The 144,179-nt window shown below is 42.5% G+C and overlaps 1 protein-coding gene across 6 annotated transcripts; it reads right to left on the minus strand.

Annotated features, from left to right (window-relative positions):
- Nucleotides 1-4,906: 4,906 nt before the first annotated feature.
- Nucleotides 4,907-108,917, minus strand: pcdh7b (protocadherin 7b). Of its 6 annotated transcripts, none has more exons than XM_067524180.1 (4): nt 108,446-108,917; nt 104,950-108,295; nt 59,969-60,188; nt 4,907-9,441 (listed from the first exon to the last, which is right to left on the minus strand). In XM_067524180.1, the coding sequence occupies exons 2-4, from the start codon at nt 108,022-108,024 to the stop codon at nt 8,969-8,971; spliced, it is 3,768 nt and encodes a 1,255-aa protein (XP_067380281.1). In that variant the 5' UTR covers nt 108,025-108,295; nt 108,446-108,917; the 3' UTR covers nt 4,907-8,968. The 6 variants fall into 6 exon arrangements, with proteins under 6 accessions (XP_067380281.1, XP_067380283.1, XP_067380282.1 ...); XM_067524184.1 differs by adding an exon at nt 10,696-10,714 and having other exon boundaries at nt 9,302-9,441; nt 59,993-60,188; nt 104,950-108,917; XM_067524183.1 differs by adding an exon at nt 10,696-10,714 and having other exon boundaries at nt 9,302-9,441; nt 104,950-108,917.
- Nucleotides 108,918-144,179: the final 35,262 nt, after the last annotated feature.

Genomic DNA, 144,179 nt, shown 5'->3' on the forward strand with positions numbered 1-144,179 from the left:
CTGCACTCTGGCCTGGAGCCACGGGGCGACTAAGGGATTCAACACACATACTGGCGAACACCTACGCTGTAAGGTCAGTACAATCGCTGCTGGGCCGACCCCTGCATTCGTGATGTGACATGGAAGTGTATATGAGAGAGGAGCTGAAAAATACCAAGAGAAAGACGGGAGACACGACTTGAGAAAGGGTTAATTCTGGGGCTACATGGCTCTTAAGACACACAAGAAGAGTGCATCCATGTACATGTATGTTCTGGCCCTCAGGTACTGCTGCTCCATACATTACACATTTATCCACGTGGGAAATATAGAGATTAATGAGCTCGTTCTCCAAGAAGTAAAAATCTGTTGCATTTGTGCATGTGGATGTTTATGACATGAGATGAAGCGCAAAAACCATCTCTCCCTCCATGTGTGAACCAATTTATTTCTTCACTTCTTCTCTTCTTTTACTTTTGTTTTACTCATTGCAAAAATTAAAGCACGTGTTGAAAAATGCATCAGAAGGGGATTGAGGATTAGGGGAAAAGAAGGAGAAAGCAAGCAAAGAGGGGTTAAAGAGAAAGGTCAGGTGTGAGTATCATCTGGGTCAGCAACATCCTAGCGCTGCATTATAATCAGACTTCAAGAGAGTCTAATTCAGGCGTGGTCAAAATTAAAGCCTGTCCATTGGAGATCAGGAGCTACCAGATGTTGAAATCCTAAATCCATGTATTAGTTTGGTGAACCTAAAAAAAATAAATAAAAAAAAATAAGAATAAAACATAAAATACAATAAATGTGTACACATTTGAGACACAAAGATATTTTTCTCTAACAAAAAGAAAAAAAAAGGCACTTTGGCAGCTGCATAATTATTTTTTGCTTTCAGAAATGTCATTGCGGCAGTCATTTCATTGTGCTGTGGAGCATTTATATGCTCTTCAGGTTTAACTAGACAGATTGGACACTCGACTCAATTCTGGAAGCTTTAATCGAGATATTCAATTCTGCTTCACAAAAAGAAGAAGTTTTTAGTTTAGAAGCACTATCAAGGTGTTTCTCCCTCACCATTTCTATTGAATATTTGCCTTTATTCATACTCACATAAGGCTCAAGAGCTTTTGATTAATGACCTTAAACTTCGAATAAACTTGCGCCACACATGCACTGTCAAAGGTGAAGGTATTACATAAGGAGTTTTTTTTTTTTTTTTAAACTTGCTCCTTTGAGTCACAGCTGAGCTTTTTCAAAACTGTATTTTTTACAAGGATTTTGTGTTTGCGTATAAATTGGGAAATTTGGCTTTTCGGATAAAACTTTTTGTTTTCCACAACTCTGACTGTAAGGTGTCAGAGGTTCAGGTGGTGTTGGGTAGTCAATCAAACGGTCACTTTTTTCTCAGCCCCTTACCCCCACACTCTATCATTCTCTGTCATTTCTCTGCCTCTTCCAGCTCCATCTCCCCTTTTCTTTTCACGCGCTCACTTGCTCTTATGTAAGTCGTTCTCATTAATCACAGCCTGGCTTCGACTACTAAGACTTCTACTGGATTTTTGTCAAATTGCTTCTGCCACATAAATCTAGCACATATAAATTTCTGCGCATTCAACTCACAACTGATGTGTGATTAATGGGTATGAGTACATTTGCCTGTTCCACTGCGGTCTTTTTTATTCTTCTTCTTTTTTTCTGTTTAGCCTCAGAACAAGTAGCATTCATACCTCATGTTGTGGGAGATCATGTGAATGGCTCTGTCGTGATTGTGGCTTATTGTGGTATTGTAACCCATCACAACAGGGGTCACGGGCACTCTTGTGGGTAAAAACTAGTACGCTGCACAGAGTATAAAGAAATCACTCATGCCTCGTTCATGGCAGTCAAGTTCCCGTCTACTTCACGTCCTGGTTTGCTTTGGAAAACTGAAAGGCTGAGTGCAAAAACTGTGAATGATGGGACCTAAAACCTGCTGAGATATGCACATGCTGCAATCCCCACTTCATCCATTGTGCTGGAGGCTCCAAGCAAGGGTCCCGTGGCTCAAGTGCGCATTGATCACAATATTTTAAAACTGTTGTTTAGGCAATAAAAATAAGACGTCGGTATTCAAGCAAATTCACTGACTCGATCACTGAGTGATGCAGTGACTGTGCTTTCTGTTTGTGTGTCCATCTCCATATTGAAAGCAATAAAATTAACTATAATGACATCATCCTCACGGGTGTGATCGCTGGCAGAATAAAATCTGACGGAATTTATGTGATTGCAATTAAATCAAAGTTATTGCAGGAGTTTCCTTATGAACTTGTTTATTTGTTTCATCCACAAGCCATAAAAAAGTTAGCCCTCAATCCCTCAGCGTTTTGGTAAAATAAACATGAAATAGAAATCAATGAAACACGGCCCTAACTGCTATTCCTCAGGTGCCATTTCCCATGGTTACGCTAGAAAAATAAAATTTAATGACAATGAAAAAAGTCATAAATTGTGCATATCAAATAGCTTCCTCTAAGGTTTATGGTCGAATTCCTCTCGCTGATGTGATTTTGAGATGTTATTTCGCACCAGTGAGCAAAAACGGGAATGGAATATATATTAAAATGGCAGATCACACGCTGGTTGTGGTGATGTGTGCAATGATTTTATTAATTAGGTTCCACGTATAAGCTTATATACAATATGATGTATTCTTATATTGTCACTTTATCTCTCTCTAGCCATATAGCATACTGCGGCTGTTCCCTCTCCTGCTTGGAGTTTTATCTTGCTGTCTGCTTCACACTATCCTCCATGTGCTGGTTGAACATGACACCAATGCAGAGTGGACCTTTGATTCAGATGAATTATTATCAAGGCCTCACCTACGCCCCTGGAAGGGCTCATATTCTCAAAGTGAAACCTATGTGGGAGGTCAGTGCATGGCTGGGGCTTCTACGAGTAGGAGCCTGTTGGCAACTGTGCATGTGACCTGTAATAACAGGGCGATGTCAGATATGATTGCTGATGATAGCTGCCAGAGGGTGTTTGTTGCTGCCAGTGGAAAAGTATCAGGTGCTTGTGAACCTGTTGTACAGCACTTTGTTCTGATACAACCAGAACAACACTTACGCCCACACCGCTGCAACGGCAACATGATGACAAACTAGTCTGCTTCGAAACTGATGTACCAAAGATGAATATTTTCAGGTAAAACCGTCAAAATGTTTACACCACACTGTCCGTAGCATTCAACAATTTTCAACTTACGCTGAAGTTTGTTTTATGTTTCTGCCATCTAGTGATATCAAAGCGGCTAATAATTTTTGGAAAACTTCTTATTTACGGTATTCATAGTATGCAAACAACGTCTTAATTGTCATTAAAAAAAATCTCACAACAATTCATTGGTATGTAATGCCCAATAATTAATTACATTCTAATTTATTATAATTTGTCTTAATTTCCCCATCTCTCAACAGCAAAATTAATGTTACCTGCTGATTCCAAACCAGGCAATTCAAAATGCTTCAGAGAGGACAAGAAAATGAGTGAGACCATTTGCATATCAACATGATTCAAACCTCAGAGTTCTTAGAAGTGGCATCTTTTGAAGACAAACACGCAGAAAACAAATCATCACACTTTAGAATTTTGCACACAAACACAACTTCCCAGCATTGTGGGAAAACAAGTTTTTTTTTTTTAACCACTTAATCATGTGGGGAATGATATGAGACAAGAAGGCATTGTGTGTCTTACTGTATGCCATCTAATATTACCGTGACGTTAAGAGGAAAACGTTCTCCAGCTTATTGAACTTTGGAGTTGTAATTTTGACATTGCATTGTATTTTTCTATTGAGATGCCATTAGCGGTTTGAGGCTGCAGGAGAGGCTGTGGCATGCTGTTAATCAGAGTGTGGGGAATGGAGTGGAATGAATCTGTAATTACCTAGACTGTAATCGCCTCATACATCAACCCCGACACACAGCCAAAAAGACACGTGCACACTCGAAAATATACATACGTTGTGTGCACACATGTCAACATTGGGCAAGCAAAAGGGGATTGGCCTGTGACATTGACTGTACTCTGGTTTGGATGGGGTTGTGGTAGAGCGTGCAGGAGACATTACATGACACAAATAGTACGCTGCAGAAACTGGAGAGTTTTGCACCTGTGGGATGACTTCTACCTGCTTTCTGCAACCTCGTCAGACGATGACCTGCTCTAGTTACATATGGGCTCTCTCAGACATTACTTGCACTTTATATTAGCGAGCTTGCTGGGTTAGGTCCATTTACTGATGGATCGAAAGGATTTCACACACATTCTCTCCTCTGGGTTATGTGTACCTGACTGTGGAAAAAAAAACTTATCATAAATTTTATAATATATAAATAGATAATATTTTTACACTGGTTTAAACCTAAATCAAGTTGAAGCCAAATAACACCCAAATGAAGCTGGACTAATTAATATCAGTTATCACCTTATTGAGCTCTTTTACCCAGTTTTTTTCTCGTTTTTAAAAATTATTTTCAAATATTCAAGCAGCCATTTCCAATCTCAACAGGCAGCTTTTGAAAAAGCTTTGTTAAACCTACTTCCGTTGGCAACAAACAGCAGACAAAGTTAATGACTAGCTTGTAAACAGAGTGATATATTTGGTTGGTGGAGACCAAAACTGGGTTTAAAATTGAATTTGTAAAACAGGACCACAAATAAATGCTTAGTGTATGTTGCCCTGCCCTAAATGCTAATTCTTTTTAAATGTTGTTCTTGTCGTTGGTTTTTCTGCCTCTAAGTAGGCAAACACTAATGAACTCTAACATTGGTAATAGGCATTCAAATCCCAGAAGATTGGTATAGTTAATTTTGCAACTTTGATACCCGATTTGCTTTGTGTTTGTTCAGCAAGCAAACATAAACACGATAAGACCAAATGCATTTACACAACGATGATTTGGTTTAACATGTTATATTTTAATTTCTGCAGAGACAAAAATGACAAGCAATTTATTTACACAAACCTGTACAAAAGCAAATTAAATTATGTAAAATATCTCATAAATAGAAGTGGACTTGCGTTCAATACACTTTGCCATGTTCAGCTAAGCTGCGTGCATAGTGACTCATATTAAACGATGATAAATTTGTTCCTCAGTTTCTATATCAACATCCAAGTCGCAGGACAAATAGTAATGGTTAATATTACAAATCTCATTACACACTGTGAATGCTGTACGGTTAGAGGAAAGCACAGTCTGAACACACACCTCAGGCAATAACAGGATACAGACATTTTGATTGCAGGTGTTTTCTGTCAAAAGGTAAAAAACTATTATAACATACAACCACCTGCTAGTGTCCAGGTTTCATTAAAAAAAAAAAAAAAACGTTTACTAGTTTACACTTTCTTTATTCTTGTTGCCAATGTGTTTAATATTTCTCTCATCTTATCTCTGTTTTCATCTGATCTAGGAATTGAAAGCCGCACCTTGCAGAATCATAGCAAACATCGGGGCCATATTTTGTAACATGGGGCTTCATCACCTACAGATATGCATATACTGGAAATCTGTCCGTGACCGTCGTCATATTGCTGAGCACATCGCGAGGTGTGTGTTCTGTCAGCTACTCTCCCTCGCAGCTTTTTTTTCCCCCCTCCCACTTCCACTCATCTTAGTACACCATCATGTTAGCATTATTATCTCTAGGTTCCATCAACTGTAAGCAGTCAAATTGTATCCAAGCATTATTTTCTTTTTTCCCCCTCTCTTTAACTTTCAGTGCTTCTATATTTAGCCCTAGAGCTTGTTTCATGCACAAAGAAGGTTACTTTACCTCTGATGTCATACATGTACATGAGTGGAACACGACAAAATAATCCATATTCATTATTATTACTATCAACAAGCAACTTTTGAATGTACATTACCTACACTCATTCGGTAATGCACTGTGTTAGGAATGGATATTTCAACAAGATAATTGAACCCAGTGAACACTAGCCACTGAGTATTAGAACTATAGGCTCACTGACATTTGACGGGTCATCCTCCGCAAAGCATTTGACATCATGGGACTTCATCTAAGATATGCAAATATATTTCAGTCCATTCTTAAATGCCACCCCATCTACTTTTGTAAGCATGTCATTGTTTATGCACCATTCCAAACCAACATTTAATCATACCAATTGGTATAAAAAAGGCACAATTGCATATTTGCATTCACTCTAGTATTTTTTTTTCTTAGTTTTTTTCTTTTTTTTTCAGAAGCACTCTAAATATACAAAGTGGCACCAGATAAAGAAAAAAAAAAATTAAAACACATAGTACATTTTCATGATCGTTTCCACATGTTTGACTGTTATTGTGTAACAAAGCAATGCATGAAAAATAAAAAGTAAAATATAATATGGACATAGAAATTTGAAAATCTGTATAGTATAAAGTCGATTAAATGAAACATAAGAAAGATCTGGGTTTGTGTTGTGATACAAGAGAGAATGATATATGAAGTCTAAAAAAAGATTAATGGTATGTATTGTCTTAACGGATGTACTAAGTTGTACTAATGTTTCTTTAAGTATAACAAAGGCAAGCAACAAGGTGGATTTCCATGTTTACAGGGATAACATTTTTTTTGTACATTTTGTTTTACTTTTTTTTTTCTTGTTCCTTCTCAGTAAGTGAAGTAAGTTCCCATTAAACGTGCAGTTAAAGTAAATATTTATGTATACAGTTGATAAGTATAGGAGCACTTTCTTTCAAACGACGAGTAGTACTTACAGACTATAGATTGCCGGATTGCAAAAAAACAAAACAAAACGAAAAACCCAGCTCCGGTCAAACCAAAGGGGTTTTGCTAACATACAAAAAAATTCCATTGCATCTGATATTCTTTAGCTTTATTACAGTCATGGAGATTTTGTACCTCTGTAGCTGCAAAAGAAAACAAAATCACTGTAGACAGGGAGGCACAACATCTCAACATTGTTTTGTGTGTGTGTGTAAATGGTTATTCAGCATCAGCTCTGAAATTGACATTTTGTTGAGACATCACATTCTTATCAGTCAAGCTCATTCCTTCATTTTAAAGAAAAACTCTTCATGTAATGTGTACTTAAAGCAAAAGTTCTCCCAGAAAGCTATTTTGCATGTAATGAGGGTGGGGGGCGGTGGTGGTGGTGGTGGTGAGGGTGGGGGGGTGGGGGGGGCTTCATCCTGCTTGCGAAGCTTTGGTTTCACTTTGACACCTTTTTTTTTGTCCTCAGCTTGTAATCCAAACATTTTCTGGCATCTGCCCATTCGGTTGTTGCTTTCTGATTGTTCTCCATTGAGCTTGATTCTTACATTCGTGCTCAAAGATGCCATCACCATATACTTATGGTAAGCAACATTTCCTAATGCTAAAAGGACTCTTGGACAGCCATGTGTGGGCTAATGTCATCTTGAAGGCTTGAGAAGAAGTGAAAAAGAAGTTGATGCTTGTTGGTCACATATACATTGATACATGATATTTATTGCTCAGTCTATCACACAACAAAAAAGAGGAATAACAGTAAAAAGCTGTCCTTGCAGCTGTTTTAGGACCAGCTTGGCCATATTTATGTCCTCCTAAGCCTATTATTGGTGTAATCTACAGTAAACACTAAATATGGCCTATACAAACTTACTATATACTGCATATCTGGCCCATATCAGTTGCAATTGCACCTCCATAACTTTAATGTTGGCCTGCCACAAACTGTGCTTAGCCAGGATTTTTGATACAACCTAAAAGATTCAGATTTTCTACCTCTGTCTATGTGTGTGTGTCTACATGTGTGTATGAGAAAAAAACGGTTAAGTGTTGATATAAACCGTAGCGTCCCACCGAGGTAATCCACATACACACAATCGTGTACACACATGCCAGCCAATGCAAGGTGATCATGGCTCTAAGATCTTGCATTTCTTAAAGAGGGTTTTGGTCTCAATCTCACCAATCAAAGACAAAGAATGAGGGACTGAGGAAAGGTAGCGAGACAGAAGGGAATGAGAGCGGTTAGCTTTGTTGCTATGGTCCAGGATTTATGTACAATGAGTAACATTTCACCTGTGTAGAGAATACACACTCATACGTTAGAACTATTATTCATATGTTCATCATATGAATGTGTGTGTTGTAGCCAGAACCGAAAGGTTGTTGCAGCAAATTCCACTGGCTCTACTGGTATCCACTGGTATTTCAAGTTTAGTAAAAGACTCACACAAATGTTTTCTGGGCTGAGTATTTAAAGCTTAGTCTTTCCCATCCTTAAAACCCTTGAATATTGTCAAGGTTTGGTCAGCTGTTGCGCAATTTATATCACAGTCAGTCAAGATGTCAGAGTCCGTGGACCGCCCAGTATGAGAGAGACCAGTATTACGTCCAGTATATTCTTGCAGCCAAAGAACATCAAGGCCAGAGTGTTGCACTCATCTGAACTTAAAAAAAGGCATAACTAGATACACTTTGAAGTCAAAATAGTCCACATGTACAGTGTTTCTAGAAAAAAACTGAAGTAGTGGTCTCCTTTATACAGTGTCATCTTCAGGGAATGGTGCCTTCATGGGGAAAAAGGGGGGTAATGCATGCATGTACTGTGTATGTAAAATGAGTTGGTTATTTTACAGATTGACTGTCAGGCAGCAGATTGTGTCCCAAGAGCTGGACTCGCCAGTAGAACAGCCTCATCCCAAGTCCAATCAGTGCCCTCAAGAGTTCCTCCTCCTCCTTTCTTCCAGGGCATGTGGAATTAGCACTTTGAAACTGGTACTACATTAATATATCCACTCACATGTTTCACTAAGCTGTTGCTGTTGTAAAAGTCTTTGGAGAAAGTTTAGTCCTACCTTGTGCTAAACAACGGTGGCTAAAAGCTTCTAGAGCTGTAAAAGTGGTGGATAAGCCATCATGCTTAGTGTTGTATTTTAATGCCATGTGTTGTGGCACAGCAGGTGCATCTACCCCTCACAGCTCACAGGTACACCTCCCGTCGTGTCAGAGTACCACAAGACGTGGGCTTGTACTCCCCAGTAGGTGCCAGAGGGATCTCCTCAGTGGGGTGGCCCAGCACCTCCTCCCCGCCTCCCGGAGAGCCGTAGGAAGGCGAGCCGAACGCCTCATAGGAGGAGGAGGAGGAGGCCATCTTCTTGTTGAGCAGGTTACGATTGCGGTCGCCCATCATGTGAGCGGCGGTGGGGTCTCCATTGGCCATGGCGGCCATAGCGAGGGTCTCTTGGCTGCCAGGCTGCTCGGCGCTGCTGCTGCCGCTGCCGTTGCCGCTCATGAAAGTGGAAAGCTTTGGTTGTTGGGGGGTGGTGGTTGACTTTGATGGCCGTCTCTCGGGCGACGTGCGCACAGGCATCCAGCAGGAGTCCGAGTGGCCGTACTCGTCGCATTCCCTGGTGCACTTGCCAGTCATTGCTACGTCAGGCAAGGGCCGGGAGTCTAGAGGAAGCACAAAGACAGCAACTGTTAATGACACCGTTAGCTGTGCTAAATTGGGATATTTAAGGATAGACTAACATTTTAGTCTAAATAAATGTCCTAACACTGAGTGTCTGTTGTGTGTCACATGGCTATTATGAATTCCTTTATTAGATGCGTGAAAATGTATTTTCTCCCTAATGAGGTCATCTCCGCATCTGAATGTGAATGGAGAAGGTAAAAAAACCAACAAAAACTGGTCACAATGGTTACCAGGCCCAAAATTTAAGAATTTTATCACCAGTAAATAGGTTTGTACTGATAAAATTAGTTATCATGCAGAACCCATACCACATAACAGCAACAGTAACAGAAAACAGCAATGAAAGAAGACTCCAATGGCTACGACAACAGCCTCAAACTAAAAAACACTGGCGTGAATCAGAGTTGAAATAATGTCATGCTTCAAAACGTGTTTGTGCTTAGGGGAAGGAAAGGGGAGCACGGGAGGGGAGGGGGGAGCAATGGAGAGACTAGAGAGGAGGTCAGTTTGTGTGTTGTTTTTTGTTTTTGTTTTTTTTTTTTGTTTTCACTTTTTCTCTGATCTCAAATTTAAGTAGCACAACTGCTCCGAGTTTGTCTGTAACGTGTGTGGGTGAGTATGTTTGTGAGATAGCAGCGGCAACAACACCATATTTTCTTATCTTGTGATTGACAGACGGCAATCACATTTTGATCTAAGTAGCTTAATAGCTCAGGCGCCCTGATATCCTCTTAAATCAACTAATAGGGGTCTTAAGCAATTACCTAGCCGGGTGCTGGCCTCAGATTAACTACGTCTACTGTATTATTGTGGAAAGCAAATTATGTGCTTACAATGCTACCCCAGGACAACAGGTTTGACTGATACCCTACTTTCAGTGACTAAACTGTCAAGGCAATGTAATATGTGAGAGATAATTATCCCAAATGCAGCAAGCCAAAGCTGAGAAATTGGCTCAATGTAAGACAAAAACTGTGAGGAGGGAAGGAAAGAAGGGGTCTATTCCACAGCCCTGACCGAATGCTTAGATATTATTACGATTCCAGCGTTAAGAGGGGTGCCGGTGTTATAGAGATGCTATGTTAGATGTAATTTATTCATGACCTGATGCGAAGTATGGGAAAACAAAATCAAGCAAAAGCGAGGGTGAGTGCAAACCAAGCCAAGCATGCCTTTGCCCATTTAAAAAATAAAAAAGGGGGGGGGTTAAATGAGTTTGGACGATGGCTTACTTTTAATGCTCTTTTTCTCCTGTAAAAGAAAAAAAAAATACAACAGAAATCACTTTTAATCTTTGCGATAAAATATGTTCATATTGTTGTACTGTATGAAAAACCTTGAGCAGCACTGACACTATAACTTAAAGACAGCACCAAAAAGTCTTATGTTGAGCAGACACATGACTGAAGAGAAAATGCAGCTGAGACAAGGACAGTAAAGAAATAGGAAATGGGGGGGGGAGGGGACTAAAAATCAAAAAGAATGACATGTCTTTTGAAGTCTAAATGATGTGAGCCTTTAAACAAGAAATTAAGAAATGAATCACTCACTGCACTAACACCTTTCAGTAAAACATTTCACTGTTACTTCAAGAGTGCCATTCCTACACTGCTGGAATCTTATTTCTGCTAAACACCTATCGGAATCCATTTTCGTGTCACAAATTACCTTTTCCAAAGCATCAACTAATGACTGCCAGTCAACGTATAGCCAATGCCTCGGGGAGAAACTGCCACTCGCCAGAAAAATCAAATAACTTTTTGTCATTAGTGAGCCCCAAACAACTGAGTAGTTCTGCTTAATGAAATGTAAATAGCTAAATAAATGAGAAGAGAGCCAAGAAAATAAAACAAGATACAGAGACGTAATGGCAGTCACAAACAGTCAACATGCCAGCTGATGTGATGAAAATGAAATTTGAGGTTATGGATCACGGCATGGGAAGGCAAGACGTCCATGTCTTCCTCTCCATACTTTTCCTTTTTTTGTGTGTTGCAGCTTGACAGACGCAACCATTAAAGACACAAGCGGATGCAAGGTACTGATTGTCTTGCTCATTTACACCTACGATTGAGTCACCAGGCTACCCACAATGCAAAGTGGCTCTCCGGAGGGCCCTCGGCACCCTGATCCTTAAAGCACATCCATCCACGTGCCTCCTCGCCACAGTCGCATTCAGGCAAACTACTGTAGTTGAAAAATCAGCAGGGAGGACCTCTAGCTTCCTCCAGCTCTCGTGGGGTAAGCGGCCAACTTTCATCATCACATCTCTGCTGGCCTGCACGATGAGCTGCTGAGGTAGTTAGCCGACGCGCTGTGTCACACGCGCTGAATGGAGGCTGATTATTTCCTAACCATGGTCCATTGACTCTGCAGGCTTGCTAAAAATGAAGACGTTTCCCACTGAGCTAATGAATTGGGCTGCTATATCAAAGTGAAAATGCTCTTTCTCTCTTCCAAAGTGTCACCTCCCCCTGAGGTTGGGCCATCAATATGGGTACTTTGAAACCACTTAAAACCCAAGTACGCTAAAGCTGGGTTCAGTCTGGACAAGCGATTTAACCTACTGGTCGAGAAATAGGTGTAGGTGATGTTAAATTAATTTTAATGTCCACTCAACATCTACATGCTTTTTTTTTAGTTTGAATAGAAAGACAGAATAAAAGCAGACACAACAATATCGCTAAGAAAAAAAAAAAACACTATGGAGACGGGCAATGTTGATTCTATACAAATCCCTGAGCCCTTTCAGGACCGAATTCAGAAATCAGGACGTTTAAAGAAAACCACACGCAGCCCAGTTGCAGGCTTTTGTTACATATTCACAAGCATCCAGTGAGCCAACACTATCAAACACAAAATAACACAATGCAAGTGGGTCACTGTGCTGTGTTAAAAAGCCTCTGTGTAACACTGAAAGCTGAACAAGGAGATCTCTCTGTCCCAGGTTTACATCCCCAGGGGCTCGAGCCTTGTTATTTGGGTCTCCGGAGCCAGAGAACAGTGGCACAGTCTGGGTGTGCCACAGGCACTGCTCGCTATCTCCGTCAATGAAAGAGAAGAGCTTTCAGCCAAGCAAGGGCTGCTCATTATAGCCTGCAACGCAAGCCATTAGCCCTCTTTTACATTTACTCATGAGAGGCTTCCGGAAGAGCAAGGGGAGGGGTGTTGATGGTGGATCAGGGAGTGATTGGCAGATGAGTTGGAAGGGTGACGGGCAGAGCGGAAGAACAGCAGCTTTGGCTGAGATGTAATTCCATATGAACAAAAGTTCTGCGCCGCTGAAGTGATGATTACCCGCCGAGACGCCACTGTGCACCAGCAGTGCTCTGAGAAATTCGCGCCTCTCACTGTGTGCATTTGATTTTTAAGGAGGCTACAGAGTGAAGACTTTGTTTCATTTGGGCAACAAAGCAGGCTGAAAGTGGGCCAGTGGCTGTACTGGTTGAGCTGTGGATTTTCTTAGCTGGCTTTAGTCAGCTGGCCTATCAGCTGACGAGCTTACACTGTGGGACGTTTCAAAGGACCTCCACTGCCGGCGTGCTGTAGCAATCCCATGTGGTGTTTTTAGCACTAAGATGTTGCAGTGGAAGGATGGTAGAGTTGGACTGTCATCTCTTCTAGGCGTGTGCTTGCTGTGCCTGTGGCGTGGGCATTTCTAGACTGTTACATTTATTTGTTTGTTTGTGTCATAGTGCTGCACTTTGTGCTTTCATTGTATGATGTCCAAAAAAGTCCACTTGCTAGTCCCCATTTCATCGACGTCACCAGCTCTTTCACTTTTGATATGTATCATCTCCCGCACCATCGCTCCTTCCTCTCTGTATTTCACCACAAAGCTCTGCTACACAGACTGGAGCTGCGTGACCTTTGGCCCCCTCTTTTCCGGCCAACGGATTCAATCCAAACAGCTGAGGCAATGGGAGGAAAGGATGAAAGGAGTACGAAAAACAGAGCCAACAACAACAGCAAAAAAAAAAACGAGACTGAGAAGGAAGAGAAGACAAAGCAGAGGTGATGTTGCCCGCATGCATCTTTGCGTATGTGTGCGCATGCTGTGACTTTGACAGACATTGCAGTTGGCTGGACAGCTTTTGGAGTCAGAGCAGGAAGGGAGGAGGAGGATGTGAGGGAGAGGACGAAGACAGGGATGATGCATAGGGGAGGGGAGGGATGGAGAATAAATGAGAGAGAAAGAGGAGTGTGTGTGCTGAGTATAGCAGGGTCAGGGCCTAGGAGAAGGGAAACAGCAGATTGAGCAGAGAAGACAGCACGGCTGCCTCTGGGCCGTCACAGGCCAAACACACTGCCAAAGAGAGCAGTGGAGAGGAGAGGAGACAGAATTGAGGACATTTGCAAAGACAAGAGAAAGAGAGAAGAGAGGACAGAAGAGGGCTTCAGGAGGAGAACGAGAGATGATACAAGAAACTTTGATAACAGAAGATGTGCTGGGAACCAACCCTGGCACTGTTGGCGCAGGTGCACATAATCAATCCAAAGACTTACGTGACGAAGACAGGTGCTGCCCACCTCTCCACTAATTCAATAATCTACTTCCATCACATTCTCCCCTTTACAAAAGCTTTTAAAAGAAAGAAGCCAAACAAAACTTTATCCTCCAAATACCATTTATTTACACCCACGCACATGGTTCCAAATAGCCACAGCAAACATCTTATTCTCAGTCGAGATGGGAAAAAAGGCACAAAAGGGCACCTGTGTGAGAACGGCAAGTCCGGCTTGGAAATGGGCTTGTGATTGCCTCGCACCCCTCATCTAATACCTTCGCGTACGGACAGGTCTGCTGCACACAGCAGCACAATCAGCGTGAAGATGATAGTGTGCGTGGCTGGGTGTCATGCGAATTACTTCATGTGGCAGACGATGTAAAATGAAATATGTATCTGGAAAAATATGTATTCATTTTTCTCCCTTTCTTTCCTATAATAAGGTCCCATTTAATTAGGTGAAACTTGCCGACTAATTATGGTGTAAGAGCAAGTCTCTCCGAGTTTGGCTGCCTCGCTTTTCAGGGCCCTGGTAGCATCATCTTGTGGCTCAGAGGTCCTCAGCATCAAAGGCAGACAGAACACACACACAACTAAAAGTGGCTTTGGGGAACGAAAAGAAAGCAAATGGGGAGAGAGAAAATGAAGAAAGACGGAGAATGGCCTAAGTGGAGACGATAAGGTGAGGAAGGAAGTGTTCCTAAGAGAAAGACTCTGCGAGAAAAAGAATACGTGCTAAATTATTAACGCTGTGACGGCGAGTTCAGACAGAACAATATCCACAGGAAAAGGAAAAAAAACAAAAAAACAAAAACGATATTTGTCTTTCTCTTGCTGAGATATTTGCCAGACAATTAAGGAGGGATGGAAGAGAGGAGGATGCACAGTGGTGCAGGGGGAAATTGAGAATGAAAGGGGAGTCCTGGGGAGCAATGACCTTTTGAAAATGCAAGTCATGGCATGCACCGCTAGCAACGGCATTAATTGATGGCATTAACGTCAGCGGTGGAGACTTTTCTCAGTGGCACAGCAAGTCAAATCCAAACCGATAACCCCTATTATTCCACCTAGTATGATATAAGTGAGAGTTTAATATGTTTGAAACTGTAGAAAAGAACACATTTTCCATCGTTACTACTATATTTATCACACCCTACTTGACCCACGTTTGCCCCTTTTTCCTATAGCCAACATCTTTCCATGTAGCAGTAACCTTTTTACTTTAGCTGTGATGCCCATAGGCCAGCTGGAGGAATGCTGTTGAAAATGGCAGCAGGTGATCTATTCTCTGCCTTCTGAGCTGCTTGAAGTATTTACTGCCTGGCAAGGGCGACTAAGGGAATAATCTGGAACCCCCACCGCCACCACGTGAGGTGCAGTAGGGGCACAAAGAAAGCTGGAGAGGAGAAGGAGAGTGAGTGAGGGCATGGTGGGAGGGGGGTGGGGGGGGGTGGGGTGGGGGGGTTGAAGATGCAGAGCTCTGATCGAGTTTTGTAATGAGCTGTCACCTCCTTTTGCCTCGCTTTTTGAGATGCCCAACCTCTGTGTGGAACAAAGACCCAGCATAAAAAATACACGATGCCACGCAGTGCTCATAGAGGACATTTTGTAGGCTATACAGTGTGTCGTCACCGCCTTTCTCGCCCTTCCTATATGCTGCCTATACTCTTGCGTTATGATACCATTGCAGGTAGGCATTGTGAGTAGGAAATAACAGCATTTCTATTTCAGCACGATCAATACTCTACAATAATGAATGTACTGCAGCCTGCTCCTGAGGTAATTAATTGAGGAGAGATTAACTAGCATAATTTCATTCTGGTGACGATCTCTCGGCCAATTATCAAATGTGGATTGCACTCTGCTTCCCCTCTTCCCCCGTCCTCTGTCTGCCTTGGTCTTGGTCGGGCCGATTTGAACAGCCAGCACGCACGGACCAGAAAGACCCCATAAATAAAAGGGGTCCCTTGCATGTCATGCTCCCTCATTCATCTTGCATGCACACGTATCTCAGGCATGTATATTTACATATGCAGACGATGAAATACAGCAGGTGGTTGTCATGTTTACTGGAAGCTTTTTATTTCCTTCTCTCTCTCAGGTGAATACATGCAGACATCACAGACTGTGTCCTCAGAGCCCGTCTGACCCCGAACCACATCTATAAGCGGAACAACAGCAGGATGATGTTGAGAGGAGAGAAGCTGAGTGACTCATCCACTCCACTAATAAGAATGATGGCGCTGGCTTCCTGCCACGCAAATAACACCTCACTCAAAAATACCTCCTAACTCCTAAACAATGCGATTTTCTCATCAAGCTTTCATTTCATCCCTGAAGCAAAACACATCCTGTATAATCACCTTTAGCTACAACTCACATATCCGCGCATGGTAAGCAGTTATGCTTGAAAAAATTACCCAATTACAGTAGAAAGTAAAGTACCGAGTTGCCCTCACTCGCCCCCTGTTTATGTGTGTTGTCTTCAGCGTGGCACTGGAGCTTATGCAGAACCCACTGGAAGCCCCATAAGGATTAGCATTAGTTGCTCTGTTATCGTGCACACATGCAACACTGCTAGCAACCGATAAAACAATATGGCAGCCTCAGCTCGTTTTCACACCACACAGACACAGCTGAAATTTTGGACAGTGGCGAACCATACATTAACCGTGCAGTGTGAGTGGAGCTCGCTCGTGTTGTTGAGCCCATTTTATTTATTCATTTGGTTTTGATAAGACAAACACAGAATATGGATGAAGGGGCGGTGAGTGTGTAGAAAATGGTAGGGCTCACTGAGCTACTGTGAGTGTGTGACCAGTGAGTTCAATCCGTTAAAAAATGTATGTTTTTTATTGTTTATTATTCTTTTAAATTCTCTCCTGTCTCTCTCACTCTCTCTTAAACACACACTCACACACACACACACACACACACACACACACATATATATATTTATATATATATATATATATACACACACACACCATCTCTCTCTTCCCAGTCTTTAGAAAAAGAAGTGCTATTGCCATTTCTTATCGCACACTCCCAGGCGCACTTACACAATAGCGTGTTTTACACCATTAAATGGTTATTTGTCAAAATACAATTTCAATTAAATCCTCCTTAAAATAATAGTAAAAAAAAAAAAAGAAAATGTGTGATTTGTTTTGAGCGATCATAAAATCATCTCAATCCTGGGTTTGTATGGGTGTTCTGTAGGTCTACATCAGGCACACTGTCCACGTTTGAAGATGGGGCAATAGAGTAAAGAAACGATAGCAACTGTGGCATTGATGGGTTTTTTTTGTTTTTTTTTATCAGATTTTAAAAATGAATGGTGCCTGCTATGAACATAGGCATTCTGCACATGTTCAGCCCTGAGCAGCATGTGAAATATGACAATTTAACAATAATTATAGCACTTGGTGAAAACAGCTGAATGAGCGGCAGATTTGCATCCAAATTTCTTTGTGTTCTGCTACCAAAAAGATTACCTATCACAAAGTGTGTTCATGCACTGCATCATTTTTAATGCCAAAAAACCCTCACAATCAGCCGCTTACTTGAAATCTTTCAAGAAGATAAAACAAATGAATCCAGCAGTATGTCTTTCACGTTTGTACTCATCCAAAACTCGATGGGTAAAAACAAGGCTTTCACTTGTGAGCAGGTAAAAGTATCAGGCGAGTAATTCTGAGTCAGCCGAAAAATGTAAAAACAATTGTCAATGTGGCACAAAAAATGCCATGGCCTGCAGTGATCTCACATCCATTACACAAACTAAAAATAAAGCCTGAATTTATATTACTTGTGTGCCAATACATCAGTGTCATCACACTTGTGTTTTTGAATTGATTCTCTAGATTTCACTGACAATATCTTTCTTTTTTTTTTTTTTTTCAAAATTTCTAAAGAAATTGCGATAAAATCCTTTTCCCGGATCTCGTCGACCTGCTTTAAGCTGTTGCTTGGGTGTCATAATAGTAGTCTTGGGTATTTGAATCCTATATCAAATACTTAATAAATAAAAGACTGGGATGTGGCATCGTTCCCTGGGCACGTTTTTGTTTTCTGTCGAATAGCCAGGGAAACCAAACCAAAGTGATCAGGCAGGTTTTTTGTTTTTTGTTTTTTTTTGTTTTGTTTTTTCAGGGACTTTTTCCTTCAGGACAGACAGACCACCTACTGGGGAGGTTAAAAACAAACCGCATCAAATGGCTCTGCACAGTGCAGTCCCTGATGAAAGTACTAAAAGGATGTGCCAGTCAGCAAATAGGTTCTCCAGCACCTCTTTAATGTGTCCTTGAGACTGACCAGGGTGCCTCTGCTGTGTAAAACCTCCCACAGCGTTCAACAACAGTAACAGACTTTGGAAACAGCCTTGGAGCCTCATTCTACACTCTGACAGACAGCTGGTGAAGAAGTCTGCATCAGATCTATTTTCGTATTTTCGTGATATGTAGAAACATTTCCAGATATATGCTACATATGTGCAAAATGGCATCGTATATTGGTCTTGTTCCCACTTGGAGAGGCTTAGGAGCTTGCCGATCTTTGATTTCTCAACTGCCTCAAACACTATCCAGCCACTCCTGCTCAGGCAGAAGCTCACAGATAGAGCCTGATAACGCCAAGGTGTCCTGGATTATAGACTATCTCGCAGATAGGCCGCAGTTTGTTCCCTCCCGGAGCAGTATATTGGATTTGTCGTCGCAAAGAAGCACTGTGCTGTCACCTTCCTTATTCACTCTCTATCTTTGACTTGAGATTCAACTGTGGGTCATGCCACCTCCAGATTCTCTCTGATGATTCCTCCATTATGGGATGCGTCCATAAGAGAGAGGAGGAGGTGGATATGAGTCTGGTAGGGAGATCTGCTGTGTAGTGCAAAAAAGGACCATCTGCACATGAACATTTGCCAGATCAAGAGGCTTATAAACATCAATTCTTAAGAATCAAACCCAGCGACAGCTGTCATCTTAGTCATCCTAAATAGTTTTTATTCATACTTTTGATATAAAATGAGTTTTACCTTATTAAGGTATCTTTTCTAGGTAACCACTTTTTGTTGCATGTGCACACCCTTTTTCCATCCTCACTATCCTCTTTCTTGCCTCGCTTCACCGGCTAAGGTAGGTGTCGGCGACACCACGTCACAAACATTCATCAGTGCGCGATTCTTTTTCCAGCAACAAACGCCACGGGGAGACAAGTCTCCTTTCAGTTATCACTCAAAAGTCGCTTCCTATCCTGGAAGCTCCAAATCTAGATTTGAATGCAAGTGGACTTGACAAACAAGTTTTCCATTAACATTTACATGTATCACACAGATAAACAAGAAAGGGAGATGATTGGAAGTGAAACTTACTCTGGATTGAGTCACTAACCATGCCCCTCTTTCAACCCACAATACACACCCTTTTTAACAGGCCAGTTTAGCAGTACTCATAGAACTACAGTGCCATGGCTGGAGCTGTACACGGTGTATTATTTAAAGCACCAGGGGCCCAATTTGTCACTCTGTCGGGCTCATCACAGGCAAACATCCTTTATGAAATGCACTTTTCACGCTGCCTGTCGGAGGGATCAAAGCAGCAGCAGACTTGCCCATTTCTCCCTCTTCACTTTCCCTGCTCCGATTCCCACTGACAAAATGAGTCAATTTAATCCAAATGGATCCCCTCTCAAAATAACGAGTGAGTGAGGGAGATAGACGGAGAGAAAGAGATTCATATCGTAAGTGGGTGAAATTTAGACAGGTGGGCTGTGAGTAAGCCATAGGGAACCTTTTTTCTGTATGGCCTCTTTTATGTTGACTGAAAATTATTGGACATATAGGTCATAACTGCCATCACTAGACGTCTGTTTTCAGCTAAATAGAGTAGAAGGTTAGCGTTAGTGTGTGGTAGCAATGAATTAGTTTCTCAGCTGTTTCTATGAGAACCACATCACGGAATAAATCCGTGAAACCCTGTCATTATATTTTTCACTAAAATACAGCATATGAACCATTACTTGTGTCTATTTTAACAGAACATAGGGTCATTTTTTTCTCCATAACACAAATTATTGATTATATAAGGATTTCTAGTAAACTCCAGCAACCTAGAAAAGCCATTTATATACAACTAACTTGAATACTATTAAATGGTAATAAACTTCCCTCTGACTTCGCTGTGTCATAATATTTCTTTACTTTCAGCTGAAAAATGCTTCCAGACGACTTCACTTGCAGGAACCTCAAGTTCAGATTACGTCATCTTGTTGCTCACACTATGGAGTTTGTGATCATGGTCAACCTGCTTTTCCAAATCTCCCCCCAGATGATGACCTGCAGGAGTTTTTTGGCTAGAAGCAGAGAAATATTTTAATATAGGGAAGTCAGAGGGAAGTTTAAGAGGATTAATGTACATTTACACCCTAAACTAAAGCCATAGAGAGCAAGTGGAAATTTGGTAAAATCCCCCTTTAAGCTTAACATGTAAACAATTTGAGTTTCTGAGGGGTCTTTCTGAAATCTCAAGTCCCACGCCAGCTATCAGCACTTCGAACAAATGGTGCACTGATTAGAATTAGTGAGCAAATTAAGATCCTATCCAGAGCCTGTTAACCCGGCCTGTTTTAAAAGCTTTAGTTCATCTGTTTTTCCAAATTGGTGTGTGATGTTTAGTGTAAGTATGCTACAGTTCTAAATAACTGTACCTTAACGAGACACTCGAGGATAACAAATGACTGCCTGAAGAGTTCAGATACATCATGCACATTCCATATCTTGTTTCTGACTCGTATGAAACTAATCTGACATTAGATGATATAGAGTACGTAATGTGACTTCACTGTTCCTTTTCTCCTTTGCCTTTGAAGCACAGACAACATGCTTCATTATTCACTCAGCTTGACAGGCCTACCCCCACTACCCGCCACCACCACCTCCCTACCGCCTTTTTAGCAAAGCTCTCGACCAATTGATTTTTCCTCTTTCCTCTGTCTGAACTCACCCCACCCCACCCCGTCCTTGATTCTAATGCTTCTGGGTTGTGGGAAATATTTATTCACATTGATCGACGACGGAGCTGATGGGTCTTTCATGAGCGTCAGAACTCAAACTGTTTTTGTCCCACTGATGTCTCCAAATATCAATCACCAGTGGGAGAAGTGCGAGCCAGACTGCAGATTAGGGCAATAAAGCCCAAAAGGCCAGACTCATTTTCCTACAGGGGAATAGAAAACTGAAAAATATACACCAGACGCCAATAGTCCGAGCCGTGATGGAGTGTTTGTGTATTCTGCGATGTGTCCAATGCGCTGTCGGTCAGAGACGGTGTTTTAAGAGACAAATAGAGCTTTTCTATGAATGATTGAAATACTTGAAGCAGATCCAGACGAGTTCAGCCCGGAGGTGCAAAGTTGTTTGGGTGCTGTGCGTGACGTAATACCGAGGGCTGGAGGGAGCACACAGATGATAATTCCTGCATTTCTGCATTAAAAATGCAGCTCCAACAGGATATTTTCTGCATCAAATTTTCCACGCATCAAGCGGTCTCCACAGCCCCTTTATACACACAAGTTCTTAAAGCTTATGTATCTCTCCCTTGTCTCTGAATGAATGCAGTATGGCTTATGTACGAGGGATGCCGACAGGGTATTTGTGCCATGGTTCATAGACAGTAGTATTCCTTAAGGGCCGTTGTTATTGTATGCAAGCTATCCCCCAGATACAAAGCTTCAACACTGACTCATATCACTGTTTACTATCTCTTCTCGATGTTTACATATACAAAACCTAGGAACATCAGTGGTGCCCTATTGAAGCCGAGTTGTTATCTTCAAAACATTCACACGAACACATCTCAACTTCTAATGACTGACTGATTTATACTGAGACAACAATACGGGCGCTATATGTAAAATAGAGTAACACATATGTGCCTTTACACAACCAGCAACCACTGACGTAATTTACAGTCAGCAGCCAAACTAGTAAACACATTATGTCTAATCTTCACGAATATCACAGCCCGCGCTGACTCAACTGCTCTTTTCAGATTTTCATATTCATATTCTGCTGTCACATTCAAGCTAAAAGCACATCATTCCAGCTAAATAAAACTTTGCGATTTCCCCGTTCCACTAATTGCCGCGTGCAAGGTCATATGTAAATAGGCTTCCCTTGCAGCAAGGGAGACGGAGGCATCACCACCCGTGTCAGCATCATAAAAAATGGTGAAGCTGGGTTTGATAAATCGCTTGGTGCACAGTGACACACATTGCCTTGGCCTAAGCAACTAGTATACGTGGAAATGGAGGGAAATGAAGCGCTGTGGAAGTTTAAGCCCTGTTACTTGGGCAGAGAAGATGTATAACAATTTTACCCTCATTATCACCCTCCTGTGTTACTAGGAACATGTCTGCAACTCTCCGCATTAAAACCTTATCACGGAGAAAGCTTTCAAGAAGGGAGTTGTAGTAAAATGATATTAAAGTAATACGACTGGATTTATGGCTTTCTATGGACAGAGCTAGCGCAAAAAGAAAAGGCTAAAAAATCCTTTTGATGACTCCCAACTTAATCCGAGCAAAGCTGACAGAGAATTTGCTTTCTATCCAGTTCACTGGTTGAAAGATTAGCATTGTGTCTGCCTTTTGATGAAAATAAATTCACCAAGAACCACACCACCACAACACAGGAAGCCACGCTTTAGCATATACAGTGACTCACATGTCTGCTGCTCATGGACATGCATTCTGTGTTAATACCAGATAAGCATCGTTTGGTGGTGGTGGGGGGGTAATAATGTGTATTTACTTCCTTTGTTTCCTCTTGAGAGAGGGAAAGGTGGGGGCTTGTTGAGATACAGTGGAGTGTGCAACCAAATTAAGCGGGAGAGAAACATAATCAGTGAGTGGTAGAGAGAGGGATGCAAGTGTGTATATGAGAGAGAGAGAGAGCGAGAGAGAGAGACTGGTAATATGCTTTGGAATTTAATAAGGCTCAGCGCTCCTCAATAATATCACTCGCTTCACAGTGTCCTCTGGGAAACATGAAATGTGCCGATAAAGGATGATGCCTCCCTCTGACAAACGGGGTGTGCTAAAAGCGCAGTTAAAAAAAAAAAAACCCGTGTGCTGCTGCCATAGCTAGCACACATGCTAATGTGCCCTAGGCTACACTTTAAAGAATTATTCACTTTCTTCTGCTTATGCTGTGATTTTCTGAGCCTCCCCTTTTTAAGGTCACACACTGCGCACTTATTCAGACTCCAGCTGAATCATGCGAGCTTTATACACAGCAAAGTCTGTGGAACTGGGTTGTGCCTTTCCTGTTTGTGTTGTTTTATGTGTGTGTTTGTGTGCATGCATGTGTGTTTGTAGGACAGCATTTGAGCCTGTCCAGCCATGTTAGATATATACAGAAAACTCTGGAGTTTTGCCACGTCACAACAGCTTTGCCCGCGTGAATGATGAACTTCACCACAGAGTATTTTTCACAATAAAAGGAAGTGCTTTCAGAATAAAAGCATCAATCTCACAAACACACACAAATAAACACACTTTATGGTAAAAAGTCCAGACATTAGGTATTTGGACGGATAAATGCAGTTTGGTTCATCCGTCTTGGATGCAAATTTGGAAGCACTGTGGTCATGAGTAAATTTTATATGAAAGAAATAAAAATTGCTTTAACTGAAATAAAGTTGGTATGGGTAAGTTGAGTTTAAGACTTTTTAGTCTCACATTGTGATTCAGTTTAGCTTGTCTTTTCGTATTTTGACTGCCTGGCAGTGGGTTGGTCTTATCAATTAATTAAGTAGTTAAAATTCATGCATAGCCACATTTAGTTGTGTACATTAAAGGTTCTGCAAATAATTTTTTAGCCATTGCCCATTGTGACCAGATATAAAAAATTTAATTCTCTTGAATGACTTTTCTGACTTTCTTGACTTGCATTTAAGTGCAACCCTACTCGTGTGTGTCAAACCCAATATGTTCATGTTGACACCAACATAACCGAGAAATGCACCCCCTGACCTGTCATGTCCTGTCAACCCAACGGTAAAAGACAGCCTCTCGCTCTGTTGAGTCCCATGACATTTACATATCACACTGCCTGCTACTGTAGGAATCACCCTGAGGCTCTACCAGCTCTTAGATACAGGACAGGCCCTTTTTAGTCACCTCAACCCAACCACCACCACCACCATCTACTTTCTTGTTGGTACTTCACCAGGAGCTGCTCAAGCTTGACAATAAATAAATAAATAAATAAAAAAACATGTACCTTGCTCCACTGCCGCCAAAACGGGCTGCTGGCTTTCAGACGTGGGACACAAAGCGTGAAAGGGGAAAAACATGGCCCATTTCTCTCTTCTTCCCCATCCCTCCCCCCTTTCTTTCCCCTCTGAGTAGACATTGATGTTCACATTTTTTTTTTATGGCTGCTCTGTCTATCAGAGCTCACCTGCTCTTTTGTCTTCACTAATCCATTCTCTCACTCTAACTCAATCTTTCTCCATTTTTGCCTTTAATATCGTTGAATATTTCCTCCCCCTTGTCCCTATAGTACCCCAACCTCCCCTCTCCCTTTGCCCTCACCCTCCCGCTCCCCATTTCTCTCATTATCTGCTTTTGTCTCTGCTGATCAGCCAACGACTCCCTATTGGCAAATTCATGAGATTGATCATTTTTACACGGGTGGGTGGATTTACTAAGAGGACCCCTCTCCTATCTTTCCCAATACACGGCTCCTACAAAGCACTGTATGAGGCACCCACACCCCTGCCCATAAGACTCTGAAGCCCTATCACTTAGCATGCACTGGGCTCAACTCCCAGGAGGAGAAAGTAAGAGAGAGGCTATGGGAGAGCAGGAGAGAAGGAGAAGAAAGCGGAGTAACATCTGAGTAGAATACTAATAAAGTGCAGCACTCAAGAAAAAGGAGTTGCGAAAAGAAAGTGGCAGTGTTCTGGTGCTGCAAAATTACAGCTTCATTTAATTCAATAGTGCAGCATCTCTGTTTTCTATTCCTATAGTGTTTGTGTGCATCAATTTATGTGGATTTGTGTACGACCGTGTGTAAAGTGTGCCCACAGGCATGAAAAGACACTGCAGAGTTATAGAATTCTCCGCTTAAGATATTCATATGCCTTAAGGGACTATGGGCCATCCATTCTTTCTCTCTCCATTTTTTTTTCCCCCATTTAATGTCTGAGAGCGTGTGTGTGAGTGATTTTGGTCTGATTCTGTGAGGGGAAAGAGAGGTTGCATTAGCATGATTAAAAGGACAGTAACAAATGACTGCTGTCTTGAGACGCCATGTGACTATCACAACAGGATATAGGCCAAGTGTATCAAGACACACACACCCTGATGATGGAGTGGTGGCAAATGAGCTATAAGGAAAAAGGCAGAGCAACGCACACAACTTTGATCTTTTCCTCAAATGTATATGTTGTGTACAGCATTTAAGAAGCCTGGGTGTGACTGTGTGTGTTCAGCATGCATCAAATATTAATGGGCACATGGTCGCTGGTGAAGCCTCATTATCACAATTTCTTTTGGGGGAAGAATACAGAATAGAGATTTCCTTTCATTGCTACAACTGCTGAGTTGCAGGCAAAGGCGGCCTCTAAAAATAGCCTTGAGGTTTCATACGCCATAAACCAATTTCTATCCTTGCGTACTGGATGGAAGAAGTGGAAAATGCGTTTTAATACTGGTTTAGCTCATTATTATTCAATCACAATGTGGACTATTTCTTTTCATTACAGCTTTTAATCGTTTAGCCCAAATCTACTTACCTGATGCTGGGAAGTTCATTGGTTCAGCTTTCAATAATAACCATCCATAAAGGCTTTTATTCCTGTTTATATCTTGTCTAATGCTTACCCATGGCTCTGCAATAAACCTTTGCTCACCAAGTGTGCTCTTTTCCAGTTTGACTCAGAATAAAGAAGAAGCTATAAACTTGTTCATGTTAGCACAGTGAAAAGAACATGTTTCTATCTTTGCCGATGGCAGCATTCAGCTGGTATTCATTAATATTAGAGGCAAAGGAAGAGAGAGAGTGAGAGAAAAAGATTCTGCGGTACATTAGTGGCCAGATTTATTGACGTCTTTGCGCCGTGAATGTGGCAGGTGCTCTCAGGCTACTTGTGAACACTGGAACTCTCCTCAACCCGAGCCTCTGGAGATACGTTTAGGGGAAAAACGCGAGCGCGCAAACAGACACACACACACACACACACACACACACACACACACACACACACACACACACACACACACACACACACACTCCGCACCACGTTCTGTCAAGGTTGCTGAGACGTTGCAGGAACTTTATGAATGTTCTCTGTCTTGTCAGGGCACAGTGTGCAGCCTCTCACTGACAGCCGGCACAAAATGATGGAGGGTCCGTGAATGGCATTGCCATCAGCTGAAAATCACCTGTCGGACCTGTGGGCAGACCTTGAAAACAAACTTGGACCAATTTTGCACTTTCAGTCATTTTTAAATGTTTCAAACTGTGACTGCTCATCTATGAATACCAGCTTTGGCACAGAGGTTTAAACACAGAACCACACATCAGGCCAAATAAAACCTGCAATTCTATGTAGCTGAGAGGTTGCATTAGCATGTTTTTGGGCATGTTGTTATTTCCTACTTTGTGTTGCTTTAACTTACAGATAGAAGGCAACTGCCAAATAACAGAGCAGGCGTGTACATTTAGCAAAGCAGAGTGGAGAGGAACTTTTGGGACTTTCCTGAAACATGCTGGTGCACCTGGTGAAATCACAAGCATTGCCACTACAGTGGCGGCAATCATGTCCACAAACTGTGTCATAGCTGAAATGCAATGCAGCCTTTCCCAGTGGAACTGCAGGGGAAGTAAAGAGAATCAAAGAACTACCGCATAAACTACCTGCGCAAACAACCCCAAAAGTAACACTGTACAGTTAATTCGGGACAGGCTTTAGAGGCTTACTTGAGCTCATTGTCTGTTATAAATCAGTGCTAAATGGCATTCATCAGTGATGAAACCCATCATGGGGCACCCATTGCCCTTGTCTTTAAACCCAACTATTCCTATCTGTTCTGACATTTGCAGCACTTAATTTACGCCCATAGACCCATAAATATATAGCGGTCTTTGCCTTTTAAAACCCAGTTACACAAGACAAAGCACCGTTGAATCTCAGTTGCTAAGCCACAGCATCAGTCCTGTTCTAATTGCAAGAGCAGATATGAAAATATAAGATTGTTATCAACAGATAAATGTACTATATACATGCTCAGTCATGTGTTTTCAACTGTGGAGCTCTGCAAGATTTATTTCTTGGCCCTGCCCCAAGCCACAGTCATAACCTTTTCACCCTCGCTCATGTGTCTCTCTCTGGCCTGTGGCAAGCAGCAGGCTCCATCACTCACTGGATGGGAACTGATGTATGAAACGATGCATCGGTTCAATACCATTTAATTGTATTAGCCCTATAGTATGGGATTAGTCTTCAAATCTGAACAGAAGAAAAGGGGATGCTATGTGAGCGCCGGAGGTAGTGTTTTAAATTGATGTGAATCCGACACAGTCTAAGGGGGGTGGGGGGGGCCGACTCTGGTTTCAGAAGATAATCACTGCCTGGTTTGTTTCTGTGGGTCAGTCTGACCATTTCAGGGCTAGGGAGGTGCAGTCACTGATGTGTCAAAACTATTTATCCTTCCTCATCACTGTATATTCCATGCAACTATATTTTCCTCCCCTTACTTTGCTTAGAGCTGACCAAGCTCTGAGACAGCATGGCTGGTATGATGCTTGTGAAATAAATTAGAAAAGGGAAGGGGATAATAAATCACATTTTCACTGGATTTAGCAGTGAGGGAGCCACAGCAAGAATCAAAGGAATGAGCTTAGGCTATGAAACGCCATCTATTCTTGGACCGTGTTTGCCCTATATTTTTGGGAGTTACTGTGTTGCTGCACAGCATAAATAAGTATGCTATAGTGTGCTTTTGAAATGGTTGTGTTATATGAAAGGCCTTGGTGTTCATGGAAGAGGAAAAAGCAAATGCAAGAAGGACAAGCAATTCTCCACAGTAGGCTCCACAGTGCCAAAGTACACTATTTAAGCAGAAATGCTACAGCACATACAGTATTAGCGCGTTTGTCTGTTTCTTTATTTGTTTCCGTGAATTATAGAGAGCATATTGTGTCATCCTTTAAATTCCCAGAAACAAAGCTATTTTCTTCATTTTTTTTTTCTGTTTGTGTGTTTGCATGTGTAGGAGTGCAACGACATACAAACGCGCCAACCAACACGCACACATTTTTGTAATTCAAACACAGAAGCATTCCAGGTACTAAATCTCCACCAATCGATTGGAGCTGTGGATATCATAGCAAGGCAGGGAAACCCACCAAATATTTAATACACAACAAACATATCAGCAGCTAACAGCTGAGTATGGATTACGCCATCTTCCTGAAAGTCAGTGCATATTTACTGACACAAAACAGCTAGGGAGCATATTACCGAGACACACATTGCTCAGTGCCAGCATATGAATGTTAAATTAGACTATAGGGAGGTGCAGAATGACTGTGGCAGTGACATTTGTTGCAAAAGTAAAAAAAGAAAATAAACAATACTTGTGCATGTAAGGCTTCAGCAGACTTTACTTTAAGTTTACAAGTTATTCTTTTGGTCAATGCTAAGGTTAATTAACTGACATCGTTCATGCAATAACATTTAGATATACGCTGTTTATACCGTTAAGATAGGATCATTTATTGTCCCGATGGGTATCACAACAAAAACAATTTTCCAGCAGACCTGAAAAATATATTTTAAAAAAATGCACATTAACCATAGTTTTACAACATAGACTTAAATTAAAAATTGACATTGAAACAATTTTTCAAAATTATATTTAAGAAATGCTATTTAAGGATGAAATGTATAAAATGTATTTGTTATGTATTGCAACTGATGAGGTGTATGGGTAAAGTGTATAAAAAGCAATGTTTAATTCCAGACAGTGTGAAGTGCATGTTTTTATGAAAGTTTGGATACATTAATTATATTTTTTTAGGGCCAATTGAACCTATGTCCAACTTGCTTCTATGGATCTACTTCAGGGGATACATGCATATGAATGGTATTAAACCTTGCAATGCCGTCCTCTCGGTTTTTATTAGAATATCTTTCTGCTTCCGGCTGAAAATGTAATCCTGATCATATGGAGAACTTTTTTTTTTTAGCTCAGCTGATTTGATTTGATTTCTTGTACTGCAGAGGTTGGAAAACTCCTCCACATTATGTCATCTGGAGGAGTGTTTGCGCTACAGGCAGAGTGAAATGTTTATTACCATTTATATGTATATAATTTCCAAACTTGAACAATGCAGAAAGTTACAAACCTTAACCTTCTCTTAAAGAACCGACATGTTTTGTTTGTTTTGTACCCCTCACTTTAACGCTTTTTGTCTTCGCTCTTTAAAGGACACTTTGATAAAGTAGCAACTGCCACTAATAAACAAGAAAAAACTCATGGGGCTGAGTGCTCACGGATGTAGATGAATACTATTTTTTATTGATTTTCATTGGCCGAGGAGCTGGTGACAGGGAGACTCCACTCATCCGGACAGCTTTATTGATTTGCTGAGGAGGAACAGCAGGGTGCATAAGAGGTTAAGCTTGCAGACGAAAAGAGTTGGAATGTGGCCCATTGCAAATGGAAAGCGCTGCCGTGATCCGTGACACCAGTAATTAACGTGTTAAACACAGTTTATAGTTGGCTGTTGGAGAGTCAACGTTCTGCTTGTATAGAGGGAATGGTCTCGTATGCATGCACTTAAAGAATGAAAGTGTCCTACAGAAGTTAGTCTAGCATTGCAACATCTGGTACATGGTCACACTTACTGTTTCAGTGTCAGCATTTCTAAATAGAAATGCACCATTTGATGTACAGAGGTACTGCTAGCTTCTAAACAGTGCTAATTAAATGCCTCCTTAGGCTAATCCCTGTACCCCCATCCCTTTAAATAACCGTGCCTATGTTGGAGAACCTAGAGGACAGCAGTACAGTCAGAGGTAGGTGAGACAGATGACATTTTGAACCCCCGCAAGGACTGAATCATTACAAGCACCTCCCCACTGGAAGTGTGCTGGGATCAGCAATATTTCACACTGACAGAAGGACCTGACAGCAGGCGTCCACACACAAGCTCGACTTCTCTTCTTCTCTTTTTATTTATTTATTTCTGTCTCTTTCTTTCTTTTTTTTTTTTTTGCCCCCCACATATATTTGGGAGTTGCCAGATTGGATCAAAAGCACATGGAATTCAAAGGTATACTCTTTAGCTCAATCGCAGCCTTTTATTATGAGAGATATGCTCATAAAAATAAGCATGTGAGGGTGTGATTAGAAATCTCAAACTCCACAGATTCTCCCGACACTCTTTCTTATGTCTCTAATCAGCAGTGGAATGTAAAAGTGTCTTTGGCTCCAGCTGGAGTGATAGGACCAGAATCAGTATGTGTCTGCTTAACACCAAAGTGTTTCGAATGCCCGCTGAGTGCCCCTCTATCGTTCTCTCTCTCTACTCCTGATGTATATGCAGAAGACACAACAATCAGCTGACTGAACCCTTTTGCTGAAGACTCTTTCCTCCGTCCCCACACCCATTAGATAATACTTTTATTGCACAACAGCTCGCTTGTACCTCTCTTACATCTTTCAATGGAGATGAGCTTATTTGATCTGAAGACTGCTCTTAATGCATTTCAATCTGTGTCCTATTTATTTGTATTTGGGCCAAAGCCTTTCTTCTACTTCAGGATGCATGAATAGTGTATCATTGTTCGCTGCGAGCCTTTTAATAGGAAACACAAGGAGCCTTGGAAGTCTCTTTGACTCTGGGGCAAGTCCCCGCCACCATCTACCATCCCTGACTTTCGCTTCTTCTTTTTTTTTTTTTTTACACCACAGAGATGAAATGAGTTGGAAATAACTGCTCTGTCTTTAGCGATGCATCAGAACATCGTAATTCTCTAAACAATCGAGGCACATTATCTTTGCTAGCCACTGACATGGAATGATGTTTGCAGACGGAGACCACACCGAATTACATAGGAGGGGTCCTTGTTTTATTCTCCTGTCTCACCAAGAAGACAAAATCCCTGCTTGGGTGGCCTTCTTTGCCCTTTGGTTTAAATATTTACAGCCCTCCTTGTTTTTCCAGTCTCGTGGTCACATTTGCTAATTGGACATGTCAACGCATTTGTGTTCCAACGTTAAGGTTTATCTATTATTTTACAGACTAATTTGGGTAGTTTTGTCTCGGTTCTGGCAAGGCTCCTTCTTAATGAGTGGCAAAATAAACAAGTAAAAAAAACTATTTCTCTTTGTATTAAAGCATCATTTTTAAAATTTGGGATTTCAAACATTCTTCGAAGCTACTAGACATTAGATCTTATCTCATGATACACTCTGCAAAAATGATCCACTATCAGCACTGATGAATGGTGACTAAGACCATTTGCTGGGATCAATTAGGCTGATTGGCTTAGGCTCTGTCTGGCCTGCCCAGGGGGTTGGCGGTTGCAGACAAGTTGTCCAATTAAGTGAGCACAGGCACTTGCCAATAATGGCTGAATAATGGGCCTTAAGGGGAGCGTGATTCATTGCCAATGTTGGGCACCAGGGAGGCAGCCATTGAGTGTGTAAAAACCATAGATTTCTCTTTTCAGATTACAATCAATATTACCCCCGTGGCTTTGACAATGGCCTCAATGAAGAATTATACTGTAAAGATGTTGGTACCCTGGGTTGATGCCAATAGTTATTTTCAGACCAGCTCCCACAGTCGACAAAATGTCAACATCTGCTCTTCAGAAAAAAATTTAATTCAGGTAAGTATTCACAAATAATGTTTGGGATTTAATGCACCGTGGCATTTGACACCTGTTAATGTAATGCCTTGTTATTCATTTTGGTCTGATTTACACTTGTAGAACAAGAGCCAGTTCCTGTCACTCAAATGAGAAAAATATGACAAGATTGTTCCCATTGTATCATGCTGGGTGGTAGACAGTTTAATAGGCTGCCAGTGACCCGCAACTGTAACAGCCTTGACATTATATGTGTACGTGCAGTCGAAACTTGCTCAAAGGGTGCGTTGCTTCCTGTCAAGTGGTCGGAAGCAGTCAACTTTTTAGCCTGCTTTTTTCATTGCTCCCTCATTTTCTATGTAGAAGAGTCTAGAAGAATAGTCAGTAAGTAGTTGAAAGGCTCTAATTTCTTCTGACATCACATCCATCGCCTATCTCCCTCCCCTCTCGTTCACTCTCTGTATCTCTTTTGTTGATGTGTCTAATACTGGCAGTTTTCTTAATGTCACATGTAAGCAGCTGTAATTTAATGCGTCGGGTGTGGCACCTGACAGTCGTGTGCTTAATCTTTCCATGCTGAATGCTTGTTAGTGCCACCACCTGATCATAGGCCCGGAGTGGGAGATGCCACCGGCTCACAAAAGAGCCATTTAAATGAGAGAGAGAGAGAGAGAGAGAGAGAATGACAGAGATGAGCTGCAGAATGGCTGCCATCTTTGATGCACTCTTTCATCTCGCTCTTGTTCCGTTCTCTGCATTTCTCATATAGATTGTGTGATAATTCAAGCTGTAACCGTGTAATGATAAAGAGAAGAAAAAGAAGGGAAGTGAAAAGAAGCAATAACAGTGTCACGCAGTCACAATGCTACTTTCAAATGCTCCCCTCAAACACACTGCTTGTATATCAGCCTTGCTCTGTTGATCATGTGAATTGCTCGTCTCTACCACTGCACTTGGTTACCTCACTTATTTTACTTCTTCTACACTCTCTCTGTCTCTATCGCAATCGCTACCTGCTTTTGGACCCCTTGTCTGCATTGGTAGAAGGACAGTGCTGGATGTTTTTCTTTCTTACTCACTTTTTTTTTTTTACCTCCCCTCTCCCAGGTGGCTGTCTCTGGCCAACCGTGCACACAGCACATCGGGGTCAGCAACAAAATAGATGACATTAACAGGGGTATGCACACTTGCACTTGCATGTATGCAACCATGCCTGTTCTCTGATGTGCACATTCCCCTGTTGTCAATCATGATGGCCTGGGCATTATGTACTTGAGTACAGCAACAAGCCGGTCCGCTGTGCAGCTGCATGCTGACCCATTCCTGCCTCTTTCTGCTCTTTTCCTCTTCTTTTGTCTCAAACACACACTCTACCCTGTCTCCTTGTTCGTCCTCAATTTGGAACACAGCATAATCCCTGTTTCACAAGAGGGTACTTGGTTTCTTTATGTACCTAGTATATTGGTTGCCAGTAGATAATTGTTTAGAAGACACATTGGCATTTTAGTTAAGATTTAAAACTCAGGCACAGGGGCGAGAGAGGCCAAGCCAGTGCCGTGTGCAGCATGAATCTGATTAGATATATTTGAACATCGGGGGCTGCGTAAGATTTTGCTGACCATAATGCCCTGCTGCAGTTAGCAGCAGGGCATTATGGGAGAGAAAGCAATTTGCTGCGGCAAAGCTCAATGGCCTCATGAATCAAGCCAATATGGACACGGCGAGAGCGGTTAAGAGACCAGCACACGCTGCCCCGAGATTTCACTTAATGCTGTTACCAAAAAAGTGTCACAGCTCATAGTGTGTCAACCCACAGGTTAATGTCCTCCTGTTTTGTCGTACTCTCCTCTGCTAACAGGTTTTACACAACAGGCCTAGATGGTTTGCTATGAAATTTCACTGAAGTTCCTGTGCAGCTCAAGACGCTTGCAAATAGAAAGATCATCTGTGAATGCCAACAGTGGCACAGCCAGAGCACGCTCTGCCTTCTTCCAAACAACAACCTGTTGGTTCCCGATTGTCAACGCGGGCCGAGATAAAACACCTGTCATACCCCACTGCCAAGCCCTTCCTGGTAGGTAGCTGGGCTGCACAAGCTGCTAATGATAATGACAGCAATCAAAACATTGGCACTAATGCTGTTAATAGCGATGATAGTGCTAATGAGGACACTTCCTGGGAGGCTGTTTGCTTAAGATGTTTTTCTGGCTTACCCTCTGGGACCAGAGGAAAAGGGCCTAATATCCTGTTGCAGCTGTCCCCCTGTGGCCTCCTGGATGTCCTGATAGGTCCTTATCCACACTGGCTACCTGCTAATGCACACCGCTAATTACAAACAGGGGAAATGAGGTAACAGCAAGAGAGCCTCACGAGGCTGCAAGATGCACCCTGACTCCATCCCCTCTCTGGTGCAAAGCCTCACACCCTTCCTCCCTAGGGGTTTACAACAAGCATTTAAACAGCTAGTTTTTTTTTTTTTCTGTCCTCAAGCTGTTGTGTGTTTTTAGCTAAACCTCACAAGGGTGTGCAATTGGGAAGGAAACAGGCCTGGCGCGATTCTCTCTAGCTTTCCGACTCTCTGTGTGGCAATTGAAGCCTGAAATATTGGTTCGCAAAGTAGCAGCATTAATGATCGATGTGGTGGCAAAGACAAAGCTAAAAAAGAGAAATAAAGGAGCTTTTAAGCTTGTCTATGTCGAAAAAAGCTATTTATATACTGTATTTTCTGTCTGCTAACAAACGTGTGAGGGAGGAGAGCGGGCGGGGGATTATGGTACGTTGTGGGACCACCTTTGTAATGCTAAATCCCATTCCTAATCTGCCAGTATTGATTGGCCATCACAACCATCCATTTACAAAACAGAGGATTGTGGGAGTATCAGGGACTGGGGCGGACAAGGCATCACAAGGCACTCCCAAATGGCCGACACTGGATAAAACCAAAGCCAGCTTCACTGAGCCTGTGCACAAAGAACACAGAAAACCGAGGATAATGCTCTCCCTCTCATCTACCGTTTCCCCTCGCCACAAGCACAAGGGAGAACACAATCGCCAGAGCAAGACAGAGCTAAAATTGAAAAAAATAAATAAATGAGGGAAAAGGGTAGAAATGAGCCCTCCTGCCTCCATTTTGGCTTGGATATCTGGCAGTTGCCCTTTTAAGAGTGAGAGTCTGCAGGGTCCAATTGGAGAAAGGAGCCCAATCCCCTGTCCGGTCATTAAAAGCGGCTTCTAGAATGGCATCCATCTGCTGCTCCCTCATTACTGCTGTGAGTGATGGTGGTAATGTTCCTAAATACGGTGCTGGTGAATTGTCATTGTGACCCTGGACTAAGGAAGTGGACACAAGCCGGCTAATGATGCCAGCGTGTAGACAGAAGTGAGCTCTCGGTTTCCAACCTGGACTCAGTGCAGGTGGTGCGCACGGCCGCATCATTAAGCTTGAACGGCTCGTCCTCCCAGGCGACGAGCCTCACCTCGTCACCGCTTTTGTGCTCTTGGTCCACTGTGAAGCCACCTGCACCGACGCGAAGCGGCTGCTAACTTTCAGTCCAGGATGTGCTCATCACCGCCGAACGTCAATCAATGTCGCCTGGTTCTCTTCCCCCTGGACCCGATTCTTTTCTTCGCTGCCTTTGACAGATGGAAAACTCGAGTGTGTGAAATGAGTAATAAAGCATTGCTAAAGAGCTAAGCTGTGACTCAGCAAACAGCACATTCACTGAGGATAAAAGCCTTTTCCACGGCAGCCATTTTGATTTCACATCCACAACGTCAACTTGAGGCTGCTGCTATTTCCCCTTCAACAGATTGAAAATGTCTCCACTGCTCAGATTTTTTTTTTCTACTCAGCTTTTCTTCCAAACTACTCCCTTCCTGCTTCTGCTCTCCATCCATATCTGCAGTGTTCATTCCCATTAATTACCTGCTTACAGAGCCTCTGCATTAGGCACCGCCAAGACACCAGCAGAAATAGAGGGAGAGGGAGAGAGTGTGAGAGTCGCCAGTGTTCTTTGGGGCTTGTGAAGAATGTCTTACCACCCCAGAAACACACACACACACACACACACACACACACACACACACATTCAACAGCGCCTTGGTTGTTTGCTTCACACACACAAACGCCGCCGCTAACAAACAACTTCATATGCATGTGGCTATGAATCTGAATATGCAAATAGATACAGTAAAATCGAAAAAGAATGCACACAGGGTTGTATGCCCATGCACACTTGCGCGCGCACACACACACACACACACACACACACACACACAGGGATAATACTCATCGTACCGTATGGTGTGAGTAGCCAAAGTGTTGAGTGTATTTACCTGGATGAGGGGATGAAATATACACTAAGGACTAATGAGCTTGTTGTCTCTGTAGCCCAATCCCCCAAGCATATGACACACAAATACATTCACTCACACACACACATATATACACACACACACACACACACACACATCACACCCTTCCTTCTCCCTCGCACTCAAACATCCATTTCGTCATTTTTGCTATTCCTCCCAGTGCATCTCACTTCTCCACCTTCTCCTCTCATCTGCTTTTTCTTCTCTCCTCCCTACTTCCCTTGTTCTCGCTCCCCCCGAGGCATATCCCAGGGTAGGCTGACTGATCCAGCGGCTGTTTGTTTGGAGTGCAGTTGATAGGGCGCTTGAGTACCTTCGGGGCGCAAAGGAGGGAGAAGAGAAAGAGGCACACGAGGTGGAAAGATGGGTAGAAGGGTTGAGGTGCTCGTGGGGTGGAGGGAGTCGTGATGAAGCAGTGTGTGTTTGCACTGTTAGATGGTGACTTTTTAACTATAGCTTAGGCAATGCTGGTGCAGGTATAGCAGCCTTATTCCACCCTGAAGCTATATAAAAAGTTTTCAAATCCCACACTCAAAGTGACCTACTGCACACCTCTACAAGAGGTGGAGAGAGATACTACCAGAGTTGGGAAACATTTTAAATTTTTATTTTTATATATTTTTTTATGTGATATTATAATAATATAGAACTTGGGGATAATATAATTCAGTCTATTGGTTAAAATAAATTACAAAATCAGAGCATAACATGGGTAAAAGATGGGGTCTTTTCTTTTTAGTCATTTTGTTTCTATTTTGTCCCTGTTTTTGATTATTTTATGTGTGTTTTTGTCACTCAGAATCTATTTTCCAGATGCCTTGTGTCTTTTTCCATCTTTTTGTGGTTGTTGTTCATCTCTTTGTGCTCATTTTATATCTTTTACCTAAGATCTTTCTAATGTGAAAAATGCCCCCGACCTCCGTGCCCACTAGGCCTGCTCGGTAATCCATCCTTGAGCACATATTACATAGGCACTTTCCCTAACTGGCAAGCAACAACAAACAGGCTCCATTTAAAAGCTTTTATTTATGCACCCCCACAACACTGATTGACATATAACAAAACTCTGTAGGATGCTGTGAATTGTCACGTTGCTAGGGAAACCCAAACACATACACACAAATGCACACTTGTTCCACATGACAGGTACACAATAAAAGGGACACTTTAATCCCATAAAAGGTGTCTTTGTGGTATATAAACCTGCTTCACTGTGGTCTGCTTCACTTTGCTGGTAATTATCCCTGACTGCCTGGGAGACAGAGACTGTAATGCTTCATTACAAAGTACAGGAAAGACTGTGGACACAGAGGAGAAGAGAACAGACCAGGAGGAAAGCAGGCGATGAAGGGGTATCATTAACGGCCCATTTGTCTTTAAACACAGGGATGGGAAGGAGCAGTAGGACAAGGAGCAGAAGATGAACAAAAAGTAAGAGAGAAACCAATCCTGTTCAGTCCCATGAGACTACTTCCTGTCAGCAAGGACCAACTGATGATCACAAAATGAAGGAACCCCAGTTCATAGAAAAATGCAGTAGACTCTCCAATTCAATTTCATTATTCCACCTTTAATTACTTGCCCAATTTGGGGCTATTGCATGCCTTGATTAAAATGGACACTATTTAATAACCCTGGCCCCCTCAAAAAGAATCGTACCTTGAAGATGGAGTAATTAAAGGCAGCGGTGAGATAAGATTCATATCGTCCCCCTCTAACTCAATCCCTGCAAATTGGATGTGCTCTAACGGGAGAGTAGAGCAAGTCAGTGAGGGGAGAGAGTAACAATAGGGGGTTAAAAAAAAGGGAAAAATTGATGGAGGGAGTGAGTGAGTGGTGGAAAGATTTGATGGACAAGTAGCGCTCAGCAGAGCTCATGCGAGGATATTTGAAGACAGTAAATGGATAGTTTGTGTAAAAATAAGGAGCAGGCATTGATCTGGTATTGATTTGACTGATCTGAAACCTAAAACCCACAATGCTTAACATTGTCCATTCTTGAAAAAAAGTGCCTCCCATGTTGTGAAGGGTAAATGGGCTGGAGGATGTGGGTGGGTTAGCAGGGTTGACTTTGCATGTGTCCAGTAGTGCCCCCCAGGGAAAAGCTATTTAAGGAAAGGGACAGACAGCAGTCACCCTCTGTACCCTGACCAAGAAATGAGGAGAGAGAAGTGGGGCAGGACATTTTCTACGTCCTCCATGCACACACACAAAATCATAGCATCTGTAGATCTCATTTGCTCTTTAAAGGTGCTTAGTGTTTAGAAGGAACTAACTGGACATGTTCTGACCTCTGCTTAATCATGTCCAGTGCACCAGAGGCAAAACACTAACAAACGTGGGTTTTTTTGTACTGTCTGCCTTTGCATTTTCTAATTTCCTTCAAACAAGGATTCTGCATGCTTTGCCAGGCAAACAGCAATATCTGAACCACAACAACAATTTTTGTTTTTTTTTATCTTGATGTCAGCATGGGGGATGTGTGTGTGTGTATTTGTGTGCCACTGTAGCAGCTACTAACCTGTGTGCCCTCGTGGCCTCACCTAGTGAGAGTGCCATGGCTCGTTAAGCTGGCGAGGATGATACGGGCTGACATCTATTTACTGTAGCCACACAAACACACACAGACACACACAAATGGCCCACTTTGGCCAACAGCATCCCCTTCGGCCATTTTATGACTCTCACTCTTTGACTCTTTTCCTTCCATTACACCCCTCAGAACCCCCCCCATCCCCCCTGTGATTCCTTTTCATCTGTTGGTGCCTCCACCCTGATCTGAAATGATCAGTGTCATACCTGGCTATGAGGTCAAAACACGGGAAAGGTGTATTTCTTTTTTTGGTTTGGTGCCTTACACACTGTATTGTCTTCTTAGAAGAAGCCTCCATAGGAACAAAACATGGAGTGTCCGGGATCGTTAAAGGATTTATGAGATGCTGCAAATCCACAGAGAGCATATGAAATAAATGGACATATGCTACAATGTTGACATGCGTTTTATGTTTCCATTGAGCCTAGAATGAGCACACAACACTTCATCACATTACTAGTCAACACTCAAGGCTCATTTATTTATAGTTCGCTCAGCACAAAATCATAGTTTGAGCACTTGCGGAGACCTTATGGACCTAAATGCTGCAGAACAAGTACAACGCTTGCTGAATACTCAATCCTGGGTATTACAAGTATGTGTTCTCACATTTGTACTATTTTGTTCACTAAACAAATAATACAATCAGAAATCTTCTAATCCACCTTTACATATGTGCAGCATGTGTATAGCAATTACAGTTTAGCCAGTTTCAGTTACATCACTGTTTGTATGTTGTATAATGTCCACAAACACAGTGTTAAGTAAATATCAATTTAAATTGCATATGTGGTTATTTAGCCTGCTGAAGTATTTTAAAAGGGACTTTCAGGCATCTCTCAGAAAGTGATCTAAATGAATGAAGGAGGGAGAGAGACTAATGTAGAAAGATGGCAAGAGAGAGCGGGGGGGGAAATCGTAGCATGCTACACTGGGCTCAAGCAGATCAGCACTGTCTAGGTCAGCACATTTGAAGTTAAAGTCAGTCTTAAATGGGTCTTCAGACACCCTCAAATAAAGCCGACAGACAGCGCTGACCTTTACAAACTACTGTCTGCAATGAAGGGAGAGGGAGAGGGTGGGGGGGTGTAGATGGAGTGCAAAACTGCTACGGCTCCTTCTAATTGAAACTTTTCAACTCTTTTTCGGAGTTGTGCTAAACTCCAGGGAGAGAAAATGAAAAGAGGAGTAGGTTCTGTTTTGACTTGTTCGTTTTCAGCAAACATCCCCCACCAGCAGCAACAACAGCAGCACCACCACCACCAAAACCGCACTTCTAATTTTTTGCAATGTGTATATGTTCAAATCTAGGTTGCTGCGAGTGCAGGAGTGGGAGAGAGCGGTGTTGTTTGGAGCTCGTGTTTTCTCCCCGTGCCGTGCAATTAGATTTAATGACATGAGAGCTTGTCTAAGTAGTTTGAAGTGACTTAGTTTTGTGATAGTGAAATCGAGCAGGTGAAGGTCAAGGTCGAATATCCTCATGTTACATAATATATTAACCTCAATGTTTGCTTGTTAATTTATTCAGACCAAGGAGACATGGAGCAGGGAGCGAGAGGGTGAACGAGGGATGAGAGTGGACATGGAAGTTACATTTATTATGACTATGATCATCTGAGTTCACATTTGAGCAAAACCAGTTGCTTTGAATTAAAAAAGAATGGGATGATTTGGCTGGTTTGACCAGTGTAACTCCAAACATGCCTAATACAAAGTTTGTGCATTAGAAGTCAGCGATAGCTTTACCATAACCTCAGCGAACCTCCCAGACTGTTTCTTCTGAGTGCCTGTCCCTATAAATCTCACCCGTGTAGCTGGGGCGTGAGTTATTTATTTATGCGTGACAAGTCTTGGCTGGGAAATGCGTGTCAAGTGAGCAGGTGGGACGGTCACCAATGAAGACAATTAAACACCTCGGAGGCACTCAGCCAAATCTTCCCTCTGTCCCTCGCTTCTCTGTAGCCTTCCTCTCCCTCCCTCGCTCCTCCTCTCTCTGTCACTGACAGATGATAATTCAGTGGGAGTAAAGGGTCACGGCCCGACAGAGAAGGGCATCATCAGTTGCGATAACCATCGCTGGACACGGACAGTCAACAACAAGTTGGCAGCTGAAAACAACAACAGACGTGAAGGAAACTTTTCAAAGGCACACACAGGCCTGGGTTTTAGTTACAAGCTCACACACGTCAGTGCTCTTTCAGAGCACATGCAATAATGCTGATTCTGCAGTTTAGATAAAGGGTGGCGCGGGTACACTCTGTGCTCTGGCAGAGGCACACTGCTTACTCATCCTAACTTGACTCCCTTGTGTACACCGAAACCCAGAGATGCACAAATGCACAGTAAGACACAGAATATATTGCTGCTCAGCCCCTGTGGAGGTCAAAATGCCTCTCAGTTTCTCCACCATCATCTCAAATGCTCACTAATTACATGGAGTTGATGGGTATTATTGTACACTCTGTAATTGCTAGAAAATTCTAGAAGGACAAACAACCTCCACAACTGTCACTTGCACATCCTCAAAGGAGGGATTATAGTGCCAAACTAGGGTGGTGGGGGGGGGGGGTATCTGTGTCACAAATGGGGATCGACTGCCAGCCCAGCTAATTATCCCCACTAAAAAGAGCAAGCTTCATTTCCTCCCGGACTTACGTCGGGGGGAATCATTTGTGGCGACCTCATCCTCGACTTTATGAAAAGAAAGAAAAATTCATTCATCATAATATTACCACCCCCACTTGAGCCTAATACTAATGCATATTAGAGTATTACAATGGGGTATCAGCTGCAGCAGCCCCACACACATAACGCCACATGTAAGCTCCTGCGACCCCGCAGTTAAAGCTGCAGTTAAATACGGCAACTGAGCAAGAGCTTCCTCCTTTTAGCACGTCTTCAAACTGCTCCGTAAGGAGTGCAGCATGGATACAGCGTACATGAGCCTGAATGCACCGGGGTCAAAGCCGGGGCACTCACATGATCGATGCTAATGTGATTAGTGACACGCTAGTGCTCAACCAGAGGCTCTGCTGGTGCTCGTGAAGGTGCTAGTAAGGCGCTCTCTTTCCCATCACAGAGGCGCATATGGACCCAGGAGCAGGCGCGTCCAGGTTAACTAGGAGCTGCCCATGGACCATAATCCATTTAGGACTGTAAACACGGAGGAGGGGGGAGACATTTACTGTCAGACAGCGCTTGCCACAGTCGGTATATCATCTCCCTGTCAGCAAGGCACACACTGTTGGCCCTCTATGAAATCACTACACTTACAGTGGAAGTCTTAGTCATATCACCTCCAGGCCTCTAATCACCCACAATTAAAAGACACTCAATCTCTAAGAAACTGGTCCATAATTTTTTTTCTTTGCTTCAACATATAGACGCTGACCAAGCCAATGAGTGGTGGTTTGTGAGTCCCTCTACGTACAGTGCATAAGCTGCAGAAGAGAGCACCAACCACAAAGGGGCGTGAAGACTGACACCATGCTTTAAAATAACCACAGTGATTCAGTATTCAGTATTTTCTACGCTACAGTATGTCCACAATTCTGACAGTTCAGTGTTAATCCACCGACCTTATGAGAGGTGAATAAGGGCACATAGTGGCACAGTGGCAGGCTTGTTTAAAAGAGGTTGACATTTACACACTAAGGTTCCTAAGCCTTTGGAATCGCAGCAGTCATTCAGTGGCTTCGTGTCCTGCTGCTCAAGTCGGGGCGTATGTGTGACAGTTAAGCTGAATGCGATGTACAGTATGCGGGTGAGGAGGCTTTTAGATGTGACACATAGGAAAATAGAGGGAGACAAACAGTGTGTTTTCTTCCTCAGTTTCCATTGTGCACACACCATGACACACACTCCCTTTCTCCAATATGCTAACACCTCTGCTCGCACTCGAGACATTAACCTTTATTATTAGAGAGGGGTACTTCTTTTTGATTCTCATTTGTGGTGGTTTCTGTGAGCAGACATGATGACGGCCTTCCCTGCAGAATGCACCCAGCCTCCCTCTCACAGAGGAGAAAGAAAAAGACACAGTGACCCAACTCATAGACATTTAGACGAGAACAAGCACGTCTGCCTGCTCCGGCAGGAGAAAATACATCATTAATGGCTTTCTGTAGCAGTTTGTCTATTCAGCCAGACAGAGATAACTTTAGGTCAAGCAACGTATAGCACCAAATATCTGCCCTCCGACAAGCCAAGGTTGTGTGAAACTTCTAGATCGATATTTCTCCTAGTAGTAAGTGCAGGAACACAGGCTGCTCAGCAACATGAGCAGTGGAAACACACAACCCTCTGCATTCAGTGTATGCTACCAAAAGAAGAGGAAGAAGTGGGTAGTCAAGGATGGAGGGAGACATGGGGGTTTGCACACGATGTGAATTTCCAACTCTGGAAGTAAGGAAAAAATAAAACATAACAAAAAAACTAAACTATTTGCAGCTTGTTTTTCCGATGTTGGGTGGAATTTCAACACCAGTAACAGCCTGATAAACATTAATAATGAGTGCTGCTGTAACTCTTCAGTTAGTGGTTATGGAAAAACAAGGACAAGTTCATAGAAGAGACTATTACGTTATTGCTTATATGCATATTTATATATGCCAGAGTCCATAGTATATCCTGCTGTACCTGTGTCTCTTAGATCATCCATGTGGCTTTATACACACATGCTAATATCAGCTAAACTCACTTGGAATAATAACCTGAAACTTTCCTACATTGCTGAACATCTCACGGCAACATAACACTGCTGCCAGACGCCGTCGGAGTTATTAGTCTATTATTAGCGACCGTAGCGGCCGCCCCCCCCCCGCCAACACAGCACTGTCATCATAGATGACTGGCTTCTAATTAGATACAGACGAGGCCGCATCCATGTTTCACACGCTGTGAACGGCCATTGAGTGGCGAGAATGAAATTTTCAATTAAATAAACCCCAAAATGCCAGAAATATGATTTCTTGGGGAGGTGGCAAGCTGATTACTCCGTGAATCATATTGAGGCTTTTGCATAAACAGATGATTACAACAAGCTGTCTGAGGAGAAGGGAAGGTGGGGGTGGGGGGGTGCTTGGATGTATCCGAGATGACAAGGAGGGGGGAGAGAAGTTTGTGGAACAAAGAAGGACCTTCTCTTCTCTGTCTTTCTTCTCCTCAAACATTTGGCACCTAGTTTTTGTTTTTCATTTGTGCACACATTGGGTAAAAAAAAAAAAAAAAGAGAAAAATAAAATTTGATGCAAAACTACACAAGCACGCACACGGGGAAACTGAAAAAAAGAAAAAGTGAGGCAGCTGTGAAAACATTGCTTCTCAGTATCAGAAGAGACTAGAGAGGAAATATGGTGCAATTTTTTTACAGCTCCCTGCCTGTCAGGGTGAGTAAAGAGAGCCCTGTCCAGTGGACCTTTCTAGTCTGCACACATGCACACACGTCATGCACCAAAATCAAAACCCTGGTGTCACCTAGTGGGTTGTGATCATTCGCCCTTGTGCCTGATTTGAAGCAACTCGTTGCAGATTATTCTTGCATTCCTGCTGCCCATTTTGTTCAGGGTAACACATTAGTCAGCAGCCTAATTTTCACTTCAACATAAACATGTGATTTCATGCAAGAAATGGTGGGAAAGTTTGAATTTGTTGCTTACTTTGGCAAGAGACGCACCGCAGGTTCCTGCGTTCAACAATCGACTGAGATCGGTACAGACTGTTTGATCCGAGATTAAATGGCATTAAATGCGGTCCTGCTCTCTGAATAGCTTTTATAAACACAATATATAAAAAAACACAATTTAGCGGTGGATGCAACCTATTTCTCCAGTATTATATCTGTAGCAGCACCAGAGGATTCATTTAAAGTGTGTGTGTGTGTGTGTGTGTGTGTGTGTGTGTGTGTGTGCATGAAAATGCGTCAGACATTTCATTAGTGGAAGTGCTCTCTGGATCTTAACTGTGCATTCTTTGTTTCTCATTATTTTTTGCCCTATTCACACCATCAGCACTTCAGATTAAACTGACACAATCTCCTGCTGGAGTGCGGGATGCACACATGCATGCACGCGCGCACACATACAGACACACTCACAATTAAGCACAAAAAGGAAGAGACTGCTCGGGTTACATAACACCTTGAACAGAATACAATCGCGTCTCCACACTTCCACATTCGCTTTCTCTGTCTCTCGCTCCTTTGTCTCTTCCATCATCACCTTTGCCAGAGGATAAACTCTTTGGCTTGCAGGCTTTCTATCAAAGCCCAGAACCACAAAAATGGAGCTCACTGCTTTTATTCTTGCAGAAATATCTGTAAATATGTGTTTATACAGTGTATTCGCTTTCACCTCTCTGCAGCCTGCTCTCGCATTCCCCCTTCTCAAAGCACCCATCATGCTGCTCCTCTGATGCTTTAGAAACAAATGGTTTTGTTCTCGCTCAAAGTTCAGCCAAAGAACATAAGTGTTGACAGCTATGGTCTTTTCAAGAGGAGAGGAGGATTAGTGCATGTATGTATTGAGGTGGATTAAGACTTAGACGCTAATGAAAGGTCGTGACAGCAGCATTTTTTTGGAATTGGTCAGCGAGTCTTAAGCCCAGATAATGCATATAAGACCACAACAAAATCAGTAAAAGCATGGGAAGTAATAATAATAATAACACCAAGGCGGGAGGGAAAAAAGCGCAAACAATCAAGAAATGTCTGGAAAATGCAATTTTCACCGAGAAACCATCTGTTCTCGCTGCTTATAATCTCTGGTTGCTGTTGATTAAGATTAAACCTGGCTCAATCTCTTCGGGCTATTAAAGTTGTGAAGCCTCTTTTATTTTCAAATAAAGATGAGTGATTTGTGATTTGAATGGTGATTTGGGGACTTTGGAAGCAAGGTGAAGCGTGTGTGTGTGTGTGCGCGTGTGTGTGTGTGTGCGTGTGTGTGAGTGAATATGCATGTACGTGTTTTTGTCCTTGCTGCGTCTTCAATCGCTCAGGGATTATGATGATTTATGCTGCCCTGGCGTGACTTCAGATTCACAACTTGTAAGGTGATGGAGCCATCATTCATTTTTCCTTCTCGCTTTCTCTTCTTTCTCAATGTCAGTAAAAATCAAACTAAGACTTGCTTCCCCTAAAGCTGAACTGTCTAAAAGTTCCATTTATTATTTAAATTCTTGTGTCTGGTATTTCCTGTTCTGCATAACCAGATATATCATCTGTTTTCTTTCTTTTTTTTTTTTTTAATTCAGTCATTCTTTGTTCTTGTCGAAACCTAGCACCTATGTTACCCACAATTAAACTCAAGTGTTTAATGCTGATAGCGGCTAATATTGCTTCGACCTGCTAAACTCAAACATTCATTAGGAGCAGGCTACAGGTATAGATGGACCACGAGCACATAGCCCCTTGGCCACAGACAGGTAAAACACCCCCTGCCCTTAGAAACCCCCGGACTGAAATAGAGACAACAGAGCAACAAATGACTTGCAAATTAAGTTGTCATGTATTTTGTTGTCATTTTGCCTGTTAATCCTGTTTTTCTGTTTGGCTGTACTGTTGCTCGTTTTTCATCTATTCTTAGTCATTTTATACCTTTTAACTGCAGCGTTAAATTTAAAATTATATAGGTCAATTCACTATGGGCCCAGGGGCCCAAGAGGTCAGAGGGGCCTCTTGGGCCCCTGGGCCCAGTGTGAATTTAGTGCATGCCCAGTAGGCTAATTTGATAATCTATCTATCTTGCTACAGGTCTGGTTAACTCACTTCTATCCAACTGCACACATTTTATTGCAAACTCTTAATTGTTAGACTCAGATACTGGCTCGAGTAACTTATGTCAGGTTGACTTTATCAGATTTCAGACTTAGACTCAGTTCCCTTTTAATCGTTTAAAGGCAAATACAGCATGAGTTATGTTTTAGAATAGAGGAAACCATGAAAGGGCAAACAAACTTGTGAACTTGTGTGTGTGTCTGTGTGTGTGTGTGTGTGTGTGTGTGGGAGTCTTGACATGAAAGAACTACCCATAGAGTAGTTTAAGAAAGAGCTCATCATAACAGCTATAACTGGATAATGACTATAACTTGTTTCGCTGTGCAGTGTGTGAACCCAATCTGTCACTTCCAGAAGATTTTAAAATCCAAGCCCTACATTGTGTGTGTGGGAGGCATCCTACAGCCCCTGTGTGCATGCAGGGAAGAATACAGTAGCCTGGTGCAACCAAGAAAAAGAGCCCATTTTTCTCCTACTCTTTCTGAATTTCTCATGGAGCGTGCACACCTGCGGCACAAAGGATTCATTCCTGCTTACATATACAGATTTGCCAGAGGTAAGCATCTTCCCAGTAGCACCCCTCCAACAACCGCACAAATCTATTCACTCGCAGTGAGTTACAGGCAGTACAACGTTTGCAGAGGCTGCCAAAAGCTGATCTAAGGGCAATAACCTAAAGAGAGAGAGTTTTTTTTTTTTTTTTTTTTTTTTTTACGTGTGTTTAAATCTGATCCTGCACATATATACATTTACAAGTATGTACATAATGGGGGTGGGGGTGGGGGGGTGGGGGTTCGGGCACATCATCTGGATAAGGATGCTCTGTTTTGTCAGCCCATTGCGGAGGCGCATGCAGGGGCGTCTTTTGTCATCATGTCAGTCTCTCCCTGCTGTCTTTTCTCTTCCTCTCTCCTCATGCCTGATGAAAGTTGAAGGGCTGCTTTATGATCAAACAATGTTTAAAAAAATGTCACAAATATACCAAAGAACAGAACATATTTTAGACATAGCAGGGAAGTAGCGTGTGAAGCTGTGGCTTTTAAACAACTCCTCAGTTCTTTGTCGACCACTGCTCATTACTTAGTTTACCTCCACTTAAATCCAATCCTTTGTGCCCTGTGGAGGCGCTCCAGTGACTAGTTCCACGACCTCTGCTAAACGGAGTGCCTGAGGGTTAGTTTGAGCTACAGACAAGATAAATGTTATTGTTTTAGCCTTCGAGATAGCCATTAGTCTGCAGGTAAGACTGCAAACAAAAGGGCAGGAAGCACACACAGAGTCACACACTCGTCCACAAATGCACAGACACAGGTGTGCCTCTATTGTATTTGTTCAAAGGGTTAATCTTTTTGTAAACCCCTGGGGTAAGACAAACAACTCACCTGGCTTTCCCTCATCAAATCCCCACCGCATTTACCGCCATTGTTTGGCTTCAGTGTCACGTTACTTCTCTCTGATTGTGTCCGCTGATGTGTTTTGGCTCCTGGGTGGTTTTCTATTGTGGTTTAAATGGAGGATTTTGACTGCCACTTTGGCTTTCCTCATCCCTTACAGGAAGTTGTGCTTAGCGCCACAGTAGACAAAGCTGTCCGTAGCTGAGTTGTAGCTTTGTAAGGTGATTGCTGCATTTCATAGAGGCTTGAAAAGGCAGCTGCCATGCTGAAAGGCACACAAAGGAGAGGAGAGGACATTCTTGCTCTTTGTTTTGTGACCTTGGGTTGAAAAAAAGAATTCACACCTGGTGGAGGTGCAGGAATGGGGATCTGGTTTGTGTGTTCTGTATGTTTGGATGCACGCTTCCTCGCCTTGGCCGCCAGGTGCACCGAAATTGCAAACAACACGGAAGAGGGAGCGTCGCGCAATGATGGAGAGAGACTTGGGTGGAATTTGTCAAGTCATGGGCTCACGTTGACCCGGCATTTCAATTACTTGGTGCCAATGCATATTCATCCTAGTGTGAGTGGGAAATGGCGCGTGGTGCCCCTGAAATAATTCCCAAGCTGTCAGCAGCCCAGCAGTGTGTTCCCTGCTCAGACTTACTGCTGTTGACTTCAAATCCTTGCATTCCAAGATTGTAGTAAAGGGTATGGAGAGGAGAAAAGAGAGAGAAGATGAGAGAGAAAATGCATTTATGAAGGAGGAAGAGAAACAAACATAAGGAAAGAAAAACATTGAAGTAAATACAGTTTGCATTGTGGGCAAAGATGGAACAACAGGAAAAAAATGCAAAAGCCTTTAAATGGGTCAACAATACATAAGCAGGCAGCTTCACATTCAGCAGAGAGAAGCATTTTAGCAGCACACATATATACACACAAACACATAATGCACATATTCATAACACACCAATTGTACAGTTGTGTGATTGGTTCAGTGATTATTTGCATCTCAGCCTCATTAAAACATGTATGATGGTAATGCAGACCTGTACTACATGCTGTATGCGACTTTCCGGATGGATCGATGGACAAGCTTTCGTAAAACGGCACACGTAGAGCAACTTAAATGCACTGAATAACTCGTAACGCTTTGCGATCATTGGCTGCTGAAGGAACCACAGATGAATTCCAGGGTATAAAAAATAATTTGTTTTTACCCTCTAAAACTGAAAGAAAAGAATCACATATCTGCTTTCAGGGTGGATTTTTTTTATTTTCACTAATGCTTATATGACCCAGAGTAATTGTGTCCATGAGCATGGTCTCTTGAAAAACTGCAGCCAAAAGGAAATAAGAAGAGAGAAAATAATGAAATTCCTCAGCTAGAGGAACTCAGGAGGATATTGTCCCTCCAGGTGGATGGGCAGTGCACAAGTGTGCAGGCTGTATAAGGAGGTTTCTGAGTGTTTTTGTGTGTCAAAGCCTTCGTTATGTGTCTTTCTGTTCAGTAAGATATGTGAGCGGCGAGTTATGAACCCCTCCAGCATCCCCAGTGTCAAAGGTCACAGCGTGCACCACTTGTTGACCTCTAACATGGCTCTGCAGCCAGAGAGCCCCCTTCTATAAACTGTGCTCACTTTTCATTTCAACCTCCATCTCCCCCCTCCTTCCTCCCTCCATTCCTGTCTCCCTCCCCACTAGTCCTCCATATGAGACACATTAAGTGTGTCCTCAAGAGTGGAGGCGAGAGAGAGAGAGCGAGGGAGAGAGCAGGAGGATAATCCCCCTTCTTCCATTGTTACACACTTTCATCTATTTTTATAAGGCGAGCAAGTGGAGGGGTGAGAGAAGGGGGGAGGAAGGAGGCAAGTAAAAATAAGTTCTTGTGGGCTGTGGTAGTCTTGTTGCACCACTGAGAGTGTGATGCATCTCTGCTTAGATGCACATGCATGTACAGGCATGTGTACACACCCAGATATACCACACATGCGTGACGGACCCTTACAAAAATGCATTTTCCTCTTTCGGTCGTGATTCACACCACTTTCTGTAAAGCTAGTTGTGAGGAGCACAAGTAATTTTTTTTTAAAGTTATGATTAATTAATTTGTCAGCAACTGCCCTTTTGTAAAGCATCTGTAACTGGTTTATTATGATTTAACAAATGACTCATAACAGAGCATGAACCATATGTCTACACACATGTAGAAATGATTTAAAATATGACTTTTACAAAGTGCAAAAGCTGAATTAGTTTTTCTTGACTTTACCAAATCTTAACTCAAGGTCCACTTACTATACTAAGATTTCTTCCACCGGTCCCAAGCCCGAAAAAAAGGGAAGGGTTGTGGCAGAAGGCCATCCGGCCTATGGCGACCCCTAAGGCCGTTGATCTTTTTTTTTTTTTTTTTTTTTTTTTTTGGTTAATTCGCTATTCTTGGAAAAATTTTCAGATTAATCAGTAATTACAACAGGCCCACCCTGCATAGAAATGAATCCATACTATAAATCTTGTTCCGCGTATTTAACTTTAAAACATAAGTTAACGAGGTTTATTAGTTAGTTCAGTGTTACTGAATTCAACACTAACCTTCATCATGCTCACCATACAAGAGAATTACATTTATTATTATTTATGCTAAAATATGATTGCTCCTTGAGTTTGACTTTGGGTTACACAGTTGCGGGAAAGTTATACAGTATCTAAAGCTACTCTATGCTTCACATACCCACACAACAATCTGAGGCCATCTTCTAACACTAAAAAACACACAGACCGATTATCATTAGCTTCCTACATAATGCCTGCAGCAAGCAAGCATTTGTTTGCCTGTGTTTTGACAGTTTAACAGCATTTAGCTGTGTCTCTGAGTCATCAAAGCGCCCCAATTAAAGACAAACATGATGTCAAATTCCTAAATAATACAACCTAATTGATATCAATTAGTGGTAGCAGCCGACACTGTTGGCAGAGTGAGGAGTTTCCTGACAAAATCCCTTCCCAGAAGGAATGCCAGTTTACAGCCATGCCTGCTGGAGATGTGGCACAGCAAGCTGTTCTGCAAATAGGCACACGTGGGTGAACCCAGACAGGTTGGCAAAAGAAAGCTACAAGAAAAGTTTGTCGTTTTTGTTGTGTGCTTTTGCTAGTTTTAATCTGAGTTGGGGACAAAGCTGTGGGCGGCCGAAAACCACAATGCGATATACTGGAAATGTCAAAGGTTAAGCTGCTGGCAGCACAGATGCCACCCATACATAATGGGTACGATAAACAGAGAACGGGCTACAACATGCATGTGTCAGCTCATGCACAAACACAGCCAGAAGAATTTACACAATTTGCAATTCCTACCTTAAAGGTCACAAACAGTGTCACTGTTTATATTCACACTGAAGCACACACACACACACTCGGCAACACAAGCATATCTCTTCCCATCTTTGGCAAACCCTCAGTAAAATTAAGTCAGATTTATGTACATTGGCTTTACGCAGGTTACATCTGGGTCCAGTTGGTTCAGTTGTGTTTGGCAAAGCACGTTACCGTTTGTGCTTCCTCTGAAACGTCTGTAATCATACGAATGTGATGTGTTCTGTAGTCAGAGCAGCATTCCTTGTGTGCAGAATTAAATTGCCAGCGAGTTTGCAGACATGTGGTAAGAATGTGTTTAGCAGAGTTCCAGCCGCGTTATTATGCATGGATTTGTGTATGTGCCTTAAATGTGTGATAGGGGGAAGGAGTAGTGAGCGAACGTGTTTGTATATAAAGTTTTGCATGTTTGCCAAATACATGAATGAATGCATGAGCCACCCCAGCTTGGTGTCGGCCAGCGGAATGTGTGACCACCTGAATGTGTTTTTGTGAATTATGTTTATTTGTACTTTTTTTTTTTTAACATATTCCCTCAAGTGTGAAAAAAAAAAACAAGAATGCTTTCATTCTTTGGCTTTCTCAGATATGTTCCTGGTGTGAATTTGGCATGTTGCTACAACATATGCACATACTGTATACGCGCAGATTCTTTGCAGTGGTCCTCTTGGATGCTCATGCCCGTATTCAAGGATCAGAAAATGTTGAAAGAAAGAAATAGACACTTGCAGTCAGCGAGGAAGATTATTGGCATCCCTTGAAGTTAGAACCTCCCATGCTATAGATGTCATGCTGGGGAAGATGTTGCACCCGCTGAGTTGCAGTGCTGATGTTGGAGGAGAGGAGAGGAAAGTGAAAAAGAGAAGGAAGGCCAGGATGAGCCGGAGGAGGGACAGATCCGGAGAGGAGGTGGGAAGCGGAGGGAGGAGGGAAAACAAGCAGAAGACGGAGGGCCTGGGAGGAAGGGAGGGATAGAGGGTGGGAGACTTTGGCTGAGTGCCTTGGAGGTGTTTAATTGTCTGCATTGAAGACAGTCCCACCAATTCCCCTCAAATGCTACACCTGACACACATACCCCAGCCAAGGAGCGATGATATCACGCGAGAAGTGTGAGTACAGAAAAAGCATAGTTGCATTGCAAATTAACAACTATCGGAGAAAGTGATTTTAGTTTGAACATAACAAATGCCCGTACCATTTGGAGACAAGCCAAATTGCTAGTCAACGCTTCACTGCATCTAAAAAGGCAAAAAATGCACATGGTGGCGCATATGACTGTAGGCCCTCATTGAAAATACAGTCATGTCTCTGCAGCACCATTGAAAAGCCATTCTGCTCTCTCTCTCTCTCTTTCTGTCTCTTTCTCTCTCTCTTTCTCTTTCTCTCTCTTTCTCTCTCTCTCTTTTTCTCTCCTGCAAGTGCTGCGTTGTGCTTTATCAAGGGTATTTCCAGATTGCAGAAGAAATACAACAGACAACCATCTCTGGAGTGAAAATCAACGAACAAGCAGTATTCCCTCAGAAACAACATGGCCGCCTTCCTTGAGTGGAGCTTTTATTAAAGATACCTCACAGTAATACCTATAAGATGCTTTTCTGTGTGAAAATGACTCATGGTGTTCCATAGACAGCACAATATAAAGTGGCTCCCCTTTTTCTCCCTTTCTCTGAAAGCAAATGGCCATTGTGGCTGTGCAATGCTTCTCTGAGTATCAGTGTTTGTAAGCCAGCTGAATGGCTTTTTTAATCTCTGTCAGGAGTGGGTGTCAGTCCGCCCCTAGCTGCACAAAACACCACAGCAACAATTCCATTATCCACACTCGGACCTTCACAATATATGTGTGTGTGTGTGTGTCTGCACACCACATACATATATTAGCTCGTTTGTTTCTGGCAGTCTCCTCTAGAACTTATAATGCAGTGGGAGTAGGTTTGAAGCATCATCTTTTTCCATTTTCAAGCCTTTTAAAATCTATTTTATAACTGTCATCTATCATTCATCATGTAATGGGCCAGTTTGCCCATATTACTATAAAATGGGTCCCTGTGACTTCTGCCTCCACCCGCGTATAATAGAGGTAAATACAACAGTTATTTATGATGCCACAGTTTTTTAAAATGACACTTAATCTAGTTAAGTGGATGCAATTTTAGCTTTTGACCCTTAAAATATGAACGTACTTGTGACCTACTTTGGTAATCACAGCTGCAAATAATCCACCGGACGAGCTGTTTTTGTCACAATTTCTTTGGAAACAGTAGATCTGACCAAAATTGTACGTTCGTTTTTTTGTGGGGCAATAAGTCCAAATTCTATTCTTCTCCATGCTGCTGGTGGTGGACGCTTTAATCACAAATAGTCTCAAAACAACGCATAAAAAAGACAATACAACCTCCCCAAAATGACTTAAAAAAAAAAAAAAAAAAAGAGCATAAAGAGAGACCCACACAAAATTACTCAAAAGTGTGAGGGTCCTGTTTAGGTGAGGTTGGGGAATTTTACCTGTCTTTACCCCATTTTCTAATTTTCCTTGATATTTATATATATATATATATATATATATATTTTTTTTTTATTTATTTATTTATTTATTTATTTATTTATTTTTTTTTTGACTATTGAATGAACTGATCCTTTAACAGGAAACGTAAATACGTTAATATCACTGCTTTCCCCCAGGTCGCTCGGGTCTGTCTATTTCCTGGAAGGGCTGGGTATTCTTCCAGTTTAATTCTGTCAGTGCGCTGTCTTACAGGAGTTAAGACTTGCACTTGGGTGGGATTTACAGTCCATGTGAGCCCATGTGGAGAGACGATGAGGAAGATAGGAGCGTGGATGTGACACCGGGGTATGATTTGAGTACCTGCCTGCTCCGGCTGAGCAGTGATCAATCATCTCTCTGTCAACCGCCACTCCCTGCTGGCAACTTCTCCATGCATGTAACCCCCATCCTTCTGTTTCTCATTCTCTCTCTCTCTCTCTCTCTCTCTGTCTCTACTGGTTGTTTTTATTAATTTTCTCTCTATCACCTGGTTTCTTTCCAACCTCCCCATCATTCGATTCATTTCTGGGCTCCTGTGCCGCGTGTTACTCATTTACTCTTCCTTGCCATGCTTCCCTCTCTTTACCTTCCCCCTCAGCGCGCTCCCTCACATCATTTCACCGGGTCCTCTTGTTCTTTCTATCTCCCTTGCTGTCACCTCACCTGAGGATGTCACGAAAAGAAATAAGGGGCGAGGAGTAAGCGACAGATGGAAATGAATGAGAGTTACACAGCAGAGGTCCTCAGGCATACACTGAATACAAACACTGCTGTAAAATGTACAAGCATCCAAACATTTTATGCACTTTTTACACGTAACTGATTATTATTTCTTTCACTTTCCAATTATTGTTCAAGTGTTTTAACTAGTGCGACCATGGACTTTGACCTTGGGGAAGGTGAAGTGGGGGGAAAGCATGTGCAACATGCTGACTGCCTCCCACGAGGTGATTTTTTTTCGCTACTTTACTCTCGGCCGTGTGGTAATGGGCACACGCACAAAAAAAACCCCACACTCTCCCATCCCTCCACCAAGTTGGGGGAAATCAGACCTAAGACCAGCGCTGCTGCTGCCGCTCTGCTCTTGAAATATGAATGGTTTTAATTAAACAAACTCGCTTTGCCATCTGGCCCTACAATTGGGCTCTCCTAATGAACAGAGTTGCTCCCAAACACAGGGCAACACATTCACATGCACATTATTAACCAGCCTAAGCAGGATTCCAACGGGCAAAGCTTTGTAAATAGAGAGGAACAACAACATTGAAGTGATCTAGTGAGGTGCTTCACAGAGCCGCAAAATGATGCAGAGCCTCACTGTGCCAAAGAAAAAGTGTGTGTGTTGAAGATGGCTAGTGCTCATTTACCATGTATGTACCTGTGTGTAAAATTCTTTATTTGATTCTGTCTACTGTGATTTTCTTGTTTGTTTTTTCGTACTTTGAGCTTGCGTGTATGTTGGCGAATCCTCAGAGAGTGTGTGCACTTGCTGACTACCTGACTGACAACTGCTGTGATGTGCCACTTGTCGGGCCCGTTCTATTGAGCCAGCAGCCAACATTAAATGATGATGTTTGGAGTCCAACAGTGGTACCCCAAGTTTTCACAGCAGGAGAGAGATAGAGTTTAGTGTGTGTACATGTGTGTGTGCTGGGGGGGTATGGTTGTCTGTTTGTGGAAGTACACAAACATGGGAGCCATGGTAACGATAGTACGACCCAACAGTAGGGCGTACTATTACTGTCTTATGACTAGAGGATTTTCAAATTGTAACCAATTTAATGTCAATGAATGAAACCAATTTTCCATATTTTAATAGTGAGCACGCACGCATTAGAAGCAGAACGACACACACTTGACATTTGTACTTAAATATATCACAGTGGCGATTCCATGTAGCTCATCTCACAAAAGCTCGCTTGATCAAATGTGACCAAAACAAACATGGAGGCAAACTGTTGTCATCAGCTAGTACAGTAGCAACAACTGTGTGTGCAGAACCAACGTTGGCCCAGTTATCCTTCCGTGTGGGCTGAGCGTTAATACTATTTGTCAGACAGCCCGACAATATAAAAACAGTTTTTCTGTCAATTTTTTGTCGATAACAGTGCGAACAAACTCTCTTCTGATTTACTCATGTCCACATAGAACACATCAGCTTGAGCTACATGCTAACGTATGTATATAGTAGCCATCAACAGCCCAACAGATATTTTTATATCAACTCATGATTTAATACAAATAGGATAACACTAGATAACAATAGATATTGATTCATCCTACGGATCAAATAGGATGAATCTTTAGCAGCGTGACCCACAGCAACAAGCGCAGCACACTGCGTACGTAGCTGCATTTATGTACTGAACGATAATATTACATCTGCACTGCCAGGAGCTTTTCTGATTCATCACATGAAAACACTTTGCACACCTCAGACACCTGACTGATGATAAAAGGCCAATTTGGAAGCATGATATTTTGAGTTCTTGAACTAACATGATAAAAATTGGAAAATCCAGTGGCCCCTTGGCAATGTGGTGATCACAGGAATAGAGCACAAAGTGTCTGACCCAGCGATAACGCTGGACGGACTCTTTCTCATCCATCGCGCTCTAATCGGGTGTATGACTCCAAACACTCTGTGTTTATGAATATCTGATGAGCTCCGGGGTAAGCTTATGAATAAGTGAGGGGCCCAGCTGTGCATCAAAAAGATCAAGACTTCATGAAATGTACCAAATGTCATAGCTGAGCAGTGTATGGAGCTGATCAAGACTTGAAAAGCTACAAATAAAGGCTACGAATTACATTTCCTGTCCTTTGTTCACCTGTGCAGCATTTGTGCAGAGAACTTTTGTGTGATTGGTTGTGCAGTGCAGAATGGGTCCAGAATATGTTGATATTCTTGACTTTCGTGAAGAATCTGACTTGGATAGAGAGGTCGTCTTGTTTTTTGCTTTTGGCACTCCCCACGGAAAGAAGTCAACCAACCGAAAAACAAAGTTTGAAACCTGACCTTGATGAAGGAGATGAGAAAAAGAAAACACTGTCCCTGGACATATCTGTGCAGGCTGGAAAGAAAGAAAGGAAGGATGAGGAGCAGGGAGTGGAAAAGACAATCTGTGCATTTTGTTTGTCTGGGACCATGTTAGTGCGGATGCCTGCCTATGTGTGTTGGGGGCGGTGGTGCTGCTGCTTCCGTGCATGTGTGAGACAGACGAGCAGCTGCAGCGGAGAACGATTGTTTCTGCACATTGTGTGAACATCGATTGACAACGAGCGAGTCAGAGCTGGAAAAAGCAGCGAATCAAAAAGGGGGACATTAGCCTTTGTCTGCGTTTCACCCTGACACAAAGCTGTGGCAATCAAACATGATGAATCAGTAACGCGAGGAAGGGAAAACAAAAATCTAACCTTTTAGATTCAAAGTTTTCAAACTGGCTCTCATGTTTCTGGCAGCCCCGTTCAGATTGACCTGCTCGCCTTTTAGCTACAAACACACATCCACTCACTTCCTGCTTCTTCACTTCTTTCCGCTCTTCCACAGGACGAGTGCCTAAACCAGTCATCGCCGCGTGACCCACGTAAATGTCTGCAATTACCTGTCGCTAATGATGCCCAAACCAGCACTGAACACCACAGCAAGCCATCTGCTAACTTTTGTTCTCCCTCTTTCCTCATAACTCCCTAATTTTCCAAAAGGACCGAGGCTTCATATAGAGCGAATGTAGCGCTCATGGAGGCTGTGTGTGTTCTGGCTACAACACAAGGGGGAGTGCTAATGACCATAGTTAGCATCCCTCAAGAGGCTGAAGCAGTTTGCCAATATTTGCCCTAGCCCTAGATGATTGCATTTACTTTACACTTAGGTATTTAGCTGATGCCCTTATCCAGAGTGACCAAGCATAAGTGAGCAAGCAGTGGCTCATCGTCCTCCTCAAGGACATTTGAACAGAAAGTACGCAGCTGCTTTTGTCTACAGTTGAATCCCAGGACCTAAACCATTTACAGTCTCTCACAAGGCCTCCCCGCTGCCTCCCTATGTCCATGGCCTCAGATTAGAGACGACAAAAACACAAGCGTATAGACGCTGCCAAAGATGTGACAATAAAGGTTGATTTGAAACTGAAAACAATGTCTTGAACAGAATAAACCATATTCACATGCACTAACTCACTCACTCCCAATCTTACTTTTATATCTTTTCAAAACACACACACACACACACACACACCAGTTGTGCTGATGTCACTAAAGATAGCGAGCAGCAGCAGAGCACGTTTTTTCTCTTCGATAGAGGCTGATTCATGAATTGACCTCGTCTCTGTTCCACCGAACAAATCTCCATTAAAGCTGCAGCATACTTTGCAATAGCACCCTCTGAGACCAGGACAAAAAAAAAGAGAATTAACAACATGTGTGCAGTGAGCTGAAACCAAAATTGAATTGGGTTTATATTACCATATATTTTGAGCAAGTGTTCTAATTGTCCAATATTTTATATTGTACAATATGATAGAAAAGCTTTTTTAATAACATTTTCCATGTTTAGATTTGTTTCCTTTTTTATATCAATTCTGTGGATTTGATTGACAGGCTGAACTTAAGATCAAACCAGGTGTGCCATCAGCTGTCCCTGCCCAAATACTTTAAGCAGAGAGCCTCGTTTGGCCAGTAAATGGGCTTTTATTGTTTTTTTTTGTGTTTTTAAGAGATATTTTAAATATCCACAAGGTAACATGATCAGCTCGTACCCTTTGTGGTTGGGTAAAATCTGACACCGACACTGTGGACAACGGTGTAACATCCCAGTTGATGTGCAAATATGTCCAGTTTCTTCATGTTTATCTGCTGTAAAGGTCATATTAACCTCCAATAACCCAAGTTATTCCCTTATTACCATTTTTCTGTTTAGGTTTTACCTTGTGGTCACACTTAAAGATCATACAGACTACACTGATCTGACACAAAATAAAAAATCATCTGCCAAACAGCTCCATCTAAAAAGATAGGATGTAAATCTTTAAGAGATTTGAATATCCTTATCCTAAGCTGCAATGGGAAAGCCTCTGCACTTAGGCTTAGCGCTCTCAAGACAGCTACTCCTTGTTAAGCATCGCCTCAGACTCCTCGACTATGAATGGGACCATTACCCCCAAATCTCACTGCACACCCAGCAACACACACACACACACACACACACACACACACACACACACACACACACACACACACACACACACACACACACACACGTTTTGGCTTTGGTAGGAAACTAGCTCAGGCTAGCTGTGAGAAGATTCTGCGAGGGAAGAGACAGTCATGTACTGAGGGACTGGTTTTACAATGCGTTCCTTTGCTCCCACTTGCTCTCTCTAGGCTGCCGCATTTCGACATTACAACCTACAGAACATCAGTTCTATCTCTGGAGCAAAATCTTCGTAAGGGCCTCAAGCCAAACACACATTGCTAATCAGTTCAGCAGCTATCTGTATTGTTTCTAAGCAATTTAAGTTGGGATTTAAGTGTATTGTTACACTTTGACTTTATCTCAAAGAATGTGAGACAAGAGATAGAGATCTTGTACAAAAGCTATCCTCAATCATACTGAAGCCTAGATGCCAAAACAAAAACCAGTGGGATTAGAAAGAAGTCCAAAAACGGCTGCAGTCTAAAAGGAGAAAAGTGGTCTTAAAGGTGTTGATCTAAAAGAATATATGCGTTACATAAATTCCCACGTGTAACGCCTTTGAACCAATAAGCCTGCTGTTTCTGAAACAGAACTGTAGGTCTTATAAGAAATCCCAGATCTTGTTTTCACACGCATTTTTATGGAAGGGCTTTAACCTTAATAAAAGTTGCAACGGCTACTGCATCACAACCACTGGTACACTACAGAAGTACATCTATGGAAATATTTACCTAACCAAAGAAACACCAGATAAGGGATAACCTCACATGTTTGTGCGACTGTCTACCATCGGACGTGCTACGTGAATGCTCTAGGCGCTGTATGCGTGTGTGTCTCCTGTAGCCTAGCGTTCTCTTAATCTCTCTTTCAGTGTTTGCCCCTACCATTTTCCATGTGCTCTGCCTCACCGACACTGCCATCCGGCGTTGTCCTCTCGTAGCTGTCCTCAGGAAGGGGAAGGGCGCCCAGCCGGGGGCCCGACGAACTCTTGCTGCTGGGCGTCTCCGACTCGTCCAGGCCGCTGTCGTAGCAGCTCTGCAGCGATCCCTGCTGGTGAGGGTCCTGGGGCTGGCTCACCACCGAGAAGGTCACTCGGCGAAACGGCTACAAGAGAAACCAAACGGCCGGGGGTCACTATAAAAGGGATGCTTTTACTTTTTTGTCTGTTTTATTGATGGGACGATTGATCCTTTAGATTTTTAAAAGAGGTCAGGGAGATAAATGAATAGGTCTGGGAAAAGGGGGGCAAAGGTAAGAAGATATGATTTACTTGGAGAAGTAAGGAGTAGATTTTAACGGTAAAACTATGAGGGTTAACCTCATATTTCCAAGCTAGTTGTGAAGCCACCTTTAATACACATCATCTGCTCGATCACAAAAAATGTTTTAATTACCACAAACAGGATCCTCCCTTTCTTTCAACCTGAAAACTTTTAATGGGGACATGGAGGAGGATAGACAAAGGGACTCTTTCACAGCTCGGGGAACCAAGCTGCCATGGCAGCTGGTTAAACCTGTGTGTTAAATACAACTAAGGAGGGAAGAATGCACCAGCTTCATTTACGTGTTTACTTGCCCACTAAAAAAGAGAACAAGGTGAACAACAATTCAGCTCTGCAGGAGGTCTCGTTTGATGCCACAGAGCGAAAGAACACAGGCAGTGATGTCTGCATACTAACAGGCACACCTACTCAATCGCATGGGAGCACGTGCACAAAAACAGACAAAGATTTTTTTTCTAGATGAGCTGTGGGTTCACGCTGTCAATATGTGTAGTCTGCTCGGGCCCATTATTGAACAGCGTCCTGACTTAAGCAGTAGCCGAGGCCTCTTTCACACTGTTTCAGTTTCCTCTCCTGTCTCTGCATTTCTCAATCCATTATCTGAGTACGTGCAGAGGTAATGGCAGAAAAGGAGGATGAAGGAGGGAGAATGAGCATGAGGCAGGGAAGGAAACAGCGTAGACAAAATGGCATAACAAATGGCTAATGCCATTTATTAATTAGTTACAAACACTGTCCGAGCTTGTGTCTGTTGCTGCACATCTTCTCTTCCTGCCCCTTCCTGGACCTCATCACTTGCTCATGTCCTCCTCATCTTCTGCCCCCCTCTTCCTTCCCCTTTCCTCCTTGTTTCCTTGTTCCATCGTGGGATTATCAAACGGGACAGTGGCCCTTTACTCAAACATGTCCTCCTTCGCTCTCCCCCTGCCTTCCATCTCTTCTCGAATTATCTCACCTGATGAAGTGAAATCAGCCACAGTGATTACTAACTGCACTTTAAATTTGTACACCTATCCGTAACCAATTCAACCCTGTCATTTGATCTGAGAGGCAGGTGCCAAAACATCATGTCAACACACAGGTATTTGTTATGCATGCAAGTATGTCTACATCTTTAGAAAATGCCTGACAAATGAAGTGTAAACACACACACACAGATGTAGGGAACATTCTCCCAAGTGTTGACAGGTCACCTTAGAAAGGTGAAACCTCTTTCTGTAAGTTCCTCTGAATATCTGCCAGACACACACTTTGGAAGATTTTCCTTTTTTCATCATAAAATTTCCCACAAGCCACTTGGAAAAATGAGCTTCCTTTAGCGGTGTGTGTGTCTGTGTCGAAATTTGCATTTATTTATATATTTCTGCCTGCTTCTCTTTCTCTGGCTCGCTGGCTAACACAGCAATCTTGGCAATAAATCATGTTTCCATGTAATTACAATCAACACTAAACAAATGAATTGGTATAAATATTCATGCAAATTTCACTTGGATAGTCAAACATTTGTTGCATAATTAAAATCGGGGCCCAGAAGGAGAACTGCTCTCTATAAGTGTAATAACACTTCAAGAGATGCTAAGATATTAAAGCATGTTTGTTTGTTTGTTTGTTTGTTGGTTTGGTTCGAAGAAAGAGAGTAAATGGTGTGAGGTGTGTATTCGCAAGTCCCACAGCCTGTGTGTGTGGTCAAAAGAAGAAAAAACTTTTTTGTCTGGATCAGATTAAGTGGAGTGCCATACTCTTCGGGAAACATGCTTTTCTAATGATACAAATTAAACAACTGTTGCCTAATGAATTGCTGGCGAGAGCGTAGCAAAGAAAAGAAACACTTGAGCAAGCGCACACGGAGGGAAAATTAAGTTTAGGAGAGAGAAAAGAAGCTGACGGGAAGAAAGAAAAAAAAGTTAAATGAACAAATAGATTTTATTCACCTGAATTTCTCCTTATTTTCACTGGAGGGAGAGCGAGATAGAAGAGAGAAAAAAAGCTAATTTGTTTGCAGACTAGAAATGGAGTTCATGCAGAGATCGCCGGAGGCTTTGGATTAGAATCTGTAGCAACCACCGTCTGCACAGCGACCTTCGCTCCCTTCATTCTGTGTCTTTTAAATAAATGAATAAAATATAAAAGTGATTCTTTCTTAGTCATTTTCCCCTTATATTTGTGTGCATATGCTGGGTGTTTGTCTCAATGGTAGCTGGGAAAGAAAAGGGAACTGTCCAACATTTCATGTGAAATCACATTTAGCTTTGAGGTTGTCACAATCATTTTTTTATTTTTTTTTCTCCCTCCCTCTTTCTCTCTCTCTCACTCCCAAGTATTCACAGGCGAGGCAGTTTGGGGGATTGTCACATGGCCAAACCACAGGGAAAAATTAACAAAATTATCTGCCGTGCACATGCTCACAATCAGAGTTGACAACTGGGGTTTCGCTGCCCCGAAGATACTTTAATGCATGAGCGATGGCAAAAGAGCTTTTACATTGTGAGAAATAAAAACAGGCTGTGGGTGTTACAGTGAAAGCCGTATGTCAGCACCGACAGACGGCTTTCACTGTAACACCCACAGCCTGCCAGAGTTCACCCCCTCACACCAGAAACTGGCCGTTTTCACACCCGGCGTGTCTTAAACTTGACTAAGTACACGCACTTTGATGCCGGTCGCTTTACCTCCTATTATGACCTCTTGCCCTCACGGTCCACTCAGCTGCACATCAGTACAACAATGGCTGAGCTAGAAACTCCCGCACTGGCACATACACAAACACAATGTGTGCCATGACCTTAGTCTCACTGAGTTTTAAACAATAGCCACATTATTTCAAAGGAATTAATAAAGAGCCAGTTCCTTTTTTTCCTCACTTATTGTGATGGATTTTTTTTATAGACATAGACAACAAAGATTCTTTGAAATTGTTACAAATATCCGCAACAGAGTAGCCAAACTTTTAATGTATTGCTTTAATTACAAGTTAGTACTATGTTAGTCTATCTTCACCAGATGCTGGGAGCCCCTTTTCGGGTCCAGACAGCTGAGGGCCTCTTCGGGGGTGTCCATGTGATTGAAAGCCAGCTGTGACAGCCACGGGTGATCGAGCAGATCCGTCATCCCACAAAACGAACAACGCAAACAAGCCACAGGTTTTTTGGGAGCGTTTCCCAAAGCTTGGCCCTGACTATTTCCTGGACTCTAAAAGGAAAACACATGGGCTGCCTGACTCAAGCAGAGCTAAAGCCAATAAAAACAAGGCTATGCCACTCATGTCAATAATGTGTGACCTCTTGGGTTTGATTTTCATTTCCTCCTCCCCCAAACTAAACTTAAAGCTGCTGTCAGCAGCACTGTGTGTGAGCTTCACTCCTTCCTTTATCTCCCAGCAAACCTTGAATGGGGAAACCCATTGTTTTGAGGGCTCTTCCTAACTGCTGCATGTAACCTTGAAGGTGTTCAGATGAACAACACCCACTGAGAACACAGTAAAAAAACAAAACTCATTTTGATGCAATATAAAGTTCTTTCTAAGATGTACTTGATGATCAGATCTAATGTTTTTGATTTTTTATACTTGCAGAATATAGTGACTGTGTCTACTGCAACCCCTCATCTACTGAGGAAGACTTTGAACCCGTTCGTTACGAATGTTTGGATTTAGAATGAAACCCACCTTTACTAGAGCCTCGGGACAGAATGGAGGATAATGGTGGAGGTGGGTCTGGTCGAAAAACACAGTGTGTGTAATTTCATCTGTAAATACCTTTGGCGGATGGCAGTGACCCACTACTGTGAACCTCAGGAAGTAATTGTGGCTGGGGCGGGCTTGGGGCGAGGGGAGCAAACATAAACTGCAGGGCCAGTGTCTTATTGCAGTCAGTCAAAAGAGATGGAGGGATACGGAAAAGGAAGTTTAAGTAAGTGAGATGGAAAGAAAGATAAAGAGGCCAGTCAAACAGTGGGAGGGGGGACAAAGAGACCTAGAAAGGCTGAAGGAGGGGAGTGACATATGAGTATATCCGTGATTGCCAAGAGTGCCAGTCGGTAATTAAGAAGCCACGTTTCATTTTTAATGGGCAACCAGACAGTGACCTGTGATACGCCACCTGAGACACACAGAAAGTGGCAAATAGCCACGGTACACCAAACAACATACTTGCTGAGATCTTAAATTAGCTTCACCTAATCACGGCCGCTTGCTTTGCCAGGCTCAAATGCAGGCGAGGCTTGATGTAATTCCAGTAATGCGAATTAAAAAGATCATGAGATACACTGATGTTGGAGCGATAAATGAGACAGACGCCCTCGGGGCGAACGTCTGACTGGAAATCAATTGGAATCTGACCCAGGTGGATTCAGGTTTTATTTGGGTGCTGCTCAGATGCACCTAATTATAATGTTACAGGCTCCCCTACAAACAAAAAGCTGATGGTGCTTGGCTTCAAGAGGCTAAGTAAAAAGTGGACAGTCTCTCAGGTGTGTTAGGCCCTTTGTGAGTGAGAAGGGGGAATCTGAAAGGGTTTTGTTTAAGGCTGAGTAGCTGGCTGCAGCTTTGCTAGCACAAGCGTCCGTGGAGTCTCAGGTATCGTGTTCTACCCTGACTGATAGCTTTGGCCCTGTCAAGCTCCAGCGCTCCTCTTCCTCAGGTTCCCGTCTTTTGCAAACTTTACTCCTCCACACACATTCTTCCCAGGTCACTCTCCCCTCCAAAAAAAAAAAAAAAAAAGAAAGAAAATAGACCAAAAAAAAAAAAACAGAAATAGATGAAGAGGAGAAAGCAGGGTTATATTTCCAAAGAACACCCAAGACTCGAGGAGGAAAGAAGGAAAAACAAAGCCAAGATAAAAGAGGTTCTCGCGACTTCATTGTTAGATTTCTTCAGCATTTTAATACAGGGAAATTTTTTTTTGCATCTTTGTCTACTTTTTTCTGGTTTAGTTGAGTTTGCAAAAAAAAAAATTTCACATTCTTTTGGAAGACAGGCTTACAGGGGCATTCGTTTGCCACTTCCTCACATTAACTTTGCACCCAGTAATGGGTTTTAAAATAGAGCAGATCGAGTTTGATAGAATCGAATGCCAACATCTCACTTTAAATGATGTCAGAGAGCTGTGGGGTCATACATTCAACATAGGCACAAAACTTGCATAATAACTTCTTTTAAATAACTTTAAAAATACATTATTAAAGCAGGTGCAGCCTGGGCATCACAGCACACACACAGTCTCGTTAAGAGCTGACGATGCCATTTTCCTCTCTTGTCGCTCTCTTCAACCCAGGAGTTTTTTTTTTTTACGCCTCACACCAAACAATCAAATGTCCATCTGTGCTTGTCCACTGGTTTCTTTCCTGAGCCTTTATTATGCTACTTGGTGAGAGAAAAAGCTGCTTAAGTAACACCAAACTATTTACAGCAGGAAAAGGACAGCAGGAAAATCAAAAGATGAACTTGATGCTGCTCACTATTGTAAGGTTGGGGTTGTGCCACAAAAAGTTTTTGCTAGACACATAAAGTCCACCAAGAAATCTCTGTGGGGATAGATTCTTATTCTCAGAGCTTGTGGCTTGGGAACCACTTTGAATTGAGAAAAAAGGAAGTGGGAATTGAAATGGGGGGAAAAAAATGCATGCTGCAAGTTGGAGAGAGAGTATACAAAGGAGGAATAACGAAGAAAGAAAAGGAAATGGATGATCCTTCCATCCTAAACTCCATTTCCTCTTTACATTTTTTTCATTTCCCAGTATGTTTAGAACGCCTTTGGACAAGTGCCACAGTTAGCACTTCCCTATTAGCATGCACCCCACATGTGCTGCCGGAGAGACAGACAGCAGCAAGAAAAAAAGAGAGTGAGAAAAAAGATCACACATGGTTACTTTCTTAAAGTCTAGGCTAAACTTTTAATTGCTCTTCAAGTGGCGGATTAGGCCACTGGTGTAACAGAGATACTATTCTGGGGGGAAGCGTTTGAACATCTTCAGAAGCTTAGCCCAACCCCTGACCTGCTCTGAATGGCAAAGAAGTGTTCCTCTGTTTTTTATATTTTCTTCTTCTTTTTTTTTTTTTTGTTGGTTGATGGCGTGTGGGGGTGTTGGTGTTGAGTGGCAGAGGATTAGCTTCATGCTGACAAATAACACCCTTTGTGGGATTCTGCTGCTTTTCTGCTGGGCTGCAGGAACACCAGCACAGCAGTGCCATGTAACAGATAGCATGAGGCTAAAAAGGACATTCAAAAAGGAAAAAAAGAAATCCTCCATAATTCATAACTGGAGCCCTGCCATTGTTGACCAAATGTATTCCCATTTATGCTGTGGTCATTTTTTTTTTGCGAATTTTACCATTTCTACATCCCCAAATGTCATCTGGGAATTATGTTACATCTACTCATTATGAATGGATGGGACCTTCTCCTGTGTCGCTGTGTTAAAGCCGCTGCTGCTGACACAGGCACTGGCAGACACTGGGAATGAGTGTCAACTGAACCCTGAACCTGGTGTTGCTTACATAGAGTCTGGCTGAAAATCTTGAGATCACATTTCCTGCCTTTTTTGAGTTCCGTGTTCACTGAGCCTCACGTGTGTGTGCACACGTATAATGTGAAATCACTCCCTGTGCGCTCAGGCGTGCAAGTGCCTCCTGTCTATGTGTGTGTCTCTATGTGTCATGTCTTTGGCATTGTTGTGTCATTTCACATGTCACCCAGCCATCAGCTTAGGTTCACAGTTGTGGCATGGGTGGGTGAATCTGGGTGGGGATCCATCAAAGCACTGGCAGAGCTGCGTCTGACCAACGGCCTACTACTGTCAGATTGTGGCCTGCCCAGGGCTGCCACTAACGTTAGCTTGTTGTGACACAAGTCTGGGTGTCAGCAGGAAGCATGAAAGGGCATCAGCAGAGCCTGGAGTTGGTGCAAAGCGGCCAAATGCCAAATGAGCATTTGCTGTAACAGATACGAGAAACAGCAGCTCACATATTTTGCTACCTGTCACACCTAAGCACAGATGGGAGATTTAAAAGCCCTTAAATGCTATAACTTAAGAAATGAATGTCACCACAAAGAGAAAAAAAATGATACGATCTACTGGGATATACTGAGAGCGGGAAAAGGATAAAGAAAGGAAAAGACCGAGACAGAGTAGACGCTTTAATATGGCAGATAAATGATTCTTTATTTACCAGCGTGAGTCACTGATGACAGATAACCTGCATTTAAGAGATCAGGGCTGCCATCCAAACAGGCAAAGAGAAGCGAGATAGATTGGGCGAGGTTAGAAAGCATATCCAGCTTATCCGCTAATGAGGCGTTCTATTTGACTATGATCATGTGGGCATGTATCATTCATGTGGGATACGTAGTGTGTGTGTGTGTGTGTGTGTCCTTACGCCATCTTTAGAAATTACTGGACTTTGCACACTTCGTCGGTATAGCACCACCAGGTGGCGTGTCTTTGCTGACAGAATAACCGGATCAAACACACACACACACACACACACACACACACACACACAGTTCACTTACAGGTCCCATGCACCACCTGCTCCAGACAACAGAAGCGTAGGACAATTACGATCCAAACAATTATGAAAACAATTATTACAAATGAGTAATTAAACTCTTATGTCAGGATAAATAAACTGACGGTGAGAAGGGAGACGATCACGGAGGATTGAAAAAGCTATTGGCAAGTGAGGGAAGGAATGAATAAAGAGCCGTGTGGATAGCAAAGGAGCTAAAAGAGATGTAGCTGGAAACAAGCTACACTCTGGTGCAACATGAGGATTATGAGAAATGGAATGACTTGACACACACACACACACACATTTAACAGACCTTGCAACATGGCATGGAAGATATTTCTCCCCCTACATTTCTCCCTGTCTTGTTCCCCATGTCTCCATCCTCATTCATCATCTCATTCGGCCCCTTATCTCCCAACTTCCCTCTTCCCTCTCTCCCCCTATCTCTGTGTGTCACTCTCGCCCGCTCCCTCCCTACCTCGCTATCTTTGTCGAGATCACGCAAGGTCAAACCTCCCAGACGTTTGATGGATGAAAATGGAATTAAGATGAAAGCACACTTTCAGATAATGAAGATATGCGGCGGGAGATTAGGAAGCTCAGGAGGCTGCTGAGGTGCCGACCAAATTAATATTGAAATTTATGTGTGTTTGGCCCGAGCTCAGACAATCCCCATGTGTTATTTTCACCAGGGGGCCAAAGTGGAAAACATAACAAAAATTTTAATAGTGTTTGAGAGGGGAAAGTGGAAAGGCGGTGACTTTTCTGCCAGCCAGCAGTGTGATTTTGTGATGATGTAGAAATGCAAAAAGAGAGCGCACAATGCAGCCGTTCAAGAGCAGAGGAGGAATGGTGTTGGAAACGGTAAAACATATGAGGCTCTGTGTGTGGCATTCATGGTCTAGGCTTTAAGTATTTGTTGGTACTGTTTAAAGAGACCATGTAACTTTTTTTTTGTTGGGTTATAATATGAAGTCCAAATTTCTGAATTGTTAACTGAACGTGTGTAAGATAAATACCTCAAAACCAAATCTTAGGTCTGTGTCTGCTCTGTACATTATGTTGCAGACTTTCCCTCTGATTTCCCATCTATATTTTGTAAGTAATTGTTATTACTTCCTGGGCAGTATGACATCATCATCGACCCTTGAAGGTTGTTTGTTATGTCTAAATCCTAACCTGAAAATAAGGTTTACATGTTTACCTGGACTTGCTTGACCCGTGTTACCATGGCAGTGCAAAATGGGAAACAGTTAGCAAAACCGCTCATTATGAGGAGCTACAGACAGGGCTAGAATAGGCCTGTGGTGTGTATTCCTTGTGGATCTTTTGCACAAATATGTCACGCAAGTCTCTTTAGGACCCCCGGGAACTGATTTTACGTGCTTGAAATGAGGTATAGCGTGGGACATCAGAGTGTATAGGGGCTTATGTGTGTGTGAAAGCAGGTTTACATATTAACATGTGCCTATTCAGACATTTGCATTGACTTTGAAAGGCATATGATCTGCTTTACAAAAGCTGACACACAGGCACATACATCTTACAATTCAATCTTTCTCTTATCGCCAGCTGTAAAGGGCTGGCCCCATGCCTCAGAAGGCATCAAAGACAGTCTATCAAGGCCTCGCATCGCCGTCTGATGACAGCGATAGGCACCCTAATCCCATGTAAAATAGTACTGTGTTCAAAACCCTTCTTTGAGTACACTTGGCTAACAGTCTTGTCTCTTCCCTCCACTTCTTTTCTCACTTTTGCCTTCTCTTTGACACTATTAGCAGTGGCTCCAGCTCTATTAGATCTCATTACTTAGTTGTTGACTGGGCAGCCATTTTGGGCAGCTAATGGGAAATTTGATAATGGTGTCAGGTTGTTTTGGTCCCCACTGTCACTTCTCCTGCTCTGTGCTTGCAGTGGCACTTCTTTAATGGGGCACAGGGATGTAGAAAAAAAACACAATTAACAGTGCAGCTTTGTTCCCTCTGGTATTTCTCCCCAGTAAATCAAAAATAATGCAGAAAAACACTGGAGGAAGAGTACAAAAGAAATTCATGCATAGTTCAGCGTGTCCCTGTTTTTGTCCTCTTTAAACTGGAAGCTGTTTCCCCTTATTGAACAAAAAGGAGGAAAACTGTGGTCAGGTTTCACAGGAGATTGTCGACAGCAAAGCTCCTAAGTAAACAGGCAGAATGCAGTGAACTTCATCTTCATTTTTTGTTGTTGTTGTTAACCTTTGTTAACCAAAGGTTGCAGGGAGGTCAAACAGGCATCTTTACTGGACACTTGTAACTGTGTTCTCCAGTTAGCTCTCTACCGGTATACCAGTGCCCCTTGTGCTGTCACTTCCCACCTACGTGTGTGTGTGTGTGTGTGTGTGTGAGTGTGTGTGTGTCTGAGAGTTTCACCTATCATGTTACGAGCAGCTGGTACCCTGGTAGGAAAAAAAGAATGGACAGTGAGATAGCCGGCAGAGGACGAAGAATGATAGTGGGAGGGAGCGTGGTGGATGTGTGCCGGGCTAATAAGTGGAAGGGATCCTGTGCCCCCCCACCCACATGCTTGCAGGTGAAAGCACCTGACTGTATGCATGATTTACTCCCACCACCACCCCCATACTTTTAATTAAGAGAAGGGCAGAAACGAGAGACCAGGGGGCTTTCAGCAGGTATGGAGAAAGAATGGCTGCTATTGAAGTAACCTAAGCTAGAGGAGAAAGACATACGACACAAACATGTGAACAGACTCTGCGGTGACAGCACCTGTTCTATTCAGTGACTCCATGAAGGAGGTGGTTTGTGTGTGTGGCAGGGGGGAGGTCAGTGACTCCCAGATGGTTATTGATTTCACATGTCATCGGCGTGACAGATAGTAGTGACGGGGGCTAAGAATGGCACTGTGAATCACGTGCAGCGCCATCAAGGATCTATAATGCTGGATCAATACGGAGGCATGTAGTCAGGGTAGCAGTATGTGTGTTTGTGATTACTATGAATAGGCCTTCCTGCATTCTTGTGGATTTACAGAGAGTACAGAAGAGTAGAGCGATGCAGTTCTCTGCCGCTTTCCTCTGTTGTTTGCTCTCCTTCGCGTTCTCTGTCACCCAGCCACAGCAGCACTGCTTGCAAAAAAACACAACCCGACATCAAAACTCAAGGCCAGAATTGAGGCTGTCACATAAAAAGACAAAAGATCCATTTAATTTGAGCTCGCATTACATTGCCATTTTCTTTCTCTTTGATCTTCGAACAATGCCCAGGATTTGCCTCAGGTTGGACAGTTTCCAAGCCCCTCCATTCTGATATACCTAGTTTCTGTGGAACAGGTTTTGTCCCTATTCACCGCTTCATAGAGCAAAAGCCAACTGCTAGCAGCACAGCACCCTGCCACACTAATGATGGTCCTCGTCAGGCCGGCTAATTTAACCCCCAGTGTAAATTTAGTGGTAGAGGTCATAGTGGGAGTTGGATGGGGGGCTGCAATTCATCTACAGCTGAAGCAGCCCAAGCTTAAAACAATAATCAGATCTCAAAAAGGAAAAAAAAAGGAAAAGCCAGCTGGCCCACATTTCTATGCTAACAAGGAAATTGGGTGTGTTTTATTTATCTGCAGTACAGACCACATTATTATGAATTTAGGGCATTGGAAGAGCAGTTATTTAGAAGGCTACAGTTTCTGTAATTCCCCATGTATTTACTTTGCCCCCCCCCTCCTATCACTGGGCCTCTGGTGCTCTCCTTCGGCCAGAATAAAAAGCAGGTCAGACATAAACGACAACTCAATAAGCTCAGGGTAATACACCCAAAAAGCCAAACCAAACCAAAAAGCGGTGGCTGTAGTTCTTAGCATGTAACACAACACCACTATGAGGCAACATATGCAAATTTATCTTCAAATATTATTTCAGTTGCTGGAAGTCTGCACGTGCTGCCTTTGTTGCAATTCCAACCACTGACACACACTCTCAGGGGAGTTGTTTTGAAGAACATCGGGTGTGAGGTGGCGGTCCTTTTTCCCAAGATGGAACTGCTTTGTCTTTTTAGCACTTCAGTAGTATTATAATCCGGCTGTAACATCTGAAAACAGCTGTCGCGAGTGTAAAAGCACATAAATACAACAAATGTCTTGCAAAACAATGCTATGTCCAACGTGGCAATCCTGGTATTTTTGCAGAAGTTGTCAACCTGTCGTCAAGACGTCACTGCATGTGTATTTTTTCTTTTCTTAACCGACATGTGTCAGGTGTGAGCCCATCCAGATGTGATCATCACCATTAGTGAGTTTGTTTTTACAGCAACCAACAACTTTCCTATCTCTCATCCGTCTGTCAAGAATGTTGCCCACCAAGTCATCCATCACACTCAATCCACTCCTTAATACTCGGGTCTCTTTCGCTCTGCTTATCTCGATACTTTGGAGCTGAGGCGTAATTCTAACAAGGCAGAGAAAGACGAATGGCTTGTTGGCTGCTAAATTCACAGATAAGGCGAGCAGTATGTCTCACATTACAGTTTTATGCCATGTTAGACCTTGGACAAACTTTGTGTCCTCACACTCACATGTATAAACACACACACACACACATGAATAAAGGTCGCTGTCATCCTTCTCTCTTCCGACTAATGAGTTCCATTTCAATCCCACATTCCTTCACATGACCCCAGGAACCTCAGTCGTGTTGTGCTGCGGTGCCACCATCTTCTGCTTCTTATCTCTTTCTTCCTTGCTCATCTCTTGCAATCTAGTTAATATTTCATCAAGTGGGGAATTTCACATCTGTAGGTCACATTCCGGGCGCCCACAATTAGAAACTCAAACAGCGACCTGGCTTGCTGGCTTTAATTCGCCTTCTTCTTCATCTCCTCAACCTCCAGCACACCCTTTTTTTTTTTTCAAAGGGAATTAACAAGTTGAAATTAATTTGAGCCCTCGCTGAAGTCCTTAGAACGCAACCGCTAAGAGTGGTCGAGAGAAAGCAAAGGGAGACGGAGTGTGGGGTGCCGAGAAGAAGGTTGAGAGGGATGAGAGGGAGGAAGAGGAGTTAGGGGTGGTGGTTGATGAGAGAGATAGAGACACAGTCAGAGAGCCACAGAAAGTGAACAGACCACCCGAATCCACATGAATAAAATAACATTCTGGGTTTTAAAGTGTTGCGCGGCTAAATGAGAAGCGACTGCAGTCTTTTGCTGGGTGCAGATTCTCTTTGGTGTTGGACAAATCCTCCGTTTAAGAAACCAAGGACATGGTATTTGAACGACTGCTGGAGATACAATGAACTGGAAACCGCAGCTAATTATAGGAGCATTCACAGCAGTTCGTCTAATTTAGAATATTAAACATTTCGTTTTGCAAAGATAAATGTGTATTTGTTCGTTTTTTAGTGTGTGTCGTTGGTGTGTAGTCACATGCTCGCACACGCCCTACTGGAATATGTGTTGTGTGGGCCTTAAGTGCAAGCTGGATTCTGTGGGTTTATCCTAGATACAGCATCTGAACTGGATTAACAATGCTGATTCGTTGCAAGATGTTTGATTAACCCCCCCTATATCACACACAGCATCAGAAGGCTTAACAGTAGGATGCCCGGTCTTGTTCACGTCTGTGCTATTAGTGAAACAAGATGGTGTCACTAGTGATGAAATGTACACAGGATCCTCAGTATTCAGTATTAATGTTGTTTAAATCAAATGTTGATGTGATCAATAAGCTATTTGCGGTTATTTCCACTAAGAAGTGACCACTGTGGCTCTGGAAGCAGATGGAAATCAACACTTTAGCCCCTTAGCCCCCTTAAGACACTCTGTGAAGTTGACCAAGCACAGTGAAGGGCTCACTGCGCTATTATTGATCAATAAGCAATAATTAGCAATGATCATTCATCGTGACCTGTAATGCACTCTAACACATGACCCCTTGAGCTTCCTGTTTCTTGGCCTCCTCCAAACGTATACATATTGATTGTTTGTTGGTAAATGGAGAATGTGGAAGGTGTTAGAAAGACGTATGGATAGAAGTAATGTTCAAATTTGACCAAAAAAAAAAACAACAACAAAAAAACTACTCTGGCAACTACAGGTCCCTGCTGGGCTAATTTAAGCAAGCAAACAAGACAGAGAGCTCAGCAATCTGGCAAAATAAAAACCAATGCTCCCTGCTGCAGCCAGCCAACCAAGGCCATCACACAGGGAGATGGCGAAAATCCACGAAATGTTTGTCAAAGTTACAGTCTCAACTAAATCTTACAATGCGAGCCAGTGAGCACAGTATTAAAATGACCAGAGACCAGAGAGTGCACCTTTTTCTTTCTTTTTTGTTTAGTTTCGTTTTTGTAAGGTGCAGCCGACACCAAATGAAACTTTGATAGAAGCACATATGATCTGGTGCAAGCGAGACAAGACACACCCACCCCACGCGCAGCCCAGATCTGTCCATCAGCCCCGCGCTTAGCCAACCTGTAAAACTGCCCCGATCAACGCAGAAGCCGAGGCTTGTCAGTCACATATTAGCAGCCAAGTCACCACAAGGCAGAGGAGGAGATGAGGCTGAATGCTTATTAGAGGCTGTGAAATCTTTAGCCCCAGAGCTGCACTTGCATTCACAAGCTTCAATCAGAAAGCAACACTGAGGAGTTTTATTTATTTCTTTTTTTTTTCTTTCTGTTTTGCACGAAATTGCATTGGAGTGTAGCATAGAAGGATGAGGTGGAAAAACATGTCCAAAACATGACATTGTAAGCACATGGATTTCTCCCCACTGACTGTAAGCATGAGAAAACTAGTGGTTTGATATAATATGTGTCCCGGCGTTGAGGAGGCTTCTTTTATCCCACGCAAGTTTACTCGGCACCCTCGAGGAATGCTGATTGGCTCTGCAGACTTTGGCTTTGGACTATGAACATTTACTGTATGTTTAAACTCACAATTAAAGTCAGCGAATGGAAACAGTACGAAAAGTTCAACTCCCACAAGGTGTTAAGGCTCGGCTAATGCTGTTTTTCCTAATCCTGTGGACTCACAAAGGTCTTTTATTTATGTTGTTGCTTTATTTTCTATCACAATTTGATCCTTCATTATCCCCCATACTAAAAAAAAAAACAAACTCCGTGGACACCTCAGAAACAGGCCACCATCAGAATTCAGATCTTTAGAAAGGGCCATATGCACACATATGTGCAAGAGCATTGCTATATTAATAAAACCATGCATCCACGCATACCAACACAAAAACATAAACTCTCCCACACACACACACACACAAAAACAAAAAACAACACAAGCTTACATTTGTGCGGTCACAGCAGACGGACATGGCGTTTAAGTGAATGTGACATTGAAACAGGAAGCCCCATTTGGATTGTGGCTGGTTGAGAATCACACTCCCTCTGTGTGTCTCTCTCGCTCTCCCCATCAATGTTGAAATAACGATGTCTTAACATATTTGTCAAACAGATGCAGCTACTTTACACTTGCTGGAGGAAGGATGCAATATGCAAAGCTTTATGTGATGCGGTTTTCAAAAGCGATACACAGCAGCTGTCAGTCAGGGCTTGACCGAATTTCAAAACATACTCCCACTTGTGGGTCCACTCAATAGTTGTCATGAGTCACCGGCAGAAGCAATTACTGTGGTAATAAAAAGTGTGTCTACAAATTAGGAAAAAAAAGGCAGCAGCATTAAATCATACATAAGGCCAAACTGTGGCAGTCTGTTTAATCTCAGATGTGCACAAATATCAGGTTCTTGCAGCAAACTGGGCAGCATAATTAAGATGGCAGCACTAACAAGGAAAGAAAACATATTTTTAGATTTGCTTCACAGTCTAAACATATGCGCTCTGGATTGGAATCCACAAGAAGCAGAGAGGCACGTACCCCCACTACATGTTTTACCACTTCATCCCGCCTCTCGGTGTGTATCAACCCGAGGATTGACCATCAATCGCACGCCGTCCCTGTTCAATCTGCTCAATGTTTGATCTCAGCAAGGCAGAGCCAAAGAATAAACAACTCTACCACAGAAGGATTTTGCATACAAGAGAAAGGCAAAGAGATACAAGGCAAACAAATAAATGTGCCAGCCCGTATGAAGAATTCTGGGCTGTGTAATTAGGCAACATTCATAATACATGACCGAAGGGAGAGAGGGAGGAAGGGAGGGGAGGAGAGGAAGAGAGAGAAGAAAGGTAGAGGAGAGCATTTGAGCGTGGAGGCAGGGGCGCTAAAGCTTGATCCACTGTCATTGATCAGATGAGAGTATATGTGTGTGAGCGCATTTATTTCTGGTTGTTTCCATCATGTAGATGCTCATGTGTCTTTACAGTGTGTGTTGTTTTCCCGGTGTGTTTGTGTGCATGGCGTGATGGAGGCAGAGGGCCTGTGGCAGGCAGAAAATGGCCCGGGCATTTTCATTTGACACTGCTGCGCCTTCAAACAAACTACCTAGGGCCCCTGCGCACACCCATAATCCATTCAAGGTAGCAAGCAATTTTCATTATTGACTGGTGAGAAACACAGGCAGAGAAAGAGAGACAGTGAGAGGGAGTGGGGGGGGGGTAAAGCTAGATGAGATGGAAAACAAAAAGAGAAAAGCATGGCTGAGTGAGGAGAGATTGAAAGTAGTAAGGAAAGGAGAAGTGGAAGAGATAGCAGGGTATTGGCAAGGAAGAAAGGTTGAGTAAAGGAGAGAAAATAGATTACAAATAAAGAAGGGGCTCAAGAAAGTGGAAGACAGGAGGTGCGATCCAAAGAGATAGATGTGATTGAGAGTGATGCATCTGCAGAGGGAGGGAGGGTGGAGGTGAGATGGTGAGTGCAGATGAAGGGGATGAAATCGTATGAGGTGCTAATGTATGGATATAAATATTGGAAGCTCGTCTTTACCAATGCTGCAGGTACATGCAAGCGACAACCGACCACCTTTTTTATGAACATGAAGAGACACACGCACACCACTAAAGAGCACGAGGGGTGGGGCTAATCCAGACCTTGCAACGAGGGCCAGGATTGGGCGACAGGCATGGACATGACCATGAGCATGATGGATGGGAGAGGCAAAATTGTCTGCGGACCGAAACCCAGATTTAAACTCTGGTGAAACTCTTCTAGTGATTTTGCTCCCTTTTTTTTTTTTCCTACAGTATCACACTTTGAAGGTATCGACAGGGCATTTTGGGACAGACTCATTGAAATGCAGCTCAGCAAACCACTGAAGAAGAAGAAGACGAGAGACGCAGGCAGATAGAGAAAGGGAGGGCGATGGGGGTGTTGAAAGTTGCACATGCTTGAAAGAAATCCCTATATGTGTTACATAAAATCACATAGATTTATACTGTTTAACCAAGCTCTAACCATCAGTGCAACCTTTGAAAGTGAGCCATCTCTCCAGAAAATATCTCAAAATATGATTCATGACAAGGGGCAAAACAGCAGTCAACAGAGAGCATCCTCTGCTTTTATATAGAGAGGAATGTTATAACAGCTAGAAGACGGGGGGTAGAAAATGAGTGAGATGATTGATATTCTGTCCCCGTCTTGTTCCAGTCAAGTGACAAAATTCCTCTCACTGTTTTTCTATTGCTCTCTGTCTCTCTAACAACCCGCGCCAGCAGCCAGGAAATGAGCCTGTTTTGTTTCGTTGGGAGTCTTTTTTTTTTTATTCCCTTTTTTTATATTCTAAATAAAATATGACAGTTGATTTGTCATCTTCTCTGCAGTATTTCCCGTGTGTGTGTATCCAGCATGTGCAGTGCTGTGTGTCCCTAACTCAAGGTGCAACCTGTGACAGAGCACACGCCACTGACTGAGAGGACGCAGTGGGCGAGCACGAGCCCCATACCTCGCTCAGAAGCTTTACACCGCTCCCTATGGCGCTTGCATGTGCGGCCGTGGCCCCTTAGCTGCCCGGCTTCTGCGGCGCATTGCTGCGGCATCCATCAAACCTCAACAAATAAGTAACGGCACCGATCACAGCCAAATTTCTCCCTGGTTTCACATTCATAGCTGCACTCCCTGAAGCCACTTCCTGCTTCCAAATCCCTTATGCTAAGATCCCGGTTCCCTTTTCGCCTTATCTTCTCCTCCTCTCCCTTTCAGCCTCCCTCCTTCTCCACAGTCACATCATTTCTCTGTTTCTCTCCTTGACACACACACACACACACACACATTACTCTTACACGGAGTGTGTCTAAGATTATAAGTCTCTCTCTCTTTTCTTTTTTTTTTCTTTATGACCGAGGCCTGGGCCTGAAGTTGCCTTTGTCAGCACAATAAGGCACTATAATGGATGGTAATCATTCAGTGAGCGTGGCGGCTACGGCTAGCCTCAAAAAAATAAAAAGAAGAAGAAATAAAGTGGGTGAGTGAGAGAAAGAGAGAGGGGGGGTGGGGGGGGGGGGGGGGTGCTGGCTCCTCTGCTGCTAATCTCAGCTAATGGCTTCTGCAGGGCCAGGAGAGAGCTATATGCACTAATAATGCAGCCGGGAAGAAACTAAGGGATTGGGCACGTGGGTTGGGACGTTGATGGTGGGGAGGGGTGGTCAACTGACTGTTGGGTGGGGGGCAGGGCGTGTAAAGAGAGAGCCGGAAATAAAGGAGAAGGAAAAGGGAAAGCAAAGTCAGCTTAAGCACAGGGTTTAATAACATCATTATTATGGGGAGTCACCCACTCTGGGATTTAGAGCTAAACTCTGTCTCTCGCTCTCCCACATAAGTCAATTTAAAGATACCCAGTGCTAGATAACACTGAGCCATTCATCAGTTATAACGTAGGTATTTTGTAATAAATATGAACACTAAAACCAAAAATTTTCATTTTTCATTATGGGTTAGTTTGAGAAGCTGTGCCTGCCTGCAACACACCAAGCCAACGGATGGTCAGTCATTGGGCAGCATCGAGGGATCGGGCAGCGTCTGTCAGCTTAGTTTTTGTAGTGCACTCCGCACTTTAGTTGGACCCCTGTTGGCCCCCTATGATTAGTTGTTCAGCTAGCTAATTAATGCACGAGAAAATAACTGTATTAGAAGTAGCTTGTACTTGTACGTTGCAGTTTGTACATACGTGGAACCAGGCCTTGCGCTTTCTCATCGTCTCACACAACTGTAGATCCTGCAGCACTATTTGCTTGACAACTGCCATTTTCACAGTGTGTCCAAGTGCCACTAGTAGGCCTAGACAAAATTTGACAATGTGAGCTGATGCAGCACTTGGTCTCGATTGCTACTAGTTCATAAATGTCGACTCGGTGTGACACTCGCTAACCTTCCAAACCTCATTTGTTTGTGCAAGAACATTAGTAGAGAAGCGTCCAACTGTAGACCTCGCTTCTGGGGTCGTTCATTTCTGTGAGCCAATGTGAGAGATGTGAGGTTTCATGTCCTGATATTTGAGATGCATCGCATCCGTTAGCAGCATTTTAAAAAATGTATTCATATTTGAAATTAACACGTTGTCTGTCAGATGTTTTCTAAGATTACATTTGTTTATTTGTTGATTATTCCATATAAAAGAGGCGTATTATGGATTTGTTAACATTATTTGATTAGCTTAGCAACAACCCTGCTAGAGTAGCAAGGAATTTAAGACACACAGTGGATTTGATGGACATTTTCTAAATATTTTGTAGCTGTATTTGCAGTACCAATCATATATGGTATCTGATTTTTTATTTTTTTTTTTATAAACTCTCCAAAAGTGTGTGGCAAGAAAAGAAAGAGAATGGAAATGCAAAGAGAGAGGCATTTATCAGAAGAGAAAAAAATTCAAATATTTAAATATGGGACTGTAAACAATCAACATCTGACAATGCAGTACATTGGCTAGTGTTGCAATAAGCACCATGCTTTGAGGGATTGGACGTTTGTCTAAAGGGATTAGCTCAGGGGATAAGCAGAATGTTTCCCATATCTCTTTAGCCTAACTGAGCAGAGAGACAGCAAAATAGTACTTGTTTGTGCCTGGCTCATTTTCCATTTCCAAATATATATTTATCCTTTTATCCGGTTTTCATCATCCACAAGGTTATGCAAGCAGGAGCAGACGCAGGCCTGGGAGGTCGAATGAATGAAAGGCTGATACCAAATTACTGTTGTCCGGAGCTCATGCACAAGGACTGAGGCTGGGGATTGGAGGAGAAACCAGCGGGCCTTTTTTTTTTTTTGTCATTACAATGCCAGCAGACACAGATGGCTGTGGCTAGAGCAGGGGATCAAATCCATTGGACAGCACCCAGTGGGTGAGCCATGAGTCTCCCCACGGTCACAGATGACAGTAATTGGGAGAAAGAATCTTGAGAAAAATAGCAAGAGCAAAGTGTGGACAGTTCACTTTCTTTGGCAAAAAAGATGAAAAAAATTGTAGATGAGAATTGAATTGAGTTTCTTTTGAGAAATAGCTGTCTGTGCTGTCAGTGTCGGTGGGTTTCACTTAGTGCTGATGGGAACATTTATCTGTATCAACTTGGTGAAGCATCTTAAATAATTCTTGCAGAGGGTTTCACAATAGCTGATGTGGTGAGGAGTCTTTCAGCAGAAATAGGTCAGATTTTTTAGCATCCAGCACAGGGACAAAACAGGCTTCTTCTGTTTTGTACGTATTAAAAAAAAAAAAAGAAAAGAAAAATTTGAAAAGGACGGAAAGACTGTGTGGTGGGGTGCTGGTGGTGGTAGCATGACAGTGATGTAACGTCATACAGAGAAGAGATAAAATAGGTAAAAATAATGAGACAAAAAATATGGAATGTAGAGAAGAAAGTGGGGATATGGAAGAAAAGGAGCATAAAGGAGCTCACAGAGCTTATAGACTGATGTGTGCGCTGTGACTGTGTGTGTGCATGTGTGTCCAGTGGGAGTGGTCCCGCTCACCACTTTATACCCAGGTTATTATCACTGATGGCAAACTGTGTACGGGTCAGTTTTTAATCCCACATCATTCCAGACTTAAATATTTTCATTTTTACTCATTCTGTGAAAGCCGCAAAACTATTGACAAGTCAGCCTCGGTCGTACCTCGACTAAACGAACATGTTGGTATTGTCACTGTGAGCATGCCAGCATGTTGATGCCAGCATTTAGCCCAAAGGACAGTTGTGTCAATGCGCTGACTGTAAACTATTAGTCTTGTTTCCCTACACTGCAGTGCTAATCGATTGCATCCAGTGTGTCTTGCATACATTTTTACCCTTTTTCTTCATCACCCGTTTGTGCCTCGTTTCATCCCTGTTTCCTGACAAACCTTCTCGCTTAGCTTTACGACTCTGTAAAGGCTGATGTATGCCTTTTTGAGAGATTGAGAAAAAAAAAACATTCATCAACAAAGAATTGCCTCATCACTTCACACACACTGGTGTGTGTCTGTGTGCAGAAACAAAGCTGATACTATCAGACGCATTCAACATCTGTGTCTGGGTGTGAGTGAGAGTGTGGCAGTATGTCTGGGTACAAACACACCTCCTTGAACCTGCTTCCACCTGCCGTGACTGACTGGAGGCAGTGTGTTGAATGCTCTCTCCCTCTTTCTTGTTGTTGACTTTCAAACAGTGTTGTAGGTTTTGTTGCTAGTGAAGAGCCAGAGGTGGAATTCGTCTGGCATTATAAAAAAAAAAAAAAATGTGTTGACAAAAGAGTGCATTTCTGAAATACAAGTACAGTTGAGGTTGTGTGCGTGAACATTTGTGCGCGTATGTGTGTAGGACTAATACCCACAAAGGAGCCATGAATCATGTTTACACCCTTGGAGTAATCCATCATCGCAGGGTGTTTGTGAGTGTGCCTGCTTGTGCTCAGGTTGCCGCACTCCTAATTTGACCAGAGGATGACCGAATGTTATCATTTTCCTGTCCTTGACCTGTTCCCGCACCAGTAGACAGAAACACCAGATTGAGAAAAGATTGAATGAGGGGAGCAGAAAGAAAACTAAATAAACAGGAGAAAGATGAAACAACAAGGGAAGAGAGAAAGATGTTGCTTTAGGCATCAAAAGTACAAGAGACAGCTACAGGGAGAGAATATTATAAATAGTTTTGAAACTGTTTTATTGTCTACTGAGGCTTTTTCTATCCACGAAGGAAAATCTCATTTTCAATAACACAGCATGTAGTAAATATTAGATCTTCTCCGTGCCCAGGATGTCGCCATACTCATCACAAAGTGTCATCGAGACAGAGTTATCCTCAGCAGATGGATTAGCTTCAGTTTTCCTCATGCAGACTTTGACCTTTAAGTTGCAAATTGCAGATGGTTATCGAGTGAAAAGCAGCAATGGGATGACAACTGCGGGGACTTTGATCCCTCGGCTAAAACTTTGGGCCTGTCAGAGAAGTTTGAACCCTGAAAAGTTGGTTAAAATGTGTCCATGTTGAGGGGTTTTTTTTCACCCAGTTTTTGACATTATCAGATGTTCTAATAGGATTCTGACTGATACACACAGATCTGTGCATGCGCGTGAGCACGCACTTCACACGGCGTTTGATCTGCCTCGCACTGAGGTGACATCCTGCTGCCAGTAACGAGGCCCGCTGTCGAGGAAGGAGAACCTGAGGTCAAAGAGGCAACTACAATTCCACAGGCTTTCATTTAGTGCTCAGCTCAACCACCCCACCTGTCTTTGAGCTGAGATTAAAGACCTTCAAAACCAGACAGAGAAGGAAAAAGAGGGGTGAAAGAGAAAGGGGTAGGGGGGTGTCAACAAAAAAACCTGTCAGCTGTCAAAACTCAATGTCATTGTATCTCAAAAGAGAATTGGTAATTGGCCATGAGAGTAGGGGAGAAGGGGACTGGAGACATGAAGGGACCGGGACGAGTTCTTCAGCTGCTGAGGTATGCTGCACGTATCATCTATAGCCCCAGGCAGAGAGAGGCCAGCGCGGCTGCACCGGAGCACACTTCTAAAATGGTATTGATGTCAAAAGGGGGAAAAAAATTCAACGGCACTTCCTATTGTTGTTGGGTCTAGAAAAGACAAAGTGGTGAGCCCCCCCCAGTGCGATAAGGTAAAAACAATAGCTGTCGTGAGTCAGAAAGAAATACCCCTTGTTGCTTAGTGGTTAACCAATTCACTTGCTGGGAACAAGGGAGGGAGGTCTTACGAATAGGGATAGAAAAATACCAACATAATACGGTGGTCAAAAGCAAAAGTTGCCAGGAGAAAGAGGGGCTTACTCTTTCCAACACAATAATGCCTTGTTCTATTTGCAAGAGCACCCGTTTGGGGAAATCCATCTAAACCTCAGCAGGAGGTTCTTGTGCTAGACAATAATTTGCCTTCAAAAAGTGCTGACCGCTCCAGAACACCCTCGAAAATCTCCAAGAATGCTTGAACAGCCCTTCAGTTAACAATGGTAGGGTGATGCATTTAACCGTGCTTATTCACTCAGCTCTTTAAGTTCCATGCTATGTGAAGTGCATTGAGTAGGAATGCATTGATTTGAAAGTTCAAGGGAGGCCAAGGTGAGCAGATCAAAGGGCAGACTGAGGGTAAGCATCACTTCAAAGCAGCAGTGCAGCTGTATGAAATCCAGCAGGACAATGGAGGACTCTAACTAGAGTAGCAAAACACTCCTTTTCAACTGATGCAGTTCAGGTGTTAGTTCTGGACTGTTGCTTGTGCCGGTTCAAAGTTGGTTCAACTTGCACATCTCAGAACCGGGTAGATTTTCCGTTCACCCACGTCATTACGTCCCTGTACTCATCTGTGTAACCTTTCCGAGCAATACCATCACCAAGCGAAATAACACGGCCTGTCCACATTTGCATCCAAACATGACTGGTCCAACACATTTGTACTGCTCGTGGTGCTTGCTATATGTGAGGACTATATACACCAAAGTTTTACCTCAAGTCTTTCCACCCTCCAGCACTCAACTTAAGCAGTTCTCTATTTCCTGGCCAGTAAAGACTTGGTGCCACGCTGGAACCAGTTGTCTTGACTGAGACACAGTTCGTTGGCTCTCAAAATGACTAGCACTCCTTCTAATTTAGGCGCTGGCTTCGAACAGCCCCGGAACTGGCTTTGGGGGAAAGGAGTACACTCCATGTAGCCTGTTCACAGCTGAAGGTTTAACCAAAAGCATAATTGCATTCCACCTGGTTCGAAAATCATTTTGATTTATGAAGCTCAATTTCAACTACAGCCCAAATCAATTATGTAGTGACAAAAAAACATTTATCAATTCACTCAAGGACACATTTCTTTCTTATAAACAACTACAGTCCAATTGCACATTCCCGCCCAACCAAAGAACCCCCCCCACCACCACCACCAAACACACACACACACACACACACACACACACACACACACAGACACACAGACATCTGTAACAATCCCTGATTAACTAATAAAAACTATGTTGACATGAAATCCGTTGTCATCCTGCCAAGGCCTAAGCTCTCACTCAATCTCAGACAAAGCAGCTTGTGGTTTAAAACACTTCATGATTAATATTTTAGCATGGAATGCAAACAGGTTGAAAGGCACATTTCTGCAGCGTCAATGTTTGTGTAAAGCCAGTCACTCGTCTGACCTCTTCACTGGTAGATTTACTTACTAGCGAGTATTTACTTTTTTACATAGGCCATTTGTATAAACTACTAAATCCTACAAGGTTTACGCAGATGGCCACCATCAAGTGTGTGACTGACCAAAAATGCAGTAATAGTCAGAGAGGGGATTTCACCCAGATATCTTTGCAGCACTCTGCCTTTAATATTTCAAGGTTGTGAGCATAATACTTGCATGCTCTGGGACAGAGAAATGCACTTCAAAGGAAGGGTGTGTTTAACCTAGAAAATATAGCAATTCAGTAAAATGGATGGTTTCAAAGAGTTTGCATCTGATTCTGTGTGCACAGGGTTCGACTCGAAATCTAAATTTAACCGCAAACTGCGATAGAAAGCAAGGTGGGCACATGATGCTACAACTGTCAGAAAATGGCAACGGTTGATTTTTCTCAGTGTTGAGGATGCAGCAACATCTTTGCATATGCACACATGCGCGTCGATAAAAAGACACACCGCCAGATAAGCTGCTCTGCCACTTTTCAGTGAAGATGTAGAAGTGATGTGGTCTGTGTGTGTTCCCTTTCTCCCTGGCCCTGCATCCACTGCCTCATCTTTTGTGCCTTTGACACGCTTGTACGTTCTGGATTCTTTTTTCCACGGCGCTATGTCATGATCAATTTGCCGCTCGGCACATGACGGCCCCTAGCGCCTCCGAGGATTTGAAGGACTTTGTGTGCAATTCCAGCCTGCCTCGCTTTCTCTCCCACATACAAAACGGGCATTTGTATTCTTATCCCACTTTGGCCGCCGAGCGAGATTGTGTCCCAGCTTTTGCCTCTCTGATTCCAGGTTATTGTTTGGAAGAGAAATCACACCAAATCTCGCCCGGCAGACACCAGCTGCTATTTCGAGGCAAATTTGACTCATTTTTGCTACCTTCCACCACTCTGTTGCCAACTGTGTGCAGTCGGGGTCAATCTGATAAGCTTACAGAACCCTAGGTGTTTGTGAATACCTGTTCGTCTGTATCCGTGTGCGCGTGTTTGTACAAAGAGAGAGAACGCACTGAAGCATTTTAAAAACATCAGGCTCAATCAGAGCTCATTTGTTCAGGGACCCTGAGAAACTGAGCTCGTTGCCTCACGTAGTGACAGAGTGGGAAAGAACCACTGACAAGTGTTGTTCTATACAGCAACAGAATGTGTTTGCACCTGCCGGCTTCTTAATGCGCTTCTGCCAACGCCGAACATAAATACGACTTGGCAAACCTTAAAACATAAAGCTACAATGTCTCCTACTTTCCATACCTAAATTTTCCTCTTCATTCGAGCTCAAACAGCAGCCAAATATAGGCTGGAGCTTTTTGTGAGAAATGATGCTACTTTTCAATATTTCACTTTACTCTCTGAGAAAGAGAGTAAAATGCCAAATCGCTGGGCTAATAATCCACCGAAGCAGGAACATGCCATCGAGTGCATTTGCAATTCAGCAACTGTCATCAGCGCTAATGCATGCTATGCCAATCCAGCCAAAATATTATATTATCATTCTGCTTTCCTATGCAGGTGGAAGCCGCTGTCACCGGCATAGCTATGATTACCTGCCTGTGTGTGTGTGTGTGTGTGGGCTCACGTCATTAAGCTGGCCAGAACTGAACGTGTTAAAGATTGAATTAACGCAACCCGCATCATGTATTGCGTGACTCATTCACTCTCTTTGTTCTTTTGCTCTGCTCCCTTCATTCTTTCCTCCCTTCTCGCTGTGATCCTGCAGCCACCTGGCAAGTGTCCCACTGTTGGGACTTTTACTGCAGACCTTTCTTTACTCTTCCTTCTAATTGAATAATGCACCATAGGATAAAATCCTCCCCTCATTAAAAGCACCTTCTTATGGATTAAAAAGCTGAGGCGAACACATTTTCTGCATGCAGAGGTAACTTAATGTAGTCCGTTACCTCCAGTAATAAAGTGAAAATGAAACTTCCTATTTATGTGTCTGCTAGGGAAGGTGTCACTCTTCAACCTAATGCTACATGAGAGGAGTTTAGTATGTGTAAACAGACATGTGTCTGTATGTGTCTATTCTCACCCGAGTACTTTCTAACCGCACCATTTACTTGTCGTCCCATGACCTTTGAGATACACTTCAAAGCAGAATGTAATTTTAACATGATCAATACCTTTGTCAATAACCTCTGTATTCCCAAGGCAGCCAATTCAGAGCATCCCCCATGTACTGAATTACTACGAGCAGTAGTACAGTTTGCATTGCAGTACAGGATGTTCTTGTAGTAGTCTAGCAATAATTAATATTTAAAGTTGTGTGTCAGTGACTTCAAAGTGCTTCTAAGTGTCACATAATTTAAATTTGTTATTGCCATAGAAAGCTACATTAAAAACATGCTTAAGCTGAGCTCATTGCATGTTTCTGTTTATTTTGTCTGTTTACTTATTTTGTTGTTTTGATCCATATTTTTGAATAAGCTGTGGTTTGCTACAAGGTCTAGGTCCCTCTAGTAACTCATCCTTAGTGTTAGACCTACGTTGCATCATAGTAACACTGCAGTAATCACACAACACAAAAGCTAAACAGTGCAGTTAGATAGAAAACAGACTAAATCACCGCTGCCTCGACTGTTAGCCCCAAAACTGTCTGACCTGAGACCAGCTACAGTTGCATCCTCCATCCACTGAGACCCAGGGAACCTCTATCCTTGTCCTCCAGCCTGGCTCACAGCATCCTGACCAGGCATGCAGCTGCTCTCTTTCCCCCTTCTAAATCCAACAACAAGCATATATCATTTACTTACCAGACCTACTGGGCAGACACAGAGCATAAGCCATGAAAAGTGTGTCAGCCATGTGGACAAACTGATAAAGTTTGCTAACCAAACCTCGCTTTTTGTTCCCTTCTTCCTGGTCTTTCTGCCTCCCTTTGTTGTTGTTGTTATTTTGGGGGGAAGCATAGAAAGCCCATAAACCCCATCGTATAACTTTATATTAACAAACTTCATCCTAGTATGGATATGAGATTTCTTCAGCTAATATTGATATGCAGAATTTTCTCATTATCCCAGGCGAATGAAACAGCTAGAAACAACACCCAGGCAACCGTGTCTCATGCGAGGCACGAACTAGAAAAAAAGAAAGAAAGAAAAGTTAATGTTTAATTTGTGAAAACAATGCTCTGACTAATGAATTTCCCAAGTTTGTTGCCTCGCATAATTCTCCTTGTTTGGCTTTGTTTTAATAGAGCATGCTGATTTAGAAAAATAAGGGCCAGCAAGAGCAGAACTTGAAACAGAGGTGGGGGGGAAAGAAAAGGGTTTGTGCAGAAAATACCTTATTTGGGATTTTTCTGAGGTGATCCGACTGCAGTCTGCCAAAATGGGTTGTTGGAGCTAAGTGTAGGACAAGAAACAGCTTATGTGAGGAGTGAATTGCCAGAGGCATTTTAATGATCCAGAGGTCTAGAAACGTGAGAAACAGACGGTGCTCCTCTGAGCCGCAGACATGAATTGACTCATGTGCTGTATACAAAAAGCCAAACATCTCCTTGTAGCATCACATTAATCCAGGAAAAGCAGACAGGTAGTCGGGTGTCATGGTGGCCTCAGATATATGTGGACATGAGATAAAAAGAAGACAGGATTTGTCCGCTGTTGAGGAGTTCAATACAAAGTCAGAGGCCTTTTGGTGGAAACAATATTGGAGAAAGAAAGGATGAAGAAAATCCTAAAGTCTTGAGAATATTTCGTAGAAAACTGTGTAACACAGCTTTAAATTGGAGATAAGTTGTTTATAATTGTTCTGTAAGAGTAAGTATCTCATTTAGGAATAAAGATGTCTTTACCAGTGACTCATATTTGTTCTCTGACTGTACGGTTTTTAAAGCAACCTTTACAAAGGCTAAAAGAAATGTCTGGAATTAAAAAAAAAAACAAAAAAAAACGCTGTGATATGAGCAGCCTGCCTTTTCCATCTTTCTTTTCAACTCCTCGCTGATTCGACTTACAAGAAATACTGTAGCTCTGAAGTGGAATAACTTTGCCGAGTGCCATGACCTTGTTGCACTCATGAAAGGAACACTCTTAGAATTGCATGCAACAGCTACCGATGCAAGACATACCAAAGAGTTGTACACGGAGACTTTGCAAAGAGAGGTCGAACAAGGAGAGAACATGGGGAATATTATAATGTGTGATATAATACTATGTATTATAATAATATGTGACACAATAATAATAACTGACGCTAAGCGTCTGCTTAGTCAGACCACTTGACAACAAGAGAATCAAACGTTAAATTCCATTTTGACAGCACGGCATTCACCTGTACTTTAGGCGCACACAAAGAGGATGGACACACCCTCTCGCAAAGTAAAAGCAAACTTGTCATTTGGAATCAATAGAAATTTCAGTCGAAAACAATGTCATCAATCAAAACTGCACCTCAGCTGTTGCAATAATAGTCTACCTTGAGCCCGGAAGGTAGAAATAAAGACAAAGAATTGAGTCACCCTCTTCCTTGCCAGTTAAGTAAGGTATGCTGCATTCTAGGGGCGGAGCTTGCGAAGGGGTTAGTGGTTGCACCAAGCTCCGGCCTGGCAACGAGCTCGACGGAGTCGTCAGCACCTTCGTTCGGAAGCCTCAATTATTCCCATCATATCTAACAGCACGTCATGCTAATGCATCTTCTAGTGAGGTTTGGAAATGGCTCCAAACTCCCAGCAATGCTCTCAACTTTGACATAATTCATTACTTCAAAGACCTATTGCATATTACTAAGATATTACTGTTGGCTTATTAAAATAACAGAGATTCATTTGCATCCAAACACACGCAAGAATCCCTGGAGGATGAGAGGAGTATGTTTGTTCCAACTTATCACAATAAATGCAATTACACTGGGTATTTAATGTTTTTTTTTTCCGCTTTTGTACTTTTTTTACCAAGCGCCTTGTCAGTCTGTAATTAGTGATCACTGAAAGGAATCCAAAAAACAAGAAAGACTTGTTTTTGTTGAGTTTCTCTCAGTCTTCCCTTTCTCCCCTGAGGGAAAGAAGCCTCACACGCAATTTGATTCAGAACAGAGCACTGAATCCAAACTCACTTGACTTCAGGCGATGTTAACTCTTGGAGACTCATGCCCCTATACTCGCAACCTGTGAGATTTGCTATTAATAAAAGCCGACGTGTCCGTGAAAAGGATGAGACACTGAATCCTGCGGGTGTTGTTGATGTCTTAGTGCTGTCTTTTTTTTTTCTTCTTTTTTATTTTTGATATATCCTGAACGCAACAAAGACCCAAGCAGCTTCTATAAGTATTCAAAGGTCTTTGTAGATGTGCTTTGATACATTTCACTCTCTGCAAAGGTGACACCAATGAAAGGTCAAATTAAACAACTTTCTGCTAAAGTCTCAGCACTTTCTAGGCTGCGATTATACTTAACAAATCTCTGACATTTTTTAAAAATCTTACTCCTGTCCTTCACTGTGTGCGAAATAGGCCCCCTACTGCTGGTGCTCTTTCTTGTTGTGTATCTTTGTTGTCTTAAGCTGATCTCCCCCACTCTTCATCTTGTAAGAGCTGAGCGAAATTACTGTAACACAAACAGCTGGCCCTCCTAGAGGGGTTTCTGGATGGAGTTATTGTTTATTCAAATCCAGATCCTCTGAAATCAGAAACAGAACAGGAAAACTACAGTAGAGAGCAAGTCTTTGGGACTGTTGGTGTTCTAAAATGTCAAGAATGTCGAAGAAAAAGTCCCTAAAGAAACAAGAGTGATTTAACACAAATAAAGCCATTCGATCCCTTGAGCACAAGGAAACAGCAACAGCATGGATGAATTTGCATTTTAGTGTTGTGGACACATCTGGTGGACAGGCCCACTTAGAAAAAGTAATAACAGCAGGACCACGAAGCAAGGAGAACTCGGGGTTACATAAATTCCAGATAGGCTGAATGCAAAAGGAAAATGATTTTTTTTTTTGCTGAGAAAAACATTTATTTTTTTGTCAGACCCTGTAGAGGTAACAGGTAACCTGTAACAGGTTTCTGCATCGCGAGCTGTAGGCGAGGCTGAAAGGAACGGCCATCTAGACGGGGTGGGGGGAGCGAGGAGATGCCGTCAGGTGCTCTTTGTAAACACTCCCACTGGAGATGGGAACCAGTGCTTGTTTGAATAACTTTAAAATACGAAGGCCTGGTGTTTATGCACCATTGATCCCTGACTGCCGGCCGTTGTCAGTAACCACCATTACAGGAAATCTATACCTAATACCCTCCTTATTATGAATGCTCATTTTAAAACTTCAATAGCAGATGAGCAGCAGGGTGGGTAGTTGCCATTATTCCTTCAGGGGTAGGTGATAAGTGTTTTCATAGAGGATGCTATGTTTTGCTCTGTGTGTGACTTATATATGTAACTTATATATAAAGATGGTTCTTGGAATTTCAGTCTCATTGAAATGCAAGTGCAAAGAAACCAGCACATCTAGTAGCTGTAGGGAGTCCTGGGTGACTGCAGCAGTGTGCAGAGCACTGCAAGAAAACAACATCACTGAGGGAGCAGGAGCTTTTTAAATTGAAATGTACATTGTAGATGTGTAGATAGTCAGACATATAGAGTCGCAGTGAGCCCTGCAGCAATTCTGGGGCTGTGATGAAACAATGACCCAGGAGCTCCCAAATTTAGAGACAAGCTGGGTCTCCCAGGAAGCATCTCCATTTGGGCTGCGATGGCAAGTGTGACCCTCATCTCTCTGCTCCTCACCTCCTTCTAATTGAATCAGGCTGCTGCCCAGGATAATTCTGTAAGTGTGTGTGTGTGTGTGTGTGTGTGTGTGTGTGTGTGACAGAGAGAAAGAGAGAGAGAGAGACTGTGAAGGTGTGTGTGTGTGTTTGCAGAAAGTCTGTTACACTAGTTTTTAACACTGATGTAATGCTGCCTCAGGGTAACCACCCAACACATTTCAGATGTAGGAGGACTGGGAATATTGTCTTTACATTGTCTTACAGCCCAACAGGTCTCATGCCCCCTTCCACCAAAACCCAGGAACTATATATTGCCAGTAAAATGTCATAAGAATCTCTTTCAAAAAATTCAAATCCCTCATGAACATTCCTTGGGAAATTATGCACCATAAATTTGTCTACTCCCTACCCCTAAAACCCATTTCTGATACTAGACTTTTTACTATATTCTGATGCATGGATTTAATTAAGAAACAGCGGAATAAACATTAAAAATGTATGATTGGAAATTGCCGCAAGTTCTAGATTCTTTTTTTTCTTCTCCTTTTATACTGCCTTCCGTTGAATATACAAAAACAATATTTAAGCACTGATCAGAGCCTTCCCAGGCATTAATTAAAGTTTTTTTGTGTGTGTGTGTGTGTGTGTGAATGTGAGTGTGATAAAGAGAGAGAGAGAAACAGACCAGTAGTGGAGACCTGGACATCATCAACGTGGACACAAATATGGGATGCTCGGGAGAAAGGGCTTTTGTTAGTAGGCTTCCTGTCTCATTTCTAATTCTCGCTGACAAGTTACAACATCAGCTCTCTCTCATCAGTGTGCAAGATTTAAACAGGGCTTTGAGGAGCTTGTGCCTAATAATTAGTCAGTAGTCTGCTTTAAGAATGTTGAGGTAAACAGGGTTTAATTAGGAAGGGTAGTGCAATCTGGGACAGATGTTGTGCAGGAGGGATCACGCTGTGACTGTTTTTGGTTTTTGTCGCAGTAAAAAAAAAAAAGAAAAAAAAGAGAGAGAGCAGAAAACAAAACAAAAAAAAAAACCTTCTTGCTATGCCAGAAAGACAAAAATAACTAATTGTTTTGAACAACCTCCTGTGCACCCACACATACATTAAGTATCTGGTGTGCAAGCACGGTCTTGTTGAGTTAAGGAGCTTATGGTAAATATGCGACACAGCTGCACTCATGAAACAAAATGGACAGAATTGTCCTTTGTACTACTCTTCTTTTAAAGAGAAGAGTAAATATGCGCCAGAAGTTGTAAGTTTCACTCTTGTTGTTCTTAGAACTGCATGTGTTACTGTAAATAGCAGTAAAGAGCTTATGTTCCAAGGCCCACAGGATGGGTCATTGACAGTGTTCCTTCAGGGGGAAGGGAAAGCAGGGAAAGGTATCTAGAGAATGTCCTCCTAACTTCCCTGCTTAGCGGCAACTACTCTACTTCAAACCTGCTGATGGGATTGCAGGGCTCCACCTAGGCTTAAGCCACCCCTAAACCACATGAAACTCTCCTCTGATGGGCAGTGGCTGAGCAAGGATCAACAGCTAACAATGTGGCAGTCTATGCACCAGTTTTGGAAAAGTAACAAAAGCAAACACACCTAAGGCGGGTTTTATGGATTCTAAGCCTTAAATAACCACAACCGCTAAGCTGGAAGAACAGAGGAGGAGGATAGGAGTGTGAGAACCAGAAACAGCAAAAAAAAAAGATTGAGAGAGAGAGAGAGAGATGGAGGAGGGGATGTTGGTAAGAGAATAGAGTGTTAAAACAGAGATGATGAGAAGCGGAGAGTGAGAGGGAAAAAAAAACCAAGCTTTGAGGGGCAGATGATGAAGATGACAGTGAGCGGTGGGAGGGAGGCAGAGAGCGAGCGAGAGAGAAAAATCACGCATTTTTGACAGAAGCAACATGGCAGGATCACACAGCTATTTTTCATTCACACTCCTCTGCATTCGCACATGATTCCAAAGGTACCCAAGCCCCAAGGAAGCCTTCCAGCAAGCACTGTTTGCCAATTTTTCAAACCTTGTCACTCCCTTCTCGGTGTATCAGCTTGTGCTGCACAAAGGGCCTCCTCCTAGCGCTGTCGCTATTGGTGTTGTCATTGTGCCGACGCAAGGTAAACACGTGAGGCAGTATCGTCCTCACGCACCGCCCCCCACCCCCCCAACCGAATGATGCATCACACTCTGATCACACTGTAAAGCGATAAACATTACTGTGGGAGGGACAGTGAGTTCTTTTTTTCTTGCACCTGCATTTTGACAGCACGCAATATCCGTGTAGCATATTTCAGTGTGTAATGAAAAAACACATGAGAGCCTGAAAATGTAACTTGTGTGAATAAGCAAAAATGGCTTGAGCAACATATAAGCAGAGGATGTGCTTTGTCAGTTCTACAGTGGCAGTTTGAGGTAGAACTGGTTCCTTGGTAATCCACATCGGGTTTTTTTTTTTCTCTCACACCGTCTTCCTCAGCCTCAACCTTTTTACACCTCCTGGATGTTAATAAAAACAGCTGAGCCTCAGACACTGTCTCGCCTACAGCGAGCTAAGCCATGAAAAAAAAAAAACAGACCAGGCCACTGCAGGCAGGTACAATGTGGTGAGTAGCAAGTGTCAATGCAATTGATGCCTAAGGAACACGTCTCCCACATGCCAAGACACACATACCTACGCACTTTTTTTCTGCCTTGCTGTATCAAACACGCACACACACACACACACACAGAAGTACACACCATTCACTGCCCACAGTGTTCATTATGAGCTCTGACACAAAGTCTGCAGAGAGGCTGAGGCTAGTAATCAAACAGGAGCCACTGTGTGTTGCTGCACACACAGCCTGCCCCTGCTGCACATCAAAGTGGTGGATTTTGTACCTAAAGAATATTTTTTAAGGCTTCTACTGAGGACTAAGAATCCTACTAGTTTATACTGGTTGGGGATTGGAGCTAATAGCCTGAGATAGCGGTAGAAATGCAGGGGTTAATAGAGGTTAGAGGGCATTGTTGAGACATGCAAATACACAGAGCAAGCATGTCTGGGCAACAATTTACAATGAGGCAGAATCGTGCTGTGACACGGGCACTTTGTTAGGCCACTTGCGCGTTACGTTGAAGACAGACGGGCTTCCAGTCAGATTCGCAGACAAGTGCATACACAGTCCCACAAACACCCGTTTTTGGACATTCCTGCCATTCTTGTTTCTGGTTTGAAGCTGTTGGTGGATGAGTTGCCTGCATACCTCCTTAAGATGCTTGACACATACTTGGTCAATTACTCTATTCCTTAGGTATAGGCATTTCCTGTATTTATTCAACATTGCTCCCTTTTGATCCTTGACTCCAGCTCCTATAATCTGTCAGAATGAATTCATTGCTATTCAGTCGTCATGCTGCTCAGATATGGTATGAAATATAGAGGATTTGTTTTATCTGTCTTTATGATTCATGGCTATTTGATACTCTGGAATAGGTGAGAACGTTAGATTCCTATGTGGTGCATCACATCAATAACATTTTGCCCTTGTAAGGCATGTCTTTTCTCAAAAGGGGTAAATGTGTGACTCATATCTTTTATAATGCTTTTGTTTAGTCATATCAAGCTCATCCTTCTCTCCTGGCTTCAGAAACATGATGCATTGGGAAAAAAAAACAGTGTAGTCGGTTTTTTTCTCCATGTTAAGCACATTTCCCAGGCAGGAATAGATGGAGAAAACGGTTAACCACGGCTTTAGGAGGCGCAGAAATACTGGCCCTGTGTTAAAGAGCAAAGCATTGTTCAACCACTAATGTTCTCCCAGTGTTTAATTTGATCTCATGAATCAGGAACTCAAAGTGGGGAGGGCAGTAAATTATGAGTCTCTTGGGAGCTGTGACACAGTGAAGAGATGAGTTGTATAGCAACTGCTTGCCAACTTAGTGTTCAGGGAACGTGCACTTTGAAATGCTTCTCGTTTGCCCAGGTGGCTTTATCAAGAGAGTTTGGTGGAACATGACATTTGCACACCTCATCCAACTCTAGGCCAAAGCTGTTAGAAGACGCACCTTTTTTAATTTTTTTATGTGGGGAAGACATCTCCCCTCAGCTCTGTTTTTGGCAGTGATGTGTCTGAATTACTGGCTACAAGTGAGATGAGAGCTCAGTGAGAAGCTTAAAAAAAAAAAAAACTCCAGGCATATGGCCATGGAATAAGTTAAAGTGTTTGGGGGGGCAAGTGTGATGGAGGTATATTGCCATAGTAACAATGGATAGCCCACCAAGGATTCCTGAGCAAACACGGGCATACGGTTTGAACAGCGACTGAGGACCCTCCCCAGTATGCCTCCTTGTTCAAACAAAACCACGCTGGCACAGATAACGCTGGCATTTTAAACATAAATTACAAGGTCTCCAATTGTCATGTCATGTCCCCAGTTCGCTGAGAGACGAGGCTGCCTCGGCAAAGAAAAGCTCATTCAAAGAGATTCAATAGAGTGCACACAAATGCACACACCCCGACATAAATCTTGCAAATGTGCAGAGGAAGGAAAAGGGAGGCAAAAGTGGTTTGCATGTTAAGCACATTTGCGTAGACATCAAACGATCGCCCACAATTGGCTTCACAGGGGAAAGTAATCTGTGCTACTCAAACATTTGCTGCAGCATCCACAGAATTCTGATGGTGATTAAACGGGAAAAAAAAAAACCAGAAACTGTCTCCCATCTAAGTCCAGCCGGGGATCTCCACGACACACTCGTAAATGTCACACATGTAGGCACTTAGCTGCTTGTCAAAATCACTGTGAGCTCGCCTCACATCACCAGTTCATAAGAGCTCTTCACTGTGTGATAGGCTTCTTTTATGCACTCATGTTCCCAGCAGTTGGCCTCCTTACAGTGAAGTCTGTTATTAATATATCACTACAGACAGATTAAATGTGATGAATGTGACATTAAGTGAAGCTTATTAAGCAAAATCTGGGTTTAATAAAGTTGAGGTAAAAAAAAAAAAGTTGTATTTTTGTAGCTTTGTTTACCGTTTCTCTAATAATTTTAACGCCCCCAGACATGTCAGTTTGATTGATATCCTTGCCTTTCCCCCAATCCCAGACCTCATCAACCTGCAACCAAATAGCAACAAATATTACAAAATTCCCTATTTCCCCTGCCTCTGTGGGCTAGCTCCCCCTCAAGGCACTTCTCAACACTGAATCCACTCTGTAATTTACAATTGGCTATTGTGTCACAAGTGTTGCATTGGACCAACTCAAGGTAAATGAACCATGTCAAAGACCAGTCTTTCAGCCTTGATTACATCCCTCCATTTCTCCCGCTCTATAATTGCAGCAAACTGAGCGTAAGCCATGGCTCAGAAAATGTTATTATTGCGGCACCTGAGTTCATTCACTCATTCACAATCCAAAATGTCCGCCGCATTCCTTTCCAGGGGCCAGTTTGATTGACTATTTGTAGCTGTTACTCGGAACATTGTTGCCGGGAAGATCAGGGGAGAAATAAGAAGGAGGACTTCATCTCCTGAGATACTGTGAGAAAGAGGGAAAAAAAGTGAAACCAAAGCTTGATAATAAACAGGCTATAGGGCAAGGTGCCTCAAATCAATACCTGAAACCATATTAAATGTCTGGAGCTCCTCAATCCACAGTAGAATTTGTCTGACTAAAGCCAGCGTTATATTCATCTCCACTTTCTATTGCAGGGCAACAGGGGCAGGCCAATGGGAATATACAGCATATGAGGACTGGTGTCAGACTATATACAGTGGAGTTTGTTCTGGCAACATAATATAGAGCCCTACTATAGAACACAACTTTTCATCTTAACTACAGTTCAGTCTTGTGTTTCGCTTCATCTTGAGCTCATTTGATGTAAAGTTGTGTTTTATCCGACTTTATTCGTGCGTTTTCCAGAAAGGTTGTATTGTTCCAGTATAGCAGAGTAAATGTGCAACCAACAATTGTTCCCATTATGAATAAATCTGACATTAGTTATATTCTTTCCAATAGTTAATGGATAAAACGTCAGACAGCAGCAACACAGTGAAAAAAAAAGGTCCCGATTATTCAGTGGAGCCCAAGACAAAATAATTAAGTCTTTTTTTAGTCTGACCAACGGTGACATTTGAAGACTTGCAAATGTCTGCATATGTTTAAATATGCCAAAATGATCAATGTAAGAGTAAGCGAATAAGTAATCATCTATTTCAGGTCTAAATAATATTCTAATATTTCTAAGATAAAGTCATGGAAAATTCTTGCAGCATAAAACAAAAGGCGGATTTGTCTCAACTTCCAGTAAGTATCACTTTAATTCAGTTTATCCTCCGCTCCTTTTATGGATATCAGGAGGATTCTTTGTCCTCACTTGCTATAAAACATTAAATCAGTGGGAAGCAGATATATAACACACAAAAATACCAATAATGTTTCAGGAAAATTCAATAAATCAGTGTCTTATGCACAGTCGGTGCATATCTGTCATCATCTTCCTCACGGTGATCACAAACCATACCAAGGCTGTAACCTTATTCACACTTTAATTGAATCTTACATCAGTGTATGCGGCATACTAAGAGAGCGAGCAGGGGAAAGTACACACCAAGAAAGAGGCAAATTGAAAAATTAGCATTTACAAAAAAGGCTGGCTGGACTTCATATTTCAGTTGATTTGATAGCAGTTACCTTGCGAGGCCGCTCGTAACTCCGACTGCCCTGTGACCTTCATTCTTCAGGCAGGCAGGCAGACTCTTCCAGCCACTGACAAGATTTATCGGGCCTGGCTAATAGCCTGCTCTCTGCCAGGTAAAGCCTTATCGATGCGGGGGGCTCCTCCTGCCCCCGCCAGTGCTTTGCTAATGAAAATTTCTGCTGTTTTTTTGCACTCATCTACAGAGTTTAATACAGGCGGTACGTGAAAACTGAATAGGGCTAAAGCGCACATCTTAGTCCCAGCAGTGTCGAGCAAATAGCTCGGCTGGGGCGCAAAGGACCTCCCGGTGCCTTGCTCGAGGGCGCTTGTGATTGTTGACAGTCAAGAGAAGTTGCCACATCACAGGCCCACTCCAGCTTAGTGTGGGTTTTTAACAGGTGAGGATGAAGCATTGCCCCAGCCTTCAGGCTCCATCTGCCTCAGTATGCATGTGTGTAGAGACTGTATGTAATAACCAGACACACATACTAATATAATGAACTGCATTCCTTGGGTAAACACAGCAGCACAGGCACACACACACACACACACACACACACACACACACACACACACACAGGATATTGAAATCCTCTCAGGCGTGTCGCTGCGCACGTGTGCCTGGCGTGCAGAATGATAGAGAGGCTGAAGTGTGGAGGCCCCCGTTCGCTCTGCTTGCCAGCCCTCAAAGGATCCACAAAATCACACACACGCACACACACACACATTCATACTCTACACCCACACACTTTATCACACCCTTACACAGTCACACACGTATCAACACAGAGAGTGCACCAGTGGAGTACACATGCACAAAGTTTCACTCAGGTCCCCCCAGGCTTTGATGGATGGTTGGTGAGTGCTCTACCTCCTGTTTCATACACATATAATCTCATTTGGGGGGCACATGGTGGGAGCTGCACCAAAACAGGGCTAATAGAAGAAGTCAAGCTGTCCTATTCCTCCCCTTCTGGAGTCAAGTCGTATCCATTACACCCTGCTACTGGTTAGAACTAATGTATGTCGGTAGCCTGTTAATAAAAAACTATATCCTTTGGACAAAAAGACTTTGGATGCATTATTTATCCAGGACCATTTCTAATGTTTCTTACACAGTCAGGAGAGCTCAGTGCATCTTAATATTTTAGCAGTTTCTAAATACAAAAGACGAATTCAAAAAAGATAAGTATGTGGAAAGAGAAAAAAAAAAAACAACTAAGAATCAATGTGAACCTGAACCCAGGGTGAAGGTTGCACCTATTAAACGTGCTTCAACTTCACTGTTGAATTTGTTAACTTTTCCCCGTCAACACTTGTGTGGACACGCTCACCCACCCTTGTCTTCAGTCCAACATCTTTCTTCTGTGTGTCTGGTGGATTAGTCATCACATCAGTTAAAGCCTTTTTCTTGACCTGGTCAATAAACATGTTCACTTTGAGCAATGGAGATTTACAGTTAGGTGCCAGAGCTAAACAGGGAAGAAATTATGAATTGATCAGCTTTCACTGCTTTTATTTTCTTATAATTCTTCTTCTTCTTTTTTTTTTTTTCCGCACGAAGGCCGCATGTATCAGGGTGGCTGATGCCAAGGCTGGAGGGGTGGGAGTTATGGCAGCAACACAGACCCTGCTGGCGCTGCCCTTGACACACTGGAACTGATGAGCAACACTGACAGGGAGTAATTTGACTGACTCATCTTAATGTTTCCCTTATAGGGAGGGAGATTTAGAAATAGCACGTGAATTTACACTAAACACCAACTTTGCTCATCAGAGAATCTGGCAAGAAAGTCATAAACTGCCACCTGTTTGAATCAACATCTAGAGAACAAATGGCTTGTGACCTTTTCTGCTAAACGTGAAAAAAATCAAATTATGGGGCGAGTGACTCTGCCAGACATTTTTGCAATTTTGATGAGGTGCAGCGTCACAGTAAACAAAACACTTTTGTTTTGCCATTTAGGCTCACGGACAACAGGCTCTACGTCTGATGCCTGTTGTGATCCAGCTCACTGACAGAGAACTATTCCCCAGGCTTGTACAGCAGAACAACTAAGTGATGTTCCTTTTTAGTTGGTTCTAGCTTGGATAGAAGAGGACAGCTTGAGAAAAACACAACAAGGCTACCATAGCACATCATAGACCTTGGAGCCTTGTAAAAGTCAATTTACAGTACAAACTCCCCACTAACGATTGCTGTGAAAAACATGTCTGCAATGTGGTGAGTATGCAGTGATTGATAGTGCCACAGGAAAGGCAAATCTGCACATATGAATCGGCTTTATCCTGGTGAGCCCTATCTAATGCGATCGCTGCCGGGTATGAAATGAAATTCCATTTTCGATGACATCAAATTGAAAGAAGCGGTGAGAAGAAGGTGGCATCCTCGACACTGCCACTTACAATCAGCAGCGTGGAGAGCAATCACGGTGGCACACGGCTTACATTTCTTGTCTGTTCTCTCCCTCAACCAAACTCCCCCCTCGCTGTATTTCATCATATGAGATCGTGACAAATGTTGCTATCGAGTCCAGGGATATTTCTTACTTTCTTCCATTATGAGTATTTATTTGCATGTGAAGACATCTGAGCTCACCAGCACATTCACTCTATGTAGAGGGGGAAAAAAAGAAAAAGAAAGAAGGAAACAAAGCAGCACTTTCCATGGTTTCCCCTATAGGTAAAGAAAGTGAAATAAGCCTCAGTATTGCCATATTATGCAGAGTAATATATCAGAGAGCAGCTATAGCAATATCTCTCTGACTTTCTCTCACAGTCTGCACCATTTCTTCCCCGCGTATCAGGTAAGTCTAATCCTTAGATTAGTAATTGCCTTAGAGTGAATGCATTCAAATCACCAAACCAAATTATACCAGAAAATGCTGCCCACTGCAATTTCATGAGTATTACTGTGCTCTCTTACTCCTTCCATTTCTCTTTCAGAACATAAACAACAAAAGCCTGAGCAGCAATAGATTGAATTAAGCCGTAACCGATCCAAAACAATTTTGATAAAATTAGCCACGGTCTGCAGTACATAGCACCACGAAAAGGACAAGCACTAATAATAAAGTGACAATAAACAAATCGGCACATTGCACGTAATCTCATGTCTTAGTAAACACGAGATTTCCAGATTGTGTTTTTTTCTTCACCTTGTTTCACCCTTGGTGAAGCTGCTGCTTTATAGTTCATGTCTTGTTCTTGCGTGGTTTTGCAACTTGACCGTCCTAGAAAGAACCCACCTTGATTCCAATCTAATGAAAATAAAGAAAAGCTGTAGTGAAGCAGCAGCTACGTCTTTCTGCTTTCTCCTGACATGAGCTGACCCGAATCAGCAACAATGGGCAGGGCGGGGGATGTCCAAACATGTTAAAGCTCCTGTGGAACCTCTTATCAAGTAATTACCTTATTGAGCTCAATGAGTGACTGACTGCCTCACTCGTTTTACAGATAAAATCTCACAAGAGCCATCAAGGGACTTCGGAGCCAGCAAAACACAAGTGAGGGAATGAATGCTAAAGAAATAAATGCACAAAGGGCTGGAAAGTGAAGAAATGGTTTCTTAATTCTACGTACAGGCACAACTGAAGGGTCAGTGAGGCGCTTGTGGTTTTTGATCCAGTAGGTGTTTAGGAAGCTACATTTTGTAGGTTAAAACAAATGAGGCCAGAGGCAAAAGTAACGTATTTCCATATTGGTTTCCTCACGTGCCTGCAGCTTGAAGGGCAATCATATCCTATGTTTTGGCTATAAACACCATCCAGGTGACCTCAATTTGCATGGTGATATCGTTCGTCCCACGTGTGTGCGGCAGGGTGAGGAATAGCCCTATTCAAATCACATGCTTCATACTCAAGCTTGTGCAGTAGAGGTAGCATCTCAGGGAAGGCACAGGAGGAACAGCTGGCTCGAGCACAAGAGGTGAACCCCGCAGGGGTGGGTTAAGGGTAATGTCCAGTTACGCTTGCTGCATGAGCCCTGAAGCAAGATCACCTGGTACAAGTGTGCGGATCGAGGCTTTGCCTGCCCTGAGGGGGCTGCGCTGCGAGTCCACGGAACACAAGCTGCTGTGGCTCACCACTGATTAAAAGTGATCCACCTGGGCACAAGTGGTGCTTTGAAGTGCAATGATAAAACAAATGCTGATGGCTCGTGCTGATTCGGGGGCTACGTGATTTCATTTCTCTCTACATTATGGTTGGACAGTATTATTTCTTTATTTATTTTTGGCACTGGAAAGAACAGAAGCTGCTGCCAAAAGTAATAAAGTTAAGTGTTCTGTTAAGTGCATACACTACTCATCAGCCTTCAGATGCAAGGCTTGGACACGGCTATGTAGAGACCAGCTAGACCAAGTATAATGTTGTAGCCGCACGAGGAAAAAGACGGGGGAGAATATGAATTACACAAGCCGCAATCAATGGAGCTACAGGAAGAGATGAAATGTCAGCGCTGTTGCCCCTCCTGTTCAAGCCCTCAACAGCTGCTGGGTGACACGCTGGCTTCTCCCTCACTGTTAGCTCAACTTAATGACTGTTTAAATGTCTGATGGGCTAAAAAGAAAGGTTCTCCTCACTGATAAACTCCCTCAGTTGCCTGGTTACCTGCCTGAGCAGGTCGCCTGTGTGGTTATTGTAAGATTAGGTAGGCGAGGAGACAGGAGGATGGAACCCGAAACCTAGGAGTTTACAGTCAATGGCCAGCACTATTCTCTCTCCCTCCCTGTCTTTCTCCCTATCTTTCCACCCGGAGTCTCCTGTGAAACAGTAGGGCTCATTCTCCATACCACTAACAGGGCCGTCTTTCTTGTCCCTGTCTCTGTGTCTTCCCACAGATGGAGTGGTTAAGAAAAAAAAAAGTAGGGTTTGTGGCCATGGGCGTGTGTGTGTGTGATAACACACGTAAAAAAAAATCACTTGTCATCAATCTTAATCCAGTTCAACCTCATTTGTGGGCAAATGTCGTAAAAAGGTCATATTTGAATGTAGCAGTAATTATATAAATGTTCTTTTCTAAAAAAAGATACAAAACGTAAATATAAAAAGTATTTCCTCTGTCAAGTTGGGAGGATTCTATGTGTCCTTGAGTGGTTTATTCTGTCTTTAACTGCAGAGGCAACAGAATATTTTTAGATCCCTATAATAATAATAAAGAGCATGACCGCTTTACCATTTGAACTAATATAAAAGGTGGCTATTTATTGCCATAATTGCAGCACATGAACACACACCTTCTCTTCAATTAGCTCTCTTTTGCAGCCATTAAATTGTGCCCTTTTCACCCCAACTGAATGTATCAACAGCGTTTTACCGAGCCCATGGGATATAAAAGGCAATTTGAATACCTGTTAGCTATTGTATATTAAATACCAAGCTTGAATGATATGGCCAAGTAAGCCAACTGAACACTTTCTTTAATTAGAATTCAAGAAACCAAATCAAGTGCCTAAAATCACACGAAAAACTCGTTTCTCTTCTACTCTTTTGTGCAGCGTGGCGATTGCAGAATGAGTTCTGTCCAAGACACTGTATTCTAACAAATGCTCAGTCCATAGAAGTTACCGCAGCATTATTATAGAGAGTAAATATATAAATATATAAGTGCAGCATAGTGACACACAATACATGCTGCTGCCGCAACAGCAAATAGAGTGCCCTTTTAATTATGCAGGAGACATCCGAAAGCAACAGCACTCCTCACACTCTGGGAAGCAGCTCAGTGAATACACTGTATTAGAAGCTGTTAGAGACAGAGCAAGGGGAAGAGAAGGGGGGAGAAGCAAAAGGGGACTGAAATGATTTGAGAGGAGAAATAGAAGAGGGAAGGGAGATGGATATAGAGATGAGAGCGAAGATTAAAAAAGAAACCACTGTAAGGATAAAAAAGGCAAGGCAGAGAGCGTCATTGTAAGGGGTATAAAGTGGTGGGGGTTGAAAAAACGGAGAGTAAAAAAAAAAAAATCCAGCTGTATTCTGAGAGAGAACAGCACTTCAGAATTCTAAAGGAGTAGCTGCTGACACCAAGTAAAACAAAGATCAATAATTCATTAGACTGCCATATAAAACGCATAAAACTGTGTTCTTTTTTTTTTTCTTCCTGAAAACGCAAATCAGCCGACTTCATTATGTACTAACTTTGTTTTTCACTGCTGTTGCACCTAACAGTGCAAAAACAGCCCCAAAAAAGTATAAAGACGAGATGGATAAAAGCACACATTTCCTGGAATTTGATGTGGAATCACATCATGCCACCTACGCATTTTTTCCAGCACTGCAAATGGAAAAAAAATGTTTACTAAGAGGGGGAGGGAAAAAAAAGTCGGAAAGTAAAGAAGAGCTGGACAACAGTAAAAAGCAGGTAAAAATGACACACATTTATAAATGAGAAAAATGTCGAGAAGGACGGGAAATGTGGGATGGGATTTCAAAATGTGTCGTTCCTCGGGAAGGTCGACGAACTGATGCGTACCCCAAATGTAAAGAAGAATGATAATGTGACCTCATGACCAGATGTTCCTACCTCAAGCTCAGATTTCAAAACGGACTCACAAAGCTTACAAAGCCATGATTGTGCAGCTTTCAACCTCCATCTACAGTACCTTTCTCTCCTTCCTATTCTTTTTACTCCCCTTTTGCTCAAGAAAAAAAAAAGAAAGTAACCTTGTCAGAGATAGAGGGCAGGGCTTGACATGGCTAAGGGGAGTGCAGTCTGGCCCTGCTACGCTCCCCTCTGGGATAAAATAACTGCAAACCAAATCCTTATGTGAGCTGTCTCGAACACTGTGACACCCATTTGCCAAGGTTAGTAGTTGTGACACCCCTGACAGTAAAAGCAGCCTCAACATATGACGTGAAAAAAGTTAAAAAGTTGGTTGAGCGGCAACGATGCACATTGCTCAGCTAATGTAAACCTTTTTCTTCCCCTTTCAATATTACATGTGAATGGCACTCCAAACCAAAACAGATCAATACCACTAACTTGACACACATTAGCACCATAAAGGCAACAAGACTACTGAGACTAGCCCTGTCACAAAGCATTATGGTAGAGCGAACACTAAGAGGAAGAAACACAAGACATTTAAGAGTAGTGGAGGGGGAACAAAAGAACACGGAGATGTGTCTTCGTACCTGTTTGTTGTACTTGTTGATAGTTTGACTGCTGTATTCAGAGCAGTGGTCAGATCCAAGGGAAATGTTATCTCCGGTACCAACGAACGTATTGGCAGGGGGCAGATCCTGAACTGCCTGGTGCTTTTTTCCAGCTGTTGGCGACTGCGGGTGAAGCTGAACAGTAGGCAGCGGTGAACTGGACTTGTAGTGCCGGGCCAGATCTGGGCTCCCCGGCCCTCCGTTGACTGAACGGTAGCGGCCCATGCCTGGACTGTCTGACAGCTTCTCGTTGACGCCGTCGTAGCGCTGCCCGTTGGGTTTTGAGGCCTCTACCGTGACAATGCTGCTATAGAGTGGCTGTTTAGACTTCTGTTTCTTCTTGTCTTTCTTGGGCTTCTTAGATTTGTCATGCTGCGGTGGTGTGAAGAAGTCCTCGTGATCCTTCTTGCCGGCCTCGTAGCCATTCTTGTTTTTTGGGCGGCAGTAACGTGCCATTACAACAACAAGAATAATGAGGATGACTGTCATGATGCCTGAAACTACTCCAATTACAATGCTTAACCGCTGTTTGCTTAGATCATAGTTGGGATCACCGGCAATGTTGGTGTTGAGAGATGTGCTCAGGCTCTTAGCCACCTGGGTCTCTACAACAGTGGAGTTGGAAACGGTCTCATTAACATACACATGAACCAGCGTGGTGGTGCTCTGTGAAGGCTGCCCACTGTCATTCACTTGGACCACCAGTCTGTGGAGCCCATAATGCTTCTGCTCCAGCTTTCCCACTAGTGAAATGACCCCAGTGGCCCCATCAATCTCAAACAGCTTGAAGGGGTTTCCCCCAATGATGCTGTAGTTCAGGTCTGCATTGATGCCGGTGTCACTATCAGTGGCTATGACAGTCCTCACTACCGTTCTGATGTTACTTGAGGGAGGAAGGAGGGTGTAGGAGCTGTTTATGGGGAAAGTCACCGTTGGCGGGTTGTCATTTTCATCCATGACAAAGAGTGAAACTGTAGCAGTGGCCGATCTGGGCGGATCACCGCCGTCCACAGCTTTGACGCGGAACGAGTATGTCGTTTTCTGCTCTCGGTCAAAAGACAGGGTGGAGAAAATGGTCCCGGTGTCATTCTCAATAGAAAAGATGTCTTCCTCTTCTTCGATGAAAAGGCTCATCTGTGCATTTTGGCCTTTATCTGCATCAATGACTGTAACCATGCCAACTGGGCTATTTGGCTCAAGATTTTCTTTAACATAGAAGGTGAACACATCCTGCATGAACTTTGGTTCATTGTCATTCTTATCGGCCACAAGGACGACCACTGTTGCAGAGCCCTGAAGGGTGTTTATGCCCTTATCTTTGGCTATCACTTTGAATTCGTAGCGCTCCGTTTGCTCTCTATCCAGAATGGTGTTTACTCGGATGTCTCCACTGTCTGCATCGATAGAGAAAATCCCATTTACTGATGAGTCAAGGGAGTAGGCTATTTCAGCATTCTTCCCGCTATCTGCGTCGATGGCCGCCACTGTTGTCACCCTCTCGCCAGGGGCATTGTTTTCTGGAAACGACACCTCTACTACATTCTGGCTGAAGATAGGAGGGTTGTCGTTAGTGTCACCCACTTTGACGATAAGAGAGTTATTACTTGCCAGACTGGGGCTTCCCGAGTCCACAGCTACTATGACTACATTGTATTCCTGTGTGGCCTCGTAGTCCAGCGGTGCAGACGTGTGGAGGAAATACTTCTTTTTGTTCTGCTCACCCTCCATTTCACTGGCTGGTTTGAGCTGAAAGGGCACATCCCCCACTACTGTGCAGGTCACTATGCCATTTTCTCCCTGATCACGATCTGATACCTGGACTAAGGCGATGGGTGTGTCCACCACCACGTCCTCAGCCACGTTGGCTATCCCATCTTTTAAGAAAATGCGTCCGATTTTGCGTATCTCTATAGCAGGAACATTGTCATTCTCATCCTTGATGTTCAACACCACAGTGGCCTTGTCCATTTTGGGCGGCTGGCCTCGGTCACGGGCCATTACCGTGAACCTCAGTTGGCTCACTTCTTCGCGGTCAATGCGGTGCAACACACTCAGCCACCCTGTGCTCTCATCCAACCTCAGCAGCCTCCGTACTGACTCTGTGGCTGCCCCAAACACATACTCTATTTGACCGTTCACCCCCACGTCTGCATCAGCTGCTTTGAGCTGTAGTATGGGGGCACCAGGGGAGCTGTTTTCAGGTAGGTCAGCCTCATACACACTCTTCTCAAACCGAGGGCTGTTGTCATTCACATCAGTGATCATCACCCTCAGTATAGCCTGAGAGGAGCGAGGGGGATCTCCTCCATCCCTAACACGCAATGTGAGCTCATAGGAGTCTCTCTGTTCCCTATCAAGGGCCCCTTTAATGATGAGTTGGGGCTGCTTCTCTCCATCGGTGGTGTCAGCAACTTGCAGTTCAAAGACGCTGCTCCTGCTCGCGCCTTCCTCAAATCTCCTCTTCCCAGAGTATGAATCCCCAGAAGAGCCCATACGCCTTGAGTTCTCCCCATTGTCCTGGATGAGCTCGTATCTCTCTATTCCATTTCTGCCAAAATCCCTGTCTGTGGCTGTGGGCAGCAGATAAAGCGTTCCGATGGGTCTGTTTTCCTCCACAGACAGTGTCAGAACAGGAGAGGGGAAAGACGGAGTGTTGTCATTTATATCTAATATAATGACTTTACCCTCAAAGAGGTCGACCCAGCTCTGGGCTGGTCCAATGACTGACACTTCAAAATCTATAAAGCACTCGTTTTCATCAAATATCATTTGGCACTGCTGTAATTTCTCACGGTCTATCCGTCTCTCGTTGGTGGTGAGCTCACCTGTTATGTTGTCTATTTTGAAAAAATCTGAGCCTGATTCTAGCGTGAATGTCACCTCACCGGACCCGGCAACAATGCCCAGGTCGGCGGCTACGTTCCCCACTCTGATATCGGCGGGTCCTTCCTCAGCCAAACGGTACCGGAGCACTTGCTTGGCAGCGGGCTGATGCACAAGCTGCAGGATGAGCATGCAATAGTACAAATAGTCCACTGCACCAGTAGTCCTCATTGTTCCGCCTTTTAAAAAAATGTCCAGTTAGATATGAGAAAAATAAAGTCAAAAAAATGATTTAATCACTCATGGAAAGTCCGAATTTGGAAAAGGAATATAGTTATTCATTTAGAGCCTCGACTTCGGAATGTGTGAGACTTCATCCTCCGGACCACTTTCTACATCGCTGCTGCTGCTGCTGCTGCTGCTGCTGCTGCAGTGCACGGGCTTTGCTCTCTTTTCTGCTTTTCCTCCTCCGGCTGTGAGTGTTAGTTGTTTTTTTTCCCCCCTTGTTTTAGTACAAAAAAACAATGGTATGAAAAACACACTAAAGAGGTTCCGTGTGCACTTATGTGAATTTTATGCGCTGAAAGCCAAAATGTTACAGTCTGAGCATCATATCAGCAAAAGAAAAGTCCATATGCGCCGTTTTACTCACAGTTCGTGGTTAGAATCTCCAGGGTTGCAATATTCCTCTGCCTGATGATATGTCCACATATGTCAGAGGATCATTCAAATGCCCGCGCAGTTTCCAAACTCATCACCCAGCGAGTCTTTTGACAGCGTGTCAACTCTCCGGTTTCAGGGATGTGAATGTGAAGCAAATCCCCTGTCCGGTTGCCTAATCTGATCTCTTCCTCTATAAGTCACTTGCAACCGGCAGAGAGTAGCCTGTAGTTTTCTGTCCTCCTGAGAGCCAACTCCACAATGCAGCACCTGGTGAGAATTCGGGGTCGTGTTACCAAAAAAAAAAACAAAAAACAACCCAAACGCACATTAGGTTAAAAGCGCAATTCCGACGAGACTTTAGGAAACGCTGATTGAATTCCTCAGTGTGTCCTGTATTTTCAGCCTGTTCCCTCACCTGCAGACGCGCCGCATGTCTTGGCAGCCCCTATCTGCAGCACTGTGAGAGGGATTCACAAATGATATTGCAGTCCCTCTCTCTCTCTCTCTCTCTCTTTCCCTCTCTCTCTCCCTCTCTCTCTCTCGCCCCTTCCTTCTCTCCACCTCCCTCTGGTGTCTTCTCCCCCAGCAGCGCACGTAAACAGAGTCGGACTTTGGTCTTGATCGCTGGGTCCAGAATTCATCAGACAATATTTGCAGAAAACGGACAGTTGAGGGGGATAATTTAAAACGATAGTTTTCACCAGTATTTTGTCGAGACGTGGCGCGGCACTTTTCGGATGCTTCATATGAATGTGTAATGTGTACCATAGGACGAGATGTCCTAAAATCCATTTTAATTTCTACATTATAACTTGTCCTTTATAGTAACGTTGTTACGTTTTGTAGGCTGTTGTGCGGGGCTGTTGGTTTTGCGTCAAGAGATTCCTTGTGCGACAAGCAAATGTAAATAACTTTTACACGCTTTAAGGCTGACACAAGTTAGGCATTTTTCAGTATAATATGAAAGAAGCTATTTCAAATGCCTCCCCAGCAGTCGGAAGGCACAGCCGCTGCAGGACAGGCGAGACGGGACGGGTCTGGCCGTGTGCGCAATGCTGTGGTTTCCCTGTGGTTACTAATATGAATGCGTGTGGTCGCCAGTGGCTGTGCTGTACGGCGCAGCGGGCTCGCTTTCCTTCGCCTGTAAGCAGCTCACTCCACTCATCATCCAAGAATATGAGATTGCGGCTGTGTATTCATGAGTGTACAAAGAAGGAAAGACAGAAATCCCTTCCTCGCATGACCACTTAAGGACGATCTGAGCAAGGGTTTCTTTTGCGGCCACTGCGCAAACCAAACTCCCAGTGCGAGATTAGTGTGCGCGCTGTGTGTGTTCTACCACAGCTGCCATCCAAGTGCTTGTGATGGGTACACTGCTGAACAAACACACGATGCTGACGGGCGTCCTGCCCGGCATCATGCCTACATTCTTTCAGAGGTGGTCTCTGTCAATAGATACATTTTGGCGCTTGCGTGTAATAATGCAATATGTGAATTTCCTCTGTACAAGTACAAAAAAAAAATAATAATTATTTCTGGGTTTCGTGCTTTAATGCGCGCGTGTGTGAGGATTTCCTCTTGTAACTTGGAATTGGGGATGCTCTCCTGTTTTAATAACAGAGACAGTTCGCGGCTGGTTGTGTGTGTGTGCATGTGTGTGTGTGAGAGAGAGAAGGACTGATTCGGGGATCCTGAGATAGAGGGAGGGAGGAGAAAAGGCAAAGAGACAGCCAGTCTCAGCAGCTGCATCTTTCTCAGACGGCTGTCTGAATTCCAACAGTGGCTTCAACCTTGCTTACTAGCGCCCTCTATCGCTGCGTAAAAATCAAACCCACACAAACGACAGTGGTTGGAATGCAGCAAAGATGGGATAAAGCCAATCATGTAAAACACGCACTGAAGACAGCAGGATGTGTTGTTTTCATCCTTTAGTTGATTCATTTCCACACTGTAAACAACAGCAGTTGAACATAGATTTGTTAGTAAGTAAGTAGTTATAACAATCCCTACATATGACTCAGGAGGTGGATATGAATATAGACAGATTTAATCAACACAGATGGAAATCATTTTTCATCATAAGCATGTCTGCTGTGAATTAAAAGGCTTTCCTCAGAATAATAAATGTTTTGTTAAGTAATTGTTTTGCAGTTTAATTATTGTATATGGTATCATTGATGCAGCATAAAACAAGTTTAAAATATACACTGTAACAATGTATCTGGTTCAGGTCAATGTTGATGATAGTAATTTACTTAGTAGTTACCTAACATTAAAGGACAGGTTCACGTTTTTTTCCCAAGTGTGTCCTAAAGCAACAATCAGCCGTAAAGACTGAAAGAGGTCTTAGTTGCGTTAAACAATCCCTCTGTTCACACGGGCTACGAAGAATCCTCTCTTAAAGCCCTTTCAGTGGAAGTGACAGGGGCGAAAATCATTGGTATGTGCAAACATTTATGCAAGAGTCTTCCAATTTAGTGAAAAATTTCCTCTGTGTGTTGCTCTCACCGGTGTTTCCCTGTTGAGTTGTAGTGGAAGGAAAGTAGCAACATGTTTAAATTTGAACCAAAAAAAAAAAAAAAATGCAGCAACCAGGGAAGATTTTTAAAGTATTGTGACTAATTTGAAGCGTTAAAGCCGTTTATTGTTTTCAGGTTATTGTTTTAATATGTGTTGGGACAGATGGAGGACTGTGGACTTTAGACCTCCATCACTTACAGAAGGCATCTTTGGAGGCATCTTTGTCTTAAAGCCTTGTAATAACAAGTGGAATTAAACCCTGTTTCTGAATGTTGCTGTAAAACAGGCTTGAAAAAAAAAATTCTAATCCTGTCCTTCAAAATAAAAATTAACACTAAAACTGGGTGAAAGGAACATATGATGTTTTCTAAAGCTGGTGTTTCATTCGCATTAAATCGGTCAAACATCTATTAAATTTTGTCCCAGTGACTTTTAGTGTATGAAGATTTAAATAAATAAATGCATAAATAAAGCTCAGTCATGTTGATAGTTGGACCCACCCTGAAGGCACTTTAAAAAATCAGCATCCATAAATTCATTTATCACTGGATGGCTTTTGAACAACCAGCACGAGGCTATTGGATCAAACCAGACTCAAAAAATTACCAATAATAATTGTATGTCCCAAGGCCTTTGGAACAACCAGATACAAAGTGGAACCGAGCATGTAGGCGATTATGAGACACTGTTTACTATTAGAACCATGAAGATCAAGGCTGAAAATCATCACAGAAAATCATTATCATAGTTGCGTGCTGTATCGATCTTGCTCTCAAGTGGATGAGTGGTTTAAAATGATGCCAGGGAAAGCACTCGACGCCGTCACAAAGACCTCATCAGTGAAAACGAGGTGTTTTGAAAACGAGATGTTAAAAAAAAAAAAGTGACTCATACTCCCACGCAATGACTGATAGCACAAAATTAAAACAAGTTCTGATAAGAGATGAAACATCACTCCTCTTTTGTTCTTTTTTGCAAAAAAAGTAATTTTCTGTCTGCATATATAATACAAACATTAGGTAATGACTGAGTGGCTTTAGCACCGGAATTCTTAAAACATTATGGTTCTTAGTTGCTTATTGTGCTTGTGCCCCCATAGACAATCTACCGGCATAATGAAATGTGGGAAGAGAAAATGAAAAAACGGAGATGATTGCACAGCCTGCCGAATTAATGGTTTCCATTTTATAAACATAATAAGAGCAGAAATGTCTGCCGATCCTTATTCATATGTTAGTTAATGCTTATTGTAGAACTGTGACACTACGTGCAATACTGGCACAATTATGCTGGCTGTCAACATGAAATGACACTTCTGTTGTCCGGCGATGTGATAATGGAGGTATTTAGACGATTTGTTGTATTGTTATATACAACTTATTGTTATTGCAGGTTTCCCTTCATTGATTTGACAGATTTCTCCAACAGTGCTTTTATGCACATAACCATCATAATCTGTGCTAATCAAGTCATTGCACAGTTTGATCATTTTTATGCTAAATAAAGGAGCATATGTGTTTGTTTCAGTTTCTGCCGTGTCCCACATTAATGTCTCTGTCTTTGCTGCCATAAAACCTTTATAAGCTGCCATTCAAGTATAACAATCAAAGCCAAGTGATCAGACGACCTTTGTGCACTTTAAATGGTCATAGACATCAAATCCGAATGTCGGATCCGGCCTTCCACTGAAGATGGATGGAGGGAAACATAGACGCACAGACAAGGAGAAGATGGAAAAATTAGCTTTTACTACTGGATTTTACACCTCAGCAGGAAGCTTTTGCCAGCATGGTACCACTACTTATTTATTCACACATACAGGAGGCATACGCATTTCTGTAAAAATGCTTCCCAGCTGAGAAGCAACCAAATGATTCCGGTCATTTTGATCTTTACTGCTTAATGCATTGAATGTACTTTCTCCTTTGTGAAAGGTTTTAAAAGCTGATTTGGTAATTGTTTGGTTACATCTATGTTGCCCACCTCCTAGTTTTGTTGCTGTGCACGTCACCGTCACAAAGTCTTAATTAGAGGAACATTGCTTGTGTGTATCACTCCAAAAGTGTGACCCTTTGTAAAAACCTAGCATTGAAGCACTCCTAGGGGTCAAATACACACGACAGGTCCTGGCATAAAGTGAGATTTATTTAAGTCTTATAAGAACTGTGTCAAAATGGTTCAGATGTTTTATTATTGTCAATTAAACATTATTTAACGTAGTCTTTAACAAGTGCTTTTATCCAAAGTGACACACACACACACACACACACACACACACACACACACACACACACATACAGACACACTAGGAGCAGCTTGGGGTTCAGTGTCATGCCCAAACACACTACAACATGTAGACTGGAGGAGCAGGGTTTAACCTCCTGAGCCACGTACATCAGTGAAAAAAGGGGCAAATTGATTGATATAACAAAACATTTTTAATAAATTCTTAATTACTGGTAAATAATCTACTACCTCTCCCATGGCCAGTATCACCCTGCGCATGAAAAAGCATCCTGATGCTGGTAATGATGGAGAAGCTGGCATAATGGTCCAGGCTCAGCTTAGTGGTTCTGATAAAAAGGGTGAGGATTAGCTTTAGTGACATTACATGAGAGGAACATTATCTTTAGTCTAACTAGCTTGATCTGAAGTTTGGAAAAAAAAAAGTGTAATTCTGTTTGCTGTGCCGATTTGAAAGTGTGAAAGTTAATTCTGAGAGATGTGAGAAAAACGTGAGTATAGCTGTAAAATCAGGTCCACAATCAACAAGAAGTTGTGACTCAGAAAAACAGTTTATTAATGTAGTTTTTATTTTTATTTTGTTGCGAGGTTCTACACATGACAACAATGGGACCATGGATGCATACAACCCCTTAGGGGGGTTTTACATTTCTATTGCCATCTAAATATTAATAACAATTGGATTTCTCCAACATAACTCCAAAGGCCCCTCTGTTGGGTGGGTTATGTGGCACTTTAGCCATTTTTTTTTTTTTTGACTCCAATGTGCTTCTATATGTATGAAGTAGAGCTAAGAAATGGAAGCAGAAAAATGTGAAGTGGTTTGAAAGCCTTGGACAATGCATGGTGGTGATTGACAGTCTCCCACATCGGAGCAGAGCCCGGAAATTGCACCCACTCCATGTCTAATCGTGGTTCTGCTGCCACCTCCTGATGTTAGAGGAAAGCCTAACGCCCAACATACTTTAGCATCTACGTGTACGTTTGTCCATATTATTTTTCCTGACTCCCTGTTCACATCCACGTGCATCTTTTGCATGTTTGGGTGCTGTTGATGGACACTTCCGATGCAGGTTCGTCCTTTCTTGCTGCCGTGTGGATGTGTCAGTCATTGCCCCCATAGTAAAGCTTCATGGAATTCGTCCCTGTGTACTCGCTGACTCTCTGATGGCCTTGGGACAGATGTACAATCATCCGTCAAGTATGTGTAAAAACTCAGCCGTCGGCGGGCAGGCGAGCAGCCAGGACACTCTTAGGCAACTCTTTGTAGTTTTGCCCGAGAGGTAATATGTCGTGGCATCCTCCACTTTGAGCGGCAGAGAGTAACATCAACAAGGAGTGACTCAACTGCACAGAGAAGGAGCGTCCAGCACTGCGGTGCTGCAGCTCAGCAAGCCTTTTTCTCTCCAACTCCCTCTGGCAAGTTGCTATTTTCAGACTTCCGACGCCTTGTTCTGCCTTCTCCCTCTGGGCTTTGCAAAAAAAAAAAACTGTGGAGATCACAATACACAATAGAATTGGTTCAGAAACTTTCAATATTGCCCAGATCATTCAGGCAGTCACAGGGGGTAAAATGGATGGCAACACCATATAAATATGAAAAGGAAGCGCTGTGTCTTGTTCTCGTTCACTGGAATAATGTGAAAATAAAATCCCGTCAGAACATTGCCAAGCTTCATGAGTTGCATTTGCCATTGATTTTGACACATGAGTGATACAGCTTGCTTGGTTTGCATTATTAATCAGCATATCCAAGGGTATGCTCTGAATTTGGAGGGTGTCTTTGGCTATAAATGTGTAAAAAATGACACTCACATGAGAACACAGGCTGAAGTCATGCAAATTGTGTAAAGAAGCAATTCACCAGGCTTTCAGAAATGAAGCAATGAATGATTCCATTTATGACGGTCTTATAAGTGATACAAGGGAAAAAATGCTACAGTTTATTTAGTAATCAGCGTATGTATTTGTCTATTACCTTGTCATAACTGCACAGCTGTCATTTGAAACCTATTACGTTTGTAACATGTTTGGTTTTGGTTATTAATTTAAATGGCCACTGCACACTAGGATTTGAAAGGTTGGATGTGAGGAGCAGTGCAACAGTCCTGCTCTTGCTGCAAATGCTGCTCTGCAGGCGGAGGGAGGCTCACATGTCAGCTGAACACAGGTATTAGGACACGTGAACCGTAATTTTGCACTAATGGAAATTTTAAAATCAACCTTCTAACAAAACCATGCCAGTAGCTTCCTGACAACCAAGGTCACGGTCGTCATCAGATACGTAACAGTCACAAAATCAGGTCATGGTGTGGGAGGGGCCAAAGAAGGGAGCTGAACAAAAAACTTAAATCCAAATGTACATCTGGATTCAACCAAAAAATATATATTTTTTGTTGTTTATAGTGTGTGTGTGTGTGTGTGTGTGTATGTACATACATGTATATTATTTTATTGTAAGTATTCCTTGAGGGGGCCTGGTGGCTCAGTGGAAGAGCATAGGGCTGGGATGCAGAAGGCAGCGGGCTCGAATCCCACCCCCCAATTATGTCCCTGCCCAGACACCAAGGGCGACCCTGGTGCCAGTCCGGAGCCCAGATAAAAATGCGAGGGTTGTGGCAAACAACAAGCGGAACATGTTCCACTGAGCCAAGAACTATTGATCTATTGTATGTATTCCTACATGCTGCTTTTATTTTTTTTTGCTAGTAAAAAAAAAAAAGAAATACAATTTATTTTACTGTTTATCAATTTGATCTTTGAAACTAAGAGCTTTCAAAGACACTGCTCGCTTACAATTGCTGGCCCCATATCTCTCTGATCAGTACAAGGGGCACATACATTGTAGGCATTACTCACTCCCCACCCAGACAGTCAGTCACCCAGTCACAACTTAATCACTGACACCAGTGACACCCTGCTTTTCAAAAGCCCCTCAAACTTCAAAAGAAGACCTCTCAAAGCAGCCATTCACAGGCCGTTTTTCAGTGGGACGAGGCTCACTGTGGTGGCTATGAATGCGCTGTTTTGGAGCGAATGTCCGAGGCAACTCGTTTTGTGATAATTCCAGTGTCAACACTGTGTACACCCCCGCCTCCCCAAACTCCCCTGATCCTCAGTGAGCTTGGCACTTGTCAAAAAGAAAGAGCCTTGGAAATCTGACACTTAAAAGGCACAATAACCCTGCTAATTCCTCACCCCCAACAAGAAAAATACCCAGTCGGAGCATGTGACACTAGCCACATTATAAGGATCCGTTGGGGGAATAATAAGGATGAATGACCCCTCCCTTTCCTGTGACCTAAAAATTGCAGAGCATACTAAATCTTGCCCCTGTGTCAATGGCTGCCTGTTATTTGCATCCATTAAAGTGAAAATAGCAGTACTGTTTTGTGACACTCATTCCGTGTCAGTGTAGATAGTCACAGATTGCCAACCCCCACCTCACACACACACGCACACATGCTCACACACCCTCCCTCAACTCCAACAGCCGTGTGGAAAACATTATGTGTGAAGGGTAGTCATTTCTGATGCATAGTTACTTCTGGAGTGCAACTGCTGTTTATATGGATGTGTGAGTGTGTACGTTTGCCTGTCTGTCTGGTCGGCGGGTGTGTTTATCTGTTTATGAACTGCGGCTAAGTGTTTGTGTGCACTGTCCCACAGTTTCAGTGGAATATAAGAAGACACCTGCTCGGCGATTCGGAGCTGGCTGTCAAAAACAGGAGAAAGAGTGCGGATGGAGGAAAAAAAAAAAAAAACACCCAGGCAGCCCCAAGATATATATATTCTGGCTCCCTGCTTCCCTCAAGCTGCCGGTAGGAGACTTCAAAATGGCTCCACTCCCTGCCACAGAGTGGGCTCTGCCCTGTCAAAATGTCTTTGAATGGAAAACACGGACTGAAAAGTTTCCTCCTTTCTCTTTCTCTTTCTCTTCCTCGTTGTTTTTCTCTCCCGCTCCCTCATTCTCTCTTCCTCTGGCTCCAACCCCCCCCCCCCCCCCCACTTCTGTCCATCCTTCATCGCACACAGAAAGGGCATCTCATCCTCTCCAGTGAAGCTCTCATTGAATTCTGCCTTCGCTCAGAGAAAAACACTCTCTCCCCCTCCTCTGTCTCTCTCACTCTCTCTCTCGCTGGAGCCCCGCCAGAGCTCTCTGTCTCGCTGAGGTATCTGCCAGTCACTCAGAAGTCCATTCTTCACTAAAACATGATGTCTATCTCCTGGGTCCTGTCTGTAGAACAGTGCAGGTCTTGGTACCTTTGTCAAAAGCGATTATGATCTGTGTTGCACACAGAATTGCAAACAGAGCTGCGTAATCAGTCAGGATCTATTAACAGGGGACATCTGAATATTTTAAAGCTACACGTGGTGGTCAAAAAAATATGGGGCCCATGTGTAATCGTTCAGTTGTTCAACGTTGCCATGTCTTCTTGTAGGGCTTTTCACCAGAATCTGAAACCAGCTTCCAAGGATTTTCTCCCATTCCATATCGTTTACAAAAGTAAAGGCTATAGAGTAATTTTCTAAACTTCAAACATTAAATAAATATGTGCCCTGAAAATAATAAAAATCCCATAGGTCATTTGTGCAGGCAGCTTAATAGGATCCATGTTTTACTGTTATCTTTATAGCATGTGCACGCTCGTAATGTAGCTGTGGTGTGAGTGAGTCAGTGCTGACAGTCAGCAGAGTTAATTGTTAAATGTGTGCTGTTCTGCAAAGATTCAAATCCTAAGTCTTAAGACAAAGTCACGGGGAGTCATTCTTGAAAAGGTTTTTTTCAAATGTGAAATGCTGGTGACCTACATCGACGACTGACAATGTATCACTAAGGGAGGTCTTCAGTAACTAGCTTGCTTTACGTTAGACATTGTCCTAACCTCCCTATCTACTGTGGGATCTTACCCAGTATCAGTGTCTCTTTGCCATTTTTCTTTAATTTCAGCTCAAACTGCAATGGTGGTTTTGTTTCCATGTTTTTTTGATACGAGAAAACTCTCTCCAGAACTTTAGTTGTAACCGACCTGACTGTCAAAAACTAGAAGTCTGTGACAGTTTTGGGTGTGAAGTGTTCAGTCTTTGGACGTCTTAGCAAGTTTCTCAGGTGTCTCTCAAGCTTACAAAGAAAGTCCATGTTCAGAGACAATGGTCTGGTTTTGACATTAGTGTTGATATACAATCCACCCACCTTCATGATTCAGTTTGGGTACTGATGTTGGCCATAGTTTGTGCACTGTCCATTAACTTCCCAAGGTTTCAGTTGGGGTGAGGGTCAGGGCATTGTCAGACTAAAATGCAAAATGTCCTTGTCCAAAGTGAAACACAGAGGCAAACTATTGGGGTGTCACCACTTGTTTGGGTGGTGATACTCTGAAGCAGTAATATCATCTTGCATACTGTCGAATTTAAATAAACATTTTAGTTTACGTTTTTAAATTGTATTTTACGTCAACACGTTGTGTGTCAAAAAGATGAGTAAAAGCACAAGAAGTTGTCCACATACTCGTGGCCACATGGAACAGAGAATTTGGAGGGTCAGAGTAGTCCCCTTTCACACATGAAGAGAATAATGTTTAACTATCCTGCCATTAAAAATATAATTTCATATGAAGCACATCCATCACTAAAGAAGCTGATGATCATTAATTTCACGGTATGGATACTTGAGAAATCTATCTGGCTAAATTTGGTCCCTAAGGCATCTTACATTAACAGCTAATCTAATAGTTCTCCTCTAACAATGTCTAAGAACCCATTCTACCTGGGCTTTTCCCATTATTTCAGGTTGCTTCATCACCTGCGGCAAGCAGGAACTACTGTACCTAATGGCCATTTCATTTGATAATTGGTTATCTTGACATTTCAAACTGGATTCATAAATTGCTCGTCTCAATCGTGAGTGGCTCACTAATTAGAGTATGTCAGTGCTTAGCTCATCGTTTCCGAAAAAGGATTTGAGGTCCTTGTCAAATTACACATTTGGCATTAAAAGTGGGGGTTTTGCCTAACCTGCCGAACGTGGGAGCTTTCGAAAATCCGATGACCCCAACCCCGAGGACCTGCAACACAAAGAACATTCATTTTCAAAAGCCTGAGGAATTATTTATTTCAATATGTGCATCTTTTCTAGCTGCTGCTGTGAGATATAGTCTTCAGGACAGAAGGTGATATGTGCCCCGACGGTGGTGAGAGAAAGGCAGATCCATGTTCACTGAGTTAACTCCAGGGGAGTAGAAGTAAATGTCCTTGTGAAAGTCTTCAGATGAGTGATGCCTCAGACTAAGCCTTCAATCTCTCCACAATGCTCATCTCAGTAATAATTCATTCTGCATCCTCAGAAATGGAAAATATTGATTTTCAATGAATAACACCCCAAACCAGCAGGCAGCCCTGCCTAAGATCCCTGGTAAAGTAAAAAAAAAAAAAAAAAGAATACTGTGCCATCTCTGCAAAGGAGCACACCTCGTGCATCTGCTCCACGTGTGACAAGAAAGACACACTAGTGCTAGTTAGCATGCATTATAACCAATAAGGAGGTAATTTCTTCGTGCGTCAAAGAGCTCAAACCGACAGATAATAATTGCTGCACTGTTTGCCGTTATTTTTGTTTGTGTGTTTCGCCGAGGACACAGCTGTTGACAACAAAGTGACAGGATCTGGTTCAGAATGTAGTTCTGGAAAGCTCGAGTATTTATCTGGCGCTCACGGGGAATCAACATTCTGTTTGCAGGCACGCTCATCTGTCCTACAAACACGAAGAACGGCAGAAACATGCTTTTGAATACGGTCTGTGGCGATAATATCAGTAATAATCCATTTACTCTACCTTGTTTTTATAGAATTCACAGTCGTTGCAGGGCTCCAGTCTACCCTGAAGTACCCTCCTCTAAAAGCCCTGCACCGTATTGGCATACACTCAGCTCCACTGCTAGTAATCTCTTATGTGGCTGTATCAGTGACCGTGATTTGCCAGGATTAATGTGATCATCAGGATTGATCAATAGATTATTTTAGATTAATGTTTTGGTTCAAAGCTACATGGCTGTGAAAGATTACAAAGATTATCAACTGTACTTTTCCCAACTCACATTAATCTCAAACTTTCTTACCAAGCGCCTGTTTATCCACAGTGCACTGCAGTGCGTGTTAGGAAGAGGCAAACAGTGCATGACGTGAGGTTGAATTCTTTGAAAATAGCAACAGGAATATTTTAGGTATAAAAGGCTCCGGGTTTTCCTGATGTGATTAGAATTAAAAGTATAATGCTTTAAATCCCCTCCATGATCCTTTTTGTTTCAAAGCGCGCTGCGATGACAGAGGGATTAAAGAGCGTTGTTAATTTTTGTAGATTTGTGTGCATCTATTACAACCAGGACTAATATAATACCATTTAGTATTAATGCACTCATAAGAGAAAGTATTCAGCAAATCACAAGAGAGTCAAATCTGCACTCTTTGGCTTTGGCAGGCAGATTTAAAAACTGATCCTGTGTGCGGTTCTGAAAATTGGCATCCATATACTTCACACTTGAAGCTGAGGAATGCTGTTAGATTCAGGGAGCTGGATTTTGATTAATTAATGCACTGTGTCAAAACACTTTTTAGTAAATGGCCGTTATTGAGTAAAATAAAAGTGTACACTTCTCCCTATTAGGCTTTTACTCTTGCTGTTACTCCACATGCTTTTCAGTGTAAAGATCTATTGTTGCATTTCTGGGGACTTTTATTTTGTATTAACACTGTGTGACACTGATGCTATTTGATCGACCGTTTTGACATTTTAATAATTCAACTTCTGAGGCTCATTTGTTTGTGTTCTTTTTTTGACATTCTCTATACCAAACAATAGTTGATCAAACTGTAAAACAATTGTGCTGCGTTAATTAGTAATAAAAATAACAGTTTGAGTTTTAGCCCTTTCATTCCATGCTGTTTAAGTAAATATTAGAATGTTAGGCTGAAGTAGTATTCTGTATTACACAGCACAAGGTCCTTGGGGCCTCCCTGTGTGTGTGTGTGTGTGTGTGTGTGTGTGTGTGTGTGTGTGTGTGATCTTTCCTTTTCCTTGGGTCAGGGAGTGTCTTGTGTTATACTCGCTCAAATCACTCAACTTGTCCCTGGTTACTGCATCGTCCACCCCCAGCACTCCCACTCTCTCTTATCTGTCCCCTCTGCCCTGGCCTCTGATACACCCCTCCAGCCTCCACAAGTTCCCCAGGAGTGCAATCTGTTGTCCATTGATATTGATCAGGCACACAAGGTTTTGATTAGCACACTCGGCTGGATCACGGGTGGCTTCACTGCATGATTGTACTCCACCATTCCACTGTCTTGTTTCTCTATTGGCCTGGGAGTAGTTCACTTCATTGGAGTCAGTGATTGGATGCACCCTGGAACACCCCCACCACCACCCCCCCACCCCCAATACAATCTCTTTTGTAGAAAAGATCCAAGAGGTTGATGCTTTCTACACTTCAGTGTTTTTCTGTTGGTTTTGTCACATGTAGACAAGTTAATTGCAGACAGAAATGAGCAGCCTACTGTTGTAGTGTGAGCCGAGGACGTATTCATGGATAAAAGCACTGATAGTGGTCACATGTGTCAAAAAATGAAGCTGAGGCCTCCACATTCAATAGAGAATCTCACAGGGGCTTCGGTAAAGTAAAGCCCCCAAACAAAAGAAGATGTGAAGTGGATATGGATGTTTAATCAAGAGTGATGTTCAATTTTTTTTCTCATTTGCAGCAGGATGAAGGAGACAAGGGCAAGCTTCTGACATTGCTGCCTGAGAGTCAGCTACCCAGCGGCCTATTCGCTGGCCAGCCAATTAGGCCTCAGCTGTTAAGGTTTAATACCTACAGTTAAGGCTACTATTGTGTGCCAGCTAATGCTATTTCAGGCTTTCACTCACTTTGGCGGCTTTCATTAAATCCAGAACAATGCTGAGGCTATTCACACAGAGTCTGGAGTTAAAAGCCTTCCTTTTTTTTTTTTTAAAGATTTCCTTAACTCTTGCACTCCATCCCCACCCCCCACTCCGCACAAGCCCTCATTTCCATGGCCATGCAAAGACAGTCACTTGTAAGAGTTGATTTCCACATCTGACTCTTTCAGACTTTTCAGATTTTCAAGCTTGTTGGGTGTTTTACAGGGTCAGGATGCTTTCACCGTTTTAAAGTTTTACCAACTTCTGCTTCTTTGCGAAGTCTCTTACTAGTGACCTTCATGTGATACTTTGGCTTTCATCTTCTAAAGTCAGAGGAGAGGTTGCAGTGTGATTCCTGGTTCATTTGAAAGGTTTCCACAAAGATTTCATGGTCATCTGACTTGATATTTCCGCTCCGTGTTCCGAGCTGAGTCATTGTAAACAGTGCTCCTATTGAGAGCGAAACTTATCAAACAAAAAGAAAGGGGACGGGTGCCGGCACATTCCTTCAGTCGTGTTCATTAGTTGCACACTCGCTGTGATGCATGCTGGGGGATGTTGGCTGAGCTTGGCCGACCACTCGAGCGCTGAGCGCACCAACAGATGTAGCGTAGCCTTTCCAAACAGAGGGGATCTGACTCGCTCAGACTTGGCCAGGAGTCTGGGGAGTTGTTGGAGCTGAAGGAAGAGGAGCGGACAAAGGCAAAAAGAAAGACGTGGGGAAAGAAAAACAACATGGAAGGGGAAAGGGAGAGAGGGAGAGAAAGAGTGGAAGATAAAGAGAGACAAACAGAGAGAGGGGTGGGAGGTGGGAGAAGACTTGTTCCCCAGAGGGATCACTCTTGGTGTCTCACTCCACTGGTCCTTCTAATGTGTGATGCTCAGGAGATTGACAGACTGTGTAAAACTCAGCCCACAGGAAAAAATAACAACAACACAAGTCAGGCACATGAAAACAGCAACTCGACTGGGCTGTGCTGAGAAGACACTGCAGTGGGGGAGTTGGATGGACAGCCGCACTGGTTGATGTAACCTTTAGACATTTTGGGAAGGTTTCCTGAGTACGTGAGCTCATTTTTTTTTTCTATTTGCTACTGTCCTGGTTCACAATAACACAGTTACATGAATTAGAACCTGGGAGCTGCACAGTTAGGTCATAACCTGCTTTTTAAAGTATTCCCATGAGGAAACACTGGTGTCCAAGGATTCACAGGTTAATTGTTTCCATCTCACCTCCACTAACATTCAACCATATTTAAAGGACAAATTCAGTCCCGTGTTAACGAAGGAAAAAATACACTTTTTTTCTAGTGCTGACCCTTTATGTTTATTTATGTGCTTTGTCACTGTTAAACCAGCCAGCCATTGATCACAGTATATACAGTAATGACGCAGATCGCTTTCACTTCCCTAGGCTTTGAGATCACTTTCTTTTTCCATTTGAAATCTTGACAGTGTGAGATTACAGTAAATGAGGGGAGGGATATGGGAGATGACCCAACAAAGGTCCCCAGCCAGACTCAAATTACAGACATTTCCTAAATCCATCCTTTTCTCCAAGATACAGAAACAACACTGAGTCTTCTCTGCTCGTGTTTGGTTAATAGTCAGCTAATAGCCTGGATTCACTAGTTTTTCAATACCAAAAACTTGCATTGTTGAAAACACATCAGCCAAACTCAGCTTCTTTGTTTCCAGAATGAAGAAACATGTGGCGTGTTGTGACTGACTAATGTCTTTTAATAGAAAACAGCGTAGATCCATGGTACAAACAAACGAGCAAATCCAGGCTGTAGACTGACAACTAACCAAACGTGTGTAGTGTGGACAATATGATTAATTTAGAAAATGACAAAGTCAAGCAGACATAACTTCATTTTTCCATGCCACATTTTGTCCATATGCACCAAGCGATATCATCAACAGATTAGTAAACTAACTAGCCAATATCCACATTAATTTAAAATGGAATACTATTATTGTTTAGCTGTAAATTTGAGAGACCACAAGCAGCCCCAAGTTCTTCCTATGTCTTATTATCATGTCCACAAAAACCGGAGGAAGGAAAGAAAGCAGGCTAAAACAATTTTAAGAGGCTATGTGTTTTCCTATCTCCACTGTAGCACACCATATCAGCCAATGGAATCCCCCCACCCTAAATTTGAAAAATGCTATAGGCCTCCACAATCTAGCATTCTCACATCCTCTCCATTGCATCCTTGACACATGAACATATAATTGACTGCCAAAAGCGGAGCGTTTCATTCACATGTATCTCCCGGCTTGACCTTCAGCAATGATGGAGTGAAAACAGCCAAATGGAGATGAATGGCAGGCGCAGTCGATGCTGTGACCCAGTGTTCCTCTGCCTGACTAGCAGGTTTAACATTGCAAGCATGGGCTAATCCTTATTTAGGAACCATCATCACCATTGTCCTTGCATATACTCTCAGAGCTATCAATCAACGTTGTGTGTGTTGGGAGGGGATTTATCACACACAAGCAGAGGCATGTGCGCATACTGTGTTGTGTATTAATCATTAGCATAACAAACTCATTCTTCCGGGTGTTGAAATGTTACCAACTACTTTTTAAAAATTACTAAAAGCACACATCTTATTAAAACTGAAACTCAAAGGTAAATTTGGTAGCCCTTTCTATAACCCATGAAATCATTATAACCACTGTAAATGTGTAATTTAAATACAGACGTGTGTGCTTTATATTTCCTTGTTATTTTTATTCAGATGGGTGCTGGATGTTGCACTCAATAATCTCTCTGCAGTGAATTTGCAGAGCGCAGCCAGCTAATGGTTTTTAATATATGTAATTCTAATGTATGTATGCAAAGAAAAAAAACAGACTGTCCTGCACTTATTGTGGAAGTACGATTTAAAAAAAAAGAAAGTATTACTCTATATATTAAAAGTCAATAGGTTTGTTCCTTTTCTGCATTGGATGTAATTATTAATTGTAGACTAAGCTGTGATTCATTAATGTCCAGAAAGGCATCCCTAAAAACATGTAACTTTTGGAGACAACTGTGGTGTTTTGGGGCGGGTGCGTGTCAGACTAAGGGTGGGCCCCTTAGAAACTTTTATGCTTGGCCCTGTCATAACCAGCAGCTGCCACTGAGTGTTTGTGTGTCCTTGCATTTGTGCAAAGCCGTGTGTGTATCTGTGCTAGCCGACACTATGATGGCTGCCATATGGGAGCCATAACTCCATTAGCACGTAAACAGTCTGCTAGGCGTACTTTGGTGGGACACAGACCCACACATGTCCACACACATAGAGAATTTGCTGCAAGTGCGTTATTAAACTGGTAGCACATTAATCCTGACAGTTAAAGGCTGAGTCTAGGTGAAAGCAAGATCTGGGCTCATATTAGTCGTACAAAAGAATAACAGATCATTTATAAGGGTGCAGTTAACCATAGTTACAAAATAAATGTTTTTTTTTTTGTTGTTGGATTCTGACTATGGCTGGATTACCCTTGTAGGGGGCCCCAGAGAAATTTCTTGTTTGGCTCCCACTGACCCTGATTATTTTTTTTCATTATTTCCCCAGACAACCACAACTAACTACTACCCAAAGCTTTTCACTTTTTATCAATCATGGCAAAAAGTCACTGTTATGTTAGTAGTTTCTTAAATGTGAATTTTTTTTTTAATGGTTTTTGACTCCTGGTCAGAAAAGAAAGTTTAAGTGTGTAAACTTGAGCTCCAATGAATTATTATGTGCAGCTATCACAGTTTACAATTTTTTGAAATTTGATACACAGTGATAACAAACAATCAAGAAATAATTGATATACTGAAGTGAAAATAGATGTTTGCAGCCTACAGTGCATAAGTGCCAGATTTTCTCTGTGCATATTCCAAACACAGATGTATTAAGTACAAAATACAACAACTTTATGAGACCATCTCCACCAGATGTAGGAACTTCAAGTTGTGCAAAAGTCTAAAAAGAACTGTGATTAATGAAATGATACAGACCCATATGAATGCAGTAAAGCTGGGAGTTTTGGGGGCCCACTTTGGCAATTGTCACCTTTGCCCAGCAGGTAATCCAGCCCAGCATCAAGCTGTGCACATAGTTTCCTTCTAATCTTTTGAGGCTTTGAAGTATAAGTCTGTCATTTTTCTACCACCCAAAACATTACAATGGAGGTCAATGGAGTTTCATTTGTAGAGATTTAAGAATGGTAAAAATGACATTTGAGAAATTTATCTTTTCAGGTCTTGATGATAATGTCTGCTGTAAGTGAGAAAATGTGTTTGTTTGTCATTTTGCTGAACAGTCCCTTTAATACGTGGCATGTAATGCATGTTTCACACGGTTTCACACATAACTGTGAGCAGTTCGCACATCAGGGTCTTGTCACAGATCTGAATAATTGATTTGGATGTTGGAAAAATATGAGTTACAAAATGAGGAAGCTATGTGCACATGCATGTTATGTGTCATACAGCCTTAGGTTTCTATACCACCAAAAAAAATGGTCCCTGTCAAATCAGTCAATATGTGTGAACACGGGCTGTCTCTTACTGTCTCACACACATTCTGCAACATGTTTATGTCTCATCACCACTTTGCCTCAGTGACAGTCATCTCACATGTGACACTTCTGCATGCGTTCGTGTGTGTGTGTGTCTGTTTGTGTGAGTTAAACACATCTTCCATCAGAAATCACCAGCTTGTTCTGACATGACAGCTCTGCCTTAAAGTCCCGTGTGTGTGTTTGGATGTGGGGTGTCGGCGCGGTGACCACTCATAACACCCACATGCACAAAGTGACACACGAGCACAGCTGAGCTGCAGGTCATGAGTAACTTGACTTTTCCGTGTCTTATGACATACGCTCACCAGCTGGATAACAAACAAAGAATGTGTTGTTTCATCATCTCTCAAAAAGCTCTGAGAGAGGAGCAACAAGAGGACTGAAATTGAGTGTATTTCCATCTGTATTAGCTCGCTGTATTTGTTGATACATGATAGCACTGCATCATTGCTAAATGCACGCTCGTCTGAGGAGATAAGCCTGCCTGAAGACTGGAGAGCAGGCCAATTACATAGCCTGGATTAAACGGCAAATCCCAGCTATAATGAGAACCAATCACAATGGCCGCAGGGTATCCTAGCAACCCAGCCACACTCAGATCATTGTTGGGCATGGTACACAATATTGGTGGTGTTGTTGTTGTTGTTGTTGTTGTTGTGATGGGAGTACAGATGGAAAAATACACATAAATAGAGAAAAGGGGGGGGGGGTGGAGAGTAAAAATACATGCTGGGGAGAGAAAGGGAAGGCCGGAGAGGAAGATGAATAGAGAGGAGGCAAAAAAAAAAAAAAAAAAACCCAACAAGAACAATACTGTGAAGCGGCTGAACTGACAGGCATGTAAAAAGGGATAGAGAGACGAGAGACATGAAGGAAAGATACACTGTGAGAGTACGAGGGAGAAACGCAGCAAGCCAGACAGAGAAAAAGAGAGACAGTCGAGAAAACATTGAGGGCTCTAGAAGGAATTAGGAAGCTTAGGGGGCATTATGTCAGTGTACATAGGATTTAGTGTATAAGTCTGGATTATGGCCTTTTGCTTTGATAGAAAATGCCACCTTATAGGCTGTGGCGCTGTGTTTTGTTCTTCGGGCAGATATCAAAGCGGGCTCCCTGCTACTTTTTGGAATGCATGGTCAGAAGGTGGGCACTCAATCCCTTTCACTGAGGAATTCAGATGGGATTTGTACTGCCGACCACTACGTTTCTTTCTGTGTGAGGCCAATTGGACCACGGTACACAATGGCACACAAACCAAAAGCTTAGGCAGCTACAAAGACAAATAAATGGACATGCATGCACAGGGCCGGGTAGCCTACTTTAAAATGCATCCCATCATTCTATTAAATTTCCCTTCATTTCAGATTACTTTGCCAAATTTGAGGTGTGAAGGGAAAATATAGATAAGGAAAGTAGAACAATTACAAAGCTGAGGAAATGTATTTTCCTCCATCAAATTTCCTAAAAACCTTGTTCTGCTTAAATGCACTTCTGATTTTCTTTCTTTCTCCTCATAAATAAAGAAAACTCTTAGAAGTATATTTCTTTTTACCGCAATGTTTTAATATCATATTTTTTTTAGCTGTAAATGTATTTATTTTTTTTGTATTTTACATTATGTAATTATGAATAAGGGGGCCTGGTGGCCTGGTGGTAGAGTATTGGGTTGGGATGCAGAAGGCTGTAGGTTTGAATCCCACCCCTCGGTGTCTGTCCCGAGCCTGGATAAAATGGGGAGGCTGTGACAGGAAGGGCATCCGGCGTAAAAACTCCTGCCAAATCAACGGGCGGACCGCGTTACGCTGGGGGCGTACAAGAGACAAGCCGAAAGCCGTCAATCGTGAATGAGGTGTACACACCGCATACTGTACAAGACGGTGCAGGGTCTGTCATGCATAAAGGCACATGCATAGTTAAACATAACGCTTGATTTATATGAAAATAAAAATTCCTTTTCTGCATACACACCTACATACCCTACAACAGCTACTATCCACTTTCCCTCCTGCACGTTCATTGTGAGCCACATGAAAGATACCGTGTGATCGGTCTAAAATCCTCCACAGTCCTCCTACACAGTAATGTGCTGTTTTGCACCACGGAGCTCTCTTTCAGGTGCCTCGGTAAATAGTGCCATTGTGTGGAGTGCATTACCCAAAAGGCTTTACTCCCCTCTCTCCCTAGTGGTTTTTGGCTAGTCTCATATTGGCCTCACTTTTCACCGTTGCAGTCAAAAGCATTACGAGGTTAGACCAAGGGAAAGGCCTTGCATGCTCAAAGTGTGTGTTTGAGTAGAGTGTAGGAGTGGAGTCATGTTTTACTCATCTCCCCATTCAAATGTAACCCTTTACAATTTGCAAAATGATTAATCGCGCAAAACTGAAATAAATTATGTGGCCAAAACTAATTAAAGGGCCATACTGAAGCGTTTGCATATTTTAGCTTACTAATTATGCAAGCTATGTTATTGCCAACTGTTTTTTCAAACCAGGGCTCACTTTTAGACAGGTTTTGTTGCAGTACAGTGTAAAAATCCCTTTCAGAAAGTAACATCAGTGTTAGCTAGTCTAAATAATAAGCTAACACAGATGTTGAAAAGATAGCACACAGTTTGTTGTAATAAAGCAAATCATATTTGGAAGCTGGGTTTTAAGCGCATCAGATAGATGGAAAAGGAAAATGTAAGCTAGATGTTTTTAATTTGTGCCACAGAGCAATGTTTTCTGTCATATGCAGCAACCAAATACTTCCCCGCTGCTATTTTCTGGCTACTCCACAAATGAACAGTAGGTGCCAGTAACACAGCAAAGAATGCGCCAAAATGTGCGAAAAACATGGAAAGTGATAACTAGCAGAACAAGCAATGCCTCTAATCACTTAAAAGAAAAACTTTGGTTATTTTCTAACTTAATTGGGCTTTAAAATCCTTGTCTCAAGCGTCCATCAGTCCACAACCTAACACAGATGCTGCACAGATGACCAAACCAATCCAGGCTGCAGACTGGTGAACATCACCCATGAGTAGAAATTCACTGTTGGGTTATACTTGGGTTCATACTTTTCTTAAAAATTATGTAACTTAAAAATAATTGTTTTTTAACAAAAAATAATACATATTTATTACAAACTCACATATTAATACTTTTAAAATTGATATGTTGAAGCAAACATCTGGGTATTTTTAGTTGATAAGAGCAACATTATCATTCATTTGGTACTGTGTTTCTGGCCATATGAATACTAAGTAAAATCCCCTTTGCTTTAAGTACTTGCATGGTCTCCACCAATCCCTGAGAAAAATTGTTTTTTTGTTCGTTTTACTAAAGGGCTCCACAAGGTTCATCGGCTTTTCACTCGAATCAGCTGCTTGTTGTAACAAAAACAACAGGTTGGGAAACTAAAAGGAGTCTCACAGGGAAATGACGAATCCGGTGATAATGATCTATGTGTACTAACAGTGGCTCCTTCCAAATACTAGTAGTACAGTGATGCACTAGTAAAATTAAACAATTGATTAATAGCTGCTTTAAATGTAAATTTAAGAGCTTAAGGTGACCTTCACAAAACATACTTAATATTCTAAAAGTACTTGCATGTAAAATGCAGTATTTCTTTACTAGAGATTCCTTATTCAAATATTTGTCAGATCATTCTCTGTCAGTCACCTAATACACGAGTTCACAATTTTCAACTCTACCCTTTGGTTATTTCAGTAGGTGATATATTCTCTTTGCCATGTGTATAGTAAGAACTATACTGTCTGTTTTTTTCTGTATATATATCTGCACAAGAAATGTACGGTCAGCCAGACGTTACGTTGTTACACCTAAATATCTAATATCAGTTGGGCACTTTAGTATTTTCATCTCAGTTCTTTTTTGCCACTGAGAAAAGAGCAGGAGCGAGGAAGTCGAACTGTCTGAACTCCCCAAACGAAATGAAAGTTATAAGGGTGATGTTACCCTGAACAAGTCGCCCCATCATGGCATGACTCACATTTACACAACCCCTGCAGGCATAAGAGCTCTGATGTCTCCTCCTCTGTGTTTCTGTCTCTGCCTCACTCTGTCTTTCTCTGCGCTGCATCTCGATGTCAAATAGAGTCAGTGCCCACACCACAGGCCTGAGGGAACAGCGAGACAAGTCTGCCTTTCTGCACGAGTCTCTTCTCTTCATCTTTCCCCTTGACTTTTTTCTTCCTTTTTTTTCGCATACGAAAGGGGAAAAAAAATCCACAATTCTGATAGCTATTTTAAAATTTTAATTCCTTTCCTGCCACTAGAATTCTACATAAAGGGAAATGTATTGTTCAAAAGGATTGTAGAAAGAGAATACAGACTTTTTCATTAAGTAACTTTTCTCTCTCTGTGGACATTTAAACAAAATATACTTTGCTGATCATTTATTTTAAGCACACAATAGAACCATTTACTATCATTAGCGCTTGTTTGCTTATTTAATGCCGCAACCCGTTACTGGTCACGTGCTATAATGTGTATTCAATCTAAATCAGCAGCACTATTTTTGGATATAATGAACACAGATTGCGTAATCATTATGAATGGTTTTCAACAGCTGTCCTTTTTTTTTTTTCAAGGCATATGACAGTGAATGAGAGCATGGCGTGTGTGTGTGAGTGTGTGGGTGTGTGTGAGAGAGAGAAGGGATTTGTTGAAAGACAATAAAGAATGAGAGTGGGAGGGGGAGAAGGAAAAAATAGACGAGGGGACAATTAGGAGCAGCAAGTGTTAGAAGCAGAGAAGACACAGATTGAGAGTACCAAAGAAGTGACGAAGAAAGAGCGTAAGAGTCTCTTATGATTTATATGGTTATTATCTCTTGCACTTGTGGGTGTGAATGGAGGTTGTCATGCATGCCACCCTGGCAGGTCTCTTCTCCTTGTGTTTAGGGAACGGGGCCAGTCCCCAGGGCCCAAAGTTTGGCATTAGCATTCTGTGCAGTAATGGGCCCCCATTTGCCGGTTGTCACCATAAGATAGGTGGCTTCGTCCTCGCCAGAGTCCCTCCAGCTGAGTGGGGCCCCATGTTCTTGTTGTGCTCAATGACCCCTCTCATTCAGTCTGTGTGTTTCCTCTCATTTCTTTCTTGGCCTCTCTCTCTCTCTCTTTCTCTCTCTGTCATCTCATTCTACACTTTTTTTCTTCTCCAAGAAGAGAAGCACTAGAAAAATCAACCAACTACAACCACGTGTCATCTGAAAAAACTCTCCTTTGGTTATTCTTTGGCATTTCCGTTCCAAATGAATGAAAGTTGAATGGTGCCATGCGGTCAGTGAACTCCGGTCATCGCTGATCTAATCCCACGTGAGGAAATGAGAGCGGTTATTTTCCATTTCACGCGGTCATATTAGAGTTCATGATAGAACAGATGCCAATGTGTATGCAGGCTAATGAGGTGGCAAAGTAAGGAGCAGAGTTCACCCCTGCTCTCCACCTTGGAGACCTGAGTTTGTTTAGAGCCGTGCCCTCAGTGCCGCATCGCCCTGAGCAGAGGAGACAGAAGATCACCAAGGTCTCGCCCATTCTACAGCAGAGAATATTAATTGGAAATTGATGGGAAAACATAATTTTATCTGGAGCTGTGAAGGATTTGAAAGATAAGATGGTGTCGCTTACATGGGCTGAAAATGCAAACTGGAAAACCGCGTACATTATCACACGCATTTTATGTTGATCAAACAAATCAGAGAAAAACAAAAACTGGCTGAAGGTTTACATCTTAACTTGCTGCCTCCAAACGACGGAGGAAATCACTTCTTCACCTTCCTTCATATTCTGCGTATTCTAAGTACTTTTCTTAACCCCAGTTCCAATAAATGTTGGAGATCAATGACTCATCAATTATACATAGCGGATCATTAGTGTGTAGTCCATAATGGCCCAGCAGCTGTTCTGTGAAAGCCTGATCACTCACAGATAGTGGAATCAGAGTATTTGCTGACATGTCGCCCTCATTTTGTTCAAATTAGCGCCTCTCTGTTCAAATATGTACAATCCTGACATGCACCATATGCCTCCAAAATTTCTTTTTTGTTATCTGTTTGCTTATGCACATTTTCATTTACACCTCACATGCAAAAGGGTCAAAGTGACAAAAGAAAAGGGGAAGTCAAAGGGTACGTTGCCTCGTGCTGGCCCACATCACTGATTAGCTGGTGATTGATGCACTGGCTTCCCCGTGAAGGTGAGGTGAGCAACTTGTTTGCCCCTCTGCCTGGGATCTGTCGGAGCATAATACCAGGCGACAGCCAGCCTGGTGTTTGGAGCGCAAGCCAAGAGGGATTATGGGTAGTAGGCTTTAATATCTGATTTTAATTAGCAGTTTAACACAGTAATCACGCCTCATTAGGGAACTGGGGATGCTGAGGATGTGCGTGAGTATGCTGGAGAGTACCAAGAAAGAGCAGAGTGGAGGAAGGAATATGCTTGCAAGGGAGAAGAAGCAGCAGTAAAAACAGTTTGTGTGATGTTTTTCATGCAAAAGCAACAAATCTGCTCTCATCACCGATGAATCACAAATATGACATTATTTTTAACACAAGCGTATAGAATCCATGGCGTGAGGAGAATGTTATGACGTGCATCATAATCCTAACATCTATTGGATGTTTATAACTCGGCTGGTTGCCAGGATTCATGTGTTTGTGTGGAATTCTCTTCAGCCTTGTTCTTGCATGGCACTTACGGATTTAAAAGGACTGTATCAAATCTGTGAATGGTCCCCTCTAGCATAGGATAAAAAAAGATTAAGGCATTTTAACCCCTGGGAAACCCCTGCCCTTTTGCTCTTGTCATCCAGGAGTTAGTCTGCCTCCGCCAATTGTAGCTGTTTCCTGGTGCTGATGGTGCAGCGAGGTGGTGGAACACTCAACGGGGCAGCCAGCAGGCTTAGCACTGTACCAGAGTGCTGTGTGGCTGGGTGAAAGCTGGGCCTTCAGTCTCAGTAATGGTATAATGGAAGAGAAGGGAGGGGGTTGAAAAGCTCCACTGGTCAGCTGGTAACACACCACTGCTCTTTTTCTCTCTCCCTGGTGCTCCTTTTCTTCATCCTCGTCCCACTCCAAGTTCCCTCTCTCTCCCTATCAGTGTGCCTGTAGTGCCAGCAGCTGTCTATATATGGTGAGAAGCATTCAATCCACTTTCAATCCCCTGGGTTTAGTTCAGGGGCCGTGCTCATTTTGTCAGAGGCAGTTTTGACCACCTCTCTAACCCCTCGTATTGCTCTCTGCCTTTTCTTCCTCACATTCCAGTGGTTTTCAAAGGGAGCAAAATAATAACTTTATAAATCCCCGGACACACCCTGCCGAATAACAAACAGTCCTCAGCAGCAAGACATTTATTATAAGCATTAAAGTCAAATCATTAAATTGCAATAATGCAAAACTCTTACTTAATTCCTTTGTTTTTTGTGCTTTGATAATTCAAAGCTAATACCTATATTCAAACAAAATGTTCCTGAAAATCCTTGAGAATCCTTGTAATGCTACTTAAACAAAACAAACAGTTGGAAAGCTTTTGCTCTGCACTAAATAGGTGTTAGCAACGTGTACAGACACTGCAAGTGTGTAAAGCAGATACATTAAAGTAGGCAACAAACATGCAGGCAGAGTAAAGATGTTAATTCTCTAAAGAGGCCATTAAAGCAGGGGATACATGGGCATTAGGGCCAAGATTATTCAGAAAAGAGTGGCTGTGCATTGGAACTCAAAGTAATGAGTGGCAACCAGAGGATAAGATCCAATGCGCCAGATGTTGCTCATCTCTCATAACATGTTTGTGTCACTCAGACTCCCTAATGCCTTCACTTGATACTCGCATATCTGTTGTTCTCCCCTTTTTAAAGGCCCTTTGGTATCCAGATATAGCTCTATCACAATGATCATCTGGATGGTGTGATGGATATCTGTCTGCTTTGGTCTCACACAGACATCTGAGAGTCTGAAATGATGTTTCTGCACTGGCATTCCTCTGTTATGTAAATGAAAATCAATTCAAAGTCTACAGTGTCTGTACAAGCATTTTTCTATGTGATGCTGCGTTTCATGGCACTGTAAACAAAGACGCATCCCATTGCAGTTTCCTGCCTTTGCATTGAGCGTTTCATTAAATTTTCTACTACATTTCCAAAGGCATAATAGTTCATTTGGTAGTAAAGTTCTTTAAATGAAAGTATAAACAGCGTTGTTTAGTACCACCGACTCCCACAGTTGGCCTGCAGAGCTTAAGTCAAGAGGCGCTGAGAATCTGGCTGTCTTTTCTGTGCCTCATTGAGCTTGCCTTTTAACACCACCATAATTAGTTTTTACCCAGCCTCCAGGCCTGGGTGTCTGGTTTTGTGGGCCGTGTCTCTCAAAGAATCGAACCTGTCTGGCAAACAGAAACAAACTGCCCTGCACGACTCCACTCGTTCGTACGCCTCCCTACCAGATTGCTTATTGAACAGCGGGCGTGACAGCTTAAGGGCTGGAGGGGGCAGAGAGGAGGCCGGCAGATTCACACCAAGCACAATGTTTCAGGACACCTCTAATTTTTTCATCATTTAAGTTGTCCTGTAATTAATCAGCCTGTACATTTAATTAAAAACAAAAAAGTTGAGAGCGTAATTGAAAGCAATGCCTGCCTTGTGAGCCAAGCCGGAGAACAATGTGAGTGGTAATGCATCGTGACACTGGGGATACATCACGTTAGTTAATCTGAAGTTGACCTCAGAGCAACTTGGGGAAAGAGAGACAACAGATTCTTTACTGCTCCAAAACCTCCTCCAAACAACAGAAACAAACTTACCTTTAATTCTGGGAACAAATTTCACAGATTTATTTCACCGATTTTCACCTAAATTATTTTGAGGTGTTAATTAATCTGACAATGTAGAATCTACTCCGAGTTGCCCTCTTATGTATTTTGTTGGCATTTTTATCTATATTTGACAAGAAACGTGGGAAAAGAGAGAGGGGCAAGACATGCAACAAAGTTCCTCCAAGTTTCTGCAATGCCAGGCGACCTGGGCACCCTTGAGTTGTTAATATATTCCTATGTGCAATCACACCAAGCACAAACAGCTACATCTCGCCAGTTTGGTATAAGCCCCCTAAGGCTTGTTTCTTTTGCATCTAATCCACCGACGTAAGCTAAAGATGACTTATCACCACAGCAGATCTCGCTCTGTGCAGATTCATAACAGGCCAAATGCACCTTTCCACAACAAAGCACTGTACCTTTGCAAAATGAATAATGGAAAAAAGACCAAACTGCACACAACCAGCTCAGTTGCTAATGGCACGTCACGCTTGATTTTGGCATGCAGCCACACTCAGCCAAACAACATCTGTGACATGTGTGTGCAGGGAAGGGGAAACAAAGCAATTTCAGAAGTCATTTGAGCCGAGTCAGTGATGGTCCACTGACAATGTTTTGCACTTGATGTTGGGCAAAAACACAGTGAAGCGAGTAAATGAGAGTGAAAGAATGACAAGTGGCAGCGACACAAATAACGCTGAGTTGATTTTACTGGATTGGTGAGCCGAAACTTGATAGGCTGTAGTGTCGCACACCACGGCATTTATGGTGGACCTGTCGTGGTAGAGATTTGACTAGTGGTTCTATTTTTGCACGTGGTTGCATCCTTATAGCTTTAAACAACTTTGGGAAATTATGTGACAAATTATACAAAAATGATTACACATTAATTACTCTCACACAAAGAAAGGATTGTTTTCCCCCTTTGATCTCAGTAGCTTAAAAGCTTTGTACAGACCTATATGTACTGCAGTTACCACATCCATGGTATTTAAGAACCTATTCTATAAACTATAAGCTAATTTACAATAGTTTCATGCTAAATTTAGTCCTGCCTGAAATGTAATTACGCCACCACTAGTGCTCTCATTATATTCACTAATGACATGTTTTTAACACAATAATGGCTGATTAACAGGTAGGAGCAACAATTAAGTTTTGCTTTTATTAGGTAGAGACGGTGAAGCTCTTAAATATGAAATTTGAGGGGGAAAAAATGAGGCACGACATTGGCTTAATCTTTTGGCTATCAGGGTGCTGTGACAGAAGTAATGTTTTTTTGGTTACGCCTAGTCATTCATTTTTCTCTTCTAGATAACCATTATGTTGCTGGTCTCTCCCAATTTTCACTTACACGGGTTTCATATAAATCCATATACAAAGAGCCATTCCTCTAGGGTTTACCTTAATTTGCATATTTGTAATGATCTGATTGAAATGATTCTATTTCTGTTTGCTGTGGTTGTATTATCATTTATATACATATGACATTTGCACTATTTACATTACTTATACCTCTAAAGAATATATACCAATTACATTTAGTGCGTAGGTACAAAACAAAACGCTTCAAACTATGGCAACGACACACACATGCTTCCAAAATATAGTAACCACATGCGCAAACACATAGATAACGTAATGAATATGCAGCCAAATATTTTCATCAAACATGCACAGAGACTTTTATAACCTGTTGGTTTCTGAGCTTGGACAGTTGCCCCCTAGTGGCCATAAATAACTTAATTAAGCTTTAAGTAACCTAAGCTACAGGTAATAATGGACTGCTGGTCTCTAAATTGTAATCCAGATGATAAACTCGAGCTATAGGTGATAATACAAGTGATAATATGAATAAGGCCACATACAAAATTCAAATAAAACAATCTTTAATATTCTAATGGCCAGGCAATAACTGTAACTCCCACATTCATACAAACAGCCCCAGCACAAGCCATGAGTCATTAAGATCAATTTTAAAGGCTGAGTATTTGCACAGATGCGGGGTGAGGGAAGGGTTTGTTTACCTGCACATCAGTTGCTGTTAAGAGGATTTACTAGGGGATTAGGATAATTTCAAAAGTAGTTCGCACAAAAAATGTAGTCCAGTGATACAAATATTTCATTTTATTGTCCTTTGTCTATGGACAACTTGTCTGGGACTTGAGTATTGAATATTCGACTCCAAGGGCATGGAACAAGCAGTCTAATTGCTTAACTAATGACTTTGCTTAATGTTTGTCATCCTTATTCTCCCTGCCTCATGTAGACATCTCTATCATCTGTTTGTTTAGCTCTTAGGAGGGATCCCAGACACTTGTGCACTCCACACGTACGTTAGCCTGTATGTGTGCAAGCGTTTAGCTCAGGCTATGTTCTTCTTCGTGCCCTCCACCCTGACACCACTCTCTTCTGCAGAGAAATATTGTGTCTTTATTTATCATTGTTTAATCAAGATGGTGGATGGGTCAGGTTTAATTAACCTAAGTTGGCAATAAATGTAAATGCCAAATGTCTGCCAGTGCTGGTGCATAAAGCTTTTACAAGGTAGAGCCCTTTTCTCTGAGGGGTAGAAAGCAGCTCTCTGCTGACCTGGTGATTCTGGAATAGCCTAACGTTGGTAATGAACACTGTTACGAGATAGAAAACCAATGGGAGTTTTACATGGAAGTGACATGAGTCTTAGGTTGATTTCACAGATGAGATCTGTTACAAAGCTGTAGTGCTGTCAGAGAGAACTGCTGTGTCCAAATGTCACCTGTGTGTCTACTCCCACACAATACCTACTTAAAGATAATGGTCTGAAATGATATTGCATGATAGAATGCCACAACTTGTAAGTTAATGTTAACTGTTAATGAAATAAACCTGTTTTAGCCATGTTATGATGACTACTGCCTTACTACTGAATGAAACTAAAATCTCAGACATATCAGCAAATTAAACTGCGTTAATGTTCCATTTAGAGTTCAACTGGGGTGAATTTGACCGAGTACAAACTGTGTTTGATCGGAGTCCATATTGAAGGAAGCTATTGTAGCTTATGAGCTTTGTCGCACCATTGAAGAAAAGTGGCTCCACAATAAACCGTGGCTTGTAAACATTTATGAAACCAAGCTTGGTAACTGAGTGAAACTGAGTGAAGCTCCAGAAGCTAATGGTTGGACCCCCCGCTTAGAGCTGAACCCGACCCAAGCCAGAGGGCAGTGGACGAACCCAACTCGAGAGTTTGTGTGGTGTTTCTTTCTAGTACATGGACTTAACTGAAAGACACATAGTCACTATAGGCTCATCATTTTAGTATTTAAAATAGCACTTAAAATTGGAATAAAGAACAAACATAGTTCTAAACAGTTCACTTATTTACCCCAACCTATGTGACTGTACCCACCCCGAACCCACCCTACTAATAATCTTGCCGCATTAATTTGTTTTTTTATAAACCAACATTACTGTAATGCTACATCGGCTAAAAACTGGACCGGACTGTCTCCTGCTATCAATGAGTGTTACATGAGCTTCGCAGTGTGATCAACCCACACAACATCTCTGCACTTCAAGACTGATGCTTATCACACCTGGTAAAATGTGGCTGTGACACTGACAGACTGTTTTAACAAATGCATGGACTGATACCACTGCAAAGATTTGGCATAAAAATGCAAGTGTTTGCTTGTTTATTTATTTAATCTTTCTGTAGACGATGTGATACTTTCAGGTAGATGACAAGTGCTCTATTAAAAAGAGCTTTAGCAGAGGCTGCTCAAGTATTTTAACCACCTAATTGCATTTATGTCCTTCAATAATTGTAGGACTAATTATTTTTATTCTGGATGCTAAAAAAAAGAATGGAAGAAGCGATAAACAAAAGGGGGCAATGTCCAAACTTAAGAATTTGTGTTTTCTTGTTTCTCAACAGGAAAAATGGGATATGCCACAACAGCCTGGCTCAGTCCTGCAGAGTATTTGCAGCGAGTGCATATTTCTAACTCATTCTATAGCGTGGCAGTCTGGCTTGCATTTCAACAGTGTGGGATATGCAACCACAAACACATGCTTGAGTTTATTCTCTCTTTCACTATCTCATTCAGTCACTTATTCACTCAGTCATCAACTCTGACCTTTCCAGACACACAGAGATAGAAGCGGTGGCTCAATGCAAAAAGATTATGAAGGGTTAAGGGATAACACATCCCTGCACATCGCGACCCCTGTGAGGAGCTCAGGCCTGGCATTGCTTAGGGCCACCAGCCAGCTAATGGTGAGTGAGGCTGACCATCACTGGCATCAGTTCCCAAAGTACATCCCAAAGTTAGATGTGCACTTTTGCAGATAAACTTAAAAATATATTTCTCATTTCAGTTTGCATTTCCATGCCTTGCTGGCTTGGGTTTCTGACACAATAAACAAATCGCAATTCCGTTGTCATGACCTGGCTCAAAAGAGAGGAGAACGCAATGTAAAGGCCAAAATAAGAAGTTTATTGTAGCAAAAACTAAAACTAAACAACCAAAATAACTTTGTCAGTCCCATCAGTGATGTGTGCGTGAATGGATGAGTGAACATAGGGTAACACAATAATACAAGGCAACTACAAATCAAGCATAAGTTGAGCGACAAAGAGCTTGCCAGCCAACAAGCTGGCAAGCCGCTTATCTCCAAGGGAGGCCAGGGTTTTATAGGAAGTGGGACACTGGGCCCAGGTGCCCTCAACCACCGTAATTGGCTCCACCTCCAGCTACCTGCAAGTAGAACAAATAACAACTCGACGGGCCAAAGGGCCCGTATGAAGGTCGTATTTGTTGCTGAAACACTGCCAAATAACAGATTTTTTTTTTTTTTTTCAGCGTGAAAGCTTGGCCTTTCACCATGCTTGCTGTGTTAGTGGGCTCATATATACGATATTTTTATTATGTAGAACAAATATCACAATGTACAATAGCACAAGCCTAGGCAGAATGATAATACAACATACATTTTTAAGAAAGAAAACGCAGAGAATTTGGTGAATGGGGTCTAATTTATTTGGGGGTTAGTGACAGTAACACAGGCTCAAAATTTTATGAAAAGGTCAAAACTACACATACACGAACTCAGATTATAAAATTAATATGGCTGAATGTCCGGAATGTCTTTTAATTTGCAAGGACTCTTACATAACTTTCTGTTAGTGATCATGATTGACTACAGCTGGTGGCTCCTCTGTGCCAGCATAAAAAAAACATTGACAAAATTGACATCACTTATTGCACTGACCAAAACACAGCACAATGGGAAAGTCTTAAGCACTTAGTGCAGATCTGAGAAAGAAGATGGAGGAATTACACAAGTCAGGAATGCAGATTCCAAGATGATACGTTCCAATAATTGTACATAAAAACAAGCTAATGGGAAGTGTGGCCACTCTCCAAAGTCAGCAAGAAGACCCAAACTGCCTCTCTCAGCCTAGTGGACATTGGTCGGGGACAACCTGGGAACTGCCATGACCTGGCCGCAATACTGGATTTACTGGCAACATTTAAGCCGCTGAAAGGCTGTCATCCCAAACTGACACCTTAAAGTGCAACTTAAATCAACAAAAGAACTACTGTAAAAAACATGGGAACCATGCTTAAAGCTGGGTTTGTGCCACAAAGCAAACACGGTAAATTGAGCTCCACCAATTCTGCCAAGAGGGATTGGTCAAATATGCAATCAGTTCTGCCAGAAGCTTCTGGATGGCTACCAAAAGTGTCTGTTAGAGCTATTTAACTAGCTATAGAGCTATTTATTTGTCTGCTAGGGTTATTTAAACAAATGTTAAACATGCTGTATATGAAGATTTGACCCTGTAATATCGAGCCTGTGTCGATGGCAGAAAACCCCAAATGAATTAAACCCCGTGCACTAAATCCCTGCGTTTTTATTAAAGAAATCTGTCGTGCAAAGATTCTGCCTTTCCGTTAAAAAGAAAAAGAGCTCGAAGAAATAATTTACAGCCCAGTATTGCAATGACAGTCATGTCCATGACTGCGTCATGCATGACTTGCATGTCTGTTCGGATTGCAGCCCTATGCAACTTTACAGCAGTATGCATAAAAAAGCCATAGCACTATTGTCTCTATATGCACTTTGACAGGTCCTGATAATTTTTTTTTCAGGATAATCCATTAGCGTCTGACCTGTTCATTCCTGTAATTGAATATCATTTCTGCTTCAGTTTTGAAAATCATGGAGTGGTTTGGAAAACAAATACTTGAAAAAGGCTACGAGTGGTTTAAGATGGTCAGCATAACAGGAACAATTAATTAGTAGGAAGGTGTCATCCATTCCATTCTGTACTCTAGGAGCACTCACTTTCACTCATTATGTTAATGGAAACTTCTAAAGCATATTGGGTATGAATATTTGAAAAAATAAAAAGCCAAAAAAACTCACTGTATTCTCAAATGTTTCACAGCACTTGTGTATTGTACATCACAAGTTCATCTATAATTCATGTAATCATAGCAATCATCACTTTGAGTTTAAGCACCATTTACCGTTGTTGTATTTTCATTTGATGTTTAAGTATTAAACTTAAGAGTCCATTAAAGCTAATATGTAATCTTGTTGGATGTCATAAGAAAGGCATAAAAAAATCCTACAAGCTCTTCTAATCGGTGAGAATGTTTGCTTAAGTTATCATGCAGTCTCATATTTTTTCACCGCATCCTCTCGGCTGCCTCTCTTAAAGCGGCTTAACAACTCTCGGGGCCATTTTCACACCCACACTCGCTGCTGTACCTAAAATCAGTTTGGGGAGTTTCAGGCGGTTAACTTACCTGAGGCTATTACAGCTATTTTTACTTGCCAAGTGCTTGCCACTGTGAGACAGTCTCATCTCCAGTTTTCCTTACCCTGATGCCTCCCCGGCGCTGCTATTTGATCAAGGCTTTGTCCGTCAGACTTTATTGGTTTATACTGGTGCAATGGGAATGAATGAGAAACAGGCCTGTGAAAAGGTCAGGAGTCAAATGAAAAATAAGAATATCTCGCTCGTCTGTTTGCTAGAATGATATTGCGTGATATTTAGAATGTTTTTTGAATAATTCATGGATGACTGGTGCCAGTCAAGTAGATGGTCCACATAACAGCCTACTGTCAAAAGGTTTAATTCCTCAAACAAAACAACCATATCAAAAACAGAAAATGTAAATGGTGTGTTATATACATATAGGGAACTATCAAGGTACACAACTGCATATTCTACATCAGAGAATGATTATATTACAATAAATCCATTATTTATCATGTCATGTCAAGGGCACACCAAGGGTAAGAGAGTCCTTTTATTCTTTGAGAGTATTCTCCCACCAAAAACAAAATTGATCTGTCTACATCCTGCAGCACTTCAGGAGTAAATGCACACTTTATTCTCTTTCCACTCAGGCAAATTAAACCAAGAATGCTCTGCTAGATACTTGCTCCCACACATCTCAGGGCTCTTTAAAATGCTCTGATCTGAGGCAACCTGCTGGCTACATAAGCACTTCATGAATCTGCATTGAGACGCAGACAGCGTGTGTTTAAGAACAGCAGGGCAAGCAAGTGAATGTGGGTTATTTTGGGGAAACAAGACATTTGTCATTGTTGTCATTCACAATTCTCCCCTTCTCCCTGCCTGTGTGTCTCCCTCACTGCCTTTTTCTACCGTTTATCTCCCCTCCTTACCCTTAGATTAGATAATCATCTCGAACACCCTCTTCAAGACCTCCTAGACTTCTCCTTCTGAACACATAACTGGATCTGTCCCTCTATTTTCCAAATGAGACAAGACCACTTCGACGGGCTTGGGGGTCAATCTCAGGGGAAGCGGACTGGGGCATAATTGAATTTGAGGAATCAGATCAAACGCACAGCTCTTCCCCTCGACAGCTACGATAACCTCCACAGAAAGGAAGGGGAGAAATGCGAAGGCGAACTCTGTTGGGAGCTCAAAAGATTAAATCTAGCAGGTTTGGAGCGGGGGCCATTTACTGTACGTGTTTGGGCTGTATTTTGCTTTCACGGGGAGAAGATTATGTTAGATGCAATTGATAGCATGCATAATGGAGAAAAAAAGTCAAGATCTTAACTTCATGCAGAGGCCTCTGGCTAGATGTGAGAGATGGATTTTTAATGGTGTTGCAGGGGCAAAGCATGTCGAATCAATTGCTCTTCCTTCATTAGAGCACAGGCCACCTGAGCCTATTACCAGACTAAAACTTTATCCCTTTAAAGCTTAGGACATGACCTCAACGTTCACTTAGTGACCATCATCAAAGGCGGGTTCAGAGGGCCACGGGATACACATTATCGCTGATCATCTTGGCCACAGGGTGGACAGAAGTCGCTTCATGACCCTGTGTCCTTTATAAACTCCTTGAATTGGATTTTTGTGTGTTTTGCAGCACCCATTAGCAATTCCTGAGCGTGCTACCACCAGTGTTCTTGTTTCAGGATGCATCAGTGAGTTATTTGATGCAGTCAGGGGTTCTAATTAAACATTAAATGTTTGCATGTCTGATTGGCATTGGCGGCCCTGTGAGTATCAGTATGTGGAGTTAATTTAGCGAGAGCTTGAATGTATTCGCCGGCTCTACGGTTCTGAAAAAGACCTCACGTCTGAACCGGGAACTCGCTCCT

The sequence above is a fragment of the Channa argus genome, chromosome 12, assembly GCF_033026475.1.
Source record: "Channa argus isolate prfri chromosome 12, Channa argus male v1.0, whole genome shotgun sequence".
NCBI lineage: Eukaryota > Metazoa > Chordata > Actinopteri > Anabantiformes > Channidae > Channa > Channa argus.

What these genes read in the sequence shown, in the direction of transcription:
- pcdh7b (XM_067524180.1), bottom strand. Translation starts at nt 108,024, where the DNA reads ATGAGGACTACTGGTGCAGTGGACTATTTGTACTATTGCATGCTCATC. An exon ending in TCAACAAGTACAACAAACAG is followed by an intron (nt 60,189 to 104,949) that starts GTACGAAGACAC and finishes TTTCTCTTGTAG; the next exon opens with CCGTTTCGCCGAGTGACCTT. An exon ending in GGCAGAGCACATGGAAAATG is followed by an intron (nt 9,442 to 59,968) that starts GTAGGGGCAAAC and finishes TGCTTCCTCTAG; the next exon opens with ACTCCCGGCCCTTGCCTGAC.